Genomic DNA, 110,722 nt, shown 5'->3' on the forward strand with positions numbered 1-110,722 from the left:
TTAAATTAAATGCAGGAGGAGGATCTGAAGAACCAGGGGCTCCGGTCTGAGCACAGCATGTACTTGCTGGCACAATGAGGGCAAGCCCATGGAGTCAGGTTTTGCACCAGTACTGTGGAGTGATGGAGCACAGTGTATCATCCGCAGGGCAGGCTGGGGACCAGAGCCTGCACCTGGGGCTGCAGAGCTCTCCTCTGGCCAGGCAGGCACCACCAGTCTTCATCTCTGACTCCTGCTGCCCTGTTCTTGCATGCTCTGCTTCCCTGGCTGCAGCTCATTAAAAGTTAATGCCTGGCTCTTGGTCCATGATGAGGTAATGCCATTCATTTGCTGACGAGCCTTTATAAGTTATTGATGCCAACCCAGATGTGCCTCCATGACCTGGTGCTCTGCTCTTGGTGCCATCTTTCCCAGCTAGGCCAATTCCAGCGGGTCACACTGGCAGAATGAACCACGGGAAAACCAGTGGGACACCATGCATGGGTGCATGGCTGGCTGTGGTAGGGCTGCTGCCTGGTTCACAGACCTTGTACCTCTACCACAATGGATGAACCTGAGCATCCTTTTCATGTGCCAAGCCGGGAGGCCCACTCTGCCCTACTTCAGGTCTCCTCCTGGACCTTGGAATAGCTTACCAAGGGCAAGGATCTGCTCCTCCTTCCAGCAACATGTGAGTAACTGCTTCTTCCCTTATATGCCTGATCAACTGTGCCCTGTGCAAACCAGAACTGGGGGCTCATGTGCTTGTGTATGGTCCCCTCATCTCAAGTGGCTTCTTGATACTTTTTGTAACTCATTCCCTGCTGACTATCCCATGTCCTATTGCTTCTGACACTTCTCAAAACTGCCTTTGTTCTGCCTCCATCCATCTTTCCCTGTGCTCGTGCTTTGTCTCTGCTCAGCCTTGGAGACACCAGGACTCTGGCTTCACTTAGTTTCTCCTCTTCTCCAGCCTGTCTTAATAGAGATGTCTTTGTCAAAAGGCAAAAGCACCTAAAGGGACTTTGGCTGTTTCCCACGCAGACCATCTTCACAGATTCCCACATCCCTAGAAGCATAGGAGGTGTTTCATCTCCCTACACCCCCTCTCCACCACAGCCACTCTTCCATGAGGCTTCCTCAGTGAAGCCACCCTGCTCAGGAATGCTTATGTGTGGCTGGCTGCCTGACCGGGCTTCCCCCTTAAGAACCAGTAATGACCCAAAGCTGGAAGGGTGAGGGGATGTGAACAGCTCTTAGAGCTGTTCTGCAGGGTGTGTGTGACACAGCAGAGACAACAGCCTGAGAAACAAACACTGACCAGTCTCCACAGAGCACGAGTGTAATACAATATATACCTAAATAACTGGGTGCAAATTGGAGATTGGAGCAGGTTTAAAGTGATGAGCTGAATTAGGGAGCAAGCAGAATTAACGTGACTTAGGTCAATGCATTATTACACCTCCTTTGAGCCTTTTCCCCTGACGACTGAGGATGCTGTTAATTTAACTTGCAGCCGATGCACCCCAAATGACTTGAGTCCAAGTGGTGACCTTAGATGTGAGTAGTGAAAACCCTTGTTTTCTGAACCCTGCAGTAGAGCAGTCTGATGGATTGAGCCTGGAACACACAACTGGGGTGTTCCTCCAGATGGTCAGAGAAGATCACAAAGCACAGACCAGCCTCTGACACAAGATGCTGCGAAGTGAGATGAATTTCTTGGAAATATGCTCTTTCCACACCTTAAAATAGCACAGGCTGTCCTATTCCTTCCCATGTGCTGGAGGGTAGCGGTGCAGAACTGCAAAACATTCTACATTTGGCTGGAGCTAATTTAGCTTTCATTTTACAGCAAACCACACTAATCCCCCCCTTCTGAAAAAGAATAGGCTTCCTGCTCAGTTAACTCTGTGTGGCAGGAAGAAATTCTTCCCTTTGTACTTTTAGCAGCAAACACCAGCTACCAGGCACCAAAGTTTCACGCTACGTTCTACACCCCTTTCCCAAAATGGATAGATAGGGCTCTTCATCCAGGATTGGGGGATAAAAGAACCATGGTTCTATAGATCCAACAAAGCCATCTCACCGATTAAGTGCTTTGGGAACTAAGCGCAGGACAGCACGACACATCCCAAAGCAGCCAGGAGTAAAACAAAGTAAAAAACCAGGCGGAATGACAAAGGCTTGTGGCTCAGGCTCCCCCCTTGAAGCTTTGGAAGTCTCTTCCCCACACACTGCATTCAGAGGTACTCAAAGCAACCTCAAAAATAGGTTTGAGTCTGGCTCTGTGCAGCAGCACACTGAGAGCAGACCCTGCGCAGAGGAATAATGACTGGCTTATGTTCTTCCTAGGCAACGGTGGAAGAGTGCAGGAGGAGGCATTTGATGACTCTAACCCGAACCCAGAGGTGAGCCCCTAAAATGAAACGTTTTCCATGCACGATTTGGTTTAAAAAAAGGAAAGATTTACTTTCAGTAACGATGTAATTTATTTTAGAAAGCAAAATTAAGCCACCGTTCTTTAATTATGTGATGGTTCTGGCAAAGGGAAGCAGCAGGTACAGTTGGTGAAGTATTTTCATTGGAGCTGAATTTCACACAGTTCCATGCAGATACAGTGCCAGAAACTTCTTGAATGTGTCTGGCTGAAAGCCATATATTCCAGCGGGCCTCTGCAGAGAGAAAGGCACGGATGCTCAGTTTGCAGTGAAGTGATTAATGTAGACAAACAACGGCTTTAAACACGCTTGAGTAAGACTTCAGATGTGGTAGCTTCCAAACGGGTGCTCTCCCTCCCCAGATGGGTTTGTGTGTGGGGACTTCCATTGATACAAACCTCAGATGGCAAAACCTCTTTGCCCATTCAAGTGAAGACAGCCTCCCAGCATAACCAGGGCTGACAGCACTGTGCTCCATCTACTCTACAGTGAAGCTGACAGTTGCATGTAAGCACTTCCTTCATGAAAGCACGAGCTTATTTTAAACAAATCTATTATGAGATGGTAGATTACAGATGGGGCTATCTTCATGTAGCTCATATTAAGCTTGGCATGTGGCTTGCACACTATGTGGTACATCAGCACTACAAATACTCCCTGTCAGTAACACCTGCTTAAGAATGAGGCCAGTGCCTCTGTCATGTCCCTTCACCTGGTTTTAAACCTGTACAGCAGCTCTGTACCAGCTCTCAAAACTCCAGCAGAGGGAAGGGTAGGATTAATGGGCTGCATCAAAATGAGTGTGACCAGCAGCCTGAGAGAGGGGATTTGCCCCCTCTACTCTACTCTCCGGAGACCCCCACTGCAGTCCTGTATCGAGCTCTGGGACTCCCAGCACTAGAGGCATGTAGAGCTGCTCAAGCAACGAGGCCACGAAGATGCTGTGAAGGCTAGAGGAGCTCTGCTCTGGAGCCAGGCTGAGAGAGCTGGGCTGGGGCAGCCTGGACAAGAGAAGGCTCCTGAAGGGGAGACCTGAGAGCAGCTCCAGTGCCTAAAGGGGCTGCAGGAAACCTGGAGAGGGGCTTGGGACAAGGACCTGTAGGGACAGGACAAGGGGAATGGCTTTAACCTGCCAGAACAGGGGAGACTAAGCTGAGCTCTTAGGCAGAAGCTCTTCCCTGTGAGGATGCTGAGGTGCTGGCACAGGGTGCCCAGGGAAGCTGTGGCTGCCCCATCCCTGGCAGTGTTCAAGGCCAGGTTGGACACAGGGGCTTGGAGCAAGCTGCTCCAGTGGAAGGGGTCCCTGCCCGTGGCAGGGGTTGGAGCTGGGTGAGCTTTAAGGTTCCTCCCAACCCAAACCATTCTGTGATTTCCAGGACCATTTCCAAAGTTTTCCTTACCAGAACAACTCTCTTCTTGACTTCTGGAGTACACAGGGCAGTTTCATAGAGATTCTGGTCAGAGTCAATCCAGACCATATTTTTTATGCCATCACTAGAGACGAGGTCTGTTGTATTTAACTGGAACACCATGAACTGGAAGAGCTGGCCATCTGTGCCAATGCTTTGCACCACTACCGGCTGCTCCAAAACCTTGGGATCATTCTAGGAAAGAAGGGAGGGGGAAGAGAACATCGAAAAAGCCAGTTACTACAGAAATTGCAGGAGTACTTGCTGATTCTGCATCTTCCACTTGGTGTAAAGCCAACATTTTAATAAATGTATTGTTACCTTGCCCAGAAAATTACTCTAGTCAAGCAAGTTTTGAATGTAGATTCTGTATTTTAATCACAATTCCTCCCTCAGCCAGCAATGAAGCATCAATTTACATATACTGAGCTGTGGGATGGGGTGGAGTTTTACAGTTGAACTTGCTCCCTGGTTCCTACTCATTACCACTCCAGTGTGTGTTGCCTCGTGAACACACTGCTGAGCGATGGTTTTCTGGATCAGCGGACATCAGTACCTTAAGGTTAGAATTGGACCTCTGGATTTGAAAACTACTGGAACAAGCCACAGCAAGGGAATTTCATGACTCCACTAGAGAAAGAACACAGGCCCAGCAAGTCAGCAGCAGTCTCTGATACATACCCCATAAAGCAGCTTGGCCTTTGCCAGCGCATTGCCAAAAGCAAACATCAGCATCTTGGCACGAAGCTGTTCTGGTCTGAACCTCTTAGGATGAAGGCTGGCCGATTCCAGGAAGAACAGAGTGTGAGGGTAAGAGTATGGATAACCCTCTTTAAAACCTAAATGGCAGATAATCATGTCAGAAATGGCTCAGTAAGAGACTACACAGCCAACGTTTCCTCCCGTATCTTCAGGAACACCTAAGGCAATTTGCCATGATTTAAGTTCTTGGTTCCTGTGCCCGGCTCCTCATTCCCACACATTCCCTACCCATGGCTGTCTCCAGGTTAACCTGAACCCTAAGTCTGACAGAAAATTGTCATGATGGCTAGGTTTACCTGTGTCATTGAGCTCTTTGTATACAATCACTTCCTGAAGATCAATGGTAGGAGAGATGGGATGGAAGGTCTCCAGAACATGTTCTTCAGTGGCTAGTACCTCCTCCTTGGAGGCTACTGGTGGTATTGGGGCCATAGAGTTCGTAAGTATTCCATTCTGGCCACGGACCTGCAAGAGAATAGATTCTGCGGAGGAAATTAGGCTACATTGAAACACTGCTGAAATAAGATTAGGGAAAGGTGTATGCTTCCTTTTGGGCAGCAGCACTCCAGCAAGTTGCTGGTCTGCAAGGTTCACTCTCTCCCCCTCACCTCCAAACTCACCCTTCTTCTAAAATGTTAATTGCTGGTGTTAATTTCTGACCTAAACATACTTAGAGAAACAACAGCACAGATTCTGAGCACAGAAAAATAAGCAGCTCTACCACACTGGTTCTCTTCTCCCACCCTCTTGTTGACATTGCCTAACACCCAATGGACCTCCTCAGGGCGAGTAACCTGCCATCATCCAAGGCTGCCCTCGCTTACAGCACATTTAAACCCTGAAGGATTACTGGGTTCCATAAGTTGTTTAACTTTTCTCCGGTCTTAGAGCATTGTTACCCCTCTTACATTAATGCAAAGAGCTGAATGCTTCCACCACAGCAACAACTAACCTCTTTCCCATGTAGCTGCTATCCTGTACTTTTTAGCCAACATTTTCTTAGCCACAGAAGGATACTTTGCAGACATTAACCGACATATATGTATCAAGTCTTCAAACAGCACTGGGCTTTATAATGAGGAAGAGAAAAAAAGAGAGTTAGATAAACAAGGTGATCATAATAGTGGGCAGATGCTTCTGGGACATGAACGCTGCAACGTTACTGTATGTTAAATACGTAAGAGTGTAGCTTTCCAAACAGTCAACACAGACTTCAGATTAATATCACACACACCAGCCCTGTTCCAAGTTGGCAGAGGTAATGCTTACCATTAGCTATTTAAAAGCCTGACATTCTGCATCAGCTAGAAGTCGATTTTGAGTTGAAACACCTTGGCCTGAGAGAAGATTTAATACAGAGTGTGTGTTTACATCGGTTCTCCTGTCAACAGGCAGAACTGGGCTGAGATTTTTTGTTTGGTTGCTCTTGCTTTGTTTGTCCTACGAGTTGACCACTTGATACAAAGGGTCTAAAAGCTGTGTCTGATAAGCGAATCAACAGTAGATCTATGTATGATTTTCCTCTATAGTGTTAATGCTTGATGACTGGCTTATTCTAACAGCACATCTTCCCTATGGCTGTGGACTTACCAATAATGCTCTCTCTTGGGGGCAGTTTCTGTCGTGTTCCAGAGCCTTGCATGCCACACCGCATGCCTCACCTGCTCCTCGTGGTCCTCCAGCTGGTAAGCCGGGCTGTCAAGGATGCTCTGCACGGATGGAGGCAAACCTTCCACCAGCTTTGTCTTGGTGAGCCACTGTGCCTGCCGAACCCCTTCGAACACAACCCAAGAGAACCCGTGTTAAGGAGGCCCCTGGGTGGGCTGCAAACGTGGTTACTTCAGGAGACAGGCAGGCGATTCCCCGTGCATGCCTGACACACTATGGGAGCTGAAGCCTTGGCTGGTGGGGAAGGGCAAGTGCTTGAACACGCTGCGCGGCCCGGGGCAGCGCGCTAAGGGGCCCGGAGGGGGTGGCCTGGCCCGAGGAGGGCCGGGAGGAGGGCGGCCGGGCCGGTACCTTCCAGCATGCGGACGTTCTGGTGGTAGACGAAGCAGCTGCGGTCCTTACGGAGCGGCATGTCCTCGTAGCGCGGCCCCGGAGAGTGCCAGGGGTCGTGCCAGCCACGGTCCCAGTGCGGGAAGCGCGGCCGGGCCAGGCCGGGCATGAAGTGCTGCCGCCCCGCGTACGTGATGGTGTCCAGCTCCACCTGCTCCCGCACCGGCAGCCGCTCCACGGCCTGGGCCAGCACGTCCGGCGGCGGCCCACGGGTGGTCCACGGCGTGCGCGGCAGCGGCCCGCGGGGACGAGGCGGCTCCGCACGGGTGAGCACGCCGCGGGTCACAGCAGGGGTACTGCTGCCCTTCACCGCCCGCCTCAGCGCCATCGGCCCTGCCGCCGCCATCGGCCCTGCCGCCGCCATCCCGGCCCCGCACCGCCGCAGCCTCAGCGCCCGGCCGCCGCCATCTTGGTGCGCACGGCACGGCGGGAGCGCGGCGGGCGGGCTCCCCCCCACGGGGGTGATTGACGGCGGCGGAGGCCAATGGCGAACGGGTGCCCTGCGGCAAGGGAGGGTCGGCAAAGTGCGGGGCGGGGCGGCGGGCGAAGGTCAGGGGCCATGTTGGTAAGTCAGGGGGCGGGCAGAGGCTCCTCCTCTCCTGCGCGGGGGGGTGTAGTTGAGAGACGGGCCCTTGGAGGGCAGGGGATGGGGGTTCAGGGCCCTGTGTGCCTAGTGCTCCGTACCCCGCTCCGGGCAGGGTTGTGCTGTGCTGGGACCTAAGCCCTGGGCATGCTCCATAAGTGCTTGGAGCTCAGTAAACATGGCCAGTGCTGAGCATGGAGCTCTGGGCTCCATCCGCAGCCTGGTTCGGGTCTTGTCATGGGTGCTGAGGGCCCCGCACATGGCTCGGAGCCGGCGGCCGCTGAGGGAAGCAGGACCTGTGCCTGCTGGTTCTCTCCCCCTGTTAGAGTGAGCGTGTTTGTGTTGCAGCAGTGAAGGCCGGTTAATTAATTCACGTTGGAAATGGAGCTGCTCTAAGTGCTAAGTGGTCTCTCCTCACCCGTGGCTTTATAATTTCCTCTGGACCTCCTTTTGTTTCAGTGGTACGGGTACAAATGGACTGGGAGCATTGCTGAGCCAACTGCTGTGTGAAAACAGCCGAGTCCCGAGGTCACGGTTTGAGGAGCATCCGGTGGGAACAGCTTGCTCTGAAGCAAGGGCAGTGGTGAGGGATAAAGAGCGGTTTGGGCTGTACCTTAAAGATAACCTAGGTCCATGTCCATGCCACAGGCAGGGACGCTGCTTTCTTACATGGCTGTATTTAAAGCCAGGCTCAAATCTGCTCATAACCAAGTGTCAATTTGTTTACTTGTGTCTATTTGCCTCTAGGCTCCTGCCCTAAACCCCACTTCCAGCTCATTGCCCTTCTCTGTTTTAAAGCTGTGCTCTGTCCCAGTGGCCAGAGTTCCTTATCTGTTCCAATGGACCAAGCTGTGGACTTTTGAGATGCTTCTACTCTGGGTGAATGAGGCACTCTTTTGTAGGAAACCACCATAGCAGAACAAGCAGAAGTCAGTGTGTGCCTGATGCTGGAGCTGGGTGGGAAGCAGAGCCTGAGGTTGGGTGTGGGTGTGATGTCTGTCATTCCATCACTGGACAATGCAGAGGCAGTGAGTGCTGGAGCTAAAATGCAGCACTTCAAGGCACTACATAGGCTTGCAGGTTTTTCTGAGCCCCCTGAGGTAGCTTGAGAGAGATTTTCTCAGTCCTCCTCCATATAATGTTTGCTGATGAGCACGTGCTCCTCTTCATCGTGCTGGTTTTTGATGCAGGGCTTGTGTTTTGCAGACAATGAGTGGAAATGAGCAGGACTGGCTGGCTCTCAAACCCCGAGAACCTTCTCCATCCCAGTGCTGTGGCGGCGGCTGCAAACCCTGCATCTATGATGTGTACGAGAAGGAGCTTGCACAATGGGAGAGGGCCAAAGCAAAGCAAGACAAAAGCCTTCTCGTGGAAAAGAAGGAGCAGGTCAATTTCTCTTTGTCACATCCTAGAGCCTGTGCTTTGATGGTACTTGTTAGGGTGTGGGGTTGTGGTGAGGGATGCAGCAGTAGATTAAAGCAGCTCCTTAAGAGAAGGCTGTAAATGCAATTCCCCAAACTCTGCTTCACAGCCACCCTTCCCCCTTGCCTGCTCTCTCCGTGCTGTAATGTGATTTTCCAAGTGTCGAGTTCGCCCTGGTGTCGCGTTACAGCCCTGGGTCTGCAGCTTCCCCTGTCCGACCCAGCTCTGTTCTCCTGACCTCTCTCATCTTTGCCTCATTTTAAGACTCGCATTTTGAGAATGAAAAGAAAGCAGCGTGTGTGTGGTGGAGTATTTGCCTTCACCGTGTAGTGTTATTTTGTCGGTGCCCTTTTACCTAGCATCACCTACGCTGGGTCAAGCAAAAACGATCAGTGTTGAAAGAGCTGACACTATTTCCGGCTCACAGTGGTCACTTCGGCTTCAAAGTTGGCCCCAAAGCAGCGCTCAGCTCTTTTAGCAGTATTGTTTCTGTTCCCAAACAGGAGAGGATTGCAGTGAGTCAGAATAGGATGACCTTGCTGTAAGGTGTAAAAAATGTACTTTAAAAAGAAGGGGGAGGGGAGGGAGAAAATGCAAGATCCCAAAGTGCATACTGCAGAACATGATAATGAATCAGCAGAGAGCTGAGATTTGCTCTGGGCCCCGGCATTTAATACACATTCCTCAGGAATCCTGAGTATCTCCAGCACTAAATGAGCACACACGTTTGCTTCCAAAGAAAAATGAAATAATAAAAGACACCATCTAACCGAGTAATTATTTATTGTTGTTCTTGCAGAGCAATAATTCAGAGCTGAATCCAGATACATTTACTGCATTCAGCATAAGCTCGGTGGAGCAGCTAACAGAGGACACCTACCAGTACAGATTTGAATTACCGGGAAATAGCAGCCTGTGCTTGAGTTTAGGACAACATATCGTGTTAAGGTATTGTTCTCTGTGCTAGTTAAACAGTCTGCATTATGTAACCTAACACAGAGCTTTTTGTGAGTAGACAAAGGCTTCATAGCAGGCAAATCATGATTTCTATACCTCCACAATGACACAGATGAAAGAACTCGTGAGCTCACTAGCTCTGCTAATTTTATGGTAAAAGCCATTCCAAAGCTGTAGTTTTCTTCAGCATTATCCTTGCCTCAGTGGGCCAGAAAGAACTAGGTGTGATTAAGAAAATCCATTTGCAGGAAGAAAGACTCAAAGAATAGGTGTTACAACAGATGATTTGCTCCGGCGTGTTGGAATGAAGACAATGAGCTGCACTCACCCCACAGCTTGGTATTTGAGGCCCTGTATCTTGGGGTAACTCAGCACCCAGGATGTATCTCAGCATCCAGGCATTTCCTGACTGATTTCTAGCAAAACAACTCTCCTGTGTAGTTCATTGCTTGCCAGAAAGGGGCCACTTGGGAAGAGTTTTTGTCTCTCTCAGCCATCTGTGGTGAGCACTGCCAGATAGGAAAAGTCATATTATGATGCCATTGATCTGTATCTGTTGACGTTATTCGTACATTAACAGCGGATGTATGCAGCTGGCTGGTGCTGAAAGAACACGCTTCTCCCCTCAGTTATCCCTCATAGTGCAGCAGAGGAAAAGCTTTGGTCACTTCAATCAATTACCCTGGCCAGTAGTAAAGAGCAGGGTGGATATATTCTATGAGAAGAGAAGACTTACAGGAAAATATGGTGTATATTGGTAGGACCTCAGGTCAAGGCTATGCCCTGGCTTTTCTTCCTTAATTACCAGATGCTCTCTGAGCATAGACAGTCCAAAAGTCATAGCAGACTTACCTGTGAAGACATTCAATATTCAGCGTGTCCCTGTTGTCACTCTTGCATGTTTGGCTCAAAAGCCTTGCAGTGCTGTGTCCAAGAGCTGAATGTGAGATACTGCTGGGGAAAACAAAAGATGCATTTAACCTTTATGTTTCCCCTGGATTTGTACCTCTGGAAGCAAAATGTGTCGCATCTGTGCACAGGCTGGGCTGCTGGGAAGAGAACCTGCTGCCTCCTTGTCTCCCCAGAGATCTGCAGAAGTTTGGTAACACTAGTCAATGACTCCAGTCATGGTGGGTTCCTGTGTTTCTCTTCTCAGAGGAGCGGTGAATGGTTTGGAGGTGCAGCGAGCCTATACCCCAATTAGCCCAGGGAATGCTGAAGGTTACTTTGAAGTTTTAATCAAAGTAAGTAAGCCTGTACAACATGGATTAGAGTCTAAGGTGCTGGGAACAGTGTTTTCTTTAGGCACTTCAAGTGAGGCTCTCCCAAATCCCCCATGGACTTCTGTGTTGTTTTGAAGCAGTTGTGCTTTACTGATAAAAACTGCAGGTTTTCCCACAAAACTCAAAGCAGAGGAAGGTGACACACAAACAAGTGTTTTGCAGCATAAGCCCTGTTAAAGCACTTGGGAGAGCCTCTTGGGAGTGCTGCAGTTGCCAATGTGGAAAGAAGTGTCCATTCTGCTTCCCTGACTTCATTTTGCCTTTCCAATGTGTCTTTGAAATTGCACCCACTTGTCAGCCCCATTGAATCACTGATTTTGGGAAGTCCCAGCCCTTTGCCCTCTGCCCCTGAGTTTTACTTTAAGAACACTCCTCAGAAGTTAATTTTGGTTAAAAATGTAGACAGACAGCAGGCAGTAGTTTCTGGTTTGCAGGAAGGGTTCTGGAGCTGCCTGCAGTCAGGGAGGGTCTCCATGGCCCACAGGGCAGAGGTGGCGTCAGGGTGGATGGGATGGCAGAGCCCCATTTTGGACAAGTGTCTTGACCGTTCTGGAGGCCACCACAAGATGCTGGTTGAGTTCAAAAGGATTTTATGGGAGAACTCGGCTGGACATTAGTCTGGATAAAGTCTGCAGGGCTCTCAGAAGTGATTACTTTGTGTTGGAAACATCCAATTGAAGAACACTTTCCCAGTCCTGTGTTTGTGTGTCAGTAGTGATTCCTCAGGACAGGCACAGGCTTCAGTATAGGTACGAAATTCAAACTGCTGGGTATCCCAAGTGGTTTGCAGGGAATGGCCACTTGTCCCCTGCATGTCTTCCAGGATTTCATGTTTTGGGGGGGCTATTATGCATTGTACATTGGCGCATAAATGCTGTTCTTTACAAAACCCTTCAGCTTCTATAGGACACCATTCTTGTGGCAATTGGTGTGTGGTAGGGAAGTGTTGCATTTGAGTTGGATTAATAGGATACGTTCACAGGATGACTGTGAAATTTCACATATACTTGCTTATTACTCACAGGTTTTGCATTTCAATAATAATAGTAATGATTGTAATGATACCTTTCCTTTATATAGAACCTTTCATCCCAAAGGGAGCTATAGTTACTCTCTGGCAGTGACAAAAAAGGTTGGTAACACCCAGTGTAAAGCAGCCATTTGTATAACTCATTCTGTAGGTTGTGGTATATTTCACACTATTCAGGCAATTTTGGAAAGTACTATATTATTATTATTACTCTGCAATCCAAGCACTGTTCAAATCCCTCTGTCTCCTGTTATTACAGCACTGCATTTGTGATACTACAGTTAAGAGTGAGGGAGTTGCCATTTACAGAGCATAACCCTCTTTTTGAGTGATTTTATAATGTTAGGGTTTTTCTCCATGTAAAACTGGGTGTAGAAGTTTCCCCCCAGGACATAATTATTTCTTTTTGTTTAGAAAAAAGATGCTTTTAAACCCACTCAATCACTTCTCACTTCAATTTTTTGGGAATAATTTGGGAGAAAGAAGGATTGGTTTGGTTTCCATTACCCTGGTCAGTTGGGAATAGGCAATAAGTGGGGCTGATTTCTGCTTTTACCTTGGGTTTTCATATATATTTGAAGAAGATCAATCTAAAATATTTCTTTGATGCAGCTGCACACTCTTGGTGTGAGACTTAGTACCTGTCCAGAGCCCTCTGAACAGAAATGTTTCTGATAGTAACTCAGAGCCTGGATGTATGTTATGCATTTACCTTTTGAATGTAACAGCTGGTGCTAATAGTTGTTAGTACTTCACGTATCTTGTATAAATGAGGTTGTTAGGAGGGGAGGAGCATCTCTGTTCTTTATTAGCTAACGCTGCTTGCAAGCACAAGCACACGCTTGCTCATTCGCTCACTTTTTAACTGCTTTGTGGTTGACCGATTTTGTTTGCCTGCAGTGCAGCTTGGTGGCCAGCCAAGGCCCTGGGGTGTGGAGCTGGGCTTCTCTCCAACGTGCATGCAGAAAAATACCCCAAAATATGCTGCTTTTGTATAGGCTGGAGTCTTTGAAGGCTCATATCACATACCATCTCTTCACCTCGGGCTGTGTTGCTCTTCCTCAGACTTATCAGTGGCATCACCTCTGTGCGAGACCAGTTGTCTGCTGTTGGGCTTATCTGCTCTTGCTGTTTGCACCAGCCCTTGTTCTCCAGCCAGATCCCGTAGACTGTGGCCATTCTTTTGCTCATGTTTGCTGTCATTAACCATAAAGTGATCTTACATACAGCACATAGATAGACATATAGCACATAGCTACAAGAGTGCTTGTAGAATGAAGAGCCTTTCATTTTCCAGCCTCTCCTTGCTTCTCTGTTCCTAGCAAGCACAACCCTTTCTCATCAGTCATGACTGAGGTTGGCATTCCTGCGGGCAAAAGCTCAGATAATACTGTTTGTACCTCACAGAAAGGAAGGCCTTTTTTTTGCTAATATTTTTCTTCCATGAGGCCCACATTAACATCCCTTGTTTTTGACAATGTGTAGGCATCCCTTAGCATCCACATGATCTCTTCTGAAAATGGGAGTTTTATAAATGAGAAACCTGACTTTGGGGCACTAATTGTATCAACACAGCATCTGAGAGACTGAAATAAAGCAAGAGCTATGCAGTGTTTATATAACTAACAGTATCCAGAGGGCATTTCCAGACCCCATACTCTGAGATTTGGAGAACACTTGAAGGCTTGGACTGTGCTTTGCATTCAAGACACTCTTCTTGTGCTTTGTAAGCAAGAACTCTGATAAGCTTTTTCCAGTTTTGGAAATTCAGGCTGCATGAGAGTGGTTTGTGTTTATATTATAGTCAAGCTGGAATGGATCCAATATGATTTAATTTAAATGTCTTTGTTTTGGGTATAACTTTGAGTTATTTTTCAAACAGAAATGATCTTTCTTTCTTAAACCCGTACAATGTTTTTTTGTCCCCTTCTTGTTTAAATGTAGATAACTTTATAATTGACTTTAAGCTGGGAAACTTTCCAGCAGAGTATAATTATTCTTTTCTTTTGTACAATGCTTTTTATTAGTGCTATGAAGCTGGGCTAATGTCACAATACATAAAAACGTGGAAAAAAGGAGACATGGTCTTTTGGCGTGGGCCATTTGGAGGGTTCCCATATCGACCTAATAAGGTTAGTTCCCTAAGAGACAGAGGATGTGGCAGCTAGCTTTGTTTAATACTCTAAGGGGAAGACATCAATTTGATTACTGTTTTCATGATTATTTTAGGGACTTCCTGGGTTACTATAGAGTGCTACAGCATTAGCAGTCAGTTGGAGAAAGTACACCTCATTGAACTGCAGAATATTTAAGAAGGAAGAAGAGAGGGAGGTGGACGGGAGGCTGGAAGACATTAGCATCTGTTCATCACTTGTATTAGAAGCTCCTGATGTGTTTAACAAAGAGAGATTACTTTGCACCAGCCAGGAGTGCAGATGGGTTTTGCCTTGTTTGAACTGCGTTGCTGGTTTGTGACTGAGCACAAGCGAAGGGGAAGTGTTGATCTTTTTCTGTCCTGGGTATTCCCTGAACTGTAGCAGCTCCAGTGAAGTGTCACGTCAAGCAGCCGCTCTGCAAGTGTTGATCCCAGCCTGATACTAGGCTCCCTGCAAAGAGAGGCAGATCCAGTTTCAGGGGAAGGGTTCTCACACATACTAATTCAGTTAGTTAATTATAACCTTTCAAATGAGGAGCAGAATTAAAATGCTGGTCATTAAGATCCCAAAGCCTAGAGTTTTCTTCCCCTCCCTCCAACAAAATAAGACTATAAAATCCCAGTGGCCAAGCTCCATGCATAGCAAGTGTGTTCTGCTTCCTGAAATACTCTCCTTGCTGGTTTAGGCTACTGTTTCCTTCTTCTTAAAAGCTTCCAGATAGTAATATGGGACAGAACATGTCATTGGTCATACCCTCAAAAGTGTCTGTGTTCAGGGGCTGTCTGAATGATGTGGGTCCAGGCAGCTTGCAAAGCACCTGACTGATCTTTGAAACAACTTGCTGTAGAAAGAGGGGCTTAAGTCCCAGTTCTGGCATTGATAGACTGGCTGGCAGTGGGGGAAAGTTCTGGAAATCTTATGTCCTCCTACACAGAGCACTTTCCTGCCTGAACATCCCTATCCTGAGTAGAGTGAATGTCCCTACTTGTGGGTGGGAAGCACTATGTGCTGCTGGTAGCTCTATGAGAAAAGTGAGATAATGCACTAGGAAGATACATGGATCAGGATGGAGAAGAAACCGTTTCCTCCAGAGAACATTCAGGATTGTACTTTGTAGCATCCGAGATAAACACCGGGAGCGTTTCCAGTGGGAAAACGGTGCATAGTGGGTCAGCAAAGTGTAGTGTAGACTTGAAACTGAACAATAATTGAAATCGAGGCTAAAGTTAGGATAAAATATTATACTTGGGTAAAATCCAGTTTTGTTAGGTTGGATACATGGACACTGGAAGAGCTATCTGTAATCCTTTGTGGAAAAATCCATTCTCAGATTTGAATTTACCAGTTCACGACCTTCTGATGTGTTCTTTCTTAAGGGAACCTTTACCAGTGCAGCAGCAGGAGGAGCTGACCATGAGCACATCCATTTCCAGTCACTACAGCTCATCCACAATTCTCTGTTCTGTTGTTAGCATGGAGAACTCCTCATGCTGGCATCTGGTACTGGTCTTGCACCGATGCTTCCCATCCTCCAGTCCATAACAGACGATGAAGAGGATGAAACCTTCGTAACTCTTGTTTGCTGCTTCCCTACCTTTGACAAAATTTATTTGAAACCTCTCCTCCAGGATCTGGCTCGATACTGGAACATCAGAATATTGTATGTCCTAAGCCAGGTAAGTAAATGGCTATGAAGCATGGTTGTGTGAGGGCGCTCCGTGCTGGATGAGCCTCTGCTTCCTCTGCTTTTCCATGAGCATGATCTTCATTCTTTCCCAGTCATTGAGGCTATTTTGTGATCCAGTAGCCGCTGTTCTTAAATCTGGTACATGTTCTCACACTGCTGCTAGTCTGGAGAGTTTTGGGAAGTGACCACTGGTCATTGCTTGTCCCTCTTTACCTCCTTGCTCTGTTGCTGCTCTGTTGGGACAAATCCACTGATTCATAGTCACTGCTGATTATTTTCCCCCACTTCAGATGGTTGTTGCTGCACCTAAATTTGTGCAAAGAAAACTTGATTCTGGGATACCCACAGCAAATAAACTATTTCTTCTTTCCCAGTACCGGTGCCTTAATCTGTCCTTGTTCTCCATTCACTGCTCATGGCTAGAGCTCTCTTCTAGTATGTTAGCACCGATTTCCCAGCAATTATTTCTCCCAGCTGACCCATTCTTAAACTTCTTAAAGTTGTTTCTCCCTCTGTAGAATTCTTTTTCCCCTGCCAAATCCATGGGATGAGGGCATACCCTCTCGGTGGTCTTACATTTTGAGCAGTCTTTTTCATTTCCATTTGGTCCCAAAGTTGCCTGTGTTCTGCATGGATTTGGTGGTTAAAAATGACTTCCCTCAGAGCTGAGGATTCATTGCAAGGAGGGTATAGAAAGAATTATTTATGCTAAGGGAACGAATCCCATTGCATTTTTAGTCTCTCAGATGAATCATGTTTTGTATCTCTGATAGTGGATGTGTCTCATACATTATGTTCCACATATGGCCTCAGCAAGCTGAGATTTGGTATAGGGAAAAGTACTTGTGACTTAGGCACCTCCTCAGCTGCTCTCTGGGAGGTAATTGTCTCTGGTGACATAGCTTAAATACCCTTTGCAGGACAGGGCTGTTTCAAGAGCATGAAGAGGTCTTGAAATTCAATCAGTGAAGGGCAAGAAACCTGCCTGACCCCTGTCAACACTGTCTGACCTGTGTGTACATCTCTCCTTTTTTCTCTTCTCTTAGCAGGTTTGTTACAGTCCAACACTGACTCATGCATCCTCCCTTTTAGTATGATGCGTCTGTCTGTCTCGGTATTTCACTCTGCTGCCTGTCACCACCACATCTGAGCACCTTCTGCTTCTAGTTAATAGGAGTAGGGGAGTCCCTGATGGATGTAACATTTCTCATGGGATCAGGGCTGGTTTCTTTCAGTTTTGGTCAAGGGAGATGGGACTGAAAGAGACTTGGGAATGGGAGAGGCAATAGAGAGGAATAGAGTTGGGATTTAGGACTGGGGAATAGAAGAGGTGCACTGGGAAGTGATTCTCAAAGGAGAAGGTTCTACAGCAATTATTAGTGATAGAAATCTGGAGACGGACTTCTTACAAGGGCACATAGTGATAGGACAAGGGGGAAATAAACTAGAAAAGACTGAGATGAGCTCTTAGGCAGAAGCTCTTCCCTGTGAGGGTGCTGAGGTGCTGGCACAGGGTGCCCAGAGAAGCTGTGGCTGCCCCATCCCTGGCAGTGTTCAAGGCCAGGTTGGACACAGGGGCTTGGAGCAAGCTGCTCCAGTGGAAGGTGTCCCTGCCTGTGACAGGGGTTGGAGCTGGAGGAGCTTTAAGGTTCCTCCCAGGTCAAACCATTCTGTGATTCCATGATAGCTACACTCTGGTTTTGTGCAGTTCCCTCTGAGTGAGTGGCCAAGTACTTCAGCAAGGGTTTGACCTGGGCTTTGGAAGAGGAATGCAGCTCTTAGGAAGAGTCAGTTCTACCCAGAGACTGTCCTGTGCAGCAGTCTGAGGGAAGGAGGGAGGTTGGCTGTAAGCAGTTAGTTGTCCTTTTTAACATGACACACTGTAAAACTTTTGTCTTTTCAGGAAACTTCCCTGGAAAAACTTCCTTGGAGCTATCAGGAAAACACATACACTGGTCGTCTCGATGAAGGCTTGATGAAGACTGTAATAAATTCCTGCAGAAGAAGGCCATTTGTATTAATCTGTGGCTCTTCTGCATTCAATGAAGATATGAGTAGATATCTTAAAGCTGCAGGAATTGAAGAAGATTCGTGTTTTGTCTTCTAGCAGGATATTCCTGACCTGAGGAACCGTAGGCTGAGCCTTGCGCGTCCTGGTTTCTCTGCAGGCATTGCACAAAATTGGTTGTCTTGATAGACTGAGTTCCTTGTGCCTATACTTACAGAGGCCTTTGCCTCCGTTATGATTCTCACTCTTGAGTGTTTTAAGGAATGGGTGCCATTCCAGAGTGGCTGCTATGTGCCACCCACACCTCAGGGAGCAAGATGATAATGATAATGGAAGCCTTCGTATGCGATTGCAGGAGGGGGATCTCCTAAGGGCACTAAAGGTATCCAAATACAGAGCTCTGCTGTAACATGAAGATCAGTGAGTTGCTTTGCAGTCTGTGTTAGTCTGCAGTAGTATTGTGCCCTGTTAGGTGTCCAGGGGAGAGGCTTAATCCTCAGGGAGAAGACTGCCTGGCCAAGGACTTTGGAGTCGTTGGGATTCATTTCAGTTGTGTCATTAGCTTGCTGGGTGATGGCAGGCGAGTCACTTCCACCTCTCTGTGCTTCAGTTGCCCTGTTACACACTAATACAGAGAAGGAGGCACTGACCTTCTGTGGAAAAAGCCTTTCCAGCCTGCTTTACCTACCCTGGTCCCTAACGCTTGAAATGCTGCCTGGGGAGAGAAAGAGCATGTCCTAAAACCGAGAGAAAGCATCCAGGATGTAGCTGCTATCTGCCAGCAAGGATGCTTGTTTGCTTTCTGTGTCCCCCAAGTGTTGTATCGTAGCTCTGGTTCATTAAATTGAACCTCTTTCCAAATAAACAGCTGTTTCTGTTTCTCACAGGGCTCGCTCAGGTGCCCAAGGCAGTGCTATAGGCATACAAGAACACAACCTGAGGAGTGAAAGCTTCACGGGCCTCCGCCTGGGTGCTCCCCATGGGTCAGGGCGCAGAGCCAAGGACTGCCCTGGGGATGGCAGCCCTGGCACAGCACCAGCCTGTGTGCCCCAGCCCCTTCTGCTTGAGCCTGAGGTGCTGCCCTCTTTCCTCTGAGATACCCTCTTTCTGCTCTCTTAGACCCCTGTTTTTACTAACTATGCCTGGAAATACAGCCTTTCTACACACCTTTGTGGTTTTCTATTCATTCCCAGTTCATCCTGTGCTGGGGTTGCCCAGGCTGTGACAGATGATGCCATGTTACCGTTCATGCCTATTTTTCATCTGTATCAAATAGTACACCTTACACAAAGGAGATGTAGTTGAAGAGTTACTCAAAAGAAGCAATATGCACTAAAATGGTGGCTCTGATTCTCATGCTGGGAGGAACCATCGGTTCCCCTTGCAGCAGTGAGATTTGTCTCCAGTTACCAACTGCTTGGACTTAATCCAGTGTAACTGCAGCTTTTTTATGTTAACTTCATCAGAGCGAGAGCTGACAGGAAAGCCAAAACAGGGTTCTGCAGAGAAATCCAGGGGAGTTCTCCAGGGTGGATTCAGAGCAAGCTCTTTCTTCCCACCCAAACCCATGCTTCAGCTGCTGTTCGCCACTGTGCAGTGAAGGTGCTTCTGCACAGCGTGGGGCTGGAATAAGGAGTTGCTTTATCCTTATCCTCCCTGCTTTAGCCTTAGCTAGGAGCACAGATATGTCCCTTGGATATTATATTCTCTGAAAACCTTCTTTACCTCTTGCTTTAAATATTCTGCCTTTTTGAGGCTTTGCTAAAAATCCCTTTTGCACAGGCCTGAGGTATAACTTCACGCTCGCTTCGGGGAAAGCGACGACTTTGTGTGTGAAAGCTGGGCCTGTTCCTTTAAACACAACCCCAATATGTCTGGGTATTTCAGCACATATGGGCCAGGATGGATAAACCCTCCCCAGCTGGTGTGGCCGTTCTGCCGCGAAGCCTCCTGTCTTTGTTCCTGGCTACAAGGGAGGGTGGTGAGAGACGGAGCAAGCTGTGAGTGCTGCGGGTTGCGATCCTGCAGAGGCAGGCTGCGGGCGGAGCGGGAGGAGGTGATGCGTGCCGCGCCGGAGGGGACGGGGGCTCTGCCACACGTTCTCCATGGGGAGACGATGCCTTTGGAAGTATGAACTCGGAGGGGCCTTTAAACCGCCCCTAGGCACTTTGGGCTTTGTTTTCCACCCTGCTCTCCCTTCCCCCTCCTGCCTTTTGTCATTCCCCAGGCTGGAGTCCTCTCTTCCAACTGGGGACAGCCCCTTTTAGAGGCTTGCATGGTGCTCCTGCAAAGGCAGAGATGTGGAATGGAAAAGCTCCCGGGTAGGATTTTCCCTACAGAGGGAGGATGAGAGGTTTGCATCCTTTGGAACCTGGGAACTACCCTGCGGTGGCAGTTTCACAGGGAATGATGTGATGCTGTCCATTATGTGGGATCTCTGGAGCTGCGTGAGCTCCCTGCAGTGGCTGGTGGGACAGGGGTGCTGGTAGGGTGCCCCTGTGCTCTGGCTCCCCCAGGAAGCCCCCACCACCCTTGCAGCGCTTTGCTGGGGAGAGGGCTTTCCCTTCGCTTCCTTTCTTCTTCCCCATGTGCAGCCTAAATACTTTCTTAATTTCATCTCATTATTTCCTGCCTAAATAATTCCTGTTTCTCCTGGGGACCGTATTTAAACCTTTGATCTTCTCTGAAGTCTCGCAGTCCTCAGCACATCCTTTCTATTTAAATGAATCAAATGCCTTTTTCACTCATGATTTATAAATCTGCCCACAGAGGAACAGAGGCAACACACCTTGAAATCACCCACTTTGGCTGGGACCAAAGCACCCTGGGCTGACCCAGAGCACCTCTGACCTCCATGCCGGCCTCCTCTGCCTGCATCCCTGCTGCATCCAACCTGAGCAGTGTATCCTGTGCTCAGAGCCAGCCAGTGAATGGCCATCCCCAGGTCAGGAGGAGGGGGAATGTGTCTGCGGTTGATGGATGAGGTCTCTTGGGAGCGGGACACAGCTGCTGTGCTGCACAGCCCCGGTCCCTGTATCCCATGGGTATCCCTGATGCAGAGCGCAGCTGGAGGGATGGAGAGAAGTGGCTCTGTAGGTACCAGTGTCCCGAACACTGGCTCCATGCTGGGATATGGCTCGGTGCTGAGGCTGGTGGTGGAAGGACTGGAGGACAGTGGGTGTTGCTGGAGGTGGATGTGGTGAGGATGAATGTGTTGCTCTGTTGTGTAGTGATGAAGTCAGGGAGCACATTGTCCCTGATCCCAGGGGGTCGTGACTGGGAGGGTTCAGAACTTTTGGCTGACATTATGAGGGTTGTGGTTGTGGAAGCACCCAGGAGAAGCCCCAGCACCACAGGCCATGATGCCAGTCATCTCCTGCCTCTTTGCTGCAGGCTGTGGCCCCAGAGGTGTGTCACAAGACACGGGGACAGGCCTCCTCTCCAAGCCTGTTAGGGATGAAGATAACCAAGCTCTGCAGCATCCCTGGGATGTCTGTGCCAGCATCACAGCCATCTCCAGAACCTGCACTGGAGCAGTCCCCAGGGACAGGCAGGGCTGCCTTGCATCTCCTGCTCTTCCTCCTGGTGCTGGTGGTGTGATGCAGTGCTCAGCACCCCAGAACAGACACCCCGATGGTCCCCCCCTCAGCTTGTCCCCCCCTCAGCTTGGCTCAGGGTGGAGGGCTCCTGGCTGGGATGCCCCAACACCAGCGAGGCCAGGCAGTGAGGAGAGAGCCTGTACAAATGTTATTGTTATTATTGCCCATAAATATCCTGAGGCACTTAACGACCTTGGCATGGAGCATTTCCTGGGGATTCATGACCAGTTGGCGTTAATGGTCCTTAGCAGCACCTCGGGCCGTCAGCTCCTCCCAGCCCATCATTAATCCACAGGAAATGTCTCAGGCATCGATCCTCATTGCTTAATTAATAAATGCAACTTGTCTCCTCGCCTGAGATTTAGAGACAGGCGCTGCTGCTTCCCCTGCTGCCTTGAAGGTGACTTCTTCAGGTCCCTCATGCCGGGAGGCCCTCGTGGGTTTTGTTTCCTGGCATTCACCTGGGTGTGGGATATGGCAGCAGGAAAGTCTTTTCCCTCTTGGGCAGGCGGGAATGAACTGAACTGCTGCTGGGACTGGGGTTTTCCACTTAACGTGGCTCATCTTTCCCACCGAACACAAAGGTTTGAGCACCGTCAGCCGGCTGCATCCGAGAGCCCGAGTGTGAGCGGCATGGAAGAACCTGGGAATGCTCCAAGGCCATAGCAGGTTCTATAATAATCGATGTTTTTTGCCCATGAGTCACAATCCATCTCTAACGTCCCTCCGGGGAGGTGGGATTTGCTATCTTTAGTGCTCACGACTGCTGCTTTCCTGCGCTGAGCATCCCGCTGAGCCCGGACTCTTGCTGCAGGGATGCTGACCTGGCAGCTGCCGTGGCTGCATTTAAATCCTATTCCCTGTTTCTCCAGCGTTTACCACCCGTTGGCTTCGTGCAGTGGGTGCCGTAGCATAAATCATGGTCATTCCTGAGGTGCTTTTCTGCGGCTAGTCTGAAATCCCCATTTTGGTTCACTGGCTTCACTGGTGAGCTAAATTATTTTCATAGCCCCTTAAGGGCATATTGTCAGCCCAGACTTATTGCCATTATACACCATATCTGAAACATTAATATCTCTTCTAAATATAGTGTATTGACAAGGTATCTGGTATAGTGTAAATCCTTGGGACATTTGATCCAGATCATTAAAACTGAGTGAAGGAAGGGAGGAATAGATCAAGTTGCCTTGCCGCTCTTAATTCAAACAAGCGATGAATTATTCATTCCATTATTAATTCTACAGGCCTCCTGCTTTTTTATTTAGTTAGTTATTTATTCCCCTCCCAGATAGACAGCTCCAAAAGGATGCTCGGGTGCTGCTGAGGGGAGATTTCCCTGCTGGAGGATGGGGTGCATGGGGGCAGGCTGCCTGGCAGCATTGGCCGTGCTCTGTGGGGCTCTCGGGGATGCTCCAGGCAGAGGTAAGAGCCCAATCTCAGCTCCTACTGGGGACACAGGCACTGCATGGGCACCCGTGGTCCCCGGGGAGGAGAGGGCTGATTGTGAGTGCTGCAGTGGCTGTGGGTGCAAGCAGGTCCCAGGAAGAGGGACTTGCTTCCCTCAGCTTGGCCTGGAGAAAGGAGCTGGGATCTGCAGCCAACATGTGAGACACCGAGTGCAGGCAGCACTCTGTGCTTGTTCTGCTGCTTCACACTTGTTTTACTGAAGACTGCAGGTAAGGGATGTCCTGTTGTGGTGTACAGGTGCTTTGCTGAGGGGTTTCTTTAACTTCTGGGGTTGCACATGCCTATGTAAATATAGAATCCCAGATTGCTTTGGGTTGGAAGGGACCTTAAAGCTCATCTAGTTCCAACCCCTGCCACAGGCAGGGACACCTTCCACTAGAGCAGCTTGCTCCAAGCCCCTGTGTCCAACCTGGCCTTGAGCACTGCCAGGGATGGGGCAGCCACAGCTTCTCTGGGCACCCTGTGCCAGTGCCTCAGCACCCTCACAGGGAAGAGCTTCTGCCTAAGAGCTCATCTCAGTCTCCCCTCTCTCAGCTTAAAGCCATTCTCCCCTGTCCTTTCACTACATGCCATTATAACAGATGTATATACATGTATATGGGTGTGTGTATGCATGTGTATGTTGCTGTGCATGCAATAAACCTCTCACCTTACCTGGATAAACCACCCCTGGGATGCAGGGCAGGGTTATTTCAATAGCATCATTCCTTTAGCACAAGCCCCATATGACTTTATTGCCTATCCCCAGTAATCAGCAAGACAGTTTTAGATCTGGCCAGCTTTGCTGCTTGTGGAACCACCTCTTTACCCATGTGCTGTTGTGCTGCATCCTAGGCATGGCAGGTCCCTGCAGAGCGGGTGAGGTGGAAAGCAATGCACGCTGCTTCACTATTGATTTGCAATATACTTGGCCCAGATTGATGGGAACCTGCACGTGTCTCCTGAGGGCCTCACAGGGGCTGCATCCCTCGCAGACATGATGTATGTGCCCGCAATAGCAGCCTCTTCACCTCAGCCCTAATCAGACCCAGGGGCAGGTGGCAACCATCCCCTCCCCGCCTTATTTTATAATAACCATGTCTCAGGATAAAGATTTCATTATCCAATCGATCCCTACATGCATAACTCATTGTTGAGCACATCGAGCCCTTCACCCCTGTTCCTCCCAGCTTGAATTCATCGGTGCTGCCATGATCCCGGGGGGGAGCATCATCAGCAGGAGGCACAAAGCTGAAGGGGTGGGCAGAAGGGGCACCCTTTAAAACTCACTTTAAAGCTCACTCCCTACTTTCTTTTTCCCAGCAATAAATAGAGGGGATGCTGTGCTCTCCCAGCACGACAAGCTCAAGGGCATGGTTACATGGAGGGATGAAAGGTGATGTGGGACACATGGGATAAAGGAGAAGGGGTGGCTGAGTCCAGGATGCTGATGCTGGGATGGAGCCGGTGCTCTGCACCCCATCTCCGTTCTTCCAGGCTTCCCCTGGAAAGGGGACATCACATCCACCTCTGTGTCCTCCAGGCATCAAATGCGGGGGGGTGCTTTCGGCACCCTCTGGGAATTTCTCCAGCCCCAACTTCCCGGGACTGTACCCCTATGAGACGGAGTGCACGTGGCTGATCGTGGTGGCCGAGGGCTCCTCCGTCCTGCTCTCCTTCAGCCACTTCGAGCTCGAGTACCACACTACCTGTGCCTACGACTACCTCCAGGTCTACAATGGGGCTGCTCGGGACCGGGGCAACCTCCTGGGCACCTTCTGTGGCCACAGCCCCCCGCCACCCTTCTCCTCCGCATGGCATGTTATGGCTGTTGTCTTCCGCTCCGACCGCCACGTGGCCAAGCGCGGCTTCGCTGCTGCCTACCGGAAAGGTATTGGGAAGGGATGGAGGTGGCAGAGCATCCTGGATGGTCCTGGATGGTCCATCTCTCCCAATGGTCCTCCCCATCACCCTCATCATCTGTGTCTCCCCACAGACGCCTGCGGTGGGCAGCTGACGGGGCTCTCAGGGGAGATCACCAGCCCTCGCTACCCCGAGAGCTACCCCAATGATGCCGAGTGCCGCTGGAGCATCGGGGCACCCGATGGTGGAACACCCCTCACCCTGGTGTTCATGGACTTCCAGGTGGAGGGGGGCCAGGGCTGTGGCTTTGACTACGTGGCTGTATTTGATGGCCCCACTGCTGCTGCCCCCCGCCTGGGACGCTACTGCGGCAGCGCCCGCCCGCCCCGCACCGTGTCCTCCACCCCACACCTCCTCATCCTCTTCAAGTCAGACTTCAACATCGGTGGCAGGGGCTTCAAGGCCCATTTCTACTCAGGTGGAGGGGGCTCGGGGTGGTGGGGCAGTGGGAAGGACATGGGGATGGGTCCCTGGGGTTGTGGTGATGGTGATGCTCTTACCTCCCATGGCAGCAAGAGATGACAGTGGAGGGGAGCCCTTTAGGGAGAGCTCAGGAGGGGATGGTGTGAAGTGTAAACCACCATATAATGCAAAGGGGACTGTTGTGGCTGTCTCAGGCCCCAGGCTCTTTCTCTTGAGCAAGAGCCACCCTTCTCCTTGCTCATGCCATTCCCTGGGGATATGGGTGAAAACCATCTCCTCTTGTAGGACTTTGGCCACCTTGGGCATTGCCATCCTCTCTAACTAGGTGGTTTCCCTCAGCCAAAGCAAGGGAGCAGTGAAGTAAAGGGCAGAGCACCCTTTAGCAACAAAAGAGGTGACTGCTCATCCGCCAGCTCATCCACACCTGGGGGGTTCAGGTTTGGTTTCATGTTTTCTTTTCCCCTTTCTCCCTGAGTAGGTGAGTGCCAGGAGGTGTTCACTGCCATCAAAGGGAACTTCTCCAGCCCTCGGTACCCCAACTTCTACCCCAACAACCTCAAGTGCCAGTGGAGCATCCAGCTGCCCCCAGGCTACCGGGTCAGGATCTTCTTCCTGGACATGGACCTGGAGGGCCGGAGCAGCCTGACGGGTGGCTGTGACTATGACCTTGTGGCTGCCTTTGATGGTGGTGCTGAGAATGGGTCCCTGCTGGGGCAATGGTGTGGGCAGGAGAGCCCGGTGCCCGTCACCTCCCACAGCAACCGGGTGCTGCTGGTGCTCCACACCGACCGCAACACAGCCAGGAGGGGCTTCTCCATGGCCTATGTGGGAGGTAAGGTCTGATCTGGGTGCTCTCAGTGCTTTATTTCCATTGGGATATGCCTGAGACCATGTACTTTCTATGAGGACTGCGCAGTGAAGACGCCCGTCTGCAGGAGCAGAGCACGTGGCTCTTTAGGAGTGGGGAGGAGAAGACGCAGTGGGTGAGCTCCAGCTCTTGCAGAGTGTGTCTCACACATGCTGCACACCATGTTTAGTATTCAGGAGGTGCTTTCCAGCTTCTTCTCCCTGTGTATGTGTCGCTGCCATGCTCCTGCTGCTCCCTTAGGGCTTGAGGCAGGCAAAACCCAGGGGGATTTTAGGGGACCAAAGCCTGTAGAGAGGTGACCAGCTCCAGCATCACCACCCTGTTTTGGGCTCCCCAGGATGCTCCAGCCCCACTGGCACCTGGCTGAGCAGGCAGACATAGACAGCATCCTCACCTGCACCATCACAGGGGCAGGATCCCTGGGATTCGACACTCCCAAATCCACACAGCCAGGCCTGCCTGGCATTCCCTGCAGCCGGCATGCCCCATATCCCAGCCAGTGCATCTGCAGCCAGTGGGAGGAGCGATGTGCGACCTTCCTCGTGTATCTGCCAACCTCTGCACCTCCGAAGCCAGGCAGTTCATGGTATTTGTTGTGTTTGAAGATGATTACATCTGAGCTGCCCTGTGAGTCAGGGATGATTCAGACAGGAGCAGCCTCACCGGCAGACTGGAGCCGCAGCAGGGCTGCTGGACCAGTGGAACAGGAGCTGGGGACGGCTGGCCATGGGTTTATGAGCTTTTATCCCTCCACACCACAATGTTCTTCGTTTCCAGTGTAGCAGAAGGGATTCGGGGGTAGGTGGCTCTAGGACTAAGAGATGGGAAGGAGTCTTGTCCCGAGGCTCTTGAGGAAGGGAGGTTGTACCAGGCATCTAACAGGGATGTAGTACAGCAGGTCAGTCCCTGTCCTTGTCCTGCTTGTTTCTTACTTGTTTACAGCAGTGTGCAGGGAGAGAAATCTTGGCCTCACTGTGTCTGTCCATGGAGAAACCCAATTCCCAGTGGAGAAGCTTGCAGATAGATGGGATGCTGAAGAGCAGGGGGAAGTCTCATTACAGAGAGGATGTAACTTCTCCCAGCTGCCCAAGGCTCCTGCCTTTCTCCCTTTGCCCTTGGTGGCAAAGGAACACCTCAACCTCCATATCCACATCCACAGCCCTTGAGCTGTGTAGCTGTTCTCCTTTCAGCCTCCGCATCCACAGCTCTCCAGTTATGCAGATGTTTTCCTTTTGGGCCCACAGAAGGGCCTGGCTTGGGCTGGGCATGTATGATTTATGGCCATTCGAATGAAAGCCTTCATGCCGGGAGAGAGGATCCATTTTCTCCTCCTCTTGATCTAATGCACTTTAGTTATTTGGTAAATCTTCTAATGGTTTTATAATGCACTAAGTGAAGCAAAGTGACACTATTTATTCCGTATTGATTTTATTGTGTCTTATTTATCCCTTATTCGGAGGGAGCTGGAATAATTCAATAATTCATACTGCCCAAGTGGATGCTTCAAGCAAGGATTAACTTTAAAGAGGGGGGCATTTTTCCTCCCTGCTTCTTTCCCAGCATGGATGATTTCTGCATCCAGAGGGGCCAGAGGAAGCGTGATGGAGAGGGGCTGGGCTCCCCATTGCCTTGCTCTTCATCTCAGCATCAAGGGCAGCTCAAACAACAGCTCACTCCATTCCCTGTTCCCCAGCTCCCTATCAATGACACCATCTTGGGGGCAGTGGAAGGTTGCTGAGGGACAGGACCTGGGCTGGGCTGTCTCCCTTGGAGGATGCCCACAGAATGGTTTGGGTTGGAAAGGACCTTAAGCTCATCCAGTTCCAATCCCATGCCATGGGTAGGGATGCCTCACACTAGACAGTGTTGCCCAAGGCTCTGTCAAGCCTGGCTTTGAACACTGCCAGGGATGGAGCATTCACCACTTCTTTGGGCACCCTATTCCAGTGTCTCACCACCCTCACAGTAAAGAACTTCCTCCTTATATCTAATGTGAACTTCTCCTGTTTCAGTTTTAACCCATTCCCCCTTGTCCTATTGCTACAGTCCCTGATGAAGAGTCCTTCCCCAGCATCCTTGTAAACCCCTCATGTGAATCCTACATGCAATGCCAGTGACTGAGAGGGGCATGGCAAACTCACAAGGCCAATGTCCCTGCTTCTCCTGGTCCTGTTGATCACCTGCTTTGTGTGTGATGAGGACAGTGAGCTTTGAAAACTGCTGGGCCTTCCCTTGTACCTTATTTTGTGTCCCAACAGTTGTGCCCATGAATGTCAGCTGCACCCGCACAGATTTCCACATCCAGATCCCAGTGCAATCCCTGGCCCAGCTGGAGAGGAACAGGATTTACTTGGGGACCCCATCCTGTGCAGCCCAGGTGGTTGGCAGGAACTTCAAGATACACACCAGGTTCGACACCTGCGGCACTGAATCCCAGGTAAGCGATGGGCAAACCTGCCTTTAAAGCAAGCTGAGTAGATGGTTAGCCCTGTGCTGGTCACACCGGCTGCAGAGGGGCATTCCCTCCTATCTTCCCAGTTGGTACTGGTCTGATCTGTGGCCAAACCAGTCGACCCCCTGTGGAAATGAGCTGATGAGACATGATCCTTGTGTTGCAGAAACGCAACAACACATCCATCATCATCAGCACCCTCTACATTGACTTTTCCACGGGTGACCAGGAGGACATCCACCGGTACGAGGTGCAGTGTGAGCCCAAGAGGAAGGAAGCCTCCGTCACCCTCATCACCGGCTCCGACCCATCCAGGCTCAGCCAAGCAGAAAACCTGGTGGATGCCCAGCAGCGGGAGGGGGAAGCGATGGACACCCATGAAATCAAGAGCCAGGACACCAGTGACATCGTCTTCATCAGCATCTGCATCCTGGCTGGGCTCCTCATGGTCATCGCGGTGGTGGGGCTGGTGCTCCTGTAGGATGCTGCTCCACACATCCCCAGGGCAATCCCAGCCCTGCACAGGGTGGAAATGCACCCCAAAGTCCATCCTCACCCCAGGCTGAGCACTCCCACAGATGCTCAAACAGAGGCACAGCTCCCAGGCTCTCAAAGAGCCTGAACCCAGCCTCCATCTCCCCACAGTGCCTGAATAATCCAGGCAATAGGCAGCCATTTCGCTTCCCGATTTGTTTTCCTCTGTCTCAATCTGTCCATTTGGCTCAGGAATGCAATTCTTGCACTTCCTAACTCTTCCCGCACCTGCTTCAGTTCATTTTCCCTCTGGTGCTGCTGCTGCTTTCTGGAAAGTAACGTTGTTTGCTGATGGCTGCGAGTCATCCTGTCAGTTATTTCCAGCTGACTTCTTGAAGGTCCAAACCATCCCCAGATACAGTGGTATTCCCAACAAATATTATCCATGCTCCCACCCATGCTCAGGGAGTACTGTGGAGCTGTGTTGTAGGTATCTCCACTTGGCCCATGCAGATGCAGTTCATGGAGATGCTCCCAGGCTGTGTTTCTGGATGTCTGGGTGATGTGATGAGGTGCAGTCGCCATGCCCTGGAGCTGCTGTTTTGATCTGCAGATGTCATCTAACCCAGTACTTGCTCTCAGGACTCTCCTTGGCACTTTAGCAGCAGGAGGCAAGGAGAAGGATCTCTCTCCTGCTCTGTTTTCTTCCTTTCCATTGTATCCAGGCATCCACCACTGTGAGCTCTGTGCCAGCATCACTCCTGGAGTCTGAAGGAGAGCTCTGGAGCCTGGGGAGACACTGGAGCATGGAGGTTTTGGCAGCCTTGTAAAGACAGCCTTGGCACGAGGGGCTGGCTGTCCTGGGACCTCAGTGACACCAACCCTCTGCCCTTGGTGCCTGCAGAGGGTGAGCCCAGCAACCAAGAGCATGAAAACAGGAGTCCTGTGGTCAGTGCACCTCCGGAAGACTTGGGTTCCTCCCGGGGAGGACTGATGCTACTGACTGATGGCCAAATAACCCCTACCCCAACACAAAGGATGCTCCCTTTCAGCACCACACTGAGTGGCTATCATAGAGCTGCCTGTGTTTGTCCTGGCATGGGTCAGAGCCAGTGTAGGACAAAGCCAATGTGAAATCTTGCTGCACAAGCAGGGTGAATGCAGCCCTGAGAGCCAGGTGTAACCTGTGTGAAACACACTGTGGTGCAGGGAGAGACCTTAAGATGTCCAAATGTGGTCATTCAAAGGTGAAAAACTGAGCTTGGGGGCTTCTTTTTTGATAGCACTGCGTCTAAATGTGGATCCATCCTAAGGAGGGTACCAGCTATTCCTGTAAAGCATCACACAGCCAACTGCTGAATCCAGGTCAGTCCTGCAGGTGAAAGTCTTTGCTGACTGATGTCCTGCATCCCGCACTGCTGAGACAGCTCTGCACATCAGGGTATTAGAGGAAGCAGCAGTAAAGGAAAAGCATGATGATTACAATGCTGATCCTGGCTTGCACCATCCCATGGATGCCTAAAAGGGTGTCTGGGGAGGGAAGAAGACACAAATCCACGCATGCCTCTTAATGAGGAACCTTCGTTGTTAGAGCCTGCATTGCTTTGGCATTCATTGGTGCAACACAGGGGCAAACATAAGATTTCCAAGTGAGGAATTGGCCAGCCCTGTTCAGCTCCATTAAGGCAACGTTTTGAAAGCCTGTGTTGTACATAGAGGGGAAACCAGGGCAGACCCCACTGCTGCCTGCAGAGCCTTGCTGCCACTTCATTGCTGGGGATACAACTGTCAGCTTGAGACAATAGCTACAAGATTGGACACCTGGAGGGATTAAAGATACAATTCAACCTCCTCAGCAGCCCCGAGTATGCTGAAACAGGTGGATGCTGAAGCCACTTGTGCTGGTGGGAGCCTGCAGCACCCAGCAGCATCCGGCCGCTCGCCTGCAGGATGGGCACCTCCTCTCCCTGCTGGAGGCTCAGTGCAGTGTGATTTACAGGGGAACAGGCTTTTCTGGGTTCTTGGTGGTGCTGCACTCATAAGGAGCTGGACCTCGTCCCAGAGCCCAGCAGCAAAGGGAGCTGATGTTGTGCTCATCCCTAGAGGGCTTCCAGCTCTGGCTCCTGTTTGAAGCCACCAGCGCATCTCTGGGTGCGGATACAGGAGTGGTGCTATGGGAACAGCTCTGCTCTACCCAACTAAGGGGCTCCCCAGCATCGCCAGCCCCACAGGGCATCATCGCAGGGGCTCATGGTTGAGTGATTAATGCAGCTTGAAGGCTTACAAAAGCCCTCTCCTGGCTTGTTCCTGGATGCATTCACAGCTGCATCTGTGGCTGCCACCAGCAGTGAGTCATTCAAGCCAGTCTTTCTCCTCAGAGCAAGGAAAGCCTGCGGTGCTCACCAGCACCAGCCCTCCTCAGCCTGCAGTCATGCTCTGACATGTCTCAGCCTCTCATTTCTCCATCAGGTTGTGGCATCCAGGCTGTCCCTGCCTCTCAGGATTCTGCTCACTGGCATCCCCTGTTAAACCACCTCATCCCGGGTACGCAGGGATCTCCCTTTCTGTTCCCAATCTGACACCCTGGGAAGCTGCTTCTGCAGGAAACCTGGAGGTGTCACCACCAGCACTGGCCAGGAGTCCTCTGTGCTTCCAGATAATGCCACCGAGCTTGAGGACCCCAAAGAGTGCCATGGCAGCAGCATGGGGCAAAGGGGACATCATGGGGACAGAGACTGTGTTCCTGCCTTGGTGGCTGGGACATGGGAGCATCACCTTTCCCCATTTAATGCAGGATTGGTTCCCATCCAAAACAGCAATGGTTGAATGGCTCACGAAGTGCCTGTGGCTTTGCAAAGCCTCCCCAGATCCCTGTGCTGCTGGTGATAATCCCCTCTGGATTTCAGCCCAAACGTGTTCCCAGCTGGTTTATCCCACTTGCCTCTGTACTCCCTGCTTCCCAAATCACCCAAAAGCTTTCCCAGCTCTTCCCCACCACCAGCTTGGGGTATCCCCTTCCCCAGCACCCCTTTCCCAGGGGCTACAAACAGCACAGGAGTGTGATGCTGCTGGCTGAGACTTGATCCCAGAGCATCCCACACAGTGCACAGAAAGAGCTGGCAGCACTGCCATGGCTCATCCCCACCCGTGTCCCCAGCACACCCAGCACAAAAGCTCCTTGTAGCCATCACCCTCCTGGCCTCGGGTGACCTTTCCCCATCAATGGGGCTCTGTGCACAGCGTGACAGGGACACCCGGCGTGGAGCGGGGATCAGGGAGGCACCAGCTTGTTTGTCACTGCAGTAAGGGATGTGATGCACAATGAGCAGGAGCTGCAGAGAGAGCTAATGGAAAGGGGCCAGGAGGAGGAAGGACAAACATAACCAGGGGCTGGAGCTGCTCTGGCTTTGGAAATCAATCTTAATAAGAAATCTGTGTTCATCTGATCTCCTCCATGCAACCAAAGCTCCCCAGAAAGGGATCAGGGAACATCTCCATGGCCAGAAAGGTTTCCTTGCCATGTGCTGCTGCTGAGCGTGGCCATGGCATGGACCAGAGTGGCACCCACAGCAGCTCTCCTTTAGCAAGGACATCCATCCTCATCCGTGCGGATGAAGAGCCCAGCATGGGAGGTTGTGTCAGGACAGCGGGGATGGGAGAAGATCCCTGTGAGTGAGTACAAAGTCCAGCACTGCCCTAGCCATTCGGTGGAACAAACCCTTTTTCTTATGTAAGAGCCACTCGGATGGGCTGCAGACAGGGATCAGGAACCCATCACTCCTGCCCTCCACCATGGTCCCCATGCATCAGGCCTCAGTTTCCCTTCTTAGCCTTGCCCAGTGTTTCCCGAGCAGGCAGGGAGAGCATCGGGCATAGGCAGCATTCCTGGTACTCATCTGATTATTTATTTAGAGCCTGATGATCTGATTGCAGGGCTGAATGCAGCCGCCCCATTTCCTGGCTTCCCTTATGGATGTGCCGTGGCGTCCCTCCGGAGCAGACAAAGGCTGTGCTGCTGGGCGGGATGAGAGCCTCCCTTATCTCCCTGCAAACGTCTTCCTGCGGCTCTGGTGAGGAGCTGTTGGTGAGAATCACAGATCATAGAAAACAGGACTGGAAAAGCCCCCAGGAGATCCATGGGTTTATTCCTTTTCCTCCCTGAGGAATCGCTGCTACCAAAGGGAAGCTGGGATAAAACATCCTAAAAATCCCAGCCCTGCTCTCCGTGTTTTCTCTGTTCCCCAGGAAGGTTTTCCTGTGTGTCACACTGATGGGATGTGCTGATGTGCTGCTGGACTGGGCAGGTACAATGATGGTGGAAGTGCCCCAATGGGCCCTGCTGCTGACACAAGACCCTGCTCCCCCTGCCCAGAGGCATGGGGCCAGCCCTGGGATTCTGAGTGGGATGGAGCATCCCACTGTGGCTCCCAGTGAGCCGTGGTGTCATGATCCACAACACGAGGGTCTGCCACCCTTAGGGAATCCCATTGCACCCAAAGCAAGCACATTAAGGTGCAGCCTCAGGTGCATTGTGCTGCGATAGCCATCCGGGTGCAAGGCTCTGCTGAGGGTGCTAACTCAACACAGCTGAACCCCGTCTTGCTCTGAGTGTCTGTGATGCCCCAAAGCTGTGGGCAGGCAGGCAGGGCAGTGTGCGGCTGGAAGGGATGCAGATGGGGTGCAGCAGGGTGCTGGGTTGCCTGAGCTGGCATTGTTGCCCTTCAGTCCCCTGGCTCCATCCAATGTGAAGAAGGTAGTGCTGCAGCAGGGTGAGCTCTGGGGATTGCTATGGGCTGGGTGACACCTTGGGGGCTGTTTTGGAGCCCCCAGGGCCTGGCCCTGCTCCTGCAAGGGCTACAAACCCATCCATTTGATGGCCTCCCACTTCCCAAGGCAGTGTTTCAGCTGTGACCGGTACCTTGGGTCCTTCTTCTACCAGGAATGCTTTATAGCCCCCAGGTTTGCGCGCTTGGACAAAACAAAGGCTGTCCTGATGCTTTGGTGAGCAGGAACACTGCATGATCTGCTCGCTTGAGATTGATGTGCCTGGGGGGGGACAGGGGGGTTCTGCTGACTCGTGCCTGTCTCTGAGCTGAAGATGGAGTGGGCAATGTGTTACCTTGGGGCTGCAGAAAGAAGCAGCTTCCTGAGCACACCCTGGGTGCTCCCCTCACCAGGCCACCACCCTTTGGTGGTTTGTCCTGTGTAATGCATAGGGAAGTTCTCAGTGGGAACGCCAGGGGTGGGCAGGGGAGCCTCTTGCAGCAAGCCAGCAAGACATAGGTGCTGTCTGGCCTCACGCTGTAATAGCTGCTGCTTTCCCCCACGTCAGGCTTGTGCTGAGAAAGAGGAGGGGAGATGTATTTAAATGGTTCTCACAGCTCTCTTGCACTGATTTCCTCCCTCTGCCCCCCGGTTCCTCTGCTCTGAGGGTATTTGTGTATCTTCAGTCTTTATACTCAGGTCTGGGTATACTTCAGTCTGGGGGAGCTGAGCCCCGTGTCTCTGAACAGTGCTGGTGGCATGCAGCATCGCACAGACCCTGCTGCTTGGGGGTTTCATCCTGCTTCCCGAGCTCCCCCATCCTCCCTGAAATCCCCCAGCTCCAAAGGAAGCCCTGGGGAGCAGCTGCTTGCAAGCTCCTTGGTCCCATGTGCAGGGTAGCTCTGGACACCAAGCTGGAAACACATCAGCAGCCTTGGATTGAGTGTGTCCCTTGGCAGCACTGCCCAGCCTGCCCAAATCCCATGCTGGGGACCACCTTGCTGGGAAGTCCCATTCCAATCCTGCTTTAGCTCTTTACCTGATTCTTTTCCTTCCCCCAGGAATGCCAGGAATGAGGTCTGAGGTTGGCTGGGCTCCCTGAATCCATTCTCCCAGTTCAGACCTGCATCCTCTCCTCAAATAGGCCTTTACGGTTAACTTACTAGTGACTGGCCCTGGGGCGGAGGCGAGGAGGGTTTGTGGGCTTGCAGCAGGTACAGGTTTGCTGCTCCTGGGGTGGGGGGGTTCCCAGGGACTGCTGTTTAAAGCCTGAAATCTCACAGTACTTTTGCCACTGCACAGATCACAGCTCAGCAGGACCTTGGCATGGGCAGGTTGGACGGTGTCGCATCAAGGGATGCACCAGGAAGGATGAAGGACTTGGTGCCCCTGTGCCACAGCTGGAAGTAGGAGAGGGTGATGCCCAGTGGGTACTGCCAGCCCTGGGCAGGTGCCTTGGCCAGGGGGTCTGTTTGGGTTGGACAGAGCCTTGAGTGAGGTGTTCCTGGCCATGGCAGGGGGTTGGAACTGGATGTTCTTAAGGTCCTTTCCAACCCAAACCATTCTGTGATGCTATGAAACAAAACCCCAGGATCAGCTGCAGGCAGCAAGGGGCTGCTCAGCAGCTTCACCTGAGCCACTGGTGATGGACCAAGGGCAGGGGTTTGTGCTGGGGGAAGGCTCCTGACCCAATATCATTGGATATCACTGGCTTTAGATGCCTGCTCCTCCTCTTCCCTCCTAGCACAGGGATACACTCACCAATGTCCCTTGTGTTCACCACCATGGGACTAAAGTCCCTTGGTGCAGACCAGTGATAAGGGAAACAGAACCCTCCAACCCCTTTGGCTTCAGTCACAGGCAAACCAAAGCCCTGCTCCACAGGGAAGTAGCTTGTCCTGCCTGCTTGGGTGGCAATTCCAGCCTGACACAGGGGCACCCCAGCCTTGGGGCTCCAGGTACCTGATGGAGACCCAGGCTGTGGTAGCACAGATGAGGAGGAGATGGCAGTTTCCCTGGGAAAACATAATGGATCAAACACAAGGACAGTTACAAATGGTGTTTACCAGGAGTTGTTTTCCCAGCTTATTTTAATCCCTGCTTCCTGGTTGTCACAGCCCTGGGAACAGTGAGGTCCTCACCTACTCATGGGGGTTTTGGTGTCTGGAGGCTGAACAGGGAGTTTGCTCCATGATGGATGGGAGAGTTTACAGCTGGATTTTGAGCTCATGGTCATGCAGCAGCTTGGGGTGTGTGTGTGTGGATTTGACCCTTTCCGTGTCTGGAACAGGAATACAGCATTTGCAATGTGAAAATTCCAGCTTAGGCAAAATATTGGCCAACAGCAGGAATGGTTTTGGCTCTTTCTTTACCACTGGAGCTGGCTGTGCTAGAGGAACAGCGTTTGTCCATTGTAGGAGCTCCCTTTATAGGGAGATAACTGCTTGTTAGGTAATAATATACAATTAGCAAGGATCATCCCATAATCTAGTCTGATTGACAGAGACCATGGATGTTGTTGAGTGGCCTGCCAGCAGCAGAATTAGAGGACTGTTAACTGTGGTGTAACCCTGGCACCGGCTTCCCCTTTTTGTGTCCTTTGGCATCACAGTCCCTTTGTGCCTCAGTTTCCCCTCTGGGGAGATGCCAGTTCATCCACTTGCATTTCACTGCTTTACAAGTGCTGCAGCCATTTAAAGGCTGCTCCATCCTATGCTCCTGCCCCTGTGGTGTGCTAACACACCCTGGGAGGGAAGCTCCTGGAGCCTCCTTCAGATGATCCGGGCTCCAAAAGACATCTGTGGCTGCTCCTTGCCTTAACATCTCTTGATCCGAGGCCAGCCCAGCAAACCCTTCCTATTACAGGGCTGCCAGGGAAGCAAATGAGATCTGAAAGTTTGGGTTCTTTGTGCAGAATGCTTTGAAGAGCCTCTTAAAAGCTGAAAACGGGTGAGCTGCCGTGCATTCCCTGTTCCAAAGGATAGGGAGGGCCTTGTCTGCTCCCGTCTTATTTCGCCCAAGTCATTTGCAGCAGGACAAAGCTCTCCTGAGCTGTGCCTGCTGATGGGGAACTGAGGGGGCTGGTGCGTGGTGCTGCCTTAACCTTGCCTTTCAGAAGCCAGGGTCAGAAGTCAGCTCTGGCACGGGTGAATTCCTGCTCCATCCTTCCTGGTGCTATCCCAAGCCCTAAGCTTGGGCAGGGGGAGCAGGTGATGGTACTTCCAGCTCCTTTCTGGGTGTAGTAGGTCTCTATAGCTCTGTCAGCCTTATGTACTCTGTCATTGAAAGAAATCTGTGGGCTTAATGTGGTAGAAAAAGTTTCTTTCTTTGTTCCATTCTCCAGATTGGGTGCCTCCTTCGTTTAATGTTTCCCCTGTAGAAAGGGAATCAGCTATTTCAAAGGCACCATACCAGAAAAACCCATCAAAAGGGAGCCCCCGCTCAGCCCTTTCATCTTCCCTTTTAATCTGAAAGGGTTTCCCCAGCATGAAGGCAGGAGCTTGCGGAGAGTCCCTGCCTCTGGAACGTGTCTTACCAGTACCCTGTGGCTGCACAGCACAGCAGCAACCGAGGGGAACAGGAGGGGAAAGAGCAGGACCCCTGTGAGTGGGTTTGCCACAGGCAAACTGTGGTAGATCAGATGTTTCAGAGCCAGGACAGCCTTGGGAGTGATGCGTTTTGTAGGGTTCAGGTGCCTGTGCCCTTCCCGACCCTCTGTTTCAAGGGATTTCCAGAGGTCTACAGCTAGTGAATGGATCACAGTGCTGGGAACCAGCCGTACAGCATGGAAACATCCTCCTGTATCCATGAGTTGCACAGCACCAGTCTCCCCACTGGCTGCATTGCACAGGAAGGAAGAGCTGATGAGTAGCGAACTGCTTCAGTAGGTAATCTAAGGCCTAAGTACATGCAGTTGTGCAGGTGAGATTGCTCCAAGGGGAGTATCTGGTCTTTACAGAGTAATTGAAAACTTGATTACTGCCAGGTATTGAGTACCCTGTTTCATATCCAGCATCACCCTTTGGGGGAATGAAGCACTTTTTGGCCTATTACTTTCTCATCTCTGTGTCTGTCTTCTTTCCAAACCTTCCTGTCTGGTTTTGTTCTTAAAGCATTCTCTTGTTCTCTGCATTCCTCCTGTCCTGTGAGTCCAACCCTTGGGCATCTTTTCCAGTTCCTCCAGTCAGTTTTATGCAAAGCTGAGTCTGAATCTTCAGCCCAAATGTTACTGCCAGCTTTAACATCAAGATAGAAGAGCTGGACTCAGAGCTATATTAGATCCTATATTAGAAGTTGGGCAAAAATATTAGCCATTAGGGAAATTTTTATAGGAGAATTTTCTCCTTGTTGCAGTAAGTTATTTCCCAAACAAAAAGTATCTGGCATGTGTTGACAATGAAGTAAAAACCATCTCTGCAATGCATGCCCTGAAGAGCTGAAGGTATCCAAAATAGAGTAAGTAAATCAATCTCTCTTCCCTGAAGGCTGCTCAGAAAGGAAGGTGTGAGGAACCAGGAAAGTATGGAAGAGTCACCTGGAAGAGATGGGCTTGGCAGAGCTTTGCTTATATCCGCAAGCAGAACCTGATGGCATAGGACAGATTGAGCCTGGGATTGTGTGGAGCAGGAGAGCTCACTTGCAGCTCTGAGTTGTTCCACAGTGCCTGTGGCCTCGGGGAAGCACTGGCTGTCCCACACCTACCTTGGGATGAATGGGTGGATCTCAGCCAGGCTGGTATCTCCTTGGGCTTGCAGCACTTCCAAAGGGAGGCACACAGGAGATGAGGTCAGGTTGTAGTTTTGCTTTCTTTCTAAACACACAGCTGGTGTTCCCACCAGCCTCCCGTTCCTTAACCCACCACAAACAACGCAGGGGTGCTCTGGATCACGGCAGGTCCCTGTTGATGTTGCTTTGCTTTTGGCTATCACAGTGTTGTGTCATAAATGGCATTCCCTCCGCAGGACTGCTTACTAATAAGAAGAAAAAGAACCACTCACATCCCTTTCCCTCTCACTGGGCTCCCAGGGCTGAACTATAAACCAAAAGTGGATCTCACTGAGTTGCTGTTTTCAGAGGACAACTGTCAGTGCTACAGAGCAGTTCCAATCCAGGCAGCAATTGCCCTCAATTGTTACCTGCATTGGGCACAACTTGGGTGATCCCTAGAGCTGTCCTGCAAAGCAGCATACAGCACAGTGTGAACTGGATGTGTGCTCTGATAAGCCAAATTTCTCTGTCTGGGAAGCTTCTCCAGCCTGGCTTTTGTCGGAACCAAAGTTCCCCATTCTGAGGATTTTTGCTTCTCACACTTTACCTAAATAGAGAAAACTCAGCCCAACACCAGGAGCAGAAGGCTGAAAACAAATGCGGCAGGCCTGGGTGCTGCAGCTCTGGAAGCAAAAGCTAGGCTGTTCATTGATCCTGAACCCCTTCCATGACAGCCCAGGATACATGAACTCAATTACAGCTATGCAGTTTGAAGTTATTTAAGTAGGAAATGGAGCTGATTACTTGTAAGAAGTAAATTGAGGGTTTCACATCTCTTGCCTCAGCCTGGTCACCAACTGTTAAGTCTTTATTGATGTATTAATCATGTAGTCACCTCCCATATATCTGCCAGTTTCTCTCTCATACTGTCTCCAACACGCTTAACTTCCCTCAGATGAAATGTCTGCACACCAGAGCACTGCTGTGTTCAGAGAAGCCAGCTCTCTGAACATACCTTCACAATATGTACAGGACAAAATGGTCCCTTTGGCACTGGCCCAAGCAAACACAACAGGGTTTCGATGGTTTTAAGAGAACCTGCAATTGTCTAATTCAGTTTATGGAGTTCAACACCTCAGGTGAGTTTTGAGTGTTTCTTTAGCTTCTAGCGGCCACAGAAGAAATAACTATTTATCAGATCCACATGAGTCAGTCATGGGTTAGGGTGAAGGTCTGAATAAAGACTAATTCACTGTTATTCATCCTTAAGTGACTCTTCTGACATGAGTGCCAACCACAACCATCGTGAGATGCTTCCTTAGAGCATATTAAGACTTCAATTCTTATGATGGTGAACAGGCAGGTTTCACTCATCCCCATACTCTGTTCTGTCTACCCTAACTGAGATAAATGTTTGTGACCGGTCCCTTGTGTGCATACACACACAGAGAACAGAGAGCACTTTATTACCTAACAGCAGAGAAACACCATGCCTGTCACAGCCTTAATGATAGCTTATGGAGAACAAGATCACTTGTGGCACTAAAGAAATCAGAGCAAGTATGAGAGGCAAGATTTCCAGGTTTTAATAACTAGAAGAAATTTAAACGATAGTTTGTTGCTTACATTCGTTCACCTGATCATTCTGAACCCTGCTGCTTTGGGGGGGAAAAAAGCCTTTCAAAGGACTCTATTTTTTATAACCTAATTTTATTTAGAAAATTCATTTCAAGTTTCTTTTTCCACATTACAGTAAGAACAAGCACCACACTTAAATTATTGGTGAGGTAGGGAAGTCTGAGTGAGCTGCTTGTTAAACAGCAGACACGTTAGATAGCACCTATACTCCAGGGCATGTTGATTTAATTCCAGGGATTTAAAAATGCCCACAATCACAGGATGACTGAGCCTATGCAATAATGGATAGCAAGTTACTAAACCCCATTTTGCATCCAACTCTGGAATGTAGCAAAGAGAAATCACCCAGCTTGGCAAAGCAGTTAGCTCTTGCCACTGGCAGGGCCCAGCTACAGAGATGTGGCTGATCTAGGGTTAACTGGAGTTTCCACTAGGAATCTTTCCCATGGACCAATTATCCTGAATTCCCAGTATTTCCTACCAGTACAGCACAGATTGCTCCTTTATGTTATATTCAGCTGATTACACCTGCAGATCCACATGAAGGATGGAGCTAAATTGAGGTATGACAAATGGGTGGAAGTGAGAAACAGTTGAGTCAGCAAGAATGGTTTTGTAGCAGGGAAATACACAGGAGAATAGAACAAACTTCCCTTGCAACAAGCCCAAGTCAGACTTACAGCACCACTTTCATCATTAGTAGTTCTTGTCTTCAGCAGCCCTGTTCATGTGAACATGAACAGGTTGTGAGTCACACTGTCAGCACTGTCTGCACTCCCCTCACAACAGAAAGGGCTCCTAGTTCCACAACAGAGATGTAGGCACATGAAGTTCTCACTCAGGATCAAGCACAACACCTCACTTTTTATGGCTCTTCACGAAGGCAGGGACAGTAAGTGTGCCAGCCTTGACTTCTGCTTGGATTTCAGGTTTGTGCTTTAATGAGAAGACAAGAGCTCGCACCATCCTGCGATACGGAGCGCTAATGAGACGGGAAGAGAGGTGAAAAGCTTCTCGCTCAATATTTTCAGCCAGTGGGTGATCAATCTGAAAACAGCAAAGTATAAAATTAGATCTTTACATTTAACAAGGAGACCAACTGATTGAAACGGGGAGTTTGGTGCTTTTCAGTCTTTCTTCATTAATCAGGTTAGATTCAAGGAAATCTACTTCCCATCACAAGTGTACCAGGAAGAGCAATTTAATTCCACCCTAGCAATTAAGGAACAAGGCAACGTGGTCAGTGGCAGGGAACATATCCACATCTCCAGCTGGGTGGCAGTACTTTGCCATCACAACAGGAAGCAACTAGCTTTGGGTATCAAGCTCAACTGCAATTACAAGCTAGGTTCCACTGTCTCCATAAAGCTCACTTTTGATCTTGCTGATATAAGGTACCTTGGATACTATTTTAAACTTGATTCCAACAGCAACTCTAAGACATGCCAAACACTTGGCAACTCTGCCTGGTGCTATAAAGGGAAATGTGGGCTCTCTGTGTGTAGAAGGAGGTGTAATTAACAATGCAGAAAGGGATTTGCTAAATGTTAATTATGCAGTTATTGCTTCAACATGTGCCAAAACCTGTAATTTAGCACAGCTCAGAAAAAAAATCCCCCACCCATCAAGAAATAGCTTTAATTTCATTTCAGCCTTTTGTGCAGGGGAATCTCCCATGCTTTGCATGCAGGAGATTCCAGCGTGCCAAGCAGTATTCCTCCAAGTCTTTTGCCCACTCTGGCTTTGCTACTCCTGACTAACCTGCCCCTCTGCTGGGCAGCACTAGAAGCCCCTTGGCTCCACTCAGCCCCACCTTCCCTTCTCCTTGTTTGTCACCCTCTCAGGTGTTCCTGCTCCTCATTTGCTGGACCTCTGTGGCTCCCCCTTCCCATATATATTGCCTATCTGCTGCTGCAAGCTCCTCTTACACCTTTGGTAGGAGCTGCAAGCTGGAAGGGCATTTTTCCTTGCTATGGTTTCAGGTAAGTCCTGATCACAGGCAATTCTGCTTTGTCCAACACTACTTGTTTTAGGATGGTACCATAGCCTTTATGTTCTTATAGTTCAAGACTTTACCACCAGCCTTATCACAATGCCTAGATGTGCTTTCCAAGAACTAAGCTTGCAGTGGCCTGGCAAAGGTGAGCTCCCACCTTTCTGAGGTATTCCTACAGCCAACCATCTTCTCATGCTGCCTCAGTCCTGATGGACTGGAAGTTGGAGAGATTGTTCTCACAGCTAGCAAACACACAGCTTTGAAACTCTCGAGTGCTTATCACTTGACTTGCCATTTAAATTATAATTAATGAATAAATTAAAAAGGATAATTATTATGGCATTTCATAGACCAAGCAAACTAGTCATTAAGCCTTACAGCGAAGCCCTGTTCATTTACTTAAAGATACCTGCGGGATCTGGTATTTATCACCACTTTATATACTGTCAACCTTGCCTCTTTGTTTTTGCAATAGATTTAAATTTACAAATGTTTAATTACTTAAATATGAAACACCCAAAAGATCCCAGTGTTGGTTTCACAGCTGTTAAGCAGTAGGAAAAACTTTATGTTCTATTAACTTCCTCCTTCCCTTGTATAGCCAAACTGCAGCAGTACATAACTCTTCTGCTGGCTGGTTATGTAAATGAGAGCAAATACACCTCACCTACAACTAGCATGTTTATTTGGTTAGCAGCCCCCCCCCCCCCCAAATGATCTACCTTGAAAATAAAGCTACTTATAAATAGGGACATGCAGCAAATCACTGGAAACAGAAACAGATCATCTGGTCTTGTCCTCACTCTGCAGGCAGGGCCAGCTTTACAGTAACTATGGCTGAAAAAGGTTTGTTTAACTTGTTGCTACAAGAAATAAGTCATTGAGCCAAAGACAAACAGATCTGAACATTACCTCTAGATCCAGGGCTTCACAAAGCAGCTTCCGTGCGTTCTTTCTGAAAGCCTCAGTCTTGGGATCGCTCCTGACCTCTATTGAGGGTCTGTTTGAATGGTCTTTGATGAAAGTTCTCCACTCTGTGTAAATCTCTTTGGCAAGGCTGGCCACCTCGTGATCCGAATGCCTGCGCATCTTATTCACTGTGTGACCTGGAAAACAGTAACAGCTCCTTCAGATCTTGGAGGTGGGCAAAGCAGAAAGGACACCAGTCAAATGGTAGGGGTGCTAAAGCAGCCACACACATTCTGAATTCAAGCAGTGTCAGCAAAACAAGCAGCACATTGTCACAAATATAAGTATAGAATTATTAGGAATGAAACCTGAAGTTCTCACTCCTTGACTTCTGTGGTGATTTTTGCTTAAGCAATTATCACGGAATTGACCTATACATGTGAAAATTACCTTCCAAGTCACCAAGCTGTGGAGCAACACTCACATAATACAGGGCTATGTTAATTTTTTACACAGATACTATTATCTGGTGAGAGGTGGTTAAGAGTGGCCTACAAAGAACGCTGGTTTTAAACTGAAACACCCTTAAAGGAAACAATTTTAATACACAGTCACCACGGTGACTCCAAGCAGAATCTTTCCTACCGACAGTGCCTGCCAGTGTAAAAGAGGCTTTCCTGTTAGGAAACAAAAGGGACGTTCTTTCAGCGGGGTACTTCTCTCTGACCACTAGCGCTGTTGGCCAGGAGATGTCACTGTTAGGCTTCGGTGGCTCTTGAGCCCTGCCGCATGCAGGCAAGCACCGGGAAAAATCTCGGGAAAAGCCTGAATAAACGGAGTATAGCAAATGAAACAACAATTCAGAAGCATGGGGAAAGAGGCAGATCGTATATGCTTTTCTAAGGCAAGGGGGGCTCTCTGAATAGAGATCCAGCTGCTCTAATGACAAAGGCCAGCACAACTGTCTCTCACGCCAGGATGTTCTCCACAAGGCAGGGAAGGCAGGGACCATGTGGTTTCACATTATCCCCCCCCCCCAGCTCCCATGAAAACGAGCCAGGCATCGGCCTGTGTCATTTGCATGGAGCTGCCCATCTGCTGGGGGTTTCTCAGGGTGGATTCAGTAAGAAGTTCTGGGCTAACCTGAGGAGAATATCTTCTGTGTCCAGAGGATTCAGGCAGATCAAAGAGACGAGCTGCATCCTGGATGGCAAGAGAGCACTCAGGTAGCAGGAAAAGGAACACAGGCAGGTGCCCAAGAAGAGCCCTTCAAACATCTGACCGCAGGAGGGATGGTGCAGTATTTGGTAATAAGCAGGAGGAAATTTGAGGCTAGCTGCCTTTTTCAGTACAAGCTCTGACAACTACGGGCTGGGTATCAGCAGTTTTCTATTGGCAGCTACTCTCATTTCTGAAGAAGCCTGCAAGCTAGTCTCTTCTGTACTGACAAGCCAAGCAGACACAAGACAGCATAATATTCAGTCTATATCAGGCAAAAGGTACCTATTTTTGTTGAAAGTAACACTTCTTTGGAAGGTATTTTCTTCTTCAGCTCCTCCAAAGCTTCAATCAGATTCTCTTTTGGTTGCCCAGGAAGCTCAAGCATAGATTTCCATCGTTTTATGTCTTCCACAACCACAACTCTCTGGAAAAGAGAAAAGCCATTAGGAAAGTGGAATCTTCTTCTTATAAATAAGGGCACTGGCTTCACCTCAGCTAATGAGGCTGTTATCAACACATGAATTATTGATTATGGCATGAACCAGAGTACAGAACACATGACGGCCTGGAATGATGGGTACTTGCTTGATATCAGCAGCCTACTGCAAATGAAGAGCGAAGTAACTAGGGAGCAAAGTGAGATGCTTCACCTTAGTCTGCCAAACTTAGTATACATAACAACAAATGCCTGAGAGAAGTGCTTTGAATTTAAGGAGTCCATTGTATAAGTGTCTCTTAATAGAAAAAAGGATTAAGAAGGGCATCTTTAGTAGTCTGTGAGGATCCAAATCCTGCTTTGAATTTAACATAATGCCAGCAGGGAGAGAAACAAAGCATTAGGGAACATGAACACAAACCCAAGCACACCAGTCATTTGCAGTGCTTCTCACCCTGCTTCTGCCACAGACCTTGACAGAACAGATCTTTAAGGTCCCTTCCAATACAAACCATTGTGTGATTCTGTGGCCAGAGACAGTGAAGGTCTTGTATTCCAGATGTGAGTCATCTTACAAAGATTCAGCAGTGGGATCAGCTGAGTGTTCTATGCACCATTCTTTTGCTTTATGCCTTACATTAATAAGCTCTTTGGGCCAACAAGTGCTTTCCTATTGTGTTTCTGCAAAGAGATGGCTCAGCTCTTACGCAAGTCTTGCACAGTTCCACCATGCAACCAGCTGAAGGGCCCTCCTCAAAGGGGTGAGCTGTGAGCCAGCCAGCAGCATTGAAGCTGGCTGTGTCACTTGGCTATATGTGAACTGTGTGCCCACCCTGACCATCAGGCAGGAATCATACAATCCCAGCCTGGCTGATGTTGGAGGGGACCTTAAAGCTCATCCAGTTCCAACCCCTGCCACAGGCAGGGACCCCTTCCACTGCAGCAGCTGCTCCAAGCCCCTGTGTCCAACCTGGCCTTGAACACTGCCAGGGATGGGGCAGCCACAGCTTCTCTGGGCACCTTGTGCCAGCGCCTCAGCACCCTTGGCTAAAGAACCAGTACCTAACCCCTCAATACATAACCCATCTCAGGTTAGGAAACCCGTTCCAGTGCAGCAGGGTCTTTCCTAACCTCACTTCCCTGTTCCCTGTGCGGATGCTCTCAACACCACAAAGGTGTCTGTGATCCGAACCGTGTTGAACCGAACGTTCCTCCCGCCGTCACGCCATGCAGAGCCCGCTCCCCTGCCCGAGGTGCCTCAGGCTCCTCGGGGGTGCTCCCACCACCGTTACGGGGACAGCGCAAGGCCGGGGAAGGCCTCAGCCGCTCCAAGGCAGCGGGCCCCGTCGCAGCACCCGGTACCGCGGGGTGAACACCTCCCCCGAGGCCCGGGACAGCCGTGCTTCCCTTTCCACTTCCCCCCCCCCAGTGCCGGTGACCTGCCTTGAGGGACTCGAGGGTAGCCTGCCGGTAGGCGCGGGGGGCCGGCCCGGCGCGGCGGGGGCTCTCCGGGCAGCGGGCCTTGCGCACCACGAACCGGTCCATGCTTCTCCCGGAAGCCGCCGCCCCGCCCGTTCCGCAGTGTAGTTCCCGCTGCCGGTGAGGCCCTATGAGATAGCCGGGGCTGCCCCGCGGAGCGGACTACAACTCCCAGCATGCCCCGCGCGGCGGGGAGCGGCGGTTACCCTCGTTAGAGAGCCCCGCCCCACCAGTGCGGGCCTGCGGGCGGAGGAAGATGGCGGCGCGGTTGGGCGGTCTGTGCTGCCTGCCTCTGGTCCTGGTGCTCCTGGTGGGTGCCGGCGGCAGCGCTCGGGAGGCCGGGCCGTTGCCTGCTGCCTCGTCCGAGGCTTTTGACTCCGTGCTGGGCAGCACGGCGTCGTGTCACCGCTCCTGCCAGCTGACCTACTCCCTGCACACCTACCCCAAGGTACGGGCGGGCCCTGCCTCACGGCGCTTGGCGGGGGGGCCCCTTCCCAGGCCCCTTCCCGGGCTCAGCACCGCTTCCCTTCTCACTCCCTAGCGTAGCGGCGCCCCGGCTTGTTCTTTACCACTCATTCCCTGCAGCTCCATCTCCTGTCCTTTCCCTGTTGTGCTCCACGGTGACGGGACATACCTGGGATCCCTCCGCAGGAGTGCTTTCTGAGGCCTGTGCCTTTCTCAGGCAGTGTTGAGGTATTTTTGAATAAGCACAGGGTGCCCAGCGAAGCTGTGGCTGCCCCATCCCTGGCAGTGTTCAAGGCCAGGTCGGACACAGGGGCTTGGAGCAAGCTGCTCTAGTGGAAGGTGTCCCTGCCTGTGGCAGGGGTTGGAGCTGGATGAGCTTTAAGGTCCCTTCCAACCTGAACCATTCTAGTGTTGCATGAAAGAAGCTCATGCTTGTAATGTTCAGGTGCAGTTAGTAACGTGCTGCTCTTCTTCCATGGTGTGTCCTCATCTGTGTAGATTCTTGTCCCAACAAAGCAGGGAATGCAGTGGCTTCTCTAAAGATAGATACTTAATTTTGAAAATAGATGGTTAGGCTGCAGCTTGTAAAAGAATTTCGGCTTTAAAAATATGGCTTTGTTACTGCGGGGCAGTTTTGTGGGTTTTGCTGCTTTTTTGACTCCTGTTAAAGTGGCAGCTGTAATTTAACTTAGGCTGGTCCCATATTTTTGGGAGCTAAAACAGTGTTGTGCTCATGACAGGCCAGAGATCCTGAGTCAGGGGACCTGTATATGATGATAAACAAGTATTTTGTCAGAACCTGCAACCCGTGCTTTGATTTGCTTGCATGGATTTTCTTTCATTTCATGATAAAATACTGGAATAGTGTCTACTAATGGGACTATCATTTCCTACGCCAGAGTTTGCTGTTGATTCAGGTGTTATACGGCTTCGAAGTGCTGGTTTGAGTGTGGAAAATCTAGGACTGAAAATCATCTTTCCTGATCTCTTCTTGGCAATGTACTTCATTATCAGCTGTGGCTGTGTAGCAGGCTCAGCTCTAAATGATGGAAGCTCTCACCCCACCTTTGAGATTTCACATAAGGGCAACAGGCAGATTGGTCACAATGTCAGGTAATAGGACTTTGTCTGCTTCCATGTGGAACTTAAGTTGGGTTTTGTGACTGTAGCTGGTATCAGTGTCCCCACAGCGAGGGGTAGCAGGGAGTTGCGTGGAATGCAAGTAAACTTATACATGTACATATGGCATATGTACATATGGTGCCTACATGTGATGATGTTGAGGAGAAAAAAACCTAAACCTGAGGAATTAGGACTAACTATTACTATAATACATTTCCATACTGGTTTGGTGCAATGCTCTTGTTTCTGTTTCAGGACTTGTTTGAGGCAGGCAGATATTTCTGTGATTTTTTTCGTTGTACATCTCAGTTCTTTGCTGTGTTTTGCAGGAGCTGTTGAATAAGACACTCAGCTCTTCCTTTATGTGGAGTGTTTTCTTCTGTTTGTCACAATGCTCCCAGCTGAACTGAAGGAAATTGGTTTAGTTGTCATTGGAAAATAAGACAGGCTTCATTGAGACTTCTGTGGAACACTGCTGTAGAAATCTGTCTGCCAAAGCTAATTCTGCCTGGGTATCATAGAGTGGGTAGGGTTGGAAACCAGTCACATTTTCTGCAACAGCCTAACTACCCCAGCCACCTTGTCAGTGGTGTTAGAGTTAAGTTTTGTGTACACAGTTTTCTACCTTTGTGCTTCAAAGCAGGTGAACTTGTGCTCTCAGAGACAATGGCCAGTTCCTTTACAATAGGTTATACAGTGAGGTGTGGTATAGTTGGGTTTTGTTAACTTAATTCAGAGCCCGTTTTCCACCTGTACAGCAGATGGCTGCAGTCATTTGAGTGGTTGTTAGTGGTTTTGATGGGTCTGATACACAACAGGATGTGATCATAACTAGGAGAGGCTGTTTTTAGTTCTGCAATGTGGGGAGCACTATATGTGGAAAGTGCACATTCTTCCCTTTGGTATTGTGGAGAGAAGAAATAGTGGGTGTAGGCTTTCTAGATTGGCATCATTTTAATAGCTGCAGTGAGGAACAACTTTTCCCCTTTGGTTCAATATAATAAATGTGTGTTTGTGGAACTGGTTTGACAAGTAAGCAGTGATCCAGGGAGCTGGGATAGTACATCAGAATGATCTCTTATTTTGGCAGTTCTGTTGTAGTTCTGATTAGAGTTTGGTAGATGCTTTGTAATGCACTGCCGAAATTAGCCTTTTTTTGCCCCTTCCCGTTAGGTTCTACTGTTTAAGTTCTGACATGGAAGTTATTGAACCTTTGTAGGCTTAAACATCAGTAAATCTTTTAAAACAGTGGCTCTGATATTTAAACCCCTTAAGAACAGAGTGTGAGTTACAGGGCTGGAATTACAAAACAGAATTTGCTGTTCCAGGTTTGCTCCACCACAGGATGAAGAGCTCTGAAACAGATCAATGTGTGTGTTAGTGTTCAAGAGCTGTAGCTGGGGTTTTATTTCAGGTCATCCAGAGTCTTGTGTTTAGCTGGCTACTAGGTCTAGTGGAAGGAAGGAGGATGGTGTTCTGGTGGGTAGCTTTTTATAGCACTTAACAAAAAAAAATGCTTTGCTTTCTGACAATACATTCTTGAATGGAGGGATACAAACCTGTCCTTGTGCCTCCCCAGGAAGAGGAGCTGTATGCATGCCAGCGAGGCTGCAGGCTGTTTTCCATTTGTCAATTTGTGGATGATGGCATTGATTTAAATCGCACCAAACTGGAATGTGACTCAGGTAAGTCTTCAGCCCTCCTTCAGCATCCCATAATGTGCACACATAACAGAGGGAGGAGCAGGAAAAGGTGGTGTTATATTGGTGGGATTACTTCAGTTGCTTTCTTGTTTTAACAACTTCTGAAACTTTATGTATGGGATGCAAGAAAAACAAGCAACTCTTAGGAAAAGTTTTCTGTTCTCTGCAGGTTTCTCCTTACTTGAGCCTTAGTATTGCTGTTTTCCTGACAAGGTCTTAAGTGACATCAGTCTCTGTAAATAAATTAGCAATGCTTCATTTTACTATAAACAGTGTGTCATACAAAATGGCTGGGGGGAAAAATCCAGTCAAATGAACACTAATAATTCCAAGTTGCATTGAGTCCCATTTACCATGTCTGGCAGACTTCTGTACAAGTGAATTGTTTAGAATGCAGATCTTGATGAGCTGTCTGCATTGTAACATGTGGTCTAGGCTACATCCTGAGCCTTACCTACAGCTAAACTCTTGGGAGCAAGGTATGTGTTTTGTTTGAAATACGTTATTAGATACTAGTGATTAATTCTCGCAGATTATCTGTGTTAAGAGTAGAAATTTCATAGTGAAATTAAATATGTTTCCTATAGTCCATATTAATATTGGGGTTGGAATTGTGTAATACTTTCATCCAGGCAGCTGATTCACAGTTTTATTCAGAGATTAAGTGGGACATAACCACCCAAACCAGGGAAGGTAGGAGCTCCCTGTCAACGTTTCCAACACAGTTAAGAACTAAGCCAGGACTCAAAAGGATTCCCGTCAGTAGCTCACAAAAACAAGAGGGGTAGTGGCTGGCTCAGAGAGCTGATAGAAGTTAGGGAAGTAGAAAGCCTGACATGCAGAGATGCTGACATGCTACAAAACTGGATTAAATACTCTAGAAATGGGCTAATGCTCTAGTCTGTCATACACCGTGTATAGCTGTGATACATCATGTCAGTCTGGTTGTCAAACCACACATGAAAGAGTGCCATAAAAAAGGGTGGTGTAGCAATAGACCACATGTAGAGGTAATGGAACAGTTGCTTACTTCCTGGTTTAACTCTCCTTCCTGAAGCTGTTGTCTTTTGCTGGCTTATGTTCTGTAATCTGTTGGTTGGTGCCCTGACTAAATATTCTGTGCTTGGCAAGATAGATCTTGGCTGATCTGCTCAATTCTGTCTTCTGATGCTTCTGTATGCCTACAAACACTAGTTTGGTAGCACTTTTGCCATGGAATCACTGTTCAGGTGCTAGGAGCTGAACACTCAGATGCTTAGTGGCTGATGCCATGCTTTCTTCCAGCCCTTTAGACCTTATAATGGTCTTTGTTCCTGCAGAAAATGGGGAGTGCTGCTGTCCTCTGTATTGCTGCTTGGTTTGATTCTTTAGTTCAGGTAGAACTGCAACATTGTCCACTTAATCTTTAGTTTTAGGGAAGAGCTGTGCCCGTGTGTTGTCTGCCTGATTACTCTGTGGTCTTTATGATCTCTAGTACGCAACTAATAGAAGTTGTCTGTAAAACAAAGAGTTGACTTCATTCTTCATTAGAAAATGACTCCATAGTACTTCCAGAGCAATTTCTGTACTTGTCACAGTAGCAGGAAAATGCTCCTCTGATTTTCCTGTCATACTGTGACTACTCCTGTTACTTCAAAGGGATTTAATGGACTGATGGTCCCTTTGTTCTTTTTAGGATTCTGTCACTTTTCTTTACCTCTCTGAGGTAAAAAATCATGGTTTATGTGCTGTGTAGAGAAAAAAAAAATAGGGGCAGTGAGAGGATCAATGAAAACCTGCATCCTTGAGTTTGGCCAGGGTAATGTTTCTGATCAGTTGCTGTGACTGCATTCAGATTTCAACCACATCATCTGTCAAAGCTCTCATTCCTTAACCTTCATTAGACCTCAGAGCAAATGCTATCCTTGGAGTGATTGCCACATCTTTCCCTGCAAATGGGATTGTCAATCTTTCAACTGCTGCTTTGTTTCTGATCCAACTTATACTGAAAATGTTTTCTTAACTAAAATGCAGAATTTATCTTCTCATTTGGGGAAATTCTTCCTTGCAGCCTGTACTGAAGCATATTCCCAATCTGATGAACAATATGCTTGCCATCTTGGATGCCAGAACCAATTGCCATTTGCTGAATTAAGGCAAGAGCAAGTAAGTAGATGACATGTTTTTCAAATACCACCTACTTGTTTTCTGTTCAGTGCGTGTGTCTTCTCTCTTTAAAATTTCTTCAAATGGAACATAAATGTTCCTAAGGACTGCAATCTAGATAATGGGGTAACGAGTGAGCAAGAACAGCATTTCTGTCCTTTTTGTATGAAACCAAATGGAAAACCAGTGAATGTTGTGCTTGCAGTTAATGTCCCTGATGCCAAGAATTCATCTTCTCTTTCCACTGACGCTGGTGAGATCATTCTGGAGTGACATGATGGATTCAGCTCAGAGCTTCATAACATCCTCATGGACTTTCTATCTTCAAGCAGATGATGGCAAAATTGTCATATTCCAGGTGCTTGCCTTTTTCATCGACATTAAGGTGTCCTGGCTGCTAAATGTTTCACTCTGCTCCTTCCAGGCACACAAAAGATTACAGAGCACTATCAAAAGTGTTTAGTTTTTGCTAGTATTTCACTGCCTTTAGGGCTGGGGGAAGGGGATCAAACTTAGGTGACTGGTGCATGTCTCAAGGTTAACTTCAATATTAGTTCTGTAACTTACCAAGCTCAGTGGGAGCTTGCTAGCAGGATCTTCTCCTAACTCCTGGTTTTGTTTTAGTCAAAGCCAGAAGTACAGTATGTTCCACAGCTTGACCAGGAAGCTGCAGATACAAGAGGATCCTTGCCGCTGAGTAAAGCTGCTCGTAAGTTGTTCTTTGTGTTTTGGAAGAGCAAATGCAAATGTTCCCTGCATGCAGAATAACAGGAAAGTAGCTGCAGGTGGCACATGAAAGCTAACTTTTTAGAAAGCTGAAATAGGAGAATTCTTTGCCATGCAGACTGTACTGTGTACACTTAGCAAAGCCTGTGGTAGAAAGCAGGCTCTGCTGGAAATAGAAACATGCAAGCTAGGGCCGTTTTTAAAGCTTCCCTTTATGCTCTCTGTATAGATAAACTGTGTGGTGTTTGGGTCTCCTCTCTTACTGCTTTCCTGACTGCTGTTTCTGCTCCTGTGTTTCAGCAGACCTACACCCAGGAAGCTCACAGACGTACAGAGGGCTTTTTGAAGAGCGAGCAAACGACAGCTTTTTCAAGTGTCTCTCTATGTATGTATATTCTAGAATGTCTGTACCTAGTAAGGAGGATAATGGCCTTTCCTCTGCCTGTATGGGGGCACTGTTGCAAGATCTCCAAGTCCTATAAGTCTCTTAGGTTCAAGATGCAGAGCAGTTAAAATTATGTGTCTGTTGCTGCTACTTTTCCATACTGGCCCCATGATGTTTGCAAGCTATTCTGCCAACTTTGATTCTCCTTTCCATTTCAAATGAACATTGTATTTCCTGTGCTGGTTTTGGGGTGTGTTCTGTGAACTGTTTAATCAATACTGGGTTTTGCCTGTTCTTTAGCTCTGGGTATGTTTCAGGGCAAAACACTTGTATTTTGCTTTGGGCTTGTCTGATAGGAAAGCCACTGTTATGTCTCATTTCCAGGCTGAAAATACCCAGTGTGTCTGTATTAAAGCTTTACTGAAGATCAGTATTTTGATTCTTCTTTTCTTTACTCTGATTACTTTCTCCTTCAGAGTTCACACATGAAGGCTCAGTGAATTGCACACCAAATATGTAACAGAAAAATCTGGGTTTAAAGCTAAATGGGCCAAATAAAAAGAATCCAGCAAGTCTTTCAAGTCAGATACTAAATAGGCATTAGAGTACCGAGGGGCCTGAAGTGGCTGTGTAGCTGAAAGAGCTAGAGGCTAATGAATCAACAGAAAATGCAGTCAAAATTGAGCCAGATTTTTGAGAGGCTCCATTGTCTTGCATTCAGTATATGAAATCTAGTAACATTCTTTCCATTTCAGAAATTCCAGTTGGATTTTAACCACTACACTTGTCCTGTCAGTGTTGGTGCTGCTCTGGATTTGTTGTGCAACTGTAGCTACAGCTGTAGAGCAATATGTTCCATCTGAGGTACTGCTGTTTTATAACTTCTAATAGTTTTTATTGTATTAATGATATTACTTTTATGTTCCTGGCTAGAAACTAAGAAATATTTGGGGGGGTTCAACTAGAAAGAGGTTGAGTGTTTCTTTGTGTGTTATTCAAATGATGATTTTATAGCTGAGCAATTCTTCCGCCTTCCCGAAGCTGATGGGGGCTTTGAGCCTTACTCAGACAGCACAGATGTCTTTTGGTTTGTAGCATTCTCCTCTTGACAACCTTCAGATTACTTGTAACAAATGGAGGCTGCTTATGATTTTTGTGGGAATGAAGCTATACTGAGGGTCGGATGGTGTAGGTGGAAGGCAGCATGGGTTTAATCCAGGAGGATCAGTAGTGAGAACAGAAGTGACAGCATGTTATTGGTGTTACACAGGCACTGTATCTACTGTTCTCGCAGATTTAATACTTTCTTTTGGATGCAAATCTTGTGCTAGCCATGAATTTCAGATGGTAAAGAAAGCCTGGGTTCACTTGTATTGAAGGGCTGCAGCCATCAGAACCAGGAATAAAGTTGTATAATGAAATGCATTTTATTCCCAGTATGGAGAGTCTTTGTCTGAAACTGAATTGTTTCACTCTTCCAGAAGCTGAGCATCTATGGAGATCTGGAATACATGAATGAACAAAAACTGAACAGATACCCATCCTCTGCACTCGTTGTGGTTAGATGCAAGACTGAGGAACATGAAGAAGCAGGACCTCTTCCTACAAAAGTCAACCTGGCTCAATCAGCCATTTAAATAAGCCTCCCCTGGATCTAATAGACTAATTCTAACAGAGCTAGCAACTCCTGATTGATTGTGGTGGTTCTTCAGATAAGAAGCTTAGCAGCCAGTCTTTAAATGCAAATAAAGTTACAGAATCAACACACGTCATGGGATTTTGTTTTCAGCTAGTAGTCAAGATTCAGACATCTTGAATTTGTTTGTTTCCACCTAGTCACTTCTCACTGGTGTTTGCTGCCTGTCTTTGCTTACAGAACCTGTAAGCGTGCTTTCCATACTGCCATGACACTTTCCAACCTGTTTGTGTGTTCTAGGATGTAATGTGTACATTCAGAGTTAGCTTTGTAAAGGTATAAGACATTTTAAGTAGGCAGGAGATGCCTTTTTAGTGTTGCACTTTCTGTTGTAGTTAAAGAAAATACTATAAAACTATCTGCGGAATTTTTGTTCTTGTTCATGTTCATGCACAGACAGCCCTGGCTCCAAAAATAGAAATATATATATATTTGTTTCCTACAACTTGGCAATATCAAAGATGGAAACATTTGTGAGGTGCTGTAGGCTAGAACTCGGTTTGTGGAAGATGGAACTCTGTTAAAACCTATGGACATACCCCTTCACACCCAGAGAGCATACCATGGTCAATTCTTTTGTCAAGTTTAAGTCTTAAACTGCTTGTAAAGTTAGCACCTGTGTTTTCTGAAGAAATCCTTCCTTCTGTTCTTGGTTAACTATTCCAGTCTTGTAACTTCATTTCCAGAAGCAAGCTGATTCCTGAGAAATGAGAACAGACAAATAAAATTGACGGTATAGAAGATGTTGACTATATGGTTTTTTGCTATGGTGAATTGTTGGCTGCACATACTCACTGTGAAAGCCTGTCTGTCGCGTTCCTCTCATGGCAGTGTGACCTGATTTTGCTCTATGGTTCACCAACACAACTACTAGCAACGTCCCTTGGATTTCTAACACAGCTTTTGTGGCTCTTTGCTTTGAGGAGATCACTGTGTGCTGGTTCCTAAAATGCTAGCAATTTGGGGAGTGCATGTGAATTATGGTGGGGTCTCTATCTGAAAGCTGGCTAGAATGCATGGTTTCTAACTCATGATATTTTGCTGATTGTACAGAACTCCCTTGAAGGCTTAAAAACCTTCAAACAATATGTGCTCATGTTTTGAATTCTGGTGAGAACGGAAGGGGAAATGGGTTCAAACTTAAACAGGGGCAGTTCAGGTTAGGTATAAGGAAGTTCTTTACTGTTAGGGTGGTGAGGCACTGGAATGGGTTGCCCAGGGAGGTTGTGAATGCTCCATCCCTGGCAGTGTTCAAGGCCAGGTTGGACAGAGCCTTGGGTGACATGGTTTAGTGTGAGGTGTCCCTGCCCATGGCAGGGGGGTTGGAACTTGGTGGTCCTAAGGTCTTTTCCAACCCAAACCATTCTGACTGTATGAGTCTGTGATTCTGGAGGATGCAGTGTTGTGCTCCCTCACTGTTGAAACTGGTTCAGTTGTCATTCGTAATTGGGCTGGTGGTTGTGTAACTACAGAGGATGGAGCTTTGCAGGGCCATTAAGCAGGAATGTGCATTAGTGGCCTGCGCAGTGCTGCTGGAAACCCTCAGAAGCACTCCCTGGTTTTTGTGTCAGTTAGCACTGAGCAATGCTTGTTTTAAGGAGGCTTCTATCAACGTGCAGACACTGCAATTTGAAGTCTTAAAAGAGTGGTATCTCTTCATGCTAAATTCTTCAATGGGACAATGTGGTGGCCCAGAAATGCGGGTGCCAACAGCCACTGACAGGTACCATTGTGTGTACCATGGCATTATTGCAAAGGCCTCGAGCGTGACTGCTGGCGTGGTAGGTTTGGAGCTCTGCTCCCTTGCATGATAGCAGGGGTGGGAAATCCCTCTCTCTGCAGCAGTGATTCAGCCAAGATGTCTATTTCTGCTCAAGCAGTGAAAGCTCAGTACAGAGCCCTGGTTTGGTGCAGCATGCCAGTGTTCTGCTTTGAGCAGCGTTGGATGTGCTGTGTGCCATGGATGTTCAGCAACTACTGTGTAAATATGGGCTTTGTTTCAGCAGTTGTTGCCTGTCTCCTTAGCGCTGCGTTGTTTGGGATTGCCTTTCCAGAAGAGGCTTTGTCAATCCCAGTTTTTCTAACTGAGGAGCTATCATAGACATGTTTTCAAGCCTGTATAAATGTTTTCCTTTCCTATTACACGTAGTTGCAGAGGGAGTATTACAGCTTCACGAAAACATGGCTATTTGCCTGTTTCAAATGTGTGCAGTTACAACCTCCCTTGTGTTGATGACTTGATTTCACAAAGCTTTCTCTTCCAAAAGGTTTGACTTCGTTGCTTACACTCCTAGCTTTGACTTCAACAACTTCTGCTTCCATTTGGCGTTGTATCTGCCTGCCGCCAGGGGAGAACGCTCAAGTTTTACGTGTTTTGCCTTTTGTTCTCTGTTTAATGACATTTCAGCCAAGTGATCCGTGCGGTGAAGCCAGTGATTCTGTGACGCTGTTAGGTCACAGGAAACTGTGCCTGTGGCAATCTGTCACTTGGCACTTCTGCTTTGAGAGCCAGCCAGAGCCTGAGGAATTCGTTCGGTGTCGTACGTGTAAGCTCTTGTCATCTTCCCTCGGTGAAATCAGACACCAGCGAGGCTGCAGTGATTGAGCTGTTTCCTAAGATTTCTAACCTAAATGGACTATTTAAGCTGTCTTGGCATTTGGCTTTGCAAACTGGCCTGTCCCACTCATTTGTTGTTAAATGACTTCCTGACATCTTCATTTGCAGAGGTTGCAGTTGAGGTTTGATCTCTGCTCAAGATCAATGTTTAAACAAAGGACTTTAAACTACTGAGATTGCAGGGGGGAAGTATTTCATATTCTCTTTAGGCATGTGTGCAGTTGAACGTGTATCAGACTTGAAATGGAATCATCTTGACACAAATGAGGCAGCCCTCTCAAGTGTGTGCAATGCACTGCAGGCACAAGCAGCCATGGTACATGGGGGAGGACTGGGGTTCTCTTTAGGTGCTAGAATTAGCAGTAGTCTCCTGTCATACTGAATGCCTTGCTCTGTGTCTCCTCTTCAGCTTCTCAGGTCTTTGGCAAAGGTTTCTATCCTTACTTTGATTTCAGAAGGGTTTGCATTTGTTACCTCATTCTCATGGCCTCATTGTTCTGAACTATAAGCTGTCTTTGATGTGGGGTAACTGCTCTAAAACCCAGCTGCCTGGCTGGCTGAAGCTGAGCTTTATAGTCTTGGTGTAGAAAATAGATGGTGAGAGATGGCAGACACGAACATTTGCCTGGCCTGGCTTTTAAATGGGACTCAGCAGACTCACCATCACTTCCTAAACTGTATGAAGGCTCAAAACAGTCCTTCTGTATCAAGATTAGAACCAAAAACTTCCTCTTTTAAAGAGATCTAGAATTTAGGGTGCACAGGTTTTAACCCTTCATCTGTTCCTTCTTCTGTGTTGTAGGAAGTGTCCATACTTGCAGACTGTTTGCTACTTGGTGTTAGGTGCTTTCACCCCAAATTATCCTTGAAATGGAAGAGTTTTAGTGATGTATTCGTGTGAGAAGCTTCTGCTGTGTTGAAATCGATGTCGCCACGCTGAAGGAGGAGCTCCTAAAAGGCTGAACAGGAGAGTGCAGGGCTGTATTAACTCAATGAAACTGAGAATGAGTTTGTATGGGGATGGAGAGGGAAGTAGCTGTGATTGTTCCTCCATGTCAGGCATAATCTGGTCCTTTGAATCAATTCAGGGCAGCTGTCTCAAGGCCAACTTACATGCAGTATAGCTGCCAGCTCCTCTATGAAGCCCTGGTAAGCTATTTTTGCAAGCGCTTGAGGAGTAATCATGCTCTTTTAGGTGGCAACAGTTGGCAGGCACTGGAGACCTGCGGACCTTCCTGCAAGCAAGAGCAACACAGGCTGCTCAAACCCTTGATGCCAGTGCTTCTTCTCCCTCCTACCCCCTTGACAGAGCTGCCTGCTCACATTGTTTTATCCTGGAAGCTGCAGAGCTGCACTGTGTGTGCAGTGCTGAGCCCTGCAGCCAGTTTAGAGGCTGCAGCCTGGTTTTAAGTGCATGTTAGCTATGGGCTGAGCCGCTAAGGAATTACTGCAGGCCTGCAAATTCACGTATGCAAGTAAAAGAGAGGATCCCTGGAGGATTTATTAATGCCTGTGCTCACTGCCCAGGCAGGGAAGCTGTTCCAGATGGTTGAATCCTGCACAGCTGTGCTGAGGACTCGTCATCTTGTGTGAGTCTGGGTTGATGCTGCTTGGAGGCAGCATTGTCCTGGGAAAGAGGTGGGGAGAAAGGAGACTTGCTGAACACGGGGTTGGAACTGGTTATCTTAAGGTTCTTTCCACCCCTAACCATTCTATGAGTCTATGTTCAGATGCTCTTCTCTCAGGCTTTCACTGTGAAAGGGGGATTTGCTCTGACCAGCACCAGCCTTATGAGCAAAGAGTGAGTCCTCATCTTCCAAACAGGTGTGAGGAACAGCAGTGGGATTCTCAGCATCCAAAATCTGTGTCCTTTATGTTTTGCCTAATGCCCCCCTTGTGAAACCAAAATGGATCCACAGCAGGAATAAGAAGCAAACCAAAAACCCCACTTCCAACCAGAGCCTGGAGCACAGGCTTGGCACAGCCTTCCCCATCCTCTCCTGCACGCCCTTTGCTTTCCTCCTTCTGTTGGGATTGTATCCTGGTAACACCACTCACATTAAGGTACAGAAAACTCTCCGTGATCCTTCAGGCTCCTGAGAGGGCTGTAGCTCTGGGAAGCATGAACAAAACTCACCCTCAGGTACAGTCCTTCCCTTTGGAAAAGCTCTTGGGTGCAGCTGTTTCCTAAAGTACTTGTGCTCTTGGTAGTGCTGTTTGTCTGACCTCTTTACTGCTGGTTGCTGGGAGCTGTTTCGACTTAATCTGATACAGAAGGAAAGTATTGATACAAGGTGCTGGACTGGGCATCAGCGTTTGTTTTCCAAATGGGAAACTGAGATTTAAAGGTGATCTGATTGACGAATTTCTGAGTTTCCACCAAGGCAATTTTCACTTGTATATAAAAGAAGGAATATATTATCTATTCCTGGGCAAGATGGGATGAGAACTAGAAAGGCATTCCTTGCATGGTAACAGTCTTTTTATCCCTTTCCTTCTAGAGAAATGGTGATGTAACTACATGGGCTTTGACGGAGTCTCTCTCTGAAGGAAAAGGTAATGAATAAAATGCAGAGCTTAACATTGCTATTATTAAATTATATATCTATTGAAACTGCTTATGTAATGTAAAATACAACCAGCATTTATGGCCTATTGAGGCTGGTTTTTGTCCCCCTTCTGTGCAGTAAGACATCCAGGCTAAAAGACTGTTCTCTTTTGGCCTGGAGTTGGCAGTGATATGGTATAGTAGCATAGTATCATAGAATAGTTAGGGTTTGAAAGCACCTTAAGATCATCCAGTTCCAGCCCCCCTGCCATGGGCAGGGACACCTCACACTAAACCATATCACCCAAGGCTTCATCCAGCCTGGCCTTGAACATCGCCAGGGATGGAGCACTCACCTATCACAGGCTCAGCATGAACTTGCCATAGGCTTTCTATATGTTTTAATGGCCAAACTTCAGTGAATTTTGTCTGTGTTAAGGAGGAGGTGAAATCAAACAGGATCGATAGCAAACCTGTAGATCAGGTTGCAGCGACACTTCATCACTGCCGTTGCATTATACTCACATCCAGTTGCAACTGTTGTGCTTTCTGCCCAAAGGTGTTGTCCTGCGGGCACACACACTCTCATTCACCACTTTCCTTCTAAGCTGAAACATCCTGTGCTTGGTTTCCTGCTCAAGCATGCCAGGGATGGTGGTGACTGCAGCCAGGATCCCCTGTGCTTGAGTGAAGGCTGCACCTGCACTCGTGTTTGCACAACACAGCAGCTCAGTAAAGGCAAAGCACAGCTCCGGCATATTCTAACTTTCCAATCACAGCAATGTGAGTTCAGGTTTGCCAAAACCCCGCTTTAAGGGGCAGGGTGGCCTTCACCAACCCGTGTTGCTCAGGTGGCCACGTGAACCTTGCCTTTCCAGTCTGGAAATCTGAAGGAATGCAGGAAGCACAGTGTTGGTTTAGAGACCAAGAAGGCAGCTTGGCTGGTGTTGCCCTTGTATGTGCTGCTGTTGTGTTGTAATGACTCTGGGTTTGGCCTTTAGCTTCCGGATTTGATTTGATTTATGGAAGCTGGAGCTCCTGGAAGGTTGCTGCCTTTTGTACCCCTCTGGGAGGGGATGGGCAGCTTTTAGGCTGGTTGTGACAGGTTTGAGCTGATATTTCAGCCTTGTTCTATGGGGGTGTTGAAGCCCTGGTTTGGGACAGAAAGCCCAAAATGCTGTAAAATGGAATTTTAACTCTTGGAGTTTTGCTGTGGGCTCTGGGAGGGCCATGTCCCAGCCTTACACTGACCTGCCCTGTGTTTTGGCTGCTGAAAAGGGCATTGCTGTCCCATTGGGTCAGGCAGGGGCTTGGCCTTCTCACCTCTTCTGCATCCAAGCGCACTGGGTGAGCTCCTACCACAGTGTTTGTGCTATTTGATTCCAGGGCTCCATAACAGCAGCACAGGCTCTTCTACACTGCAAGCATCAAGATTCCTTATGAGGAGGTGTTTAATGTCAGAGTCTGGCTATCATAACTCAGCTATCAACCCCTAAACCCCAGCAGCCCCTGCCAGAACCCCAAAACACCACCCTTATGGCTTTGTGCTGTTCCCAATGACCCTGCTGGACCCAACCCCAGCCCCTCACCTCTTGCTCTTGCCTCCCAACAGGATGCTGCCGGCCATGCAGTGCCCGGACAGGCTGCACACAGAGGTGTGTCTGCATCTCTGCTGGGGCACTGCTCATCCTCGCTGCCATCGTGGCCTTGGCAGTGGCACTGGGGCTCCGGCCATGGGCACCAGGTTGGTATCACAAGAGCTGCTATTTCTTTGTTAAGAAAGGCATAAAATGATGTGGCATGGAAAGAGCCTTCATGTTCATCACTGTGAGGTGATGCTTCCAGTGCAGACCTGGAGGAAGGACAAGGACCAGCAGGGTGATGTGGGGCTGTGCCGGCATTGCACAGCCTGAGTCACCACCAGCCCTTTGTGCTGTTCCACAGGGCTGTGGTAGCTCTGGATGGCACTTCAGATGACTGGTACTGTTTTCAGGCTCTGCCATGAACCAACCACAGATTAATCCTGGCCCCTGGTTACTTCCAGAACAAAAAATGGATTTCGGAAATCCCCCTTTTCCCCCTTGATCACACCGTGAAAATGATGGGAAATAAAGTGTTTCTTGCTTTCCCTTCAGTGACCCGCTTTTGTGCAGCCTCCAACAACCGGACAGGCTTCTTGTGTGATGACAGAGCTGCCTGCATCCCTGCCAGCCAGGTCTGTGACAGAGCCAGCAACTGCAGGAACGGGGAGGATGAGCAGGAGATGCTCTGTGGTGAGTGCCTCTGTCGTGACTGTATCCCCGTGCTGGTGTTGCTGCTGTGAGGCAGAGCAGCCGCTGTACCTCTAACCCTGCTCCGTGCTTCTGGCTGCGTATGTGAGCAGATAAACCTGGTAGATCATTTGCAGGGCAGATGCTGAGAGCTGGCACTGCCCAAATCCTAGCGGGAATGCCGGGAATTGCACTCCAAGCTCCTCTGATCTTCCCTTTTGAATGCCGTTAACCCATGGTGCAGTTCTCCCCCATTGGTTAAACTGTTTTCCTACAGGGTTCATTTCTTGTCCAAATACCCTGGAAAAAGTCACTAATGCAGAAGCCTGGAGCACCCAGACCCAGTTTCCAGCTCAGACACTGTGTCCCTTTCCCTCCCCAGCCACAGTTTCCCCATCTGTGGTGCCATTCACCCCTGGACACCGCACAAGGGAATGACTGCTTACCCCTTCTGATGTCAGCAGCCTTTGGTACCTGCCATCTCAACGTTAGCCAGCACATCCATGTCCTGTGTGTCCCTCGTAGGTGACTGGCCCCACAGCCTGCCGGGATACCTGGTTTTCCGCTGCAGTAACTCCAAGTACTGGATCTATGCCGACAAGAGGTGTAATGGGATGAATGACTGTGGAGACTGCTCGGATGAGATGGGGAGCTGTGAGTCTCTCATCTGGCTTCTGTTGGGAAAAAGGTCTCTCCTGCTGATGGATTAAGATGGGTTGTACAGGTGTGGTGCTCACTGGTGCTGCTGGAAACACCTGGAGGCTGGCACCCATTGCTAAAGCACAAAATAGCTGAGATAGGATGTATGAACCATGAGGGCTCCATCCCACCAGCTGCCAAGAGCTCTGTGTCAAACCTGGTGGCAATTGAGAGGGGAAAGGCTCCGTGCTTTGTTCCTAGCCCCAAAAGTCACTCCTCTTCTGTGGCTTGCTGAGCATGGAGCAATTCTCATAATGATAAGCAGCTGTAGGCAGCAGTGACCATTCAAATTGGCCTTTGTTTGTTGCTCAGGAGATGGGTACATCTGAGAGCTGGGGGGCTGAGTGTGCTCAGCAGCTTCAAAGCCAGCTACCTAGATCCTTCTCTTGGTCAGATGAGCAGCAGATTTGTTCCTAAGTCACCCTCCCCCCTGGTTTTGAGCTCTCCCTAGAGTAGCTTGCTAACCAGAAATCCATTACAGCTAGCTGTTCCTCCCAGGATGGCACATCTGCCATGAAAGTTGTGTTTATTGTCATGCTCCTTGGTTGTCTCCCACAAGAGCATCAAGCAAGTGTCCCCTTTGGTGGGTTCACAGTGGCAATGTTATCACTCTTCAGTAGTTGCAGGGGATGGAAGGGTGGCTGCCAGTGTAAGGAGGGAGGGAAGGGGTCAGTGCAGCAGAAGCATTCCTGTTCCCTGTTTTCCATCCCTCCCAGCAGCTGCCTGCCCCCTGTGCGGGTCGGATTGGTGGAGCTGCAGCCCTGTGCTCTATGAGTACTGCTCCTGCATCCCCCGGAGGCTGTGTCGGGATGGCATCCAGCACTGCCAGGACTGGTCCGATGAGTACGTCTGCACACCATGACCTGACTGCATTGTCACCTTGGTGTCCTCCTGCTCTGCACCCGCTTGGGAAGCTCCAACCAAGCAAATCCTCAATAGCAGTGCAATGACACTTAACAGAGATGAAATGTTATGGCAGCCCACACTGCAGGCTGGACACTGGCTGTGGGATACCCTCATGGACCTCCTGTCATGTAAGAGTGAGTCCTTTCTGTCTTGCAGTATTGACTCAATGGGTTGTGTGCCAGCTCTGGAGACTGTTTACCAGCTCTGCCAACACAGATGCTGTGTCTGGACAGCCCAGTGCAAGGAGCTCCTCCTGTACGGACATGCTGGTGCCTTTGCAGGCAGCCAGATGAAGGTACGTTGAGTAGCTGGGTGAGGAGAGCCTTTCTAGCCCTTGGGTTAGCACTTCCCTTCAACACATCTTCAACACTTCTGATCCTCACGGGCACGAGCAGCTTGTGCTTGTGTTCAAAGCACGTCTGCAGATGGTTTCAGCAGCAGCTCTGAAGGATCTGCATTGGTGCTCCCAGGATGCTTCCTTGGGAACGCTGTGCTGAGGATGGCACTGTGGGGAGCTGCTGCAGAGCCCACCTCCTGTGCTCTTCTCAAACTGTGAAGGCCAATACGAGTGTCATGGCAAGGAAAACTGGAGAGGTTTCAGGATCTGTGGGCATAAATCACTGTGTTCTGGTGTAGCTGTGTCTGCAAGCCAAGGCAGGAACCAGCACGTGTGTAAAATGCACTTCTCGGGGCTGTGCTCTTTTGGAGCAGCAGCTTAGCAGGGTGAGAACAGCCTGGGCTGGGATGGGATGTGTTTGCACTGGAGCTGGCAAAGAAAGGAAGGGAAAAAGTCACAGCCTTGGAGCAGAGAGCAGGAGAAAACCAAGTGCTGCTCCCTGGGCAGGGGGGGATGACACCGGGATCTGTGCATGGTTTGTTTGGTTCCTGTGCCAGCAAAGCAGGATCAGGCAGCCAAACTTTCAAGGATATAGATGTGGATGTGCCACTAAAACGTAAGGAAAGTCTTTCTCTGCTCCTTTGAAAACCTCATCTGTGTCTAAAACATCATCTCTGAGAAAACCCCACATTTCAGTGAGTGCATTTACTTTCCTAGGCCCCAAACAAACACCAAGGGAGCTTTTCCCCACCACCATCCCAGGTCATGGATCTTTAAAAATAACCCCCCATTCACTCATTTCCCCTCTGTCCTGTGATGTGCAGCCCTGCTGGTCCCCGTGACTGGTATCAATGGTGAATGTTCTGATTCGTCACTGGGATACAGCTGTAGAGAAGAGACCTTTTAAAAATAGCTTTACAGTGTTCTGACTCATACTTCACCTGGAATGAGATGGCAAATCTCTGCATTATGGAACTGGTACTATGGGAAATCCTTAAAGTCACATTTAATAACCCAAAGAGGAGCTCAAGGAGGGGGAATTCAGAGGCAGAGCTGCTGGTTCAACCACTCTGAGGAAGAAGAGCTGCTTTCTGATTCAGATTGAGCTCAGGCATGGGCTGTTTGCTGCTCCTTGGCTCTGAAGTGGGAGGATGTCCAATAAGCTCTCTACACTTGTAGGGGCAGGTGGGCTATGATGCTGCATGCTTCTATAGCATAGGGCCCAGTCAGTATGATTGGTAAAAAAACCCTATGCTTTATATCAAACAGACTGGGATAGCCATGACTTTCTGGATCCTCCAATGCTTGCTGTGGTTGGGAAGAGGATGCTGGGTAGTCTGATCCGTATGGCAACTGCTGTATTCTCCCAGTCCAATATTTGTTGACCATTGCCAAGTTCTAAGATGTTCCTGAGGGTGACAAGGAAAGGGTTGGGGCATGCAATGTGTGAGCATGGGGAGTCAAGCGCTCGTGCTTGCTATGTGGAGCTTCACCGCAATAGAGGCCAAGTCGTGGCTTACCTTGGCTGGATGGGGATGATGTGTGGGATCTGGGAATTCTTACTTTATTGTGAGACATGATAGAGAAGGCAAATGCCTGGCTTAAGGCAGGGAAGGTTATTGTGCCACCTCTTCTCTCCTTCAGCAGAAAGGTATGGAAACAGAGGCAGGCTTAGGGCACAGGGAGGATATCCTTGGCTGCAAAGAGGAAACCAAACACAGTCACCTCCCTTTCTGCTATCTTTCAGCTTTGTAATTGAGCTGAACCCAAAGAAATGGGGTCAGGAAAGTGATCTCTGCAGCTAAGATAACCAGTAAGGGTCTACTGGTGTCAGAGGAACTGGTGCCTGCAGGGTAGAGCCCCAGGGCTGTTCTCAGGCTGACATCCCTGTGCCACTTCACAGTGAGCACTCCTGCAGGGCCAGGGCTGTGATTAATGGCCTCAGGTTAGGAGAGAGGAAGCAGGGACTCATCCTGCTCTGCATTTATGCCTGTGAAGGGACTACCTGAGAGAGACATGGGAAGCAGCAGCAGTCCATGGGCAGCAAGATGCAGAAGCCAGCCTGGAAACAGCCAGGGATGCAGCAGGGAGTTTGATAGATTGAGCCTATCTGTTACAGGGTGAGTCCCCTCCTGTAATTTTCTTACTGCCTTGCTCCTGGTCAGCAGGGGCTGCGTACCCTACAGAGAGCAATACACAGGGATCAGCAGGTTGAGGCCACAGTAAATGTGTCTAACTCTTCCTAGAACAAAATTTACAGTGGTGTGTTTAAAAGAGGAAGGCTGCTGAAAGCAAGAAACCTGAGGAAAGGAACAGTTGTACCAGGGCTGAGGAACAGAAGAAACACAGTGCTCTAGAGCACCTCTTCTGAAAAGGAAGGATGTTCTGTATTGTTTTACTATCAAGCCTGTGAACTGGGCAGAACGTTTATGTCAAATCACACTGTGCCTGTTTTCCAGCTCAAGGCATCTGCTCTCAGCTGCTTTACTTGATGTGATATGGAGTATATGACTGTGAGACGTGCATCTCTCCATGGTCTGATTAGCAGATCTCCACATAGTGGAGAGGCCACCAAAAGCAATGCATGGGGGCTGTGGAACCACAAGCCAGCTGCAGGAGGGGGGTTATGCTTGAGGGCTATGCTCATCTTCTTCCTCATTGAGAGGCTGTTTTGCTAAGTCACTACTAGTGCCATTATTTGTCTCTGCAGAGAGCTGATGCAGTTGTCAGTGGAAGCTATTAATAGACTTGTTTCTGGGGAAAAAATGTAGGGCTGGAATGCAAGTCTGAGTGTTTTGTTTGTGTGTAGTCCTTTTTTGTGAGGAAAGTTTAGCAGGAAAAGAGCAAAGAGAGTAAGGGGATTAGTTCTTTATGCATCTTTGAGATGGAGACCCTTTTCTTGGCCTCTTCATGATTTCCAAGGATGTGTTGCTTTTGTTGTTGCTGAATTATAGTGAACAATGGTGTAAAAGGAAGATATCCTCTAAATAAGTACTAATAGGGGAGACCTGTAGTGAGTTATTGGCCTTACAGCCTAAGAGCAGAATGAGGTTGCTCTCCCCAACTCATGGGCCTCAGCCAGTTTTGATAGAAACACCCAGAGCACGAATTTGATGATCACAGAATCCCAGACTGGTTTGTGTTAGAAGGGACCATAAAGCTCATTCAGTTCCAACCCCTGCCACAGGCAGGGACACCTTCCATTGGAGGAGCTTGCTCCAAGCCCCTGTGTCCAATCTGGCCTTGAACACTGGCAGGGATGGGGCAGCCACAGCTTCTCTGGGCACCCTGTGCCAGCGCCTCAGCACCCTCACAGGGAAGAGCTTCTTAATATCTAATCTAAATCTCCCCTCTTTCAGCTAAAAGCCATTTCCCCTTGTCCTGTCACTAATGGCAGGATGATAAACACACCTGAATCATTACAGCTGTATTCCTGGCCTTGAATGTCTCATTTTTTACAGCAAATATGTGTAATTCATATTTGAATTATAAATGTTCCCTGGTTTTAGGTAGGGGAGCACGGCTGGTATATTGCAGCCACTGAGAATGGTTTTTAAACCACAGAATGCTCTCACATGCAGTGAATTCATTTATAAGGGAAACTATACACCAACAGTGGAGTCTAATCTCTATAATAACCCAGTTTCAATTTTCATTTCCTGGGCTAAAATGAGAGAGATTGGGGATTTCTGTTCTACTTTGGCTTTCTGGAGGGGTTACTGTCTCTGTCTTGCTCCCCTGGGGCTGGTGCTTATCATCTTTGCTTCTTTCCTTTATCAGAGCTCTACCCGCACTTACAGGCTGAGGTTTATGTTCTACCAGCACTATTGATGTCCCAGGACACTTGAGGAGCTCACTGCAGCTTCATTTCAGCTGAGCCACAGTGATTAGTCTTCTGCCCCTTGGGATGCTAGAGAGGAGGAGGGATAGAACCAGCTATTTTGGGAATAATAACCTCTGTCAGAAGAATGAGTTAAGGATGACAACAAAAATCTTTATTTGAAAAAATTATTATGTATTGAAAATATACAGTAGTATCATCAACCTTCTCCTTGACTCTTCCCCTCCCCAAGCATAGGTTAACCAACAAGCCCATCACAGCAGCCAGAGTTAACAATACCGGTCTCCTTTGTTTTCCCCCTCAATGTGCCTAAATTCTGTCATCAGCAAGAAAACAACAAACAAAAGACCCATTTCTTTCTGACTCAGTAGGTATTTAACAAATCCCAGTCCTCCACAGTGAGGCACAGATGCTTCTGTTTGGAAGTCCTTTCACTCTCTTGTTCAGCCAAAGCTCTTTTTTTGTTGTTCTTTAATTCATGGCTGCCCACAGCCTCCTTTTTCAAAGGTAAATGGCAATTTGGAGCTTTTTCCTTATAAAACTGCAAGTTTCCAGATGCTTTTGTTTCTGCCTCCACCAGTTTGCATTTGACTACTTCCTCTATTCTGTGTGTCTTGCCATCTGCAGGAAAATAAGAGAATATTAAGTTCAGATTTGGGGGAACAGCAGAGTGATGCTGTAAAATACATACTTATGCCACAACTGTTTTGGCCAAGCCAACCTGGAATGCTGACTGCTTTGCTGGAATGTGCATAGGAAAAAAGTAATACGTCTATTTTGGGCTTTGAATTTTAAAGAGAAAACTCAGTTATGCTGTCATCATGCTGTACTTTAAGAGTTTGTTGTACTTGAATATCTAGCGGCCTAACAAACAAAAGAACTCAAGCACATTGTAATGTGGTCACACAAGTGGCTGAAATTTTACACCCCAGATACTATTTGAACTAAAAAAAAGGGAAGTATTGAAATGTTTCTTGTCAAAAAGAAAACAAAGGAACTTTGTGGTCTCTATGCAGTTACATACAGAAGCGCAGAGTTGCTGCTCTGGATCTCAAGTCGTCTTGTGGCTTGATGGCCTCCATAGCTGCCTGCTCCCACTGCAACACAGTCTGAAATAGGAAGTTAAAAAGCTTCTTATAAAATGTACAGAAATATAATTGCAAACAACTCTATTTCTTATTCTTTCATATTCAGGGATTTAATGTTCCTTAAGGATGATTTCTAGAGAGTAAAACAGACTTAAACCCCCATACCTGTTCTGCCCATCCCTCTGTTTTGCAGTTGCTATGATCAAATTCTTTCAGAGGCACTTCTGAGTGGACCAAGCCTATCTGCATTTGGAGCCGCTTAATGACAGCATTAACATCCTGGTGAAAAGGGAAATAAAGTGGTCAGAGGAGGAGAAGATTTGATTACACCTGTCCAGTAAACTTAAGATGCTTTTTTACCTTGAGACCTGTCCCAGAAATGTCCAAACAATTCAATTTCTTGAAAGAAAGAAGGTATCCAATTCCCACATCTGTGATTTTAGGGTTACCTGTAAAGGTCAAGTGAAGTGAACTAAGTTGCAAGATGTGGAGAAAGATGGTCAGAATACCAAGAAACTATTTGTTCCAAAGGCTCCCGTATCTGAAGGGGGCCTACAGGGATGCTGGTGAGGGACTCTTCATTAGGGACTGTAGTGATAGGACAAGGGGTAATGGGTTCAAACTTAAACAGCAGAGGTTTAGACTGGATATAAGGAAGAAATTCTTTACTGTTAGGGTGGTGAGGCACTGGAATGGGTTGCCCAGGGAGGTTGTGAATGCTCCATCCCTGGTGGTGTTCAAGGCCAGGTTGGATGAAGCCTTGGGTGACATGGTTTAGTTTAAGTCGTCCCTGCCCATGGCAGGGGGGTTGGAACTGGGTGATCTTAAGGTCCTTTCCAACCCTAACTATTCTATGATTCTAATACTGGAACAAGGTAGGCTTTGGCCTTTTTTTGGTAGTATACTTCATGTTTTGAAAGTGAGTCAAAACTGACTTTTTCCCTCTAATGATCAAAACACAAGTATTCACAATCCCAATTCTCAAACTACTAGCAGTATTTATGTAAGTTGCAAGTGACTGAGACTACAGGTATGACCTGTGCCTTCTGGAAAGCTATTGATGAAATTGGGGTTCAGTACTTGGAATCATCAAATTAATTGTAGTCCTTCAATATTAAGGAATTAAATTGAGTTTCAGAAAGGATACAGGTTGCTTCTAATATTAAACCATGCAGTACTTACAAGACAAGTCTAATACCAAAAGGTTCTCAAGTCCCTTTTTCAACACTCGGACTGGTGCTGTCATCCTGCGAAGGCCTGCATCTGATAAAGAGTTGTCCTTCAGGAGAAGCTGTTTTACACTGGGAGGAGAGACACAAACAGATGGTTTATAGTCATTAGATGAGCCAGCTTTGCAAAATGTCCTAAAAACTCTGTGCCAACCCTTCAGTCTTCTCTGATAATGTTAGTAAAAAGTAGTAAGAAAGAAGCCTGAGTTAGCAGGACTAATAAATACCTTTATATTGCCTCTGCTAGCTCAACAGAAGCACTTACACGATCAGCTATTCCCAGAGCTCAGGGACAAACTGATCCTAGCACACAAGCATTTGCTAAAGGAGACAATAAGATTCTTTATACACTCAAATTCTTTAAACCAAGGCTGCCAACCTCAAATCCACTCAAAACTACAAATAGAAAAATGCTTGGCAAAATGGGTAGGCAGATTTGGGAAGAGAGACAGCAATGATTTTTAAGTAAGCAGTAAGGTATTATGATACAGACAAACAAAAACTGGGAAAAAACACTAAAATGTTCTCCAGAGAACTTTAAGGCAAAGTCTTAATGCAAAATGCACCAAAATCTTATGGTAACATAGTATATCCTAATTAGCCATCATCCTGTCTTACTGATTTCCGTAATTGTCTACTTTTCAATGTATTGACTAAATATTCAACCTCCTGCCTGTGGAAATCTTTATCCAGAACACAGTTTGGGTAAAACTTTGGCTGATTAAGTTCCCTCTTAAGAAAAGGAAATGAAACTGTAGAACTGTTCCAAATGCTTAAGATGGAGCTTTTACCTGGCCAATGGAAATGATAAAAAGTTGCTTTAAAACCATGAAACAATAAACTACCTTGCACATTTGCAGGACCTTTCACAGTTCAGTATGTGCTTTCTGCACAACAGTCTGTAGTTTGGTTACCTCAGGAACAGGCTTTATGAACCAGAATCTTCAAACTCGTACACTGTTGCCTGTGAAACTTCCCTTTAAAGCCACAGCCCGATTCTTTGAACTGCTCAGTGACAGGAGAAGACAGTGTAATTTTTAGATGTGTCAAGAAGTCAGTACCTAGACAGAGCCTCTTTGGTGAGATGTTCCAGCAGCTCATGTTCATCTCCAAGTTTACAACAGGAGAGATCCAAACATGTCAGCTCACGGAAAGACTTAATTTCTTCTAGCTTTTCAGAGATAACCAGGTATCTGCAGAGAGGAAAAACCCCCAAAGCTATCAGTGTTCAGGCGCATAAGAAGGCACCTATATCTTCAAGTGTCACAAGCATAATGCAGTCATTTCTCCTAAGTAGCTGTGTGGAAAGTGACAGAAATTACCCCGCTCTCCTACCTGTTTATGCGCAGCCTGCACACAACACATCTGAATTCCCAATTTTCCCCTTGAACAAATGTCATTGTTTTGCTTTGATTCAAAATATTGGCCTAGCAATTAAGACTTCAATTTGCAAACATCACCATTAGGGACTTCTTTACAGATCACTGTTGTATTATTTTAGAACCATGCAAGATCTATAGTCTAATTTACTGTAAATCAACTTCACAAACTGCTCTTCCTCAGTATTTAGCAAGTGTGTAAACAAACCCGCATTCATCCAGGTTTAAAATCTACTTCAAATATAGCAGCATAGCTTGTCAAATGGCAAAATCGTGCTTTTTATAGGCATAAATAAGATACTTCACTAGAGAGAGAAAGTCCTACAGGACACCTGCAGGACTCCAGCTAGAGCTGTGACTACACTCCAGGCAGTAGTTACTCAGTGGCTTATTTTTTTAGCTGTGTTGGCTCCCTGATCTGATTCACTCTGCAGCCATGCAAACATCTGTGCTGGGACTATTCAGTAGGAGGTTTAGAGGTGGAACAAACCACTGAAGAATGGCATGCATGAGTATGCAGTTGGAAGCACGTAGCAGTCACTACCTCACTAATCTCCCCTGCATTTACCTCTTATTATCCCCTGGCAAGACAAGCCCCAAGTTCACTAATCTCTCCTGAGTGTACCTTATATCATCATGGCAAGATACACCATGCATCTTCACTGCTGAAATGAGGGGTCCTTGCTAATTTGATCCCTCAAGGAACACCTATTTGGCCATGCAAATAAAGGGACTTCAATATCTTCCCACTGCAAGCATACCTATGAAACTACCCCACCAATTCCCTTTGCCAGGCAATTCAGCAATGCATAAGGCAGCACATATAGTCAGAGCATGAGCCAATCCTTGAGTGATACTACTAGCTCAGGAGAGTTGTGAGGAGAAGAGTGGGCTCTTTTAGAAACAAGATTCATCAGAAAATTGCCTTGATACCTTACTTGCTGGATTTCAAAGACTCAATTCTTAACTCAGCTTTCTGTAATAGCAAAAGATGCCAGAAGTAACTTCATTTCTGAATTAAGCCCATAGAAATTATCTGTACTAGAGATTAAAAGGGAATAGATTTAAAAGATGAAACAAAGAATAATTGACCTCCGCTCAAACATTCCTGCTGTGCTCAGAGCACCCTTGGCACTTCAGATGAATATGCTTGTACTTTGATTTTAAACTGAATAAACCAGCCCTCTTTCAAGTGCAGAGATGGAAGATAGCCTGGTTATATTACTGGGAAAGCCTTCAGTAGGAGCAAGGCTTCAAAAACATAAGCCAGTTTTCAGGTTGGTAAGACTCTCTTCTAGTGAAAGACAATGTGGACATTGAGAAGATGGGAAAACTGGTGCTGGACTCTAATCAGAACCTCATTAAAGCATGTTCAACATGGGCATAGGAGCAATAATAAAGTAAGGTAAACCCTGCCTGACTTCAAAGCCTGTAACTTACCTACAAGACTGTATCTTCTTCTGAGCCCCCGAAAAGAAACAGGATGGTAAACAGTAAATAAACCTCCTCTGCAAGAGTGTATTTTATCTGCACAGTCAGCTAAATGTGTTGAAATGCTTATAAACAGCAATTACAAAAACATTTTGTGAAATACCTGATCAACACACAGATTACTATGGAAAATATTATTGTTACAAACAGCTGCAATTTTAATCCTGCACATAAACCCCCCCGTTAGTTAAGATGGACATAGTCTGTTACCTGTATAGTCTGTACCTTAGAATGATACCAGCAGCTGCACTTGAAGGAAGGGAATGGGACCAAAGGAAGCAAGCAGAAGAGTCAGATACAGCTCAAGTAATTTGATTAAAATTGGGTGATCACAGCTCAAGAGATTATCTTTTTAATTATTATTATTTTGGATAAAATAATGTAAGGTAAACTTTAAGTGTGCCAGGAAAAAGCAGCGGCAGATGACAACATTTGTTACTGAAGACACCTACCTGTTCCTCAGGCATAATGAACATAGCACCAAACTGCCATATGCTTCAGTAAACTTCTGCAGAGCTCTCAGTCCTGTTACTGGTTCTGTGAACTTCTGTCTTGCTTCTGCAGCTGAAAAGAGCTTTTCAGCAATCTGCTCTGGGAAACCAATCAAGGAGTCAATGTGATCAACATTGTCAGAAATGTAACCCAGCACCAGGCTGAAGAGAGACTTGGCCGAGTAGCGGAGGTTCCCCTCCTTAGTGTACGTGAAGATGAAATGATCAGTCCTCTGCCTCCGTGCCCTATCGTCCTCCCTGTTCATACACAGCTCCACTGAAAATCCTCTGGAAAACAGCCTAAAAGGTCTTGTTTTGGAGGTGACATGCTGTATGCCGCCTGCACCCTGATTTACCACATGCAGCTTCCCATTTTCACGCACATAGATCGGCCCAGTATCCAAATGGCTTTCTGAGTGGAGCCAGTAAGACATTCCTCTCGACCAGCTCTGCAAAAACAAACCGTAGGTAGGTAAAGAACAGCCACAAGAGGAAAGACCCCAAACCCTGGCAGCTCTCCTCAATGCCCCGAGCACGGTCACGTAACCCTGCAGTGCGAGGAAGGGCAGGCTGTGTGGAACAGGGGTGTGCGCCGTCTGCCATTAAACCCTAGCACCAGTCAAAGGGGAGCTGAACCCAGAGAGGTGAAGGGCATCTGCTGTGGCAGGGCCCTGCTGCTCTGTGCTCGGTGCCCATCAGAAGAGCCCAGCCGTACACAGGCAAAGAGGGGCTCTGGGGAAGCAGCCTCCAGAGCCTGGCCTGGCTCTGCTGCAGGCAGAGGGGAGGAAGGGAGAGGGCAAATGGCTGACTGCAGCAGGGCAGTGGAGCACGCTGGAGAATCACCCTCCCTGGGAGGTGGGCAGGCTCCTGCTGCCCCTTCCGCACCCGGTACCGAGGGGTTTGTGAGCAGGGGTCCTGGAGGGAGCAGGAGGGCGCCGATCCTACCACGGAGGGGGCCGGAGTGGGACGGGATCCTGTCAGCTCCTACCCTGAGGGGCTGGGGGCTCCGGTCCTGTGGGGCGGGAGGAGGTCGGGCCCTGCCTGAGAGGGAAAGGGGCGCTGGAGGGATCGGGCCCTGGCCCGGGCGGGCGGCGAGGGGACAGGGTTCACCCCTGAGGGACAGGAGGGGGATCGGGTCCTGCTCGGGGGCTCTGTGAAGGGATCGGGGTGAGCGCGCCGTGACCGGGTGCAGCCCAGAGGGGCGCAAGGGGAAGGGTCTCCGCCCCGGCCGTAAGGGAGGCGAGCTCCCGGTGTCCCGCTCCCCACCAGGAGCCCCCGGCCCGGGCCCCACCTTACCTGCCCCGGGAGGGGCCGTCCCCGCCGCGCCGTCAGCCGGGCCGCGGCTCCGCGCTCCCGCCGCCCATCCCGCAGCGCCCGCGGGCGGCGGGCGGAGCCGCGCCGGGGGCGGGGACAGGGCCCGGGCCGGGGCTGCGCGGGGCAGGCTGGGAGCGGCGGCTGAGGGAAGCGGGGCTTGGGGGGGGTTTGGGGTCCCGTGTGGTCTCCCCTTGCCTTGTGCGGGACGAGCTCCCCTGTCCCAAACCTCCCGCACCGCCACGCTCCTCACGGGGCCCCCTGCGCGGCTCCCGGGGCCGGCTCTGCGGGTGTCGCCGCCGCCGTTGCCTGGTAGCGGCGGCCCCGCGCGGGGATGAGGGGCACGGACTGGTGCCTGAGCTCGGCGGGGGCTGCCCTGGTCCTGGCCACGTCCAGCGACGAGCAGCACCCTGCCGAGAGCGTCATGGACGGGTGAGGAGGGAGCGGGCCCCTGAGGGAGCGCTGCCCCTCAGCGCCGGGCTCGGCCCCCATCGGGTTACCACATAACCCGCGCCATTTGTGAGCCCTTCTGGGGTGCTGCTGGGGCACAGAGCCTGACCGTTGAGGGGTTAACACTTCCACAGAGCTTCCACGGGGTCATACAGGGGGTTGCTTACAAATACCTTAAATTAAAGTGGGTTTGGGTGGGGGGGGGTTTGTTTTCTGTGTGATGGATTGCTTTGAAGATGATTATAAATGGAAAGCTGCAGGTGAGAGGTTTGTCCCCTTCTCTCCACAGCAACTCGGAGACGTTTTGGACCACGACAGGCATGTTCCCACAGGAATTCATTATTGGTTTTCCTAGATGTGTAAAAATCAGCAAAGTTGCAATCCAGAGTTATTTGGGTAAGGCTTTATGTATTGCAGTAACATACATACCATGGGAAAATCTGTGCCTCTATGTGAATCCTCACAGTAGTGTAAGTAAAGTGCCGTGTTACAGAAGCAGCCACTTCTAACAGGTTCTTAAAGATTTAGCTTCACAAAGCAATTGTCCTTCACATCCAAAGGTTTACATAAGTGGAAAAAAGGATGGAAAATCTATCCCACCTGCACTTTGTTCTTACAATACTCGTATTGAGCATGTAACTGTTGCACAGTGATGGCTGTTCTGATTTAATGGGTAGGGCTGAATGATTTATTTTTATATGCTGGTTTTTATAAGTTCATAGGACAGAACTCTTTTAGTCTTCCTTTTTTAAAATACTATGAAGGAAAATGCAAGGTCTCAGATAGAAAGGACTCTTGCAAGGTCAGAGCATGGAGACAACAGCTTGATCATGAGCAAAGGCTACATAGTAGACATGAAAACGTGTTGTTTATCCAGCTTGGAACATAAGGATGGGGGTTGTGGCTTAGTCCAGCCCCATAAATTAGTGGAAGAATGGATTAGTTAATGCTTTTAAAGTGCTTTGTAAATGAAAAGTGATTGAATAAATAGCACTATCAGTAAAGAATCAGAATTCATGTTGATGCTTTAAATGTATATATATTTTAGTGCGGACCTTAAGGATTGAAAGAAGTGTATCTGAAGACCCAGTAGGTTTTGAGGAGTGCATTGAAAAAGGTAAGATTCTGAATCTGAAGCAGTGGGGATTCTATGAGAATAATGTTGATCCTATGGGAATAACGTGGATCTTTTTCACTGACTCATTTTAACCCCATGTCTACCTGTTGCGTTGTCAAATGCAGCTTAATGATTATTTTATTAGACATTAACTTAATCACATTTAAATTAATTTTACGAATAGTGCTGGTCTCTGGAGCAGTTTGGAGATGTAAAATGCTGTATGAGGGCTAAAAGCTTTGCTTGTGCACTCGCTTTTATATTCCAAAAATTAAAACCAGACTTACAGAGCATAAGAGAGTGCCATTTCCTGCATTGTTTGGTTGGTTTGTTGGGTTTTCTCCATGTCCCTTGGGTGACATTTTATATAACAGTGTAAGGAGTGGGATACATATACACTGTGATACTGTGAACAGTAGTTGTTCTCTTAAATCACCTTGTAAAAATAAAACCAGAGAACAATTTTTGTATGTAGTTCATGGTCCTTAAGCTCTCTTGAACTCTGAAGCCCAGCATTGCACACTGTTCTTCATTATCTGTTTTAAAATATCCTTTCTAGATTTGGAACACACAGAAGGACAGCTTCAAAAGGAAGAATTTCCAGTGAGTATTTACAGCCTGTGTCCATAGTGGTTCATGAAATTGGATGTCTAGACTAGCTGGGGAGAAATCAAAACATGCCTTTATTTACAGTTATCGCTAAGTTGATGTTTGAGACAGGAATTTGTAGATCATGGTATGAAATTGTGCTTCCTCACTGCTCCTTTGTAGATTATGGTATGAAATTGCACCTGCCTACTGCTTGTAATCATGTGAAAGAGCTCTTTGCAGGAGCATGGCAGTTCTTCCTCCTTCAATTGTTGCCTTTGAGGCTGCAGGATTTGGGAGGAATGGGACTATTTTTGAATTCCTGTCATCTCACAAATCTCTGAAGCTGGCTGCATATATTAAAAGAGCTTGATTTATGTGTGATTCAAAAACAGACAGAAAGATCTAGATCCTTCGGGGTAACAAACTTCTGCAAGTTTTGTTCGACAGTTCTGTTACTACAGAGAATGCAGTAACATCTTTTTCTTTCTACAGCTTCCTGAATTTCAAGCCACTTACTTGCGCTTCATCATCAAATCTGCCTTCGATCACTTTGTATCAGTGCACCGGGTGATAGCAGAGGGTGCAGCAGAAAACACTTAGGTCTGGCTTAAATTTGTACCTCCTGTTTTTGTTACATACAGAAGTTATATTTTGATATCTGTAGAGCAGAGAATATTTATCATTAAAACCTTGTATTAAAGTGTTTTTTGAAGGTATGGGTATAGTTTGTATTCCCCATCGGTTTAATGTGTGGAATAGAATAGAATTGTTTGGGTTGAAAAGACTTTTAAGATCACTGGGTCCAACCACAATGTACTAACAGCTTCTGAGTTTTATAACCCAGACTGTTACCCTAGAATACTTATAGAATCATAGAATGGTTTGGGTTGGAAAGGACCTTAAGATCACCCAGTTCCAACCCCCCTGCCATGGGCAGGGACACCTCACACTAAACCATGTCACCCAAGGCTCTGTCCGACCTAGCCTTGAACACTGCCAGGATTCACAACTTCCCTGGGCAACCCATTCCAGTGCCTCACCACCCTTACAGTAAAGAACTTCTTCCTTATATCCAATCTAAACTTCCCTGTTTAAGTTTTAACCCATTACCCCTTGTCCTATCACTACAGTCAGTAATGAAGAGTTCCTCCCCAGCATCCCTATAGCCCCCCTTCAGATACTGGAAGGCTGCTATGAGGTCTCCACGCAGCCTTCTCTTCTCCAGGCTGAACAGCCCCAACTTTCTCAGCCTATCTTCATACAGGAGGTGCTCCAGTCCCTTGATCATCCTCGTGGCCCCCCAATATAACTGGGTCCATTTAAATTAGTATGTTTGTATCAGACTTTCTTAATATATGAGTTAAAACCTGATTTCCTGGAAAATGTTTCCTGTGCACTTTAAGTTAAATAGGGAAAAATAAGGTGTGAAATACTTAAATGGGAGGTATTGCTTCCTACTGTCAAATCCTTCAGAAGTTCTTAAATCAGTAACTTTCTCAACTCAAAGGTTAATGGGATGAATATAATAGAAACATCTACTAATGTCTGGAAATAACCCAGAGGGGAAGAGGGACAGGGTGAGGAGGAAATAATCTGAAGCCACATGAAGTGCTGTGGTAGGTTTTTAATAGTTGCAGATCAATCCCTTGTTCCTATAAATATTTTCTACAATCAGGTCACAGCCGTCCATGCTTTGAGCTGTGACTGTCACAACAAATATTAATAGAAACAAATGTTGATGGAGATTGTCTTGGTTCAGAAGCCTTCTGAAGTCCATGAAAGTGAATGTTTAGGAGAGTTCTGTGTATACAAGAGAATCCTCACCCTTTTGCCTGCCAGTTGACTTTTGGAGATGGCAGCACCCCTCAAGTTTATCCTGCATGGTATTCTTTACAAGTGTAAATGCTGGTGTCAAGTCCTGACAGCTCAGTGGACCCAACTACTATTCATTACCACATGTGGTGTAAGCATAGGAAGATACTACAGTGCAGTAGTTGGGGTTGTAGCAATGAGATTTGAAAACCTCTGGACAAACACATAATGAACCACTTCACAGATGCTCTTTGGATGCACATGCAGAGTTCTTGTTGTCTCTTGGTATTTTTAAATTCTTTTTTTCCCCTTTTGCTTATGTCTATGAATCCTTACTCACTGAGCTTTCTCATCCAGACAGTCTTTACTCTGAAGTCGTCTCCATTTCTGGTTTAATTTTTTCCAGGATGGCACGTATTTCTTGGGGGTGGTAATTCCAAGGCCCCACTCCTCCCTGCAGAGGCAATGATATTATACAGTGACACTAAAGTAGACAGAGCACAAGTCCTTTAGCGCATAGCAGTTACAGCAGGACTGCAGGTAGGTGTGCTTGTGTTTCCTTTGCCCAGCAGCCGTTGCATGGTAGAGAGGATATGCGCAGGTTACACCCTGTGTGTAACTGTGACAGGGCCAGGATGTGGATCCTGGAACTGGAGAGTGTTACTGCATCTGAACTTTGGTGTACCTGTGTTTCCTAATGAGCCAGAAGATAAATATTTGAGCAAGACTGAGGTGTACATCAAGTATGTACATTGTAAAGCCCGGGCTAGGTTTGCTGCAAGTCCTTTTCTTTCCACAGTTACAGTGAACTCTAATTTCTCTCTCTCACACAGAATGAAATTCAGTTAGATGTAAAACATTCCCAAATTATTCAGAAATTTAAATATCTCAATATATTACACTCATTATTATTGTTGATATTTTTTACCTTGTAGACAACCTTTCCTCCTTGAAGGAGATACAGTCGTTCCGGCAACGCAGCATATTTTGCACTGCTCAGGTTTTCCATAGTGTCTAAAACCACGGGACATAAAGGATTGTTTTTCTGAAGAAATTGGGCTGCCATTTTCCGATCTTCAAGGCTTCTGTGATTTTTAATAACGACATTGTTTTTAAAAGCCCATCCATCTAAAACAAATGAGAAAGGGAGTGAGCAAGGAACGTTTGGGATAGGTGTTAAGGGTGGAGCTACACTGTGATAGATATCAGGTGGAGGATATGTGTCTTATTTGGGTAAGGTTTGTCAAAGTGTTGGGTGTGGAGGGGATTTTAAAATGGTAAGCAGTGCTGTTGGCTGCCACCCGTTCATTTAGCACAGTCACAACAGCAGCACTGTTCATTCTGCTTTGTTCTACTCATTAAGCCTATACAACAAAACTTCATCTCTATGAGAAGTGAAGCATTTCAGCCAGGGCTCATCTTCGTTTTCCAGGAATAACACAAACACATGTTTGCATGCAACTGTTCCTAGGGAAGTAGAAACTAGTTAAAAGGTTTTGAGCAAAATGGTCTAGTGGAAAGTGCCCCTGCCCATGGCAGGGGGTTGGAACTGGACGAGCTTTAAAATCCCTTCCAACCCAAACCAGTCTGGGATTATGTGATTGAGGTACTGTTTCTCAACTACAAAAAGTGATGTATTGTTCAAAAACTTGAAAACTGTAAATGTTGGTTTAGAAAACCACCTTAACGCTGGGATATAATCAGTGCCAATGTGTTATCTGGAGTTCAGCATGGATAAAAGTGTATATAGTTTGCTACGTTTTTCATATTGGAGTCTGTTCTTGAGACGTGTTAAAAATGAATTATTTAAACCCCAAACACGTAACATGCTGTCGTTTTACACTTAACCTTTCTTCTCAGAAATGCTTTGTTTTTTCCTTCCAAAAGGAGCGGTGCTAACACTGAGAGGAAGGTTTGCAAAGATGCAACAATGTGCTTCATCTTCACAGGGATGAGTGTCTCCAGCAGCCCTACCTCAGTGTAAAGTGAGGTGTGTGAGTAAAATCTTTGTGGAGCATTAGGGACACAAACCAGTGTTGCCACTTTAGATTTGAGGAAGATGTCTTTCCTGTTTGCAGTTCCCTCCTTTGCCAAGATACTTTTCTTCCTAAAGGGACTGCTCCATGTCTGAAGTTTTGGTGGGTGTTACTGTGATGTTTGTACTGTACCTATGGCATGAGCTTCTTCAATGTAGATGATGAGGAAATCTGCTGTGGAGCTGAAATCTTGGATGAGCTTGTTGAACTCATGAAATGTTAACATAAATGAAGGTCAGGTGCAGCTTCCAAAATTCAGGATTAAAGGCCGGTTGTCTGGAAAAAAAATGGGACAGGGTTAGGGTTAGGGTCTTGGACATGTCTTGGTTTGTTTTCACTTGTAGCTGAGAAGAGTGGAAGCTGCAGATTTTAAAGTCATGCATCACAGGCTTCAGTGCTTTTGGTGTATTTCTGCAATGCCCTGTCCGAACACAGCTTTGTTTGTATCTTACTGTTTATTAAACTAATGTTACACAAGCTACTAGCAAAAGGATCCATGCAGTTGCTTACAAGTTAACAGAGATGTGCCTACAGGCGTGAGCATCTCTTTGCAAGGCCTTGATTTAAGAGGACTTGCAGGATAATAAAGCACCTCTTTTAGTCTATGGTTATGCTGAATTATCTGAAATTTGTTCAAGATCTTCCTTCTGGCTGGGCTTAACTTCAGAAACTGCTGCACAGTTTGAACATGGATCCATGTCCTAAATGATCTGACAAAGCAGGTACCTTCCTGGAGATATTGTGTACCTTCTCCAAATTTACATCCTATTTTCTGCATAAATAAATATATATATAGTAAGAAAAGCAGCGTTAGAGAAGGATGTAATACCTCCCATAGGGATCAAAACTGCAGCTTAATGATTAATCCCACATTCTACAGAGATCTTGGTGGGAGGCAGTGGACAAAGTACAAAGCAGCTGCTTTTTCTTCTGCTTTATTTCTAGCCATGTTGGATCTGGAAGATAAAAACTCACCGTGTGCTTTCTTGGCTTTAGGCCAAGGGAGCTGGTGTGGGGCTTTCTGTACAGGGAATGGCAGTCAATGCTTGGGAATCACTGCACACTCTTGTGCCACTGCGTTTCCCTGTTCACTCCTCAGTTGCTGGAGCAGGTCCAGAGATGGGCAATGGAGCTGGTGCAGGGCCTGGAGCTCAAGTGTGATGGGGAATGGCTGAGGTGCCTGGGGGGGTTTAGTCTGGAGAAGGCTCAGGGGGGACCTTATCGCTCCCTGCAACTGCCTGACAGGAGAATGGAGCCAGGAGGGGGCTGGGCTCTGCTCCCAAGGAACAAGGGATGAGACAAGAGGAAACAGCCTCAAATTGCACCAGGGGAGGCTTGGACTGGAGATGAGGAACAATTCCTTCCCCATAGGCTGCCCAGGGGGGACTCACCATTCCTGGAAGTATTCACAAACTGTGTAGACGAGGCCCTTAGTGCCATGGGTTAGTGGTGCCCTTGGCAGTGCTGGGGTAATGGTTGGCCTTGATGAGCTTAAAGGTCTTTTCCAACCTGGTTGATTCTATGAGTCTATGATCAGCATCATCTCCTCAGTTACCACCTTGGCAAGCCAAACCCATCTGCACAGCTGATTTACTGACCTTGCATGAAATCAAGGAGCTGACGAACTTCCCCATCAAGTGTCACCACCGGCGTGTTGGGAGCAGGGTGTCCCTCGTAGGCTTCGTCCTCCAGCCTCTTCCACTTCACCTTCAGCACAAAGAGCAGATACTTGAAGCTGAAAAACGTTGGGCCCCAGTTTTCGTACCTGAATTTTGGATTCTCGTTCATTCTGCTCTTTGCACCCAGTTTCAGGATGTATCTTTTCATGGTGCTGGGGAACAGAACCATCAGTGTTTTGCCAACAACAACACACAGAGTGACATGCAGGAGAATCAGGAGTTTTTGGAGGAATACCCTGATGCTGAGCATTGTGGTGGAGGAGCTCTGACAGCTTCTGACAGCAACGCAGGGCAACGGCAGGAGCAAAGGTAGAGGGAGAGGGGGAGGAAAAACATTCACGTGTTTGGCCACATTTCTGCTGTGCCTTGCACACTGTCACCTCTCCCTGGAGTTCAGTGTCTGTGTCAGTGAGGAGCCCGTCAGCAGCTCTCTCCCCATCTACACCAAAGGATTTAATGACAGTGATGGTAGATTTTCAGTGCCACCTGCATGGCTGTAAGGCTGTTTCACAGATACATTGTGTATTTTCCTAATGGGAGGAGCTGAATCAGGGTGCTTTCCCTGAACCATGAGCTAAAGGATTATGCCAGTAGTACATGAGGGGCTGATCCCACAAGCAGTTATGTGCAGGGCATGGAACACAAGGGTGATGGGAAATGGCTGTGGAACGTGTGAGTTTAGTCTGGAGAAGAGAAGGCTCAGGGGGGACCTTATCGCTCCCTACAACTGCCTGACAGGAGGGTGGAGCAAGGAGGGGGCTGGGCTCTGCTCCCAAGGAACAAGGGATGGGACAAGAGGAAACGGCCTCAAATTGCACCAGGGAAGGTTTAGACTGGATGTTAGGAACAATTCGTTCCCCAGAGGGTGCTCAGGCACTGGAACAGGCTGCCCAGGACAGGGCTGCAGTCACTGTCCATGGGGGTATTTAAAGGTTTGTAGACGTGGCACTTGGGGACACGGTTTAGTGATGGCCTTGGCAGCACTGGGGCAACAGTTGCACTCTATGATCTTAAAGGTCTTTTCCAACTTGGCTGATTCTATGATTCTATGAATACGTGTAATGCTATAAGTTATCAAAATACGTCCTATACAGCTATAATAAAACATATAAATACATACATATATGTGTATATACACACACAAGCTATGTGTGTATACGTGCACACACTCCACCAGCCGCTGGCCGCTTCCGAACCCGAGCCGGACTCAGGCAGCCCCGGACCCTCCTGCGGGCTCTTTAAGGGGGCGGACACTTAACGACAGAGGTCGTGCTGCGTGACCTCTGATTGGTCGGCGCAGCCAGCGCCGCGGGTGTGTTTCCTTGGAGCCGGAGGGGCGGGGGGAAGAGGGGAGCACCGCGGCTGCTGATTGGTTGCCCCTTTAAGACGGAGGAGCGGCCGCCTCTGGGAGCGGTTGTGGTGCGGGCCCGGAGCTGCGGCCCTGTCCCCGGTGCTGCCCCGGTGCGGGCAGAGGGGCGGTGCTGACGGCCTGGGGTCCGTGTGCCCAGCGGCACTACCGCTGCCGCTGTCCGTCCTTCCGGAGGGTGGAGGCCGCGGGGACCTGTTCCTCCAGCCGGCGGGGGAATGGCGGCTGTGGATGATCTCAAGTTCCAAGGTACAGGTTTGAGCGCTGGGTTTGGGGCCCGGCTGACGGGGCCGTTAGAGGCGGGGAAGCGTTTCTGAACGTTCTCTGTGTAAAAACGGAGCTTGGCAGGTGGTGTCGGGAGTATGTCCAGCTCCTGAGAGGAGATGGTGCGGTGGGGAGCTGAAAACCGTGACCGGGGTTGGCCAGAACCCGGTGTGCTGGGGGGTGGAAGCTGCAAACAGGCAGAGGGCTCTGTAGTTTGGAACGGACCATAGGTCCTGACCTGTGTACTCTTTGATAAGTAAATGTAGGTCTGAAATAAGTCATTTTTGGAGAAGATTAAAATGAACCATTTCTACAGTATCTTTAGGAAGGAGCTTTCCCTTTGCCATTGCAGAGACCTGCAGGCCCTTGGGCTGGGGCTAGCCTCAGGAAGGAGAAGCTTTGGATTATCATGGTGCAGATTAGCAGGAAGTACTCCCTCATGCTTTATTAACCAAGTAAATGCTCAGCTTGATCCCTGTCAGTTTGGGCTGTAAAGACACAGGTTGTATTTGATAGGCTTCAGCTATTGATGGATCTCTTCTTGGGCCATATACGGATCTTAATGTAGTTTCTTGAACCAAGAGAACAGAAGCAGTGGTAGCTTGATCATTGCCTGTCTCGTAATGTACTTATTTGCAGAATTTGACGATGCAGCTAATTTGCTTGCAGCAAATCCTGATGCCACCACAATAAGCATCGATGAGCCAGAAATCCCCAAGAACCAGCACAGCCGCCTGCAGGAGCCCAGGAGAGAAGAGGATGATGAGTTACTGGGGACTGATGACTCCGATAAAACAGAGGTGATGCTCTTACACGTGCAGTGCCTCCATTGGCCCATCTACAGAGCGTGCTGACAGCACTGAGACTTTTCTAGATGGCACCAGGGCATCGTGCTGGGTGACTGAACACTGCTTCGCTTCTTCTCCCTTGCAGGTTACTTTCTCAGTAGGAGAATTGGCAGAAGCAGATGTGTGTTGGCTCTTCAGCTGATGCTGTTTGCAGGCCAGGAAATAGTACTGCAGTGGTGGTGATTTAAATTGAGCTGATATGCTAGGAGATGAGCACAGCAGCAGCTGAAAATAAGTGATAAGACAATGCAGAATGGCTTTAAAGTGAAAGAGAGTAGATTTAGGTTAGATATAAGGAAGAAGTTCTTTGCTGTGAGATACTGGCACAGGTCGCCCAGAGAAGCTGCGGCTGCCCCATCCCTGGCAGTGTTCAAGGCCAGGTTGGACACAGGGGCTTGGAGCAAGCTGCTCCAGTGGAAGGTGTCCCTGCCTGTGGCAGGGGTTGGAACTGGATGAGTTTTAAGGTCCCTTCCAACCCAGACCAGCCTGGGATTCTATGATCTATGAAAGCCCAGCAGTGTACTTACTCCTGTTGGTTTTGCTGTGGGCTTGGTGACTCTGGCAGGAGAACAGAAAACTTTCTGAAACAGCCAGGGGTTGTTAGAAGGGTTCAGCTGATGCAGCCATTGACAACAGCGAGGGAACTTGTGATGCTGATGAAGGTGTTTGTTTTGATGTGGCAAAAGGAACCCCAAGCCACTGTCCTTGCAGGGAGATAAGAGTCCAGCTGCTGCTAACATAGACAGGAGAGTGGGAAAGAGAAAATGTTAAATAATTCATAGTAAGAGCCACCCTGTTAAGTTTGGTTTTTTTTTCTGGGTACAGAAATCATAGAAGCATGGAATCACAGAGTAGTTGGGGTTGGAAAGGACCTTAAGATCATCCAGTTCCAACCCCCCTGCCATGGGCAGGGACACCTCACACTAAACCATGTCACCCAAGGCTTTATCCAACCTGGCTTTGAACACCGCCACGGATGGAGCATCCACAACTTCTCTGGGCAACCCATTCCAGTACCTCACCACCCTCACAGTAAAGAGCTTCTTCCTTATATCCAATCTAAACTTCCCATGTTTAAATTTTAACCCATTACCCCTTGTCCTGTCACTATAGTCCTGAATGAAGAGTCCCTCCCTAGCATCCTTATAGGCCCCCTTCAGGCACTGTAAGGCTGCTATTGTTTAAATGAACATATATATAAAAAATATATAAATATATAAATTATAACTATAAAAATAGATAAATATATAAATTGCATGCTTGCCTCATTTTCTGTGTTGCCTTTCCCACAATGCAGCTGCTTGCAGGACAGAAGAAAAGTGCACCTTTCTGGACGTTTGAGTACTACCAGACATTCTTCGATGTGGACACATACCAGGTGAATACACTCCAGAGGGGAACTGTTGTCTGAACTGTGCTTTATCCAGACACTGAGGTTTTTCTTCCTGTTTGCCTTTTCAGTCAGGCAAATCTGTTTATTTTCACAGGTCCTGGACAGAATCAAGGGTTCAGTTTTCCCAGTACCAGGGAAGAACTTTGTAAGGCTGTACATCCGCAGCAATCCCGACCTTTATGGTAGGTGTGAGGGGTGAGAATTTATCTTTTGTGATAAATGGTATGAGTTTGTATTTCATGCTAACCTTAAAACAGAGAGGGCAGAGGAGTTATTGAACTTGTTGGTTTCCTTTTGAGGTCCCTTTTGGATATGTGCCACGCTCGTCTTTACCATTGCTGTTAGTGGCAATCTCTCAAACTTCTTCATCCATCTGGGCAAACCAACGTACCACTACGTGCCCCAGTTCAGAAAAGGTTTGTAAGCACTTGATACAGTCCTGTGTTTGTGGGTTTGATTATTTAGTTTGGGTTTTCTTTGATCGATTGCGGGTTTTTTTCCAATGGGCTAATGAAGTTATACAAAAACCAGGTCACAACTTTGATTTAGCAGTCTTGTGATTGATCACTCTTTCTAAATCTTGAGAGATGTGTAATGAGTCCTTACAGTGGGCTGTAACTGGCAGAACACCAGCCCTCCAGAGCATAAAGTAGTTGTAGGGTTTTAGTAGAGCAAGCAGGAGTAATTCGGGCAGTTACTTTTCTAGCCTTGGTGAATGCCCCCTTGTGCAGGGAGTGAAAGCCCAACAGTCCCCACTGTGGTGCTTTGTAGGTATCTTTCTCCAAGAAGCCTGCAGGCCTCAGACAGAAAATGACTAAATTAAGCACCACCCATATCATCTCTCAAGGGCTGGAAGTTGTTACCTTCTGCCACACTCAGAAATAAGCAGGAGTTCCTCAACTGATACATGCCCTGGGGAGCTCAAAGGGAGGAGGCAGCTGTCTATAGTGTCTTTGTAGTGTGGAGGAGGCTGCTGTCCCTGCAGAAGCACGTGGCTTCTGGTTGTTTCCAAAATCCACTGCATACTTGGAAGAACGCTGCCTCTTGGGAATCCAGTTGCTTGGATCTGTTCAGATTTAACACTCGTGTCTCTGTTCTCTTTGAATTTTGCAGCATGCCTGCATTCTGTTCTCATTTTTCAGTAGCTATTAGTAGCTGAATTCCTATTTCTAAGTTTCTTTTCTCTGTAGCTCTTCCTTTCACACTGAACCCAATAGCATTTTGGACACGGGGTGTAGTAAAAAACCTGACAATGTCAAGTGAATACTTTGAGCCTTTACTTTTAAACTAACTTGAAGAGCTGGCAAATTAGTAGGTGTAATCTGGATATAAATACAAAGTCCTCAGTTTATTAATAATTCAAACTTTATAATTTGAAAGTAACTTCAAAAGTAGCTTTCTCGTTTCAGGCTAAATGCTTTGATTCTGGCTGGTATTCTAAGTCAAACATTAAACTTTTTGTTGTATTTCCAGTGTCCATAGCAGCAACAGCCATTTATGCATATGCTTGGCTTGTTCCCCTTGCTCTCTGGGGGTTCCTGATGTGGAGGAACAGTAAAGTCATGAACATAGTTTCCTACTCTTTCCTGGAGATAGTGTGTGTGTACGGCTACTCCCTCTTCGTTTATATTCCCACAGCGGTACGTATGGCCTGAAGAGTGCACCTCTGTTACCTGCCCTGCAAAGAGATCCTGGTTTAGAAAGTTTGCTATTTCTTATAATGTTATTCATATTAACCAAAATCTTGGGGCCTAGGCAAATAATTTGCTCCTTTTGTTTGTCTACAATAAAGCGTATGGAAGCTTGTATAGTGTAAAGATGTCTTCGGGGTCCTGGAAAAGGCCAGGACAGGTCATTTTCCTAGAGGCAGCACACCCAAGCAAGGGTACTGCTGGTGAGCCTGGCAGGCAGCCTGAGCTAGCTTCAGGAATCAGGATGTTTGTGTCCTCAGTTACAGTCATTGTGCAGGATGGCAATGCTTATGGCTCCAAGGACAAGTTTCCCTGGCAGGGGACCATCCTGGGCCACTCTGGCAAGGAGCAGGTCCTGGAGGGAGTGCCATAACTCGGGTAACACACTCCTGTCATGTCCAGGAGCTGCAGTTTTGTTTTCCTCAAGTAACAATCAGATAAGGCATGAGTTAATTTGCACACAAATTGGCTGGAAGTGCTTAAATGTCACAGAATGATACATCAAATATGTGAATCCCCATTTCCTAACAATCATTTTCCTCCCTCTTGCAGATTTTATGGATCATTCCACAAAAAGTGGTGCGCTGGGTGCTGATGATATTCTCCCTGTGCCTCTCTGGCTCTGTTTTGGTGATGACCTTCTGGCCTGCTGTCCGAGATGACAACCGCAGGATTGCTCTGGCAACCGTGGGGACTGTGGTTCTGCTCCATGCCCTGCTGGCTGTCGGCTGCTTGGTATGACACTGCCTTCCCTTTCCTCTAACCTGGTATTTCCTGGGGCTGCTGACACGTTATGGTGCAGGGAAGGAGGAGTTGGCTGCTCGCTGGAAAATCTTCCTTCATAAAGAAAGAAACACAACTTCTGAAAAAACTCCAGAGTAAAAGTTCCATTTATTTTAAATAAGGAAAAACTGATGTCAGTCTGTTACTGCCACTGTTGAAGTCAAAGTGCATAATGAATTATAGAATCAGAGAATATATTGAGTTGGAAGGGACCCATAAGGATGGAGTCCAACCCCACAGAATCACTTGCAGAATAGTCTTAAATTTACGTGGAATTTGGCACAGTATCAGCAAAGCATTAATCTTTACAGTATCCAGTTGCAGTTTATTCCAGTGAATACCATGCTTAGTCCTTTAAAATTATTAAATGTTCAGTATAAAGTGTGTGCTTCGAGTTTTATATATGAAAATATAAACCTGCTAGAACTTAGTAAAGTATCAGCATTATGAAAACAGAAGACCCTAATGCTATTGAAATATATAATGATGAGTACTTGAATTATTTGTTGTTTCCTCATTGCAGTAGGCAGAAGGCATCATCCAGGCTTCAGTTCAGTTCCATCCCAGATTCTGGAGTAGATAGATCGGGTTCCCTGCAGCTCAATGTGCAGGGGAGCAAAGGCAAAACACAGCTTTAGTGTTAGCAGGTAGCAGCTGACTTTTTACAATGGCAGGTAGTGACAGGACAAGGGGAAATGGCTTTTAGAGCAGATATAAGGCAGTTCTTCCCTGTGAGGGTGCTGAGGCGCTGGCACAGGGTGCCCAGAGAAGCTGTGACTGCCCCATCCCTGGCAGTGTTCAAGGCCAGGTTGGACACGGGCTTGGAGCAAGCTGCTCCAGTGGAAGATGTCCCTGCCTGTGGCAGGGGTTGGAACTGGATGAGCTTTAATGTCCCTTCCAACACAAACCAGTCCGGGATTCACTGGGGCTCCTGTTGCAGGAGGCTGCCTGAAGCTTCATTGATTAAAACAGCAAACAGTCAAATATATGCTATCAGTCCTTTCCAGTACAGGTCTTTCTCAAGGGCCTTTGCTGCTAATTGTTATATTTTAAAGTCCTGTTCAGAGCACCATTATAGTTGACCATTTCTAATCTGCTAAAACCAGAAAAGATCTGAATTTGCCATTTCAGTGCTGTGTTTGTACCTTGTGAAAGTGGGTATGGAAAGGAAGAGCTGGGATGAGACAGAACTGTTTGTTTCCCCCTAAACAGTCTTTCTGTCCTCTGTATAACACAGGCGTACTTTTTTGATGCCCCTGAACTGGATTTCCCTGCACCTATCATCCCTGCTCACAATGGAACAACAGTAATAACAAAGAGCCTGTAAATAAGGTAAATAACCCAACCTAAACTTTCTTCTGTCATCATCACAGCTATCTTGAAATTCCTCCCCATTACTGCAGTTGAGCGGAAAAGGGTTTAACAGCCCACTGTTGCCCAATATATCTAAAAACACCATTTATGACCTTTTTTTGGGTTACAAGTTTTAAGTTTATACAGTTTTACAGTTTATAGCCATAAAACTGTAAAAGACTGATGACCCAAGACATGTTATCTTTCTTTTCTTTTAGGTTTACTCTTGGTGAAGAAACACACATTAAAGAATCAGTCCCATAGGTCCTTTCAAAGATGTTGTTTGGGTTTTTTTTCCCCTTAATCCCATATAAAAGCCCAAAAGTGTTTGTACTGCACAAGTAAAACTTAAGCAATAAACTATTCCTATTTTCCTTTCCTTTAATGTTAAAAGTAAATTGTATCTTTTCCCCCTCAATGTTTGTGATGTGTTTCAGAGCAGCAGCTCTGTGTTTGGGGGATATCTGTGTATTTCTGAGCAGAGCCATCCCTGTGGATCGCATTCCTCGTGTGGAATAGTTTGAGGTTTTGCTTCCTGGTAGCCGGGAGTGCTGCCAGCGGCAGACAAGGCTTGAATTCTGTTGGAGAGCTGAGATGTGGAACAAGCCCACGAAAAGGCTGACAGACATGCATGCAGAGGCCAGGCTGCTGCAAGTACAGCAGCCACGTGTGTGTGTATGTGAAACAGGAGTATTTACGGTCTAGAAGCTCTGGATTAAGTAGTAACAGAAAATAGATCCAGTTAAATACGCCAAACAAAAATGGTCATAGAAAATCACCAGCTGTGACTCAGCCTAATCATGCAGATCAGTTTTAGCTTTCCTCCTGCAAAACCAGTTTCTCATCCCAGGTGCCTATTGAAGATTCAGTATGAATTTCAGCATTTAGATAGAAATAGGTGCCTCATAGTGTCCCCTGATGCCTGTGAGGAGCTGTAATATTCATGCAGTTATTTGTCTCTTTCAGATCACAACACCCATTTTTCCATCTGTACAGCAACTTTAGGTTACTTTTCCACTGAAGCCCATGGGAAGTGCTGTAAGAACGGATGTTTTTCTATGAGAGGACAGTGGTATCCCATGGATATGAGGAAGGCATCTTCATGTGTGCTGGACACTGGTTCCGTGAAGAGAGTGAACTGTTGATCCTAATCCTTTACACTACTTTGTCTTTTAAATCCTGCCTACAGTCCCCACCTCTCTGAATAAAGTGTCTGAAGGTGATTTGGGTCTCAGTGTGTGTGCATGAAACACCCAACACCCCCCTAACGCTGCGGGGAGGGTGTGGAGGTGGAAGGGAGGCGAATCCTTTGAGGCTGCCCTTGTGCCACCACCGAGGCTGTGCTGCACCCCTAAACCGGTTCCCTCCGTGTCTCTGATGCTTTCCCTGCCCTCAGCCGCGCTATCCCTCAGCTCAGCCCAGCCCAGCTCAGCCCAGCCCAGCAGTGCTGACGGGCTCCCATAGGCCCAGGGCAGCCTGGTTCCCCTGGCGGCGGCCGGGGCCGTGTCGGTGCCCGGTTATAACCGAGCCTCCCTCAGGCCTCCATGCGCACCCACGGCCCCGCCCCTCCCTGCCGGGACCTGTATTCTTATAGGCCAGCCGAGCTGTCACTTCCGCCCAGGGGGCGGAGAAAGCGGGTCTGCGCTCCTCCCATTGGCTGCTCCCCGCTAGTCCTCCCGGCGTGCGACGGAAGTGGCGTGCACCGGCGGGGGTGGCCGTTGAACGGCGGAGACTTTGAACGGCGGCGGGGCTGGCGGCCGGGCCGCGGCCATGGAGCCCTGGGCAGGAGCGGGCCGGCAGCGAGCGCTGCTCCGACAGGTGAGGGAGGGCCCTGAGACTGCGGCCCCACGGCCCCCGGTCCCCGCGGCCCCTCACGCTGTCCTTCCCGCAGGTGCTGGGCTGGAGGGTAGCGGCTGCCGTCGCCTGGTCCGTGCTGCTGCTGCCCGTCTGCACCGCGGCCTTCGTCGTGCTCAGCGGCCTCGACCCCTTCCACCCGGTGCGCTGGATCTCGAGTAGGTGTTCCGCTCCGGTGTGCTTGTGGCTCTTCCCTGTCCGTGGTTTTGGGCTCGGGCTCAGATAAGGGAAGCTGCCTGCGGTGTGTGTAACGGTCCCGCCTTGTGAGGTTCTGATTGAAATGTAATTTTCTGAATCACAAGTGAAATTCCTGACCTAGCAGCTCTGCATGGTGAGGCTGCGCACATGGAAAATGGGGATATCACAGAACCATAGAACGGGTTGGAAGGGACCTTAAAGCTCATCCAGCTCCAAACCCCTGCCACAGGAAGGGACACCTTCCACTAGAGCAGGGTGCTCCAAGCCCCTGTGTCCATCCTGGCCTTGAACACTGCCAGGGATGGGGCAGCCTCAGCTTCTCTGGGCACCCTGTGCCAGTGCCTCAGCACCCTCACAGGGAAGAGCTTCTCACTAGTAATGTCTAATATCTAATTTAATAGCTAATCTCCTTCTCCTCTCCCTAATCTCAAGTCAGTTTAAAGCCATTCCCCTTGTCCTGTCACTACATGCCCTGTTAAAAAGCCCTTCTCCAGGTTTCCTGCAGCCCCTTTAGGCACTGGAGCTGCTCTAAGGTCTCCCCTTCAGGAGCCTTCTCTTCTCCGGGCTGCCCCAGCCCAGCTCTCTCAGCCTGGCTCCAGAGCAGAGCTGCCCCAGCCCTCACAGCATCTCCATGGCCTCCTCTGGACTTGCTCCAACAGTTCCACATCCCTCTGTTGCTGTTGCCCCAGAGCTGGACACAGGACTGCCGGGGGGGGGGGGGGGGGGGGGGGGGGTGTTGACTCAGGAGAGCAGAGGGAGAGAATCTCTTCCCTCAACTTCTTTAGGTGGAAACTTGGTACCTGCGATCATTTAACTGCTCAGAGAGACTTAACTTCTGTTCTTTACAAATACCAAAAGCCCCAAAGAAACAATTAGAAGGTATTTACTGTGCAAGGAACTTCTTACCTTTCAAGTGTCACTGTATGGTTGCAGGTTTTATTAAGTGAAGGGAGGCTGTGTTAGTTGAGCCATAGTTTAAGTAACTTTAAAAGATTTTCAGTATGCTTTTATGCAGGAATATTTGCAGCTGGGCAGGTCTGTTAGGAGATTATAGTCTATTAACGTTACTCCCCTTCATGCACTTACTGGACTATTCCTAACTGCGCAAATGTTCTTTTCTGTTGCTCCTTGTGTCACTGTTGCGTTACTGCAATCTCACACACAATAATGGCTTTCTTTTTGTGTATTTTAGATTCTTTCAATGATTTATCTACTTCCTACATCATCTTTTGTATCCTCCTTATGTCTGTGGTGATTCTAGTAGTAAGCATCTTCAACGCTGAGTTTTACGCTGGTGAGTTATGTAAATTGCTGAGATGTCTGTAATACCCAAATGAATAGGGTAATTATTTAAAGAGATTTGTATTTATGTTTGATGTACTTAGCATTGGTAAATTTCCTTTTAAATTAATATAGACAATATACAAAGCTTATTTGTAAGTAAATCATCCCAGATTCCTGCTTACCTCATGGCTGAGACCCTCTTAGCTGAGCTGCTTCATTGTTTTCTTTATCATTTAGGCTGATTCCAGCTGTGGAAAGTGCTTTGGTGATGATAGTGTTTTTCTTGTCTTTTAATGAAGTGTTTTATTAGTAACAACTGCAAATTCACTTTTGGCTTTTATCCACAGTTGTGCCATCAATACCATGCTCTCGAATAGCACTGATAGGAAAAATTATTCACCCTCAGCAAGTTATCCATTCTGTTGTTCATGCTGTCATGGGAATGTTGGTTGCTTGGTGTGCTGCAGTGATGACAAAAGGGAAGTTCCAGTTTCTTGCTGTGCCCTGCACACCTTCAGAAAGGTAATTATTTGTGTGTCTGTATTAAAAAATTATATAAAGAACTTTTGTTGTAAAATGTATTTACTGCTGGCTTCTTCCAAACAAAACCCTAGAATCTGAGTACTGTCAAAAATAAGCAGTTATATGTTGATATCCTTTAGATAAAGGGTAGAAAATACTCTCCTACGTAAATGTTACAATACACAGAGAAATAACTGGACTAGAAAAAATTGCCAGGATTCTTAATGCAAAGTTGAATGATGACAAGTTGCTTGAATTTAAGACTTGGTCCTCTGGACTTTGTGAATATTGGAAGTATCTGCATGCATAAATTAGGTGGTGAAATTCCTGCTTTAGGAAAAACTTACTGAGATATCATCTTATGTACTGATCAGGAAAGTAAAATCCAATAATTTCTGATTAGGATTTCCTAAGATTAGAAAGACTTGTGTGTGTTTGTTTTCTAACCTCAGAATTAGTTCTAAGTTTTCTCTTTTAGCATAGAGGATGCTGCTCCTCAGATGTGCCTAAATGAGTATCACCTCTTTTTTCTGCTTTCTGGAGCTTTCATGGGATACAGTTACAGCCTTTTGTATCTTATTAACAACATGAATTATTTGGCATTTCCAATCATACAGGTAAGATATTTAAGTGCCTTTGCAGAAAGATGGCTATGTAAAACAGTAATCAAAAAAGCCTTGATTACTTATGTTTTGGGTATGGTAGTAGCAGCTGTTTGTTGGCCTGCTTTCACTAGTAGGTAAAGAGTATGCTCAGCTTTAAATGCTGATAGTGTTCGTCTTCCTCCTTGTTGCTCAACTCCTTTCATATCAACACAGAAATCTGGAGTGCTGAGCACATAAAGTTTGCATCCCTCCAATGCATGTTAAAAGCTGGCTGAGGTAGGCCACTGCAGAAGGTGAGCTACAGGAAAGAGACAGTATATACAAACTGAATATTAACTTCTGGAATTGACCACAATTCACCTAAAAGCTGAAAAGCCTGAGAGTAAAAAGCCATAAGTGATGCTGTCAGTTGTAACTGTGTAGCAGCTCACTTAAAGTCTAAATAGCACATTAAATCTTGCTTAAAGCTTAACATCCAGAGCTGTTCATGCCTGTAGCACTGTGGAAACTGCAATTCTATGCATCCCTTTGGATACCAATGCAAAGTGGTGAGGAGTGGCTTCTGAAACATCATCCTAAAGATATCTCTTCTGTTGCTGTAGCCTTACAGCAGCCAATAGGTTCACATGATTCCCAGACTCCAAAAGTCCAACCATTTTGGCAAAGGGTGTCTTTAAATGGGGTTGGTTGTATTAGTGGAAAGCATTCAAGTCACCACCATTCAGGTTATCAGCAAAGCAAGCACCATTTTGGCAATGCTGTAACTATAATATTTTTTAAAATTTTATCATTGAAATATATGTATTTTTTTTAATGTAACTTAACCAAGTAAAATAAAATTAAACCACATTGGTTTCATTTCCATGTAGCGTTAGATGGGTTGCTTTAGTTGTTTGGAAAGACACAGAATTTATATGGTGTAGGTGTTTTTAGTGCCTGGAGGATTATTGACTTTCTAACTCATCCTTGTCTGACTTTTCCCTATATTTTAATGGATCATTTATAATCTAACTGGTATCTAATAAAATCAACAAAAAGATATGTTTAATCTATGATAGACAGCATCCTTCTAGTTTGTTCATCTGCATATAGAGTCAATTTACCGTCATTCATTTTCATACTGGAGCAGGTAGGAAAAGGAATGAGAAGCAGTGATGATGATAAAATGGCAGAGATTGGGAGAAGAAACAGTAGGTGTAACACTTGGAATTCCATTAAACTAATCTGTTAAATTCATCTAGGCTTCAGGTTTTCAAGTACCTTGTGCTTTTTTTTACTAATTTCATTAATTTGTCAGGAATGCAGATTACTAAATTATTTTGTGTTTGGTTTTTTAGCAATACAAGTACTTGCGTTTCAGAAGATCCTTACCCCTCCTCATTAGACACAGTTGTGTGGAGTCACTATATTTTGTTAGAAACTTCTGTGCCACATATTACTTTTTTGGTAAGTGTTCCTGCAATTCTCTTATTTATCTATTTTGAATACTTCTATATTTAATCCATCAGGCTTGTTATACTATTGTTTCAGCCTTCCAGGTAACTTGCTGAAGGCACATTGGCTTGTTTAAGTAAATAGAGATCTCACATCTCTCTAAAACAGTAGGAAAGTGATGGGGTTTGTACAACAGTGTTTGTAGGATGTCAATTCTTGCAGCCTCACTGAAGCTTGTTTAGCACGTGAAAATTGTCTCCTCTTCAAAGAGATTAACACCATCTATAAGAATTTATTGTCTAGCTGATCACATTATAATAAGATGATGTTATTCTAAAGAGACGAGAGTGGGGAACAGTAGTTTTATAACGTGAAGTCTGTCAGTGTACCAAAAGATAAGCTGTCATCTCTGGTCATCTCTTCTGAGCAGGACATCTTGTTGCAGGCAGCTGTGAAATAACTTTCATGTAAGAGAAGCTACCAAATAGTAATCAGATGGTGGTTGACAAATGTGCATTTTAAAACCCGATGCTTGGGCTGCTGTTTACATGCAAGTCCTGATGTGTCCTAACAAGATTATAACTCTGAAAACACAGTGCAATTCAAAAACCCCAAGTTTTGGCCTGTAATTTATATTTCATTTTTGCTAGAAATATTCCCAAGTTATTTTTTAACATGGATAAACATCTCCGTGCTTTGGGCTGTTCCTTCCATGGCCTGGTATTGGAAATGTAGCGTCACAGAGCTGCAGCTGACAGACCAGCAATGGGCATGACTTCACTATTTGTAATGTTACTATATTTCATAATTTTAAAAGTAAAAATTAGCAGTTTGGCTTTATTCTCAAGTGCCTTTTTTGTTATTCAGAGGAAGCTGGGGAGACAAAGGCTGCCTCCCATAGGACAATGAAGTTTGCTCTTTAAGACTACAGTAAAAACCAATCTGTGCTGGTGAAGAGGATTGCACAGGACTTCCTAAAAATCAGGAATTTTTAATGGCTGTAATTATCCTCCTAAATGATGTAAAAATATGCTAGAATTATTTCCACTTTCTTTACATTAGGGGATAAATTAGAAGTATGGTGATTGTATATCAGTTTACATTAAGTCTTTAAAAGCACTTTGCTGCTGCCTTAGCTGTAGTGAGAATTAATATTAAATTACTATTAACCTTCTGTTTTTGGTGAGGGAACACAAGTAACTCAGTGCTGAGAAACCAGCAATAAAAGATAAGGTCTGCAGCTCTCAGTGTGTAGTTGCTGGCCTAAGGCCTTTTTTTCATTCTCTTATTTCTATTTCTCAGGAAACACCCTAACCAAAAAAATCCCAAAGGCAGATTGTTTCCTGGTACACAAGTGTTACAAGACCAGTTTCTTGTCTGTATCTGTGCATGCTTTTGTCTTCTCTGTGGCCTTTTCTGTGTGTTTTGCAGTGTCATATTTGTTTCAGTGCTTCTCTTTGATCCCCTAGGTTACATCCCAAAGGTATGGATAAGTACCACGATGGATCTTCATATAGACAGGTAGGTAGTACATTGTGCTGAAAACCTGGGGGAGAATATTGCTTACAGCCCCTTTGAAGAAGTCCAGCTCAGCAACTGCCTCGCTGTGTAACAGGACTCTGTTCCTTCTCTCCCCACAGAGAGCATGGGCAGCATTAGGTACTGCTGAAATTAATCCAAAAGGAACCAACAGCCCCTTGTAGAAACCATAAAATCATCATAGAATCCTAGAATGGATTGGTTTGGATTAGAAAGGACCTTAAAATCATCCAGTTCCACCCCCCTGCTGTGGGCAGGGATGCCCCACCCTAGACTATGTTGCATAAGCCCTGTTCAACCTGGCATTAAGAAATGCTCTCTCCTACATATCTAAGTCTCTAAAGCATTAGACTCATTTGTCCAAATTGCACATATATATGTTATTTGTTTTAAAATAGGGAAGCTAGAGTCTTAGTACCTGAGTTGACTAAACTGTAATTGTTATTTAATGTTTCTTTTCCTTAATTTCACAGTATTTTCTTAACTCCATCTCATCACAGGTACAGATGTCTCAGTATCTCAGACAACTTCAAGAAACTGTTGTTGCCAAAAAAGTAATGCAACTTCTATTCTTGCAGTTGTTGCTACTGTAACAGCTTAATATCGACATCTTCCTCAATAGAAATAACTTATCTCCTTGCTGTTTTGTTTTTCTGCAGTAAATTGCATCCTCTGGACACTCTGACTGGCTTGTTGAATATCTCCTTGTTTTACCATACCTGGTTATGTGGCGTGTTTCTTCTGATTACCTGGTACATTGCATGGTTACTCTTCAAAATCTATGTTACGGAGGTTAGTACCTAGTGACTGCTAAAAGTGCAACATCAGTGTTTCTCAGATAATGCTTTCTTTTCAAAAGGAGTTTTACTATAGTTATTATGAATTCTTGAGTTTTCAAAGCATGTACTACAGGTAATAGCTGATAGCTGAAGAGCTGAGAGAGATTTGGGTATTGGCTTTCCCTTTCACTCCTTATAGCAAGACAAGGCTGTGCTGCTTACAACATTAATGCGTTGTTATTGTCACCTTCTCTTCTTGCTCCTCTACTTCTGTTTCTATGTTCCCCTTCTCCTGTTCGTATTTGCTGCTAAATCAGTGCAGATGCTGTGGGGCCACCCAAGCAAAAAACCACTTTGTGCTTCATGGAGTCTGCACCATGTTCTCTGTCCTCTTTTCGTGTCAAGACAAATGGGCCAGTGCCAGGCCCGTATGTGTTGGGCAGAGCTCACTAGCTTGGTTTCTGTGTGTGTATCCATGCAGTGATGTTTTATTTGAGCGTGACACAGATGTAGGTTACATGGGAAGATGATATCCCGAAACTGCATAGCTCTGAATCCAGTTTTACAATAGGAAAGAGAACAAAATTATATCTGTTTTCCGGGAGCTAAGCTCTGGAAATCTCAAATTTAAGCACACAGTTCTCCAAAGCAGAGATGTGTTAATCTAATTCAGGCTATGGGATTGAAATAGTCTTCAAGCGATCCTGGGAATTAAGACACTTGTGCTTTTTCATTCAGTCATAAAGTTACAAATTAATATGGCTAAAAAAAGACCATTTAAATATATAATGAATCGTATTGGAGTAAATGTGTGACTGTGATTGAAGAGGGGGGGGGGGTGGGGAATAAATCTTGCCAACAAAGAATTGGAGATTTGATCTTTTTTGACAAATCCAGATATTTCGTTATAAGAATACAGAGGGGGAAAACATTCACCTAACTTGATTTTAATTTTTAAACATTCCTAGACTACAGATTAGTAGGAAAATAAAGTGAAGTGTAAATCCTAGAGCAAGATATTGGTGCAAAGCACTCTTATGGAACGAAATGACACACTGCTTGTTGGAATGTTAGCATTAATTCAAAAGGTCTGCTTGTTGTGACTGCATAGAGCAAAGATTAGCAACGGGTCAAGCATAACTGGTGTAATGATGTGTCAGAATCAGTAGACGGCTCCAAAACCAGCTCTGAGGTGTGAACATCCTCTTTCAAAGGGCAGTAGCTGAAAAACCAGTGAACACTGCGTGTCAATGTCTGTTAATTATTGTATTGCTTATAAAACTCTGAAAGACAAAAGAAACATCCAGCTGTGAAGGTATAAAATAGGTTTTGCCCTTTTGACTGTTGAACAAAGGATTGCTCTATCCACATAATGATTTTTTTAATGAGCTAAAAAACCTCCTAATCTGATTGTAAATATGTGCATACATAGTCCCCATGAAGTCACTTTATTAACACTTCGAAAGCAATTGCTATCTTAGTTTTCAATTTCACAGGCTGGAAACAGAGGAGAATAAAGCTAGGATACATGTAATGAGTGCAGTAATGCAAAACTGACCCCTAGTCTGTGCTCAAATTGATCCATGTTAAATAGCATTAAATAGATGCAATGTTTGATGGAATGTTTGATACAATGTAAGCACTGCTATTTACATTGTAAATGTTGTAGCTACAAGACAAATTCCATTAAAACACAGAATAAAATAAAAATAAGAATTCCTTAGTTTATCAGTGAAAGAGTTCAAAAAAATTAATTTATTTTATTATTTGGTGAACGAACCCTTAATATTTGACCAGAGTGGTTACACTGTTAAAGATAGACAGTACTGCTTTGACTTCAGTCTTGTTCCTGAATATGGCTTCACTGTTTTTTCCTGGGAAGCCTTAAAATGGCTTTGGCTAGAAGGGACCTTAAAGCTCATCCAGTTCCAACCCCTGCCATGGGTCTGGACACCTTCCACTGAAGCAGCTTGCTCCAAGCGCCTGTGTCCAGCCTGGCCTTGAACACTGCCAGGGATGGGGCAGCCACAGCTTCTCTGGGCATCCTGTGCCAGCGCCTCAGCACCCTCACAGGGAAGAGCTTCTGCCTAAGAGCTCAGCTCAGTCTCCTCCCTGGCAGGTTAAAGCCATTCCCCTTGTCCTGTCCCTACAGGCCCTTGTACAAAGCTCCTCTCCAGGTGTCCTGGAGCCCCTTTAGGCACTGGAAACTGCTCAAAGGCCTCCCCAGGGCCTTCTCTTCTCCAGGCTCCATAATCCCTGCTCTAACAAGCTCTACCTGAGTTAGAAGAATTTCTTTTCACATTGATATGATGCCCCTAGCTATAATTTATTTGTGTACATGGAAGGAATTTGAAGATACCTGTTTTTTTCCTAAGGTTTCTCAATTTTAAATGTAAGGAGTAATTTTGTTTTTTATCTTTGAAATTTCAGGCTAGTTTATAGTCAGTTGAAGCTTTTATGTGCTTTTGTAATACGTCATCTGACAAGTAAGAGCTTGGGTATGGTCCGTCATAAGGTTTTCTTCTGTTTTGCTCTGTATAACACAACTTCTAATATTTCTGTTTAGACACATCATTTTCCTGTCCAGCCAACTTTTGCTGAGGAGACAGACCAGTGCCTGCCTAAAATCTTAAACAGCAATCCTCCCCTCATTATAAAGGTAACTGAATTCCCACCATGTTCCCAGCGAGGTGTGGGCTGAGAGGTTGTTTCTCCAAGTGTGTGATCAGATCTTCCAGGTCCCAGTTATTTTAACTGGGGAGCTAGGGAGGAAGTGATGCTTAATGATGAAAATCGGTTTAGCAGTGACATCTGCTGGTGTTCACCACACTCTTACTCCAAGCTAAGGACAGACTAATGTAGTTAGAGGCAAGATCTGTCTGCAACAGAAGTGTATTCATGTGTACTGATGTAAAACAGACAGGTTAGTGACATTCAGGCTTCTTTAAACTCTTTCAGGTTGTCATATAAGCAGGTGTTCTGTCAAACCTTTGTACACTCAACACTTTGCCCCTGCTACTTACATTTGAGCTCTTACATGGATGTTCTCACATGACATTAGATATTTCCATATTTATGCTGGAATTTGTGTTTCTTTCTTTAAGAAGAAGATATTGAAAAGCTACTTAAAACGTGTGAGCAAGGAAGAGTAAATTTGGTCTGACTATGGTAATCATTGATGGGATTCATAGTTTCTAATATTTAGAAATTGGAGACTTCAAAAAGTATTATGTAAATAAAGATGAATATATTTTTCTGCACATTCAAAATCCACATTTACTGATTTTACAGATCTCTAATACTGGAGATGGATGAGGCTGCAATCCATTTGAATCCCTTTGTTAAGCTTTGCTGCATTATCAAGGATGGGTGGGGAAGAGTCAAGCGTAGCACAGTTAAAGGGAGAGGATGTCTAATTTATAACCTCAGCAGTTACTAAATTGTCCAGTTTATAATTGGGTTTTACATAGTGTGAGTTATCCGGTTATTTTTGGTTTGCCACATTAATAACTTCATCACATGAAAAAGCAGTGTTAGGTCTGGTACGTACTGCACACTGCACAGTGGGCTCTAGCTTGCGAGATCAGTTCTTTCTTTAGACCTTTTTGTGTCTTAGGTTCTTGCTGTCTGAGTTGCTAACTGTTAAGATAAATATCAGTATCAGTACAAAACAACGTATCAGTAAAGTTATCTGAAGCTCTGGCTAGCTCAGGAGCTCCATCCAGAGTGGTTCTGGGGGAATGTGTGCAGTCATTTACCTCCTTTCTTTTTCTGTTACGTGGCTGATTTTATTCTGTGTGAACTCACTCTTTGTTAGGGATCACTATTGTATGGATACCTACCTTTTGGGGCTTTTTTAAGGGAATGCATTGGACTTTGCGTGCACTAAAACACTTTCCTTTCTTTGTAGTTTTTAGCCTTACAAGACTTGATGTTACTTTCCCAGTATTCCCCCGTTCGACGACAAGAAGTCTTTAGCCTTAGTCAGCCAGGTAATTGCAAAATTACTGATGATCCTTTTTCTTTCTTGTAGCAGTGTTAGTCAAATGCTTTTGCAAGTTATTAACACTTACATAAGCCAAGAGACTTCATCCCTATGGTGCCTTTTCCAAAAGGACACTTAATAATCTAAATTCATATTGTTTCATCTCCAAAACTCGACAAATGCTGCTGCTTGTTATTTGATCTAAATGACAGCTATGAGGAAATGCAGGTCTTAGGGTATTGACACCACCAGTCCCATAGTCCAAACTGAATAATCTGACAGATGTATATGAAAGTGTAACATTGAGATATGAGGTAAAATCAAGCACGAATAGTGAGTCACCACTGGAGCTGTGAAAGCAAACATTGGTTGTAATTTTAGTCAGTACGTCAGCCTCTTGCTATATATAAAGATATACAAAGAGAAGGTCAATGAAAACTGCTTAGAAGCCTTCAGGAACTTTTTGTTCCACCTTATCAGGAATTCTAGTGTTTGCACTACTTCAGAACTGTTTACCATCACCATTGATACTACTTGGTTCATTTTAGTTGTGATTTTAAATCTAATGGGCAGAACTTCCTGTTTTCTGCTTGCTTAGCAAGTTTCACTGAAGTCTTTTTGGAGTTATCTGTTGGCAGAAGGATAGAATCTTTCCATGTCTTCATCTTCCCCTCAGTATAAATAAGCTATCACAGCGAAAATGCCCTGTGTGTTCTTAGAAGTGGACCAGTACTATAACTCTGAAGCTTATACTGAGAGCACACAGGCACTGTCAGAACAGTCACAAGGATGAGCGTGTGGGTTAAACACTCCTGCTGCGTTTCCTTTTGTTGCATGCTGCTAGGTGGGCACCCGCACAACTGGGCTGCAATATCAAGAGAGTGTTTGAATCTTCTGAGTGATCTGACCCAGAGGCTGATCACACAGCAGGAAGCTGCAGCAGCAAATGGGAGAGCAAAGCTGCCAGCAGGAGAGCTGAAAATACCTCCACAGACTCCAGGTATGTGAGGAAACACTCATAACAGTTCATAAAGCAGGAAAGTATCAATGGATTGCATAGGCACATTAGTCTCAATTAAGTTGTATGGGGAAAATGAGGCATGGGGTTTTCTGCAAATAAACGCAGACAGAGTCTCTTCCCCTAGTTGAATTTAAGGTATTTTTGTTGAAATAATCTAAAATAACTGGAAAACTTGGAAAGATCATCTTTACTCAGTTTACTTTGCATGGGGTTATGTTCAGTACAGTGTTTTTTCCACACTTGCATGAATTAAGAAAGTCTAATTATTCCTGATTTGGTAACTTAGTACAAGGAGAAGTTAAGTCTTGCCAAGAGATGCTCTGTAATTTGCATAGCTGCTCTTATGATTAGTTTAAGATGGTAAAATTGGTCTTTGTTTTGTTGTTGTAGGGACTTTGAATATAGAATCATAGAATTGAGTAGGTCAAAAAAAACCCATTAATAATCACAATCAAGTCAAATTGTTAATTCAGCACTGCCAAGTCCACCACTAAACCATGCTATCAGGTGCCACATCTGCATATCTTTTAAATACCTCCAGAGACCTTGACTCCACTTCCCTGGGCACCCTGTTCAATGCTTGACAATCCTTCAGGGAAGAGATTGTTCCTAATCTCCAGTCTAAGCCTCCCCTGCACAGCTTGAGGCCATTTCCTCTTATCTTATCACTTCTTAATTGGGAGAAGAGACAGACCTCCCCACCTCGCTCCATCTTCCTTTCAGGTAGCTGTAGGGAGCAATAAGGACTCCCCTGAGCCTCCTTATCTCCAGGTTAAACAGCCCCATTCCCCTTAGCTGTTCCACATCACCCTTGTGCTCCAGGCCCTTCACCAGCTCCATTGCCCTTCTCTGGCCCTGCTCCAGCACCTCGATGTCCCTCTTGTAGTGAGGGGCACAGAACTGAACATGGGATTTGAAGTGCAGCCTCACCAGTGCTCAGTACAGAGGGACAGTGACTGCACTGGCCCTGCTGGCAGCACTGTTTCTGATGCCATTGGCCTTGGCCAGCTGGGCTGACTTTCCTGCCAAGCAGCAAAAGCTTGCCGTTCTTTCCCCAGCCTGTAGTGTTGCCTGGTGTGATAGTGGCCCAAGTACAGGACCCAGCACTGAGCCGTGATGAACCTCATGCAATTGGCCCTTGCCCATGGATCCAGCCTGTCCAGATCCCTCTATGGAGCCTTCCTACCCTCCAGCAGATCAGCACTCCCACAGACAAGCATATGTTTATGTGATTCACTAATATCACTGTTGTATAAGGAAAGCTGGCCTGATTCTTGGACCCTGCAAGTATTCCAGGTGCTTTACATGCCAGACATGGGCATCATTCCTGGCAGCAGAGCAATGTTGGCATGAGAGGTGCTACTAATTGAATCCCTCAGCAGTTAGTGCCTAGGATATGGGTGCCCTGGGAACAGCAGGGGACTGTTGGCATGTCAGAGGTGAATTTCTCCTAGTGCTGCTGTTCCTTGGATTTTGAGATGATCTGATTTTTCTTACAAACCGAGCAGAATCAGAAAGGATTGCCGTTCTTAATCCTAAAAGCACACTTTATAGCTACAGTGTGCCTTTATTTAGGATATATATAGATATATAACAGGGTGTAGTAATGTTGGCTAGCAAAAGTAGAAAAATAAATAGATCCATAAGAATCCTTTTCATCACCTGCTGTTCTTAAACTGCTGAACTTCTAAAACACTTTGTACTCATGCTGATGTGTACTTGTTTGCAGGACCACAATGGTAACAATGTTCTTTAATAAAGGCACTGATGATAGAGAAGTTGTTGAAATAGTAATCAATAGCAAACCCATCTCTTATTTCATCTGCACCAGCCTGTTTTGTCTTCATGCAGTGTGTTCTTTGTTGTCAGGAGCTGTTGCGACAGAAGGCACGTCTTTCCAGGCACAGAGATCGAATATCATTCCCAGAGCTTCCATGTCTTCAATGGTTAAATCACCCCTAATGTCTTTAAAGGCATCACCGGGGTCTGATGTTAGTTCACCTTTCAGCTCACCTGCTTTAAATGGCAAGATGGGAATTCTGGATGTAAAGTCTCCTTGGTATGGATCAGCCCAAAGTCCTTATGTTAGGAGGAGGGGCCCAAAGCTGTGGACGTCAGTTACAGGTAGATGCTGTTTTTATCCTTGTAGTCAGGAGTGTAGTAGCTGTGTCAATAGAGATCTGTATCTTGAGGATTAAAGTGACAGCAGCCAGTTTTTCTGAAGATATTGTATTTCTTCTGTAGATCTGCACATGAATGGTTCCCACCACGAATCCTTCCCAGAGCTCTCTGCTACAAAAGCTGGCCATGAGGCAGTACAGCCAAGATTTATTTACACATGGCTTCAGAACAAGCAAGAACAGGTAAAGTAAAATTGCTATACAGATGGGTTACAGCCAGTGCAGCTTAGGTGTTCTCTCCTCTGGAAGAACTTTCAGGGCTTTTTGAATGAATACTTCCTTCTCCAGTTACTTACATAAGAAAAATGCCCCCCCCCCCCCCAGTCCCTTTATACTGTGTGAAGATAGTAGGGCCAATTGTACATACCTTAAATAAATACAGAGGATATTTTTAATCTTTTGTTTCTTTTCAGATAAAAATCTTCTTGTCAAAACGAGCGCTGATAATGTATTTCTTCAGCAAGGTAATCATGATTGTAGGGTTTGTGACTGTGCAGCAGGGACTAGAAATGCATGAGCATATGGGTTCTGTGGTGGCACTACATTTTGCATACAGTAACAGTTCTAAACCCTTTTAATCTAAGGTTTTCTGCTTTCTGTGTGTTACGTAGCAGGATTATATTTTAACTGCATAAAAGAGAAGAATAATACTCCTTTAAACTTATCTGATAAACTGCTTTTTTACTTAAGGCATCACATAATAGTAAAACACAACTAATGGTAAAGTGACATGCTTTCTAGTTCACTTTAAAATTCAGCTAACTGATTTTTGTTAGGTCATTGTACCAAATAAATTCTTTATGGTTTTCCTTTGAGGAAAGTCCTGTCCCAGAATAATTTTAGTTTCTTAAAAGGTCAGATTTCTTTGGGAATCCCCTGAGAGGTGTTAGTTTTGGAGGTCTTTTCTGAGGGGAGGGATGTGACCCTATCAAATGTGTAATACCTTAATTGAAACCTGCAATTTTGGTGATACTGTTTCTCAGTGCATTCAGAATGCTTTGATTTCTTCTCAGCACCCAGAAGCCTCCATCCAAGCTGTCTTCTCTGATGCCCAAATGCACATCTGGGCTTTGGAAGGTAAGCTGTTCCTATTCCCAGGGAATCCACTCTGTATTGGCTTATGGAACTACAAAAACTAAAAGGATCTGATTCCAGGTTTTGGGGGCTCCAGGCTTAAAAATGTAATAGAAGAAAAATCTGTAAATCTACTTGACAAAAACCCAGCTGCAGTATAGGAATAAAGGTCTAATTCACTTGTTAGTTTTGAGATCCCACGTGAGATCTTAGTTTATGTTCTATAGAGGTTTGGTAGAGATTCCTAAACTTGTTGCTTCTCTCTCATGTGAACCCATGCATCACTTTTACATGTTTTTTCCAGCAACAGATTTATGATGTCTTTTACAACAGCTTTTCTGACTAAAAGCTCTGAGTTCTCCTGTTAGTCATGGAGAGTTGAGGGAGGGAGGCACTCAGGTAGCAGTAACTTAAGTAAATGGAAAGGATGGTCTGCAGAGAATTAAAAGAACAGTGACAGTATGTGGTTGCACTATGAGATTTTGTTGTTTGTTTCCAAGTCCAGAGCAAATGCTGGTATTGATAGACTTTCTTGTTATATTTGACTGTGCAAAAGTTGATGCTTTTCCCATGTTACATGTTTTATGGGCAGATACACTGTTCTATGTCAGACTGAAGGTGATGAGTTAGGACGTACAGAGTCAGGAGATGGGAATCACACGTGCAAGTTGGGAGAAAAGCAGAAGATAGCATTGGTATCCTAACTAAGGGCATTTTTTTTTTAATATGAGAAGGGATTTAAAGCTAAATCAAGGGTTCCCTCAGGGTAACAGAGAGTTCTCCTCATACAAGCTGAACAAAGAAAGTGAAGTGATCTGGAACTGTTTGTTTGTGGCTAGAACAATTGTGAAATAGTTGATATCATGTACAGCTCTGATCAGAGCAGTGGAAAGAGGGAGCCAATGCTTTTTAAAATGTATTTAATATATAATCCCTTTTGCCTTATCAACCTCAACCTCTCTTAAAGTAGTGACTGGTTTAGTCCTGAAGCAAGCCAAAGCTGAGGCAGCTGTTGTCTGGCTGCAGCCAGTCCTGAAGAATTCCACCACACTGATGGAGTCTTCAGGCAAACCTGTGATCTTTGTCAGTGCTTCAGAAGTTGAGGATTCAGTAATGATACCAAACTTCTCTTTTTAAAGGTTTGTCTCATTTGGTAGCAGCTTCCTTTACTGAGGACCAATTTGGAGTTGTTCAAACTACGCTGCCAGCTATCCTGAATACCTTACTGACTCTTCAGGAGGTAAAAACTGTTACCTTTTCCTTACTGCAGAATGAGTTTAGGAGAAAAGGAGTCGAGTTCATTCTGTTTTTTTACCTTGCTGACCAGTTCTAACATTCAAATTGTTACCAGTGTAACTTCTGCCGTTAATCCAAACCAAACAGCTGGTTGCCATTCTGTGTATTGTGAATCAGCTGAATTAAAACCTTGGTAGTTTTTCAAAATGCCAAATTAGAAAGTATGCTTTTAATGGAATGTTTCTTAAATTTAACTGAGCTATGTGCTCAGTTAGACTTTATTTCAGGGGTGCAGCAATTATGATGCTATATCCAATGCACAGTTAGGATTTAATCTTTAATTTGCTGTACACAATTCCTTGTGCAGCGTGGAGACATTGCAAATCACAGGAGATAAGATCTGTGTGGTGTTTCTCTGCTAATGCTAGGACATTACTCTCAAATTACTGATGTGTGTGTAATGTGTATTTAAAAGAAGTAATCCAGATTTGTTTCCAAGGCTACATGTTTCCTATTGACATAATCATTTTACACTGCCTTAATCAAGATTCTTGGAAAGAATTTAGAGGTTATTAATGTTCTTCAATGTAAGTCATCTATTCCAAGAACCAGGGGGAAGAAGAAAAAGCCAGTAACCTTGTTTGTCAAAGAAGCAGGTAATAATACAGGACAGAATTGTATTTGTGCTGCAGAGAATCGTGTTTCACAGAACTTGGTTCAATGCTCATGTTGATGGCCAGGAAATGCAAGGTCAAGCTCAGTCTCCAATCCATTTCTGTGTGCCTTGATGGAGTTTCTGAACTTGTACTTTCTTTTTGCTTTGTTTGACATAAACATGTTGCTAGTTACATTATGAAATGATTGAACAGATGAAACAAGTTCATCTATGTGTCTCTCAATCAGGTTGTAGACAGACACTTCAAACTGCCTCATGTTTCTAGCAAGCCCCCCAGGGTGTCAGGAAGCCTGGTGGATACCTCCTATAAAACTCTACGGTTTGCTCTTAGAGCATCTCTGAAAACAGCCCTGTACCGGATAACTACTGTCTTTGGAGAGCACTTGAAGTAAGAACTCTTTCATGATTGCTTGCTTACTGTATTTAGTTTTAATTAATGTAACCTGTGAAAAGGGAAGTTTGGGCAAAAATCCCCTCTGCTCGTTACTCTAACATGGTATTTTAGGTTCGTTTGGTTTTCTTATTTGTGGAACCTTAAATTCTTGTGTAGGTATTAGGTCCCCTTTAGAAACTTATTATTCATAGCTTCCTGAGCAATTTTTGTTAGTGACTTTTCATGGATTCTTAGAAGCAGTCCAAAAATACCACTTATTTACTAAATCTTAGCTGTTGGAAAGAAAGCAAAGCTACGTGTGACAATTGTCCTTTAGGGAGAAAATCCTGTGCAGAATCCAAATAATCAAATTCCCTTGCTGCTTGATTGTCTGATCTGATGGCCCTTGCTCAGCTGCAGCAGGCAGACTTTCATATTTGGCCTCTGAATATGTGGGGCAAAAATCCCTGCATCCCTGTAGGGAGGAAATGTCACTCAGTTTGCAAGTGCTGATACACAGAGAGATCATTTGCAGAGATTCTTTCTTACCTAAATCATTTGTGCGAGTTGAGCAATTGCTTCTGTGTGTTTAAAGGTAAGGAAACACTTGGGACTGGGGAAACTCTTGGGACTAAAGAATAGTAGTAGTGGTGGAAGCTGTTGAGAATTGAGTTTTAAGGGTTAATTTACTCTGTCTTGGAATGTAGGCTTCTTATGCAGCTGGGTTTTCTAGAATGGAGCTTCAGTGTTACTGTTGATTTCAATGTATGCTCAATTTTGGCATGAGGCTTTATTTTTGTGGTGTATTGCATTGAATGTAAAATCTTACGTGCTGCATTTGTTTGTTTTAGTGCAGTGCAAGTGTCTACAGAACATAAGAAAAGGCTTCAGCTATTCTTGGAATACAAAGAATAAATAAGATTTTGATGCTGCTACATTGGGGTTTTTTCCAACACGGGGTAAGAAGGAATTGGGACTAATGAGCCTTGTTATCCTGGCATTGTGGAAAAATGTATGGAAGTACAAGTCACTGGACAAAACTCTTCCAACTGTAGAAGAGCTCTCCCAGGTTTGAATCATATTTTGTGTAATAAAACTTTTTTTTTTTAAATTCATCTTGCCTTCTTTTAATATCTCTTACGAATGAGAACATGTCAGTTCTTATTTTACATGCAAGTGTGACATTTGGGATGATCCAAGTTACTTTGCCACTCAGATCCTTCACTGGTTTTCGTGATGTATTCTTTCCCTACCCTTTTCTGCTAAAGGGCTGAGTAGAGATTTACAGAGATACTTTGTGGGCCTAAGTGTTCCATAAATTTAGTTGGTAACACTTTTAGTGCAGATGAAGTATGTTCTTCAAGAGTAGGAAACAGATGTGCCCAGGAATAAAACATGCCACTCTTCAGTAAGATGGAACTATTGCTTCAGAGTAAAATGGGTGTGTGGAAAGGCATTGTTAAGACACAAAGACGGCTTGAAAAGCTACCAGCTTGGATTTTATCTTTAAGGTGACCTGGGAAACTAAGTTCTGATCTACACTGAAACATAGAGGAAACATTACTGCATTTAGTAAAACCTCAAATAATGTTACTGTGAATTAAAGTTTGCATCAACAGCTTTTTGTAAAGGGGGATAGGAAGGATGTTTGCAGTGTATCAGATTTTTTTTAATTCAGAACAATATACATTTTTCAAAGCACTTTTTAAGCTTTTTATCTGGAAGTAAACCTGTCCAAATTGTTTGCAAACAAACAACTGTTTTTAAACTGACTCCAGTCATTGTGATATCTACACTAGAAAACATGTATGGAGTACATGGAGCGTGGATGTAGCTGCGGTACCTTACTTAATATCCTCGAGATAACAGTGAGCTTAATGAATTTAGTGTGATTAAGAGGAAACAAAATTTGGATCATTCTCTCAGTTCTGTTAGTGCTATTTTTTGGGAGGTTTTTTTTGATAGAACACCCAAAATGGCTACAGTGTCAGTTAATGTTGGTGTGATGAAACATCAGCTGACA

General features: G+C 46.7%; 11 protein-coding genes across 23 annotated transcripts; 7 read left to right on the plus strand and 4 right to left on the minus strand.

Moving 5' to 3' along the window:
- The first annotated feature begins 497 nt into the window (after window positions 1-497).
- CYB5RL (cytochrome b5 reductase like) lies at window positions 498-19,143 on the plus strand. Of its 2 annotated transcripts, XM_005151151.3 has the most exons (9): window positions 498-670; window positions 2,332-2,387; window positions 7,689-7,812; window positions 8,436-8,615; window positions 9,451-9,599; window positions 10,765-10,852; window positions 13,949-14,053; window positions 15,550-15,753; window positions 17,668-19,143. In XM_005151151.3, exons 1-9 carry the CDS (start codon window positions 548-550, stop codon window positions 17,869-17,871), a joined length of 1,233 nt encoding a protein of 410 aa, XP_005151208.2. In that variant the 5' UTR covers window positions 498-547; the 3' UTR covers window positions 17,872-19,143. The 2 variants fall into 2 exon arrangements, with proteins under 2 accessions (XP_005151208.2, XP_033919524.1); XM_034063633.1 differs by lacking the exons at window positions 498-670; window positions 2,332-2,387 and adding an exon at window positions 7,193-7,211 and having other exon boundaries at window positions 17,668-18,002.
- MRPL37 (mitochondrial ribosomal protein L37) lies at window positions 2,428-7,002 on the minus strand. The gene is made up of 7 exons (XM_034063631.1): window positions 6,608-7,002; window positions 6,179-6,362; window positions 5,541-5,656; window positions 4,885-5,070; window positions 4,508-4,665; window positions 3,818-4,021; window positions 2,428-2,651 (listed from the first exon to the last, which is right to left on the minus strand). Exons 1-7 carry the CDS (start codon window positions 6,990-6,992, stop codon window positions 2,574-2,576), a joined length of 1,311 nt encoding a protein of 436 aa, XP_033919522.1. The 5' UTR covers window positions 6,993-7,002; the 3' UTR covers window positions 2,428-2,573.
- A 2,319-nt stretch (window positions 19,144-21,462) lies between the features above and the next one.
- CDCP2 (CUB domain containing protein 2) lies at window positions 21,463-33,149 on the plus strand. Of its 2 annotated transcripts, XM_005151150.3 has the most exons (6): window positions 21,463-22,793; window positions 24,361-24,708; window positions 24,814-25,158; window positions 25,642-25,995; window positions 28,290-28,468; window positions 28,650-33,149. In XM_005151150.3, the coding sequence occupies exons 1-6, from the start codon at window positions 22,718-22,720 to the stop codon at window positions 28,962-28,964; spliced, it is 1,617 nt and encodes a 538-aa protein (XP_005151207.2). In that variant the 5' UTR covers window positions 21,463-22,717; the 3' UTR covers window positions 28,965-33,149. The 2 variants fall into 2 exon arrangements, with proteins under 2 accessions (XP_005151207.2, XP_030906685.2); XM_031050825.2 differs by lacking the exon at window positions 21,463-22,793 and having other exon boundaries at window positions 23,339-24,708.
- A 6,842-nt stretch (window positions 33,150-39,991) lies between these two features.
- Window positions 39,992-46,196, minus strand: TCEANC2 (transcription elongation factor A N-terminal and central domain containing 2). The gene is made up of 4 exons (XM_005151149.3): window positions 46,072-46,196; window positions 44,475-44,616; window positions 42,975-43,168; window positions 39,992-41,113 (listed from the first exon to the last, which is right to left on the minus strand). The coding sequence occupies exons 1-4, from the start codon at window positions 46,171-46,173 to the stop codon at window positions 40,925-40,927; spliced, it is 627 nt and encodes a 208-aa protein (XP_005151206.2). The 5' UTR covers window positions 46,174-46,196; the 3' UTR covers window positions 39,992-40,924.
- A 139-nt stretch (window positions 46,197-46,335) lies between these two features.
- Window positions 46,336-55,090, plus strand: TMEM59 (transmembrane protein 59). Of its 2 annotated transcripts, none has more exons than XM_005151148.3 (8): window positions 46,336-46,555; window positions 49,274-49,379; window positions 51,448-51,542; window positions 51,748-51,900; window positions 52,167-52,251; window positions 52,569-52,653; window positions 53,409-53,517; window positions 54,135-55,090. In XM_005151148.3, the coding sequence occupies exons 1-8, from the start codon at window positions 46,364-46,366 to the stop codon at window positions 54,288-54,290; spliced, it is 981 nt and encodes a 326-aa protein (XP_005151205.2). In that variant the 5' UTR covers window positions 46,336-46,363; the 3' UTR covers window positions 54,291-55,090. The 2 variants fall into 2 exon arrangements, with proteins under 2 accessions (XP_005151205.2, XP_012984983.2); XM_013129529.3 differs by having other exon boundaries at window positions 52,572-52,653.
- Window positions 55,091-59,088: 3,998 nt separating this feature from the next.
- Window positions 59,089-63,345, plus strand: LDLRAD1 (low density lipoprotein receptor class A domain containing 1). Its single transcript, XM_005151289.2, has 6 exons — window positions 59,089-59,109; window positions 59,468-59,522; window positions 61,127-61,258; window positions 61,650-61,787; window positions 62,310-62,438; window positions 63,200-63,345. Exons 1-6 carry the CDS (start codon window positions 59,089-59,091, stop codon window positions 63,343-63,345), a joined length of 621 nt encoding a protein of 206 aa, XP_005151346.2.
- Window positions 63,346-67,699: 4,354 nt separating this feature from the next.
- Window positions 67,700-74,619, minus strand: LRRC42 (leucine rich repeat containing 42). 3 transcript variants are annotated; one of them, XM_005151146.3, is made up of 8 exons: window positions 74,542-74,619; window positions 73,207-73,694; window positions 70,946-71,077; window positions 69,838-69,956; window positions 69,016-69,104; window positions 68,821-68,934; window positions 68,592-68,676; window positions 67,700-68,188 (listed from the first exon to the last, which is right to left on the minus strand). In XM_005151146.3, the coding sequence occupies exons 2-8, from the start codon at window positions 73,677-73,679 to the stop codon at window positions 67,932-67,934; spliced, it is 1,269 nt and encodes a 422-aa protein (XP_005151203.1). In that variant the 5' UTR covers window positions 73,680-73,694; window positions 74,542-74,619; the 3' UTR covers window positions 67,700-67,931. The 3 variants fall into 3 exon arrangements, with proteins under 3 accessions (XP_005151203.1, XP_030906535.1, XP_030906536.1); XM_031050675.2 differs by having other exon boundaries at window positions 74,537-74,557; XM_031050676.2 differs by lacking the exon at window positions 74,542-74,619 and adding an exon at window positions 74,234-74,436.
- A 94-nt stretch (window positions 74,620-74,713) lies between these two features.
- Window positions 74,714-81,366, plus strand: IFT25 (intraflagellar transport 25). Of its 3 annotated transcripts, XR_004080850.2 has the most exons (7): window positions 74,714-74,988; window positions 75,296-75,402; window positions 76,055-76,123; window positions 76,683-76,726; window positions 77,207-77,314; window positions 78,933-79,066; window positions 80,414-81,366. XR_004080850.2 is itself a non-coding variant. In XM_031050677.2 (6 exons), exons 1-5 carry the CDS (start codon window positions 74,891-74,893, stop codon window positions 77,312-77,314), a joined length of 426 nt encoding a protein of 141 aa, XP_030906537.1. In that variant the 5' UTR covers window positions 74,714-74,890; the 3' UTR covers window positions 80,414-81,366. The 3 variants fall into 3 exon arrangements, 2 of the variants coding, with proteins under 2 accessions (XP_030906537.1, XP_005151202.1); XM_031050677.2 differs by lacking the exon at window positions 78,933-79,066; XM_005151145.3 differs by lacking the exon at window positions 80,414-81,366 and having other exon boundaries at window positions 78,933-80,354.
- On the minus strand, window positions 78,427-82,491 carry DIO1 (iodothyronine deiodinase 1). Its single transcript, XM_005151288.2, has 4 exons — window positions 82,161-82,491; window positions 80,695-80,838; window positions 79,455-79,654; window positions 78,427-78,980 (listed from the first exon to the last, which is right to left on the minus strand). The coding sequence occupies exons 1-4, from the start codon at window positions 82,489-82,491 to the stop codon at window positions 78,891-78,893; spliced, it is 765 nt and encodes a 254-aa protein (XP_005151345.3). The 3' UTR covers window positions 78,427-78,890.
- Window positions 82,492-83,623: 1,132 nt separating this feature from the next.
- On the plus strand, window positions 83,624-91,162 carry YIPF1 (Yip1 domain family member 1). 6 transcript variants are annotated; one of them, XM_031050887.2, is made up of 9 exons: window positions 83,624-83,862; window positions 84,511-84,671; window positions 86,017-86,097; window positions 86,207-86,294; window positions 86,412-86,528; window positions 87,586-87,752; window positions 88,356-88,538; window positions 89,824-89,918; window positions 90,906-91,162. In XM_031050887.2, exons 1-8 carry the CDS (start codon window positions 83,826-83,828, stop codon window positions 89,911-89,913), a joined length of 924 nt encoding a protein of 307 aa, XP_030906747.1. In that variant the 5' UTR covers window positions 83,624-83,825; the 3' UTR covers window positions 89,914-89,918; window positions 90,906-91,162. The 6 variants fall into 6 exon arrangements, with proteins under 6 accessions (XP_030906747.1, XP_030906745.1, XP_030906749.1 ...); XM_031050885.2 differs by having other exon boundaries at window positions 90,936-91,162; XM_031050889.2 differs by having other exon boundaries at window positions 84,541-84,671; window positions 90,936-91,162.
- A 464-nt stretch (window positions 91,163-91,626) lies between these two features.
- Window positions 91,627-109,814, plus strand: NDC1 (NDC1 transmembrane nucleoporin). The gene is made up of 18 exons (XM_005151143.3): window positions 91,627-91,757; window positions 91,831-91,951; window positions 93,184-93,285; window positions 93,623-93,797; window positions 94,276-94,414; window positions 95,740-95,848; window positions 97,306-97,357; window positions 98,035-98,167; window positions 100,721-100,813; window positions 102,065-102,146; window positions 102,984-103,139; window positions 105,030-105,284; window positions 105,405-105,523; window positions 105,754-105,804; window positions 106,354-106,417; window positions 107,554-107,654; window positions 108,554-108,714; window positions 109,551-109,814. The coding sequence occupies exons 1-18, from the start codon at window positions 91,710-91,712 to the stop codon at window positions 109,612-109,614; spliced, it is 2,025 nt and encodes a 674-aa protein (XP_005151200.3). The 5' UTR covers window positions 91,627-91,709; the 3' UTR covers window positions 109,615-109,814.
- The last annotated feature ends 908 nt before the right edge of the window (window positions 109,815-110,722 follow it).

The sequence above is a fragment of the Melopsittacus undulatus genome, chromosome 6, assembly GCF_012275295.1.
Source record: "Melopsittacus undulatus isolate bMelUnd1 chromosome 6, bMelUnd1.mat.Z, whole genome shotgun sequence".
Lineage (NCBI taxonomy): Eukaryota > Metazoa > Chordata > Aves > Psittaciformes > Psittaculidae > Melopsittacus > Melopsittacus undulatus.

Bases quoted from the DNA above. Each gene is read 5' to 3' on its own strand.
- YIPF1 (XM_031050887.2), top strand. From the start codon at position 83,826: ATGGCGGCTGTGGATGATCTCAAGTTCCAAGGTACAG. The intron at 86,295-86,411 runs GTAGGTGTGAGG...TTTCCTTTTGAG, and splicing joins CAGCAATCCCGACCTTTATG to GTCCCTTTTGGATATGTGCC. The intron at 88,539-89,823 runs GTATGACACTGC...TGTATAACACAG, and splicing joins TGCTGGCTGTCGGCTGCTTG to GCGTACTTTTTTGATGCCCC.
- TMEM59 (XM_005151148.3), top strand. From the start codon at position 46,364: ATGGCGGCGCGGTTGGGCGGTCTGTGCTGCCTGCCTCTGGTCCTGGTG. The intron at 51,543-51,747 runs GTAAGTAGATGA...TTGTGCTTGCAG, and splicing joins CTGAATTAAGGCAAGAGCAA to TTAATGTCCCTGATGCCAAG. The intron at 52,252-52,568 runs GTAAGTTGTTCT...CCTGTGTTTCAG, and splicing joins GCCGCTGAGTAAAGCTGCTC to CAGACCTACACCCAGGAAGC.
- CDCP2 (XM_031050825.2), top strand. From the start codon at position 24,276: ATGGAGCCGGTGCTCTGCACCCCATCTCCGTTCTTCCAGGCTTCCCCT. The intron at 25,159-25,641 runs GTGGAGGGGGCT...CTCCCTGAGTAG, and splicing joins CAAGGCCCATTTCTACTCAG to GTGAGTGCCAGGAGGTGTTC. The intron at 28,469-28,649 runs GTAAGCGATGGG...CTTGTGTTGCAG, and splicing joins CCTGCGGCACTGAATCCCAG to AAACGCAACAACACATCCAT.
- MRPL37 (XM_034063631.1), bottom strand. From the start codon at position 6,992: ATGGCGGCGGCAGGGCCGATGGCGCTGAGGCGGGCGGTGAAGGGCAGC. The intron at 5,657-6,178 runs GTAAGTCCACAG...CTCATTATAAAG, and splicing joins CCCAAGAGAGAGCATTATTG to CCCAGTGCTGTTTGAAGACT. The intron at 2,652-3,817 runs GTAAGGAAAACT...TTCTCTCTGCAG, and splicing joins TCAAGAAGAGAGTTGTTCTG to AGGCCCGCTGGAATATATGG.
- TCEANC2 (XM_005151149.3), bottom strand. From the start codon at position 46,173: ATGGACCGGTTCGTGGTGCGCAAGGCCCGCTGCCCGGAGAGCCCCCGC. The intron at 44,617-46,071 runs GCAGGTCACCGG...TCTCTTTTCCAG, and splicing joins CTACCCTCGAGTCCCTCAAG to AGAGTTGTGGTTGTGGAAGA. The intron at 43,169-44,474 runs GTACCTTTTGCC...ACTGTTTTCCAG, and splicing joins GTTACTTTCAACAAAAATAG to GTCACACAGTGAATAAGATG.
- CYB5RL (XM_005151151.3), top strand. From the start codon at position 548: ATGAACCTGAGCATCCTTTTCATGTGCCAAGCCGGGAGGCCCACTCTG. The intron at 7,813-8,435 runs GTGAGGGATAAA...TGTGTTTTGCAG, and splicing joins GCTCTGAAGCAAGGGCAGTG to ACAATGAGTGGAAATGAGCA. The intron at 10,853-13,948 runs GTAAGTAAGCCT...GCTTTTTATTAG, and splicing joins ACTTTGAAGTTTTAATCAAA to TGCTATGAAGCTGGGCTAAT.
- IFT25 (XM_031050677.2), top strand. From the start codon at position 74,891: ATGAGGGGCACGGACTGGTGCCTGAGCTCGGCGGGGGCTGCCCTGGTC. The intron at 74,989-75,295 runs GTGAGGAGGGAG...TTCTCTCCACAG, and splicing joins GCCGAGAGCGTCATGGACGG to CAACTCGGAGACGTTTTGGA. The intron at 75,403-76,054 runs GTAAGGCTTTAT...TATATATTTTAG, and splicing joins TGCAATCCAGAGTTATTTGG to TGCGGACCTTAAGGATTGAA.
- LDLRAD1 (XM_005151289.2), top strand. From the start codon at position 59,089: ATGAACAAAACTCACCCTCAG. The intron at 61,259-61,649 runs GTTGGTATCACA...CTTTCCCTTCAG, and splicing joins GCTCCGGCCATGGGCACCAG to TGACCCGCTTTTGTGCAGCC. The intron at 62,439-63,199 runs GTGAGTCTCTCA...CATCCCTCCCAG, and splicing joins CTCGGATGAGATGGGGAGCT to CAGCTGCCTGCCCCCTGTGC.
- LRRC42 (XM_005151146.3), bottom strand. From the start codon at position 73,679: ATGTCTTACTGGCTCCACTCAGAAAGCCATTTGGATACTGGGCCGATC. The intron at 71,078-73,206 runs GTAGGTGTCTTC...TCCTCTCTGCAG, and splicing joins TCATTATGCCTGAGGAACAG to ATACCTGGTTATCTCTGAAA. The intron at 69,957-70,945 runs GTACTGACTTCT...CTCTCCTCCCAG, and splicing joins ACCAAAGAGGCTCTGTCTAG to TGTAAAACAGCTTCTCCTGA.
- NDC1 (XM_005151143.3), top strand. From the start codon at position 91,710: ATGGAGCCCTGGGCAGGAGCGGGCCGGCAGCGAGCGCTGCTCCGACAG. The intron at 93,798-94,275 runs GTAATTATTTGT...TTTCTCTTTTAG, and splicing joins CCCTGCACACCTTCAGAAAG to CATAGAGGATGCTGCTCCTC. The intron at 107,655-108,553 runs GTAAAAACTGTT...TCTCTCAATCAG, and splicing joins CCTTACTGACTCTTCAGGAG to GTTGTAGACAGACACTTCAA.